The following is a 144,179-nucleotide window of genomic DNA, read 5'->3' as shown; positions in this document are numbered from 1 at the left end:
AATTTCTAGTTTGTTAAGATTTCCTTTAATTTGTAGCAGTTGAGAAATAGATATTAGGGCTAAATAGAAAGGAAGTTATGTTATCATTGGAATTTTCTATAAAATCAAGTTGAATCGCAAATTTCCAAAAGTTTTAACATCAATTGTCATATAAGTATATAAAAATAAAAAGGGCTACAACATTAGACAGAATAAATTATACAGTATGGAATCAATTACACAGAACTGCCCTCTTGTGAAGACAAGGATTTGAATCACTATACATAAGATACATTATCAAGCGTGAGAAAATTTAAGGCAGAGATTCACTTACCACTGTGGTGGAAGTGAAGACGAGATTAGTTGTAAAGACAAGATGTGTGATCACTATTGCTGAGTGTGAAGACTTGTACCAAGCTATAGTAAATATATGTGGCCAGCAACCAGTCACAGAGTCTATCTCTCATTCCATGTTCATTATAATTCCATGTTCATTCCATGTTCATTATATCTTCATTATAGTGCACGTGTGATGCTTATAATGAAGTCTATAAATACATAATTGGACTTAGTGAATTATGATGAGATTATAATACAGAGATTATAAGTCTCTTAGCATGTATTGTAAATATTTTTATTTTAAGAGTACTTGAGAAGGATATCGAAGTATCCCAATAGAATAACACTATCTAGCTTCACTAATATGAGCATGGTCAGTCCCATAGCCCTTAGAGTGGAGACACTAAGGATAGATAGTGGGTGCCCTTTACAGGAAAGAGCTCACCAAATTGATCAGTACAAATCCATGAATGGTGTTACACCAAACTGTCAATTAGGTCGATTCGCATCTCGGTTGTGTAATTGGTCCTTAGACCTCAGACACCAAAGATTTCTTCATGATAAATATTTGTACTTTTGACTATGACCTAGGAATTAGTAATCATGGGATTCTAAAACAGTCTTAGTTCAGGTGCATCAAGATGTTCATAAATATTACTGAGTGGACAAGATGGGATCATCCACCCTTGTTATTAAAGGAGACAACTCAAGGAAGATGATGTGATCAAGTTCTTGGCCAAGATAGTGAAATATCAAAGAAGAGTTCTTCGATGACTTATAAAAAGATCAGAGCTAGCTCAAATGACTGATTAGAGTTTTACAGTTGTCCATACCCTATGTCATCCTAAGAGCGTCAAGTGGATAAGGGACTATATGTCCATGGTAACCAATGACGGTCAAGTTCCATGAGTGAATCAATACACACTCCTTTGTATCCTCTAAAGCACGAGGTGTAGTGTTGTACCCCACGGATTAGAGACTCGACCTAATCTTTATGATGATATAGTTAATTAATTTTCAAGACCAATAAAAGTTATTGGGGCATTAGTTTCAGTTATGAGACTAATACATGAGCCTAGAGGGTCGCACACAAATGATCTTTTGGACATCAAAATATGTACTTAAAATTTTGGGGTTTTTTATGAAAAATACTCAGTATAAGTAGGGGAAGGCCCTAAATGAAATTGACCCATGCCATAGTATTTCAAGGGCCCTTCCCTTTATTCTACCTTACCCATAGCTCCTCTCCATTCCTGATGCGATAGGGACGGCATAATGATGACGATAGAGCTCGCCAAGGTGAACAAGGGGATTTGACATGTCGAGGATCAAATGGGTATGTTTAGATGCTGCACTAGTGAGCAGCTTGACACATTTTACCTGAGGATCCAAGAAATTATGAATGTGTGTTGTGACTATGTGATTATGAATGTACCTTGTGACTTTATGATTACATTTTAATTCTTTATGAGTTTTTCATCCATATCAAGGCCATAGAACCCAACACAGGTCTCATACCAAAGCCAAGTACTTTTATTTGTACGATGACCAAGTAAAAACTATTACTTTCTTATCTTTTTCTGAATTTTCTTTAGTATCTTTTTATATTTCAATTGAGGTTAAAATCCATTTGATGTTTGACAATTAATAAGAAATTATATTACAATAGACTAAATATTATTAATTTCATATCCATTTACATTTAATTATATTGATTTTTTTTACTGAGAACACAACTTGGAATGTTATGCCTAAATGAAATTTCTTGTGACCAGCTTGGACTGTGTCAAAAATATTTAAGAAAATTTAAGAATTTCTCTTCTATTTCTGAATTTTCTTTATTATTATTATTGATTTTAATTTAGGTTCAAATCTATTTTATGTTTCACACTTAATAATGTTGTAAGTGTGAAACATAAAATAGATTTGAACATTATTCAATGGTTGGTTGATTGGCATATATTGACACTATAATCAACGTCTTCATTTTATTTTTTTAAAATATGATGCCAATGAAGCATCAATTTTAATTTTGTTTAAACTTTTTAAAAATGCTTTTTATACATTATCAAATAAAGTGAATGACTGAAATATCTCTTCAAATTTGAATATAAACGTTTGAAAAAGTTCATGTATAAACTTTACCTGATTTCCTTTCATCTGGTTATTGTAAATATTAATTTTTAATCATTTATTGTGTATAAAATAATGTTTTTTTATTAATACGTGCTAAGACATATATCTTAATAAATGGAGTAAGATTTAAATATTTATAGTAACAGAAAATTCCAAGCATTGTGGATTTGAGGGTATTACTTTAAAAGGAAAAAAATTCGCAACAATATAAGTCAGATTCCAAAGGGAGTATGTTGCACATACATATAGAAAAGGTTTAGGCCAATTTTTTTGTAACATTTTAAAATGATATTATGGTCATTCACAAAATAGAATATTGATAGTGTAATTCAGCATATATGTCGATGTACTTAAATCAACCTTTAAATTAAATTTAACTCAAAATAACTTTAGAAAATATATGTATTTGTGGTGGTAAAATGAAGGTTTGATGAGTTTTTACTATTTTATTGAAAATTTTATGGACGAATATAGATACAAATAAAATTAAAAAAATCACATTTAAGGATGATACCAAAGGACTTACATATTTATTTATAAATTCTAGAACAGTTGAGTTGAAATATGCGTCTTGATTTACTTGGAATAATGTTTTATGTTTAATAAATATTCAGAATTTTAAGATAATCTGATTTTATTCTAGAAAAATCCTATGCCCCAGATTCATGGGTTTATATAATGAAGTCCCTGTTGGGAACTTTGTCGCTTTGATTGAATCAATCTAAAATATATTGCATAGTGGAATATCAAATGGAAGATGTATCTGAGAACCATAAACATAGATACAATAGGAAACATCACCTTTTCGCTGACCAAATCCATGATTTATTTCTTCCTTAAATGAGGATTTTAAATTCATTGAAATGTCTGACCTCTAGGGATACACATACAATCTTCAGACCCTCCATTTATACTCTCTAGGAAATTTTCATAAAAGTCCTTGAGAAATTTTCATTTAAGTATCTGTCCTTTGGAACACTTGAATAAAGGTACCTGAACTTAGAGTATATCCAGCAACATTTAAAAGCATTTTGTGTGTGACCCTCTAGACCTATGTATCAATTTAGTTAATAACTTCAATGGATGAATAGCTTTTTAGTGGCTGATCTTATGAATTAACTATATCAATCTATTAATGAATGAATCAAGGATTGATTCAACCCGGCTGATACTTTGAGTTGCCAGCTCGTGGGGAGTGAAGCTACACCTCACACACTAGGAAGAAGATACAAAGAAGTATGCCAACTCTCTCATGGAACCTTCAATACCATCGATTATCATGCACATATAATTTTCCTCAACACAAGACTCTTAAATGACTAAGGGTATAATTAGAAATCAATCCCTAATCTATCATTCTAGTTTTTATTGATGCATGAAAAAATATGATGGATATTTATGTGTCTAGCAAGCCACTCACACCTTCCATATCTTGTTCAATGTTCATTGTTCGATGTTCATTATAACACATGTATGCTGCTTATAATGAAGTCCAAAAAATTGATATGATTAAGTAAATTTTGATGAGATCATAATAAAAATATCACTATTCTTTAAACATATTTTCTAAATATTACTAATATAAGGATACTTGAGAAGAGCATCACAATATCTAGATTGAATAGTGCTATCTAGTTTCACCCATATGATGAGTATCACAGATCTTGTAGCCATTTGTGTCGACACAGTAATGGGAAATAGTTGGTACTCTTTAGCAAATAGTGTTAACTGAATTGATTCTTACAACATTATTACTAAACTGTCAATGACATTTATTTATCTAATTATTGTGTTAGTAGTCCTTAACTCAGATGACGGATTAGATTTAACAGTTGACCATATCTTAAGTTTTCCTAGAAATGTCAAGTAGATGAGGCATTATATGCACACGGTGTGATATAAAGGTTCAATGAGAGAGTAGCTATATTCCTTTGTATCTTCTAAGGCACGAGTTGTAGCTTTGCATCTCATGGGACAGACATTTGACTTGTCGATTGAGTTTTATTGATTGCTGGCTAATTCATATATATGTTGGCCAATAAAGGTTATTGGGCCACTTGATTTGTTAAGTAACTTGATACATGGGCCTAGAGGGTTGCAGGAAGATGGTCTACATTTCAGAAGATATATTCAAAGTTTAGCTCTTTTATAAAAAAATCTCATCAAGTAGGAGAAGGCCTCGAAAAAATTAACCCATGCTGAAAGTCTTTAGGCGTCCAATCTTCTTCTCCCTTTTCCTCTTGGCTCCCCTCTACTCCTGGTAGAATCGAAATGATGTAATAATGATGGTCGACCCATAACATGTACCATGAAAAGGAAGAAAGAGATTCGACATGATAGGGATTACGTGGATACCTCTAAAGGCTGGACACATGAACATCTCAAAATGCCTATCTTGAGGAATAATGAATCTGATTTTTGCAAATGTGATTTTATCATTATTTTTTAAGGTGTCATTGAAGTTATGTTTTCTATCTTCTACTACATGAATCATTTAAACTTCTTCTCTATCATGACCATATAAGGCAACATAAAATGTAGGATTATCAAATCACCTGGTGTGGAACATATTGCGCTCTCACCCGGTTCATTGGAATTGTACCTTCTAGCTGTTCATACGCCTAGCCACTTGAAATATCTATGTGATCACTTAAAGGATGGATCTCCTCGTGAATCTTTTAAGCTCTTTGAAAGATATGTTGGATCTTCTATCCATCTGATCAAACTATCAGAAGATAGAAACTTAAGCAAGAGTGCTTATGATTTAAGGGGGGAGGGACACCTAAGCATCTATCACTGTCAATAAATTGAGAGAGGGTACTTCTCACCATCAAGTCACACCATATAGTAACGCTATACAAGGGCACCGCACCCAAGCCAAACTTCTATTGTCACCGTAAATGTGAATTTCCCTCTATTTATAATTTTTTTGGATTGTTTTAGAAAAGTCCTTATAACTTTAGTATATCTACCAATGCCCATTGAACTTTGGTATGTGGCCCTCCAAGCCCCTAAATTAGTATAGTTAATATATTCAACGGCCCATAAATTGACCAACCCAATTCTAGTTTCAATTATCAGCTCATGGTTTACCAAGTGTTGGGTTTTGTGTTTTGGTTCAACCATGGAAAACATGATTTTGTGATGCAGAAGCGTGTGAATCAATTTTTAATTGATCTATGAAAACATATATCATTTGTAACTTACGGGGAACTTGCTACACCCTTGGCCTGCTCTCGTTGAGATCGTTCTAAATCCATTTACGTGTCCAGCCTCTTGAAGTATCCATATGATCATTTGGTGCTTGGATCTCCACATCTTCTTCTTCAACTCTCCTTGAAAATCTTGAAGATCTTCTCACCATGAAGACACTCTCCTTGGTTTAGTGGAGAAGAGAGTAGAGTGGAGAAAGGGGGGGGGCTCTCAATTCTAGCTTGCATGGGTGCTTGAAATGAGTGCCCATTCCCTATGACTTAAGTTTTTCTCAAAAACCCCACAAAGTAAAATATATCCACCAGTGCCCCTATGATCTTATGTGTGTGGCCCTCTAGGGCCATATCATTCTAGTTAATAATTTTAGTGGCCCAATAAAAATCATGGACCAACCTTATTAATTAACTATATCAACTTATAGATTAATTAAATAAGGATCAATTTAACCCAATTGATAGGTTAAGTTTCCAGCCCGTCGGGTTCCAAGCTACACCTTGTGCTCTAGAAGATAGTGAGTATTGTTTGAACGCTCTCTATAACCATTACCGTATATGTATAATCCATCATCTGCGTGAGACTCTCGAAAAAACTTAGGGTACGGTTGATTGTCAAACACTAATCTGTCATTTGATTAGTACTGATGCATAATGAGGATCATTGTAAAACTCTTTGATAATCCAGAATTTATGTTCAATAAGACATTTTAAGGCTCTGATTTTATGCAAAACTATTATAAAATTTTCCTTACTTGGAATAGGGCAAGGAAGGGTCGAATCCACAAGGAGCTGGTAATGAGAGAGTAAATTCTATTTCAAATATTTTTCAAAATATTTATTTATGTGATTTTTATTTTTTTGGATTTTTAGTATTTTCTAAATAGAAAAATGAATGAAATAAATAAAATAGTTGAAACTATTTTAAATAAATAAAATATGTATTTTAAATAACAACTTGTTAGATAAGTTATCATAATAAAATTTGATTTTTTAAAGGAGTTTTTGGAAATTTTTAGGGTGAGAAATATGATTTAACGTTGAAGAAAACCTTAGGGCGCAATTTGTGGGTGGCGACACTATGCGAGGGGAAAGGGGGGGGTTGTAGACTGAAAATCCTTTAACTTTTGATACAGGAGGAATTCTTCAGTGTTGTTTGATGCGTTGGAAAGGTTCAAGTCTAGAATTTTACCTATATGAAATGGTGAGAAAATTAAAATTAAACATTCAGGAGATCACACAAGCCTTGTTGTAATTTCCCCCAAGGGCTAAGTGGTGCTTTCTCTCCAAGAATCTTAATTACCCTTGAACTCTCTCTCCCACACTCTTGTAGGAAAAATGGATCAAGGAAATTCGATTCACTAGACCTCCAAAAAAAAGTTGGGAGCATAAATTCAAGATGACATACAAAGAAATAGGAGAAGAGAATAAATAAAAGGGTCCTAACTCTCCCCGCCATTAGATTTAGTTTCAAGGGATTGGAGGGTAAGGATTTCTTGATTTCTAGACTGGACCCAGGTGCCTTCCTCAGATTTGAAAATAAACCACTCAAATTCAAGTTGTGGGTTAATTCCACAATTCTTGCCTTTAGATGTCTCGATCTTTAAGGATGTTTGAATGGGCTTCTAGAATGGATTTCTTGTGTATTGGTGCTCCTCTTATTATATTTTAGATTTCTACTTTCCTCCCATTTGTATCTCAAATTTACCATTGTATATACCTAAGTCCTGTTTATCAAATAAAACTCCAAGAGGATGTGAGAAATCCACTTGACTCTAAAGAGTCAAGTGTGGTTAGTCTAAAAAATCTATTAAATATATAAAAATAGAGTTTAGGAAAATAAATCATAAATTTCTCATTTGACCCTTAAAGTGTGAATAATGCTAATGCGAATCTAAAAATATATCCTAAAAAATATCTGTAAAAATATAATTTTGCTGATCTAATTTGACGTTATTACTTCTTCAATATCCTCCCTACCTTGGCTAGGGATTTGCTGCATCATCCTCCTTTAGTCCATCTCCTCTTATACCAAGGGCGGATGATCCCGTCTTGACTACTCAATCATCTCTGTGACCCTCTTACTACATACCATCTATGACTTATTTGAATCCCATGATTAGCGGCTCGTAAGCATAGTCAAAACGTAGTCGTCCATCCACAAGATGTCCTTGGTGTTACAGGTCAATGGATCACTTATACCACTGTGACATGAATCAACCCAATTGTCGTTTAGGTAAAATACCATTCTGGGATTTGTACGGATCAATCCAGTGAGCTCTTCCTCCAAGGAGCACCCACTATCTACCCTTAGTGTCGCCACACTAATAGCCACAGGATCATTTATACTTATCGTATAAGTAAGATCAGTTAGTGCTATTCTATCTAATAATTTGATGCCCATCTCAACTATCCATAAAATAGGAAAATTTAGAATACATGCTTAAAGACTAATGATCACTGTATTATGATGCCATCATAATTCATTATGTCATTGCACGTATTCATAGACTTCATTATAAACATCACACTAGAATAATAAGGAACATAATATTTTATTCAATGAACTTAAATATACATGCTGGTGTGATTTGGCTTGACAACCACATATTATCCATCACCAAGCTGCACCTCATACTCTAGAATTTATTGAGTGTATCATCTCTCTGATGGAATCTTTGTTTTCAGGAGTTACTATATATGTATAATATTTCATCCATGTGAAAATTTTAAATGACTTAGAGTATGGTTAACCATCAAATTCTATCATGTATTCCACCTAGTACATACGCATTGGAGATCATTAGAGAACCTCTTTGACATAGCCTTAGAGCAAAGATAATGTAGAAATACAACTTGAATCCACAAGCCTTATCCTATTTGAATCATCCAATTCACGAATTCATAGAACTAGCAATCCTTGATTCCATCAGTGGATGGTGGTTGAGTACACAAGCACTAGTGCACTTCTGTTAAGGAGAGCACTCGAATGAGAGACATAAATTTCTTATAAAAATTATAATTAATATAGTAATGTCCTTCAAGATTAAAAAGAGGGCCATATACAAACCATTAAAGCTCTAGGTTTCTACATCATCACACTATTCTTGAAAAGACAAACTTAAAACATTGTGAAAAATGACACAAACAAGATAAAACCAAAAAACAAAGACCTTACACAACTGATCAGAGATAGTGTACAGATTTTGAGGCCTAAAATATCTGTTAAAAGATACTGTGTGGCTCAATAGGATTTATAAAAGACAAACTAGAAGATATGCTCTTATGAAAAGGTGAAGCAAATATATTATACACATTCTGGTAGAGGAAGGATATGGTAAAGGACAAATCTACCTGAATTGTTTGTGGGTCTTGAGGCACATTTATACATATACTGTCAGTTTGTGGAAAAATGTTCATCTTGGGCCACCACCTGCTAATGTCCTCACTAAATGGGCTTTGGGGCTACATGAATATTCTCCAATATCATCAGTATCCTAGCAAACAAGTTCTATGGAACTTCTTCCTTTAGTCAATGTCGTCTCATATAGATGGCGGGCAATCCCATCCGGACCATCCAATCATCGTCGAGGACTTCTTGATGTAACTGAGATAATACTTATTCAAACATCATGAATAGGTATTCATGAGTTTTATTCAAAACATCACTTTCCATATACAAACTATCTTTGGTATGTCAGGTGTTTGTACCACTCACACAACCTTGATATGAATCAAAATGATTGATAGATAGGCATACTACCTGAACTTAGCAAATTATTTCCCTGAAGATCTTCTGCCACCCGTCCTTGGTATTTTTAAACTAATGGCCACATGATCAATCATACATATCATATAAATAAGATTAGACAATGCCATTCTTTCCACAGTTTTATTTCCATCTCGAGTATCTTTTGAATATGAGTACTAAGTGTACATGTTTAAACTCAAGTGATTATTGTATTATGATCTCATTGTAATTTACTTAGTCATTTCATATAATTTTAGGACTTCATTATAAACATCACATGAGAGCATTAATAATTGAAAATTTATTTCAATGAACTTAAAGATGGTATAGAAGTGTAATTGGCTTGACTCCCGATAATATCTATCAGTAGGGTTGGACGGTTGAAAAAGATAAAAAACAGTCCAACATGACATACCTATCTAGTTATAGATAATCCCCCTCCTCTCTCTCTCTCTCTCTTTCTCATTCAAATATTAGAAGGCCAAATCACAAGAAAACTTAAAATCATTCTACACCACTATTCGTAATCCTTGTGCTACTTTGTAGCATCATTAGCATATAGTTCATTAATCTGTAAGTAAGTTACTAGCTAAGTTACTATTGTGTAAATTATTATTATGTATCAAAGATGTCATCCTAAATTTATTTAAAGATTAAAACAAATTTGAATATGTTTCAATCTCCAACGAATTTATCATCCTTTATTTTTTTCATTTTTACTTCAAATTTAAAAGAAGGTTTTTTTGTTACACCGAAAGTATTTTTATGTATTTCATTTGGTGAGAGGCATAAGTGTTCGATATGCATCTCGATGCAATGTTCACTTAATTTAATTCCTAAACTATAAAAACCCTGAACTTGAAGCCTACAATTGGGTTTTTTATATATGCTCATAAATTTACTTTAATTTATTATATAACACATAAAGTATTAGCTTTAACTTACATTAGAATGACCTTAAGATCATCCCAAATTTGATTTATTCACTATTTTTTCTTGAGAACTGTTACAGAAAAAAGTAGTGCTTTATTCTGGGAGTACAAATTTTAATAAAATCCTGTTACAGTATTTAAATTTCACAAATTTAAGTTGAGCCTGTTTTAAGTTTCCTGAAATCATTTCTCGTTACAAGAGGTAAATTTCTGAAATTTATAACTGCATAATTCTGAGAAAATTATTAAAGTTGAATATGAGTTAACGGGCCAGATCAGCCGACTGGATCTGACCAAGAAATATTAGAATGTACTAAGTACTACAAAGAGTATCAGTAGAGAGTAAGAAGTATTAAGAATATGTAACCACTTAGGGGCTTAGGATGGCATTTTACCCGGTCAGCCTTTATGGTTCCCCAGGGATCTGAGTTTTCTTACACCAACCACTTAATCATAAAACAGATAATTATAGAGAAAACCTGATTCACCTCTTGTAAAGCTTGAAATCCACAGACATATCCTTCACAAAATTGACAGATGGTAGTGTTATCTTCAATATATACATCTTATCTAAAGGCCAAACTTCCTTGACATGTGATTTATAAATGAGATCTAGATTGCTAATCATGACCTTCAGTTGAAGTTATTTAGATGAAAACACTTTATTGGTTTTCTCAAGATAATGGATTTTTATCCCGGACAAGTCAATATATAGTGATATAAACTATGGATAAAAAATAGGGTTAGTATTCCACCATTCTGAAAAGAAATTTATTCCCTCTTTATTCAGTTAAATGTAATCAATATTTTCTCTCGCTGATCAAATTGGTAGATTGTACACCATAAAAGTTTCAACTTCTTCAAAATTATATGTGCTTCCCAAATTTGAGCAAGAAATAGGCAATGACCATGACACAAGTTATTATGGTTAGATGATTAGAGGATATGATTTCATTTTTGCCTGATGATGTCTTCTCCAGCGTTTTTAATTATGCATTTCCATCAGTATAGTCGGTCAAGCACCCCTGTTGATCTATATCTCTGCGGTGCCTATATCTTAATTTTGAGTTGTTACAAATTAGGAATCTGCGATTAGTAATTTAAATATTGTTAATGGCTTCAACGAATCCTACCTTGAGCTTTACTTTCCTCATCATTTCTTATTTCCTATGTCCAAAAAAATGGGCCGAAGAAAGGTCAACCAAAGATTCCTCTTCTTAACTTGTGGGTTTGTTAAAGTTCATCAGACTTCGTAAACTACAGTTCAAACGAGTGCAGGTTGACATCCAAAGGCCCTTCCAATAAGAGTTGGAGCAGTGGGAAAGCAGACATGCCTTGGCTTTTGCGTAATCTCCCAGCAGAAGACAAGGAACCAGAGCCTAGTCAGAAGTACGAAAGCTTCAGTCCACTCTCTATTTTCAGTCATATCGAGAACCTGACAAAAGTACGGCTATCTCTCTGAATTAATAAAGTCATGTAACCCAATTCATCTGATCACAACGTCGAATGGAGAGAGAGAGAGAGAGAGTCTCACGGATAGATTGAAAGAGGAGAGAAGCATGAAGATAGAGCCTTAGAGAGAGAGACGTATATTGTCTCGTAGAGAGATAAATAGAGTCTCAGAGAGAGGGAAATGGATAGATAAATATAGTCTCAGAGAGAGAGAGATGGACGGATAAATAGAGTCTCAGAGAGAGGGAAATGGACAGATAAATAGAGTCTCAGAGAGAGAGAGATGGACTGATAAATAGAGTCTCAGAGAGAGGGAAATGGACAGATGAATAGAGTCTCAGAGAGAGAGAGATGGACTGATAAATAGAGTCTCAGAGAGAGGGAAATGGACAGATGAAGAGTCTCAGAGAGAGAGAGATGGACTGATAAATAGAGTCTCAGAGAGAGGGAAATGGACAGATAAATAGAGTCTCAGAGAGAGGGAAATGGATAGATAAATAGAGTCTCAGAGAGGGAGATGGACAGATGAATAGAGTCTCAGAGAGAGGGAAATGGACAGATAAATGGAGTCTCAGAGAGAGGGAAACGGACAGATAAATAGAGCTTCAGAGAGAGTGAGATAGATAGAGTTTTAGAGTGAAAGAGGAAGGGACACAGATAGATAGATAGTCTGAGAGAGATAAATAGTCTTATAGAGAGAGGAGCAGGAGAGAGAAAATAGATTCTTAGATAGGGAGGAGAGAGATAAATAGAGGCTTAGAGAGCGGAGAGACATAAATAGAGGCTTAGAGAGGGAGAGGAGTGAGATAAATAGACTCTTAGAAAGAGAGAAGGCGAGAGATAAATAGTCTTAGAGAGAGGAAGAGAGGGAGAGAGGGAGAGAGAGGCGAGAGAGGAGAGAGAGGAGAGAACTGAGAGAGAGAGAGAAAGGAGAGAACTGAGAGAGAGAGAGAGGAATCGTCGGTGGGGACTTAACGCCGGGGAACGTGACAGTGAGCTGTCGGTGCTAGGTCAGCGAATCGTCGTCTTCGGAGGCGCCGCGATTGGGAGGTTGGAGATATGGGCGTGGGGTGGAGGACAACCGAAATTATTACGCTGCAGGTTTTCCTCCCAGTACACCGTAGCGAAGGAAAGCAAAGTGGAGCCCTTCTCTTTTGAGCGAATAACGTTGATTATCTCGCTCTAGACTCTCTCTCTCTCTACGTGCGTTTATGTCTCTCTCTATCTGCGTTCTCTCCACACTCTTTCTGTCTCTCTCTTTATGCATTAGTGCCTGTCTCTATCTCCCCTCTTCTCTGTAATTCTCTCTCTCTCTCTCTCTCTCTCTCTCTCTCTATGTGAGTGCCCCTTTCCCCCGAGCTCTCTCCAATTCCCTCTTTCCCTCTCTCTCTTTATATCTCGTTCTAGCGGGTAAAAGACGGACGAAGGTCAGGGAGCGTCGTAGGCCACCCCGGCTACGTTTTGCATTCAATACGATGTCCCCAACTCGGAAATGCGCGAGATACGACGAATACGAAGACCTACCGATGGCGACATGCATGAAATCGTTGATATTCAGAGGACTCCATGGTTATGAACCATTCTTGGAAAACTTAATCGTCCATCGCATCATTGCCCCAATCCCGATCATGCTTGCATGGTTGTTTCAATCCGCCCAACTCGGCCAATTTCTTTCCAAACGTTCTTCCCCGCCTCTTAAGCAAATATGGAGCTTTAGCGTACGGATGGATTATAAACGGAGCGGGATGGGATACAAGCCGTCATCTGTTCCTTCTCGTCATCAAACCACAGACATCCCTCCATCTGTTTCGTCGCCCGTACCCAACCGCCATTGATGAGGCTGCAGAAGCTCTCGACAGCTCTTCATTTAAGCTTCCACAATCTTCGCCAGTCACAGGAAGACCCATCAGTTTCTTCTCCTTGCCTTCTCCTCCGACATGCTTTCTCTCAGAGGATACGTCTCTTCAGAAGCGCCGTAGAGGTAGAACTGTACTATAGCCTCCCTCTCCCGCGCTAACCATCATAGGACGACGCTCTTGTGCCCTCTAGCGACATCAAAAATCAGCTTTTGGAGACCGTTTAGATGTTTGTGCGAAGTGATTCCCGCGGGAAACCCTAATTGAGGAAGAAAAGGTAATGGGGAAGAGCTCACATCCGGGGCATAACTGCGCTGCTTTCATGGAAATAGCAAGAGTTTCTACTAATGGAAGCACCGGCTCTTGCTTCACGAGCTCCCAGAAAGTGGCACTTCATCTATCTATCTCTTCCCTTCTTCTATAATAAGCGCGGCGGAGAAAGCTAGAGGCTATCGCGTCGTCTGTTATCGAAGGAGGAAGGAAGATGATGGGAGAGGGAAGAAAGATGGGAAGGGGAAAGATAGAGATAAAGATGATAGAGAACACGACCAATAGGCAGGTGACTTACTCCAAGAGAAGGGGAGGTCTCTTCAAGAAGGCCAAGGAGCTCACTGTGCTCTGCGACGCGCAGGTTTGCCTGCTCATGGTCTCCAGCACCAACAAGTTCAGCGAGTATTCCAGCCCGTCCACCAAGTCTCTCTCTCTCTCTCTCTCTCTCTCTATCTCTCTATCTATCTATCTATCTATCTATTCCTCCATGTGTATCTAGCTATCAATCTATTCCTCCATGTGTATCTATCTATCTATCTATTCCTCCATGTGTATCTATCTATCTATCTATCTATCTATTCCTCCATGTGTATCTATCTATCTATCTATCTATCTATTCCTCCATGTGTATCTATCTATCTATCTATCTATTCCTCCATGTGTATCTATCTATCTATCTATCTATTCCTCCATGTGTATCTATCTATCTATCTATCTATCTATCTATTCCTCCATGTGTATCTATCTATCTATCTATCTATCTATTCCTCCATGTGTATCTATCTATCTATCTATCTATCTATTCCTCCATGTGTATCTATCTATCTATCTATTCCTCCATGTGTGTCTATCTATCTATCTATCTATCGATTCCTCCATGTGTATATATCTATCTATCGATTCCTCCACGTGTATATATCTATCTATCTATTCCTCCATGTGTATCTATCTATCTAGATACCCATCTATTCCGCCATATTTATCCATCTATCCATCAATTCCTCCATGTGTATCTATCTATCTATATATCCATCTATTCCTCCATATCTATCCATCTATCCATCTATTCCTCCGTATCGTTCTATGTATCTATCTATTCATCTATTCCTCCATATTTATCTATCTGTCTCTCTATCTATTTAGCTATCTATTCCTCCATATCTATCTGTCAATCTATTTATCTAGTTATCTATCTATTCCTCCATATCTGTCTGTCTGTCTGTCTATGTATCTAGCTACCTATCCTTCTATTCCTCTATATCTATCTCGCTCTAACTTCGTCAACATCTTTGGCAGCACGAAGGATATCTTCGAGCGCTATCAACAAGCCACCCGCACCGACATCTGGGAAGAGCATTATAACGTGCGTCGGGATTCTTCTACCTTCGAAACCTCTCCTAATATATTTATTTCTCTCCATATATATACATATAGATATATATATATATTCTATATTAGATATCTCTATGCATCTATCTCTTTGATTTATCAACCAAAAATTATAATGATGCATTCTTCGGATCTATCATCAAAGTGATGTTTGCGCAGAAGATGCAAAAGGAGTTAGCTCAGCTCAAGGATACGAACACGAGGCTTCACAGAGAGATCAGGTTAATGAGAAAGCTATTTCCGCCGTCAATACAGCGACATTTACTGTCTTATTTTTGCCGTCTTCGGCATAATATGTCTGTCCTACGAGAAAGGTACGAGAAATCTGCGCTAAGATACGCGCCTTTCGCAGCCAGCGTATGGGTGACGATCTCGACGACCTGGACATTAAACAGCTCCGGGACTTGGAGCAAGATATTGAGGATTCCCTGACGACTGTTCGAGCGAGGAAGGTAACGTTCCAGTCCTTCCTTCCATCTGGGTCTTAGCTTTTAAGCTTCTTCTTCCAAAAATATTTATATGGGTCGATCCAGACGAGTAATCGCCGGATCTTCGACGTGGTTCTCATTGCAGGAGAAGCAGATTACTAGTCAGACAGAAACTTTCAAGAAGAAGGTAAGAAGCAGGAGTGAAAGAGCAGCCATTTAGATTATTTCATCATTTTTTTCTCTTATTCCACCCCTAAGTGGAAGATAAAATCAATATTAAAGAGAAGGTTTTAGCCATATAAGAGATAAATTTTGGAAACGAATCGAAGTTTGGATCATAATATCTATTTTCTATTCCTGGGTCTCATATGATGAATACTATCTTCACTAGTGGGTCAACTTATTCCTCTTTGCTCTCTTTTTTTTTCATTTGATAATTTTATTTTTTAGAGCTCTTATACTTTTCCGAGTAAACATGGTTGGCGTCAGCTCCGTCATCACATCTTTTAAGCATGTCTTACAAAGTGTTAAATAGCCAAATAAATTGAACCCATGTCGGAAATTTTTGGCCATTTATTTTCATAAATTTATTGAAAGTAGCTATTGGGCTGAAATAATTTCGCAGTGAATAACGTTCCTTAAATATCTATGATGGCAAAATGAGAGAAGCATTATTTTAATTTCCATCAATACGTAGTTCGAAATTAAGCTTTCCTCCAGTCAAGCTCTTCCCCCATTTCTCATTTATTACTTGCATATGATTCTGGCAGGTGAAGAGCTCTGAGATTCAGCATCACATGCTACTGCAAAGACTTGTGAGCCTTCAAATATTTATATTGATTTTTTCCCATTATCTTAGATCCGTGCGTTTTGAGTTATATATGATGGCGAAATTCACTAGCAGAATGAGGTGGAGGGGAGGTTTTATGGATACGTGAATGGAGCCGCAAACGAGTATGGGTCTCTAATGGATCTTGCTGGCAACGAGGCTGCCCACCAACCATACAACTTCCGCGTGCAGCCGGGCCAACCCAATTTACAAACCGGTGGATATGACTTCCACGAGCTCCGTCTATCCTGACATGGAACTTATAGACTTTCCATGCAGACAGAGCTCCCTCATAAGCTCCACAACCTAAGCAGTATTCTCTTAGAACATGGGCCACGGCTCCAGCTTGGTCATCTCATCTGTTGTAATATTCGATGGCTCAAATCCAAAAGGGCTTGACTTAGAGTAAATCGTATGAGATGTCGGGAAATAGATCACGGCGTTAAATTTTGAATTAGTCGAGGATAGGAAGAGAGCGCTTTGACTGAACAGTTGGGGATTGAGAGAAAAGGGGAGAGGGAGAGGTCCAGAATGATAATGAGTCAAAATGGATGAAGAGAGAGACATGGAGAGATTAAGAGGCCATAGCCGGATATATGGATCAAGAGATAAATATATGGAAAGAGATGTACTAAGTTTCAAGCATGGATATAGATGAATATATATATATAGAGAGAGAGGGGGGGAGGAGAGGGAGGGAGAGAGACAGGGGGAGAGAGAGAGAGAGAGAGAGTTGGGGCGATAAAGAAGGACAGAAATGGGCCGAAAAGAGAGGGATAAGGGAGGGAGAGGTAAAGAGGGAGACAGAAACAAGAAAGTGAGAAACGCAGGTATTAAGAAACATCACAATGGAGAATCTTCTCAGTCAACGGCCCCTGCACACAGCTCCTCTAGTGGCCCAGCATTCAAAGGCTGAGATCGTATAAGATCCAACGGTTAGGCTAACCGCATTTCATCGACCACGCCCTATTTCAAGCACACGCGTGTGTAATTTGAGAACACAGAAATATAAACATTAAAGCTTCTGATATGAACTCTTTATGGTCTAATTTCTCTCTTTACATCTTCTCCTCTCTAATATATCATGTTATCAGTCATATATCTCACATATATTTTAAATATCTTTGGCATATTGAAAGAAGGACACATCACCCCGCTGCCAAAATCCATCCACAATCTCTTTCCATTGTAGGCAGTGTCTTCGGTGTATTTTAGTGGGATCTATTTGTGAATTTTCAGATGAATCATTTTTGTTTAATCTATGAAGCTTACTTAAAAAAATTCACACAATTAATCGGTGTCTAAATACCTTTCGAGGTTAGTTGGAGCTATTTTCTGTTCTCCTCCAACCTTCTTCAAGGATCATGGGGTTGCATGATTTTTAAGTTGACTAGTGTGCGCAAGCTTCGGCTTTTGAAAAATAAATTGATTATTTATCTCCTTAATTCTTCTCTCTCCTATTATGTTATTCTGGCTTGTTTTGGGAGATAAAAAAATTAAGCCTCGAAAACTCTTTTAATATATTATGAACATATTTCTAATAAAGGATATTTGATAGTATGATAAAGACACTTTTATTTCCAAAAATATTATATCCTCTTTTATTGATTAAACTTTAATTTATAATTTTATCGCCTGGACCAACTGAAAAGTCATGCATCATTTAGAAATTTCAGTTTCTTCGCATTACCAAATAATGTTTAACTAACAATGCTTGACTTGTTTTAATTCAAGCAGTTTTATTATTGATCAATAATTAATATTTCCATGTGTATAGAGATTTACAGGAATCAAATGTGACAGTTATCAATGAGCTGGAGCATTACTCAGAACTAATTTATTGGGAAAATGGGTTTGAAGGGGTCAAACGAGACTGTGTTTTCAAAGGAGAAATTAGAGGAGTCTAGGCGACAACCAGATCCACACATTAACCCTCAATTACAACATAAAAGAGTCAAACAAAATTTCAAATGATTAACCTTTATTTAATGAGAAAATGAGATAAAACTGTAAGGAAAGATAATAGAAACCCCAGATGGGGTAATTTAGTAACGATCCCTTTTATAAATACCATTTGCCAATATTTTACCAAAGGACTTACCAAATACAATTTACCTCTATCTGTTCAGTTTCCAAAGTATAGTTCTCCAAAATAGGTTCTTTTGTTCTCTATTTATTATCCACTCCATATCTCTATTTTTCCACTACACAAATATAGAAGTTACAAGTTTTTCAGTTCAAAGTTATGGTTTTCTGATTTGCCACCATGGCCTGTTCTAACATAAGATGCACTTACAGCTAGGGTTTGACAGTTCTAGTTGGGTCGGGGTTTTTAGCAAAACCTAAACTGTCCCTAAAGCTCGGTCCAGCTCGGGTAAGTTCTTGTTTGGTCCCAACCCGGTTCGGTCCAGTCCTGCTCAGGCCAGGTCGACCTTTCAATGTCAAAGTCAAAGTACAAAATATAAGTTTATTTTTATGTTGAATATCAACTTAACCAGTTTTAGAACCACTGGTAACGAATGCCCCCTTCTCTTATTTACCATTCTCCCTCAAAATCTCTCAACACCTTCCTTTCTTCATGGAGAATTGTCGGGGTGAATAGAGAAGGAAGAAATGTTCAAAAGAGGAAGAAGTTTTGATGGGTTCTTGCTGCCAACCTTTAAAGAAGAACTCCTCTTTATCAAGTCGGTAGCCACAGATGATCAAATATACCGCGGCAATGCTAAACTCCACATCAACCTCTCCATGCTTATTTTTCTTAGAATTTTACAAAAAAATATGAAATAAATATTTCATAATTTACTTTCCGATCCAGTCTGATTTGACCCTTGGGCCTAAACCTGCCCGACCAAATGGTCCATAATCGAATGGATAACCTACGGTGTCAGTTTGATCTTGTCTCACCATTTTACAGTACTACGTGTCCAACCCTACTCATAGACATAAAGCCCATAGCACAGCCCCACGATTGCTGGTCCACAGTGGGAACCCCCTTTAGGACACTGCCAAAAATTTTCCGAGTCATGAACAAGTTTATTGGATGGTGACCGGCAAAACAGGATGGTCGATTAACTGAACCCTGTTAACTAATGGGCCGAATGAACCCAATCAATATTCCTAATGGGCCTATCAAACCTATGCATCTTCCGGAAGTTAATTGAGATTCAGGACTTACAAAATTTGACATATCATTTATGGAATTTAACTAGAGAAAACTAGAGAAGGTGGAGTTTGTCCACACCCATTAGATATGGCCCACTTAAAGAGTTTTAGACATGGTCTTAGATACCTCCTATCCTTAAGGACATTTGTTGAGATCATAATATAGTGATCTCAAGTATTGAAGTATGGCTTCTAAATATTCATGTTTAAAGGAAACTAAGGATGGATATAAAATATTCAGAGGGAGTAGCATTATCTAATTCAACTTACATGATAAGTCTTGTTAATATTGTGCCTATTGGTACAAATACACTAAGGATAGGTGTTAGGTGCTATTTTGGGAAATAGTTTACTAAATTGATCTATATGACTCCCTAAATAATATGCAATTAGATCTATGTCAATGGTAGTGGAAATAATAGAGAAGGTGTTCTATAGAGAATTCATCTAAGTTTTTGTTCTAATTAGAAATATTTTATTGCAATTTGATGATTAACCATAACCAAATTCATTTAGGACTATCATGCGAGTGGAGGAATATATGATGTTTAAGGTTCCATAAAAGTTTGAAATATTCCTCTGAATCTTCACTAGCACAAGGTGTAGCTTGGAACCCCACTAGCTAGAAATAGATCTTTTGTTTAGTTTAAACCAATCCTTAATTAATTAGTCTATCTTCAGGTATAGTTAATGAATTTTATGCTAACTGAGAATTATTATTAAACCAATAATTGTGTTAACAAGAATAATACATAGGCCTAGAGGGTCATGTGCCTAAGATTTTAATATGGTGAATATACTAAAATTTAATGGCTCGTATTAATAGTGCCCTAGAGAGTATGAATTAGGGGGACCCATTTTTAGGGTACCACGCAAGTCAAAGCTGGGAGCCCCCTCCCCCCTTCTTCTCTTCCTCTCCCAAAAACATCACTTTTAATGGGTTTGGATGGTGAGGAGATCCATGAGGATTTCAAGACGTGTTTCAAAAGATAACAAGGATATTAAACTTTCTAAAGGTCGTGTGGATAAAATTTAATAAATAAAATTTATTAGCCCTCTAAGTCATAAAATGATATTAACAAGAATAATACAGGAGCCTAGGGGGTCACATGCCTGAGATTTTTATATCGTGAATAAACGCCAAATTTGGGGCTCATATTTATTGTGCCCTAGAGAGTATAAATTAGGGGGACCTATTTTTAGGGGACCATGCAAGTCAAAGTTTGGTGCCCCCTCCCCCTTTCTTCTCTTCCTCTACCAAAACATCCCTTTTTTAGTGGGTTTGGATGGCAAGGATCTCCATAAGTATTTTAAGAGGTTTTTAAAAGATAACAACAACGATATCAAATTTTATAAAGGTTGTGTGGATAAAATTTAGCGAATAAATTTACTAAGTCCTTCAAGTCATAAAATGATGATAACAATAATAATACAAGGTCCTAGGGGGGTCACATGCCTAAGATCTTTAGATGGTGAATATACTCAAAATTTAGGGGCTCATATGAATAGTACTCTAGAGAGTAGAAATTAGGGGGGACCCATTTTTGGTGGACCATGCAAGTCAATGTTGGGCACCCCCTCTCCCCCCCCTTCTTGTCTTCCTCCCCACAAAATATCCATTTTAGTGGGTTTGGGTGGTGAGGAGATCCATAAGAATTTTGAGAGGTGTTTTTAAATATCCAACTTTCTAAAGGTTGTGTGGATAAAACTTAATGAATAAATTTAATAAGTCCTTTAACTCATTTAGTCATATGACAAGCCAGTGATGAGCAAAGATCTTATCCACAAAAATGAAATTTGAGATTTAAGGCATTTTTAAATGTACTAAGAATGTGAGAATAAATATTTTATAATATAATAAAATTGTGATATGATAATGTGATGGAGGACCATTCAGCCGAGCACGTCCAGACTCATCATCAGCCATGTTGCGGAGCCCAAACCAATGTGAAGAACCCAAGTTTGGATGTGCTCGGCTGGATGGTCCTCCATCACATTATCATATCACAATTTTCTCTTATCAGAGCCAATCATGCTAACCTCTACGCTTAGCACCTTCAGTCGCATTTTTCTCATTTCTGCATTTTAAATTGCACACATCCATATTTTGAAATTCATTGCACCTGCATACACATATCTCGTCATTGCATCATCCTAGATAGAAAACCCTAGATTACAACTTATCTGGCCATAGGATGGTTCAAACTCGCGGTCAATTATGGTTTTCTATAGACGATATACATAACGAGGAGGATCACGGCTTTGATCCCGATATCCCCGATCTTCCACCAAAAGATCTCATGCTTGCACTCCTTTAGGCCAATTCGTCTGACCTTGCCGAGGCCGAGTCGTCTGCTCGAGCCAATAGGGAATCCCCTCTGAGGTAACTTACCCCACCCTAGCAGATGATCGCGGCCTTACCCCAGTCATATGACCGAGTACAGGCCGTATTACCACCAGCCCCAACGGCGGTACCAGGACCCCACTCACTCCAACACCGGCCGATGATTTAGCTCCATGTCTCGGGAAAGGGCAAGCAAGAGATAACTCGAAGTCCCCACCACTCCTCAACATGCCACCTTGATAGTTTGACTAGCTGACGCGCCCTACCAGCCATCCTAGACGTCATGGGGACAATTCAGTCGTGGATCACCACTGGCCAGTCGACATCGCCAATCGCGACGCAACGAAGACCGATACTAGTACCTGGACTAGCCACACCCTACCTGGAGTCTACATTCCCGCCATGCGAGGATGCTTCTACCACGACCAGATATTGCCCGGGATGACCCCATCATGACTACAGGGTCAACCTTACGAGCCTACCCCTTCTCAATACCAGGCCCATGGCACGGACACTGCACCTAACGCGGCAGACCTATCCATAGGCTCACAAGGAGCCCTACCATCTCCCAGCTCCTTAGGCGACTCTGGCCCCGTACGGCCCATCGCCGACCTATGCACCGCAGTACGGCCAACATGACTACTATGGGGTGCCTCGTGCACCCCCTCCTCCCCACACACACACACACCCACACACACCCCCACAGTCGACCTACGCGCCATGCAATCCCATGCAATCCCATGCTTCCCCCGCGCCACCCGCCACACCACCGATTGTGCCCGTAGCCTATGATATGTGCATCCTACCCAGTATGGTCAGTATGCCCAGCCAGCACTGCCCACGCCAAAAACCGTAAATGTGCCTCCCTTACTGCCTGCACCACAAGAATACTGCCCATCTCATCAGGTCTCCGCTCCCGTGCAGACATTGGATCCCTGAGACCCATGTGGGCCACAAGACATCCGACGACACCAGCCAGCCCATTATCAGTACCACGACAATGATAGATACCATAGACAGGAGGCACATCATGCCATGATTCAGAAGAGTGTCTGAATTAAGGTTCTCGTCTACGAGGGCATGGGGAATTCGAAAAACTATATGGACTGGGATTCGACCTAGAGAGTTACTTCCAGTGGTACGGTATGGATGACGATCTATGCGTCTCATACGCCGAGGCCAGGCTTGGAGGCCAGGCCAAGATATCTTGAAAGAACGAGAAGGAAGCGCGAGACGACGAGGAGATCCTCTAATCACTTGGGAAGTCATGTTGAGGAAGCTTACGGATAAGTATATCCCTAATCTCTACATGACGCGGCTCCTCCTGAAGTGGATGGATCTTTAGCAGGACGCGACTGCTCTGGCGCCCGTTTCACCCGTAGTGAACTTTAGGATCCATCAAGGCATTACATATTTTGATATCCCAAGAGTTCATCGATCTACTCCGACGGTGCCGCTCGCGCCATCAGCAAGGACCTCAATGACCCCAGCCTTGGCGTCTTGGGCAACCCAGACTCATTCACCTATAGTGGCATGGGGGTCGTATCGTTGCAGACTCCTACCCCCCACGGTCATATTTCTGCCTTCGACGACTCAATTGGCGCCTACCTCCACCGATCTTGTGCAGTGTTCCTCGATCTCCTCTGTCTACATCAAGATCGGAGGACGTACGTGCAAGCTGATCATAGAAAATGAGAGTTGCATCAATGTAGTCTCCATAGATACCACGACCAAGTTCACCCTCACTTTGATGGCGCATTTGACCCTATATAGTGTATCATGGAGTGACTCTTCTACCCTTCCAGTACGATCACAGTGCCACTTACCGTTGAAGATGAGTACTTATGACGAGCGCGTGATGTGCCACATCATACCCATGAGGATCGGTAGCATCAAACTAGGACGACCATGGATGTACGATAACGACTTCCACCTATCAGGGCAAGCAAACACGCGCTCATTCATGTATGGTGGATGTCGACTGATATGGTACCCGTCGGTACGAGTGCCTACTCAGCCTGTGCAGACCGGTCTGACTCTGACCCCCAGTTTAAAACATTGGTGATCACCAACATGTGCATATTTCAACAAGAGCTTGACCGAGAGCAGGAGGACTTACTTGTATGATTTGTTCTCGCCCTAGACGTTCCCTCCAAGGAACCACCTCACGCGCCTAATGCTCCCGAGCTGACAAAGCTCATGGACAATTTTGGGCCTCCCCAAGGAGCTTCCCTATGAGCTCCCCCCCATGCGTAGTATCCAGCACGTCATCGACCTCGTTCCGGGCGCTTTACTCCCAAACTTAGCACATTACTGGATGGATCAAGTAAAATATGAGGAGCCATATCGACAGGGGAAAGAGCTCCTGGCCAAGGGCATTATATGAGAAAGTCTAAGCCCATGTGCAGTCCTCGCACTACTCGCGTTGAAGAAAAATGGGACGTGGTGTATGTGTTGTGACTCCCACGCTATCAAAAATATAACAAAGAAGTATTGTTTTCCTTTTGACCGAGTGCAGGATTTATTTAATAAAATGTCCGTAGCGAACATTTTTTCGAAGATCAACTTATGTAGCGGATACCATCAGTCCGCATTCATCCAGGAGACGAGTGGAAGAAAGCCTTCAAGATCAAGTATGGCCTGTTTGAGTGGAACGTCATGCCATTTGGGCTTTCCAACGACCCGGGCATGTTCGAATGATTGATGAACGAGGTCTTACGCCCATTCATTGGTACATTTGTCATCGTTTACTTCAACAATATATTGATCTTTAGTGGCTCCCGTGTAAACCACCTACACCACCTTCGAGAGGTGTGTGCCGCACCACAATGGGAGAAGCTCTATGCTCACCTGAAGAAATGCAGTTTCTTCATGGTCGAGGTCTCTTTCCTTGGCTTCATCTTATCAGCTCACTGAGTTTCTGTCGACCCGAACAAGATCGAGGCCATTAAGTTGTGGCCCAAGCCCAAGGACGTCCATGATGCACGCAACCTCATGGGCTTGGCGACTTTCCATCGGAGATTTGTCCCTAGATTTACTGACGTCACTGCGCCCATCACTAATCTCATTAGCCTTGACAAGTTTGAATGGACGAAGACAACCAATAAGGCCTTCGAGGACATCAAGTGCCACATGATCGAGGCACCTATGTTACGCTTGCCCCAATTCAACAAGGTTTTTGAAGTCGCTTGTGACGCTCAGTCATAGGTATCGGTGGGCTCCTTAGCAAGGACAAACACCCCCTAGAATATTTCAGCAAGAAACTGGATGATATGAAGCGATGATATGACAATTATGATATCATTTAGTCCCTCCGACATTGGCATCACTACCTCTTGCCCAAGGACTTTTGTACTCTTTTCAGATCATAGTGCGCTAAGGCACAAGAAGGGGAAGGATAATGCCATAACTAATGCCCTTAGCTAGAGCCCAATTATCCTCAACCTGACGAGGACCCGAGTTTTAAGATTTGATCAACTCCCACATGATTATACCGACTGCCCCAACTTCGAGAATATGGCCATTGCTATTTGTGATGGCCCAAAGTTCGAATATTGAGACTACTATCTCTCCGATGACTACCTCTTCCACGGGAAGAGATCATGCATACCCCTCACCGCGCTCTGAGATTTCCTTAGAGAGACATCAAGAAGATTGTCTCCTGCTGCTTGACCCGCTCCAAGGTTAAAATGACGAAGCAAAACATGGGCATCTATACACCCCTAACCTTGTCGACACGCACATGGGACAACGTTAACATTTATTTTCTTCTTAGTCTGCCCAAAACCGGCTGAGTGTACGACCCCATCATGGTAGTAGTCAACATATTTTCCAATATGTTTCATTTTACACCATGTTCAAAGATGGCGGACACCTCACGAGTGGCGCGCCTATTTTTCCACGATATTTTCTGCTTGCACGAGTACCATAGTTGATCATTTCGAATCGCAACGTACCTTTCACTATTTATTTCTGGATGACCTTATGGGTCTTGATGGGAATGAAGCTCAAATTCTCCATGGCTTATCACCCACAAACGGATGGGCAAACAGAGGTAGTCAACCGTAGTTTAGAAATGTTACTATGTTCCATCGTGGGGGATAACCTCACCACTTGGGATCGTGTCCTTCCCCGCACCGAGTTTGCTTTGAACTCCTTCATGAACCGTAACACCAGTCAAACGACGTTCGTGATCGTATATGGCTAGGTACCTCATAGGCCCTTAGACCTCCTTCCAGTAGACCATCATTCTAGAGATTCCGCAGATGGCATTACATTCACACAACATATTAGGGACATGCATCATGACATTCATACTTGCATCGTCATGCAAAATGAGAAGTACAAGGTTGTCGCTAATGTGGGTTGTAGATCAACTATCTACACTGAAGGAGATATAGTCATGGTCAGGTTGAGGCCTGAGACATTCTCCTGGGGTCGCTACGAAGCTTCATGCTCGTAACATCGAGTCTTTCCCGATAGTCTGTGTTGTTGGTGAGAATGCATATGTTGTGGGTATCCCGCCAGATTGGGGGATCTGTCCCAATTTTAATGTTAGCCATCTGGTCTGATACTATCCTATGCCACCCATCATTTAGTCTCACAACTCCTCGAGCCTTAGTGGTGATGTGAGAAGGAGGCACTCTCTATCCCCTCTCCTTTCGTATTTTGTGAGGCATCAGCATGTCGAGTCAGTACTAGAGGAGGTAATTAACGATGTAAGGGAGCGGGTGGACTGCAAGTTTCTTGTGCATTGGCAAGGCAGACCGTTGTCCGATGACTCGTGGGTTTCAGAGGCAGAGCTCCTTCTATTGCGACCAGAGCTTGTCCAGCCCTTCAAAGATATCCTTGGTTCTAACTCATTAGAGCCAAGTTCTTCCCACCCTAGGAAGATTATGGAGGACCATGTCCAGACTCGTCATCAGTCACGTTGCAAAGCCCGAGCCAACATGAAGAACCTGAGTTTTTGCTACCAGGTTTGAGGAAATGGCTTTTGCGTCGTTTTATTTCATGTTCATATCTTCTTTTGGTTTTATGAAAGCCCTTTGCATGTATGGGCCGCTCTTCGCGTCCTTTTGGTCTTATCGCATTGTTTTCTTTGACTATAGGGAGGCCCCTCCTGGATGTGTACGGACCTCCCCCATGTGTGTCTTGCTTGTTTGTTTTGTTTGTTCACACCTATAGGGGGGGAGCCCATATTTGGCTTCTCCCCCTAAAGGACCCTTTAGGGGGTAGGCCCATTTGGCTTCTCCCCCCAAAGGGAGCCCACTACGGCACCCATAAGCACCCTCCCTTTTTTTACTATAAGAGGAGAGGGGGAGGCTCACGATGGGTTATAAGCCAAAAATAAGGGTAAATTTTATGCAATTTTTAACCCTTGTTGTTGTCAAATTTTAGCTTATACAATAAAATTTATAATAACTCTACTTAAGATGTGTAGTGATAAGTACAAGTGTCGTCCAAGGGAAGCTAGTAAGAATTCAATTTGATGGTTTTCTTGTTAATTCAACCCTAATTAGAGTGAATTTGATCTTCAATGAAGATCAAATCACCCTAATTAGATGAGAAATTTAAAAAGGGGGGTAGAAGAGATGGATGAATAGGAGAAATAGGGAGCTCTAAATTGGCTTGTTTGATCCAAAGAAAAGGGTCCAAGGGGTCAATTAGAGAGGTTGAGAGGGAAATTTTGATTTGAGTTGGTTGGTTTTGTAGGTCTTATAATTCAGAAATAACTACACAATTAAATAATACAAAGGGAAATTTACTCTCCTAGAAATTGAAGTTTTTTTATAGTTTTTAATGTGCACTTGGAATAACTAGGTAAATCTCTCATTCTCTCCTCTCAATCTCAGTAAGGGCTTGTACCTTTCGCTCAATCCTAGCGATTTAGAAGTTCAGACCAAGATCAAGAAGGATGAAGAAGAAATTTCACTAAAACATCATCCAAAATATACTAAAAGTTCAAATACAAACAAGAAAAAGGTACCAGATAGGTTGATCCAAGCTAGAGCTCCTCTCTGTCTTACAGCTGTGATAGAGCACCATCAAGAATGACCCCCTCTCGAAATTTGGCTTTTATACCTAAGTAAAATGGAAAAAATTACCAATTTACCCCTAATGAGTAATTAATTTTTATCTATCAATGTAGGCTTGATCTGAATGAGGGGATCAATACGAGCAAATCCATAAAAAAATCATCTCAATCGGACTTCTGGATCAAAAGTTATGAATAAATGAATTTAAGCCAATATTAGCCATTGGGTTTAAATCCATTTATTTATATATTTTTTTTAAACTACGCGCTGATGTTTCGCCCTCCTACTGGCCGGTGACTTTTCAACTTATCCAGGCGGGTTTCTTCGCGTTGCGCCACGTACCCCCCTAGCGAAAATAAAAACAGAAAAAAACTTAAAAGTCGCGATTTACATATGTTTTGATACGCACATAAATGTGCGTTTTATCTTCGTTTTTATGACTCAGAACGTGCCACGTTACCGCCCATGCATGCGCTGTGCATGCGCCGCACGGGAAGTAACCTTACCGCCCGCTGGGCGCTAACACTACCCGCCGTCAAATTCTCATCCGACGGCAGCAACGATGCCACGTAGTCTCAAATGAGGGTTGCCTAGTCGCTTTACAAATAAGTCCTTCTTAAAAGATAAAATTGCCGTCGGACGCCGCAAAAAACTAATCGTGTAAATACCCCTTGCGCAGTCTCTCTCCTCTAGTTTTTTTAAAAAAACATTAAAACACATATTAAATCATTTGCAATAAGACCCTAGAAAATGATAAATAACATCTTTACGCCTGCAACCACGACCGAGAGCTGTTTTGAGGGTATAATTGCAACAAAAATTTACAAAAAGCCCTTCAAAGTTTAAAAATTATCTTAATACTCATTTTTTCCTTATAATTATATCTTTTTTTTCTTAGAAAAAATGCATTTCTTCTTCAAATAAATCTCAGAAAAATCCTAGAAAATCCTAAAAATTCTAGAAAATTCTAGAAAATTCACGGATTCCTCCCCGTACTGATAAATCTCAAAATTAAATATTAAACTTGCCATTTTCAGTCAAAAATAATTATTTCAAGCTCAAATAAATCCCTTAAAATTCATAGAATTAACAGAAAATTAGGGAAAAATCAGAAATCACTTAAAAACCGTATTTTCCTGTAAATCGATGATAACAACCCCATTTTAAGCTCTTGAAATGCATAAAAGTGTGCTAATAGCATGAGATAAAGACCGAATTTAGAGTGTTATCAATGGGGTTAGAGACTTTTTTTTGTTGAACGATGCCTTTTTTTAGAAAGAAGAAGAATTTTTGGTGTTATCCATGGGGTCTTCCCCTCCACCCTCCCAGCGGAGGATTTGTCTGTGCACATAGGTTGAACCAGACAACAAGCAGGTCACTGATCCTTCCCACTCAGGAACTACTGTTGTCGAACTATACTGCCAATGGACAACATCTTGCATTGATCGGTGCAGGCGTCGACGTGCACCCAGCATCGACTGCTTACACCGACCTAAGCCCTGTCATGCGACCGATTGCATCACACTTCACACAACATTCAGCACCACCAGCGGCAATCTAGGCCATCGTATGCAGCCCCTTTGAAAATATCGGGGTCTCTCTCTCTCTTTAGCCTCCCGACCACCTATAGTGACCTTCGTCGTGTTCTGCCAAGGCAACCAAGTGCGTGACTCTTCCCCATGCTCTTGTGGGCTCCCCCCCCCTCAAACTCCTATGGAGGACAATCCTCCCCCTCAGCCTCATCCAAAAACACTGTTGTCTGACATCGGTTCAACACCCAGACATCCATCAACGCGCCAACGTTGCCACTAAATGGTCAACTATATCCTCTCCTCCAGCTAGTCATTATCGCAATTATCGTGGGCCCTCATCTTGACCATGAGAATGTCTTGCCAGTTGATTCGGCGACCCAATGATCGACGGCCACCCGACTGGGCATCGCTGTGATCGATCAATCACGCCCCTGCATGGCATAGATACCCGACTATTTGGTCGTGTCTTTGGCGTGAGCAACCCTAATGAAGTTTTCTCTCAACCCCCCCCCCCCCCTTATTACACAGTCAACGACTGTCTGCCTCTGCCCACACGCAAACTTGAGGCTCCTACTATCTTACGGTGCCTTCACAATCATCATTGCCCTGGACACAGCCCTTAGTGACATTGCCTGCCATCCCAACGCCCCCTTCCTTGGCGCCAACTATGCTCCGACTCCTGCCTCGCCAACCACGTGCAGAAATTCCTATCGCCCGGCATGTCTTTGACCATAGAGAAGGTCGCCGCACGCCCTGCACAACTAGGCTGGAACTGGCAGGTCATAGGTTTACTTCCTCTCTTTCAGTATTATTACGGCCATCAATATTGGTTTTTGACTGCTTTGCTGTCGTGAGAGATATTGTATGCATAACATAGGAATAGCCATCGTACATGTATTAGGGGCTTCCTTTGTAGGCGTCGGATCAGCATCACTTGCAGCGACAGGTGTGGACGCGCGGACGGTGAACGTCCCCCGCTCCATTGGCCTTTGATCTGGCCGCTCTGGTGATTGGGAGCTTGTTCGTGCCCTGACCCCTCGTGTCATCAACTGTGCTTACACCTCGAATCACCCGGATTCCATCGTACTCATTGATTTTCAATCGCACACTTCATTTAACCTTGTGCATCACATATTTGTGTCCATCCCTTGTGGTGTAGCATGAGCCGCTTGATCCCAGCACACCGTGTTACATCATAATGATAACAAACATAGTTATATTTATAAAACTGAATACAAATTTTTACGACCATTGAATGAGGAGGTAATGGTGAATCATCATGACAGTTTATTTAGATGTGGATGAGATGGATATATGTGGAATGGTAGATGTGAATAGATGAATGTATAGGTATGTATATCGATGGATGTGAACAAGAATATGTTGATGTAAATGCAAGGAGAATCACTACAAACCCTTACATACCCATCTTTTTTGGCTTCTATATTTGGTTAACGATGGAGACCAAGAAAACTTTGTGAATCTCAAAATTACTTTATTTCACTCAACCAACAAGGTCTATTCATGTATAAGAGGGTATGTTATAATAGTTACACAACACTAACACTCATATTTCTTCTTTGAAATTTCATCTTAATAATTACATATCACATTTTCAAGTAGGATCCTTCTTAGTTATGGGATTTTTCTAAGTCACTGTTAATCCACAGGTAAGACCTCAATGTTATTCGTGACTCCTCAAATTTCTGAAGATTCTGCAATAATTTTACATGTTTAAATAACAATCTGATGTGTAGCTATTGGCAAAAAGTAAGACCACAGAATCTCCAAAACATGGACTTCTTGATCCGCATTGAATCTTCTTTAGTAAATAAAAATTAACATGTGTATGTCTTTTCTCAGCCATTAAAAGATATTATATTATTAAAATTAAAGACTTTTTTGGTTGTGACATGAGTCCCCTTTTCTCAAAATTTAAAATTATTATTAATTATGATTTAACTTGGAATATTTCTGTGCTGACATATGGCGATTGTGTATGCCACATTTAATGAAAATAAAATCAGTTGTCTTTTTCTTGCCACCACGTGTCCCTACACATTTAGAAATAAAGAGAATTTCAGCTCGTAGCTGGCCATCATGAAATTGGAATTTTTAACGCCATAATGAGACCTCTTTTTGCAATAATGAGTGCAGCTAATTATAGATGCAAATCAATGATTGGTCACCGTATGATAAATCATATGGCAACATGTGACAACCTAAAAATAAACAAAAAATCGCACATGCCCTTTAAATATTTTTTAAAAGTTAATCCATTTTACAAATACATTTTGACTCAAAAAATTTATATCTCTACAAATATAATGTCCGCGACATCTAATATAATCTGACTTAAATTTTATTTTATTTATGAATATGATGCTAGAAAATTTCATAATACCATAAAATGTAAAAACATATTTAATCAGCTTAAGACTAAAAACACATATATACTCATTTTTATGCAAATAAATATGAAATTTTATTATATTAATTTAAGAAAGGTGATGTAATCAGATACACCTATAAATTGGACACCTGAATGACTCAAAGTGACTTGGCCAAGGAACAAATCTAAACTGGTATTAACTCTAAAGAATGTGATATGATCATACATTGTTTTTTTATTATGTCTTGATTCCTGTTACTTCCATTGATTGAAAATATTTGGATGACCAATCTAGCAGAAAGTCCCAATAGGTTACTCCCGACTTGATTTCATGAAGCGACCAAACTGCAACAAATGTATTTTTATATAGTTTTATTATAAAAGATCCCTTAAAATCCAAAATATTTAATGCATTATTGTAATTATTTTAAATGAGTTTTTTTTATTTTTATCTAATATAATTTATATTATTTCATAAAACATATGAAAATATAAAAAATATTTTTAAAAGTCATAAAACAAATTACAAAGGAAATTCATTTGCTTGTATGGATTTGACCCTTACGCACTCTATGCTTTGTAAGATAATATTATAATTTTTTATATAAATGTGATCCTAAAATTGAATTTTAAATTGCCAGTTTCTACTTTATCACTTGATCAATAATTTAACCCCTTTTGAGCCCGTATATTTTTAGGTCACCCAATATCCCAGTAACATTCAAAATTCTACCAATTTTAGTGCATGGATCAGGCCCTTGGATCTATATATTTAATGGCACTGTTTCAAATTGTGTTCATTTTGTTATTAAATTATTAACTCCAGATATCGTATTAAATTACATAATACCCTTCATGATACCGATATAGCATGCAATCTTTGAAGGCTAACATATGATAAGAATATTTTCATTGAATTTTTTGTGTCTTTTGTAAATGATAAGATGATTAAAAAACCTTTCTTCATGGAAACCTTAGCTATGGGATGTAGTAATGGAGTTGCAACATAAAAATCCTACCATTCTCCTTGTAAAAAATACCTTCCCATCCCTCTAGCATTAAAAGGACCTTCCCACTAAAGAAAAATGATCCCCCATACAATCAATAAAATATTTTAAATACTTTACTATATCTTAGAATATGGATGGTTCAATTCAAAGATATCCCAAGGACTTGGGATAATTGAGATTTGGTTAATAACACTATAATATATAAGATAGAAAGTCAATATATATTATATATTAGAGAAAAATGAAGGCAGAGATGCCATGGATAGTTAGTCATTATAATATGGTAGATATTTTCAAATAAACTGGAGTTATGAGAAGGTGGATGGGAGATTGAGATAATATGTGTATAATAAAAGAACTGTAAAATTAGTTTGATATGAATGTGATATGAAGAGGAGAAAAATATATAATAAGCTATGTATAATAGATATAATAAAGGGAATTAAAATATCAAGAGTAAAAAGGACGATTATAAAATATTCTTATTTGTATCTAGAGAGGAGAGCCTTCCATTGATTGCTTCCAATTATCATTCAAACTTCTAGATCCTCCCACCAAGACGTGTTTTTCTCTCGGCATGCGCTCCATTTTTTTATGACTTCATATTCAAGTGTTTAATGAAAAGGGAATCACAAAATACCAAACCCTCATTCTTGGAGGATGTCTTCTCTCTTCAATACCACTCTAAAAGCATCTCAATTGAACTCCAAATCAGGAGAATAAACGTCTTAATTCAAACTCAGTACTGATGAAAATTGGAAAAGAGTCTCAGGTCACACATGGGCGTGAGTCAGCCCCTTATGAGCCAGGTAACTATGCATGCAGGGGTAGTATTGGTATTTTGACTACATAATCAATAAGGAACTCAAAATATAATAATATTTTGAATGATCATAAAGATGATTCATTAAATACGTTTCAAATTTTAATTTTATTTATGAACCCGAACCTAGAATTCTATTTTAATAATAATAGAATCCCTTCAGTATATAAAATAAACTGTGTACCTGAAAACACAAATTTCCCTAGCCTCATGCATAAAACTTTAGAAAGGAATTAATAGTAACTCCAATATCATTAAAGATTATGATTTCTCCAAACGATCATGATCAAAATCTCATTGATATAGATTGATTACATTTGCTTACATCAGGAAATGAAACAATCTGGATCTTGAGTGTCTGACCAAGCTTCAAAAAAATAATTTATGGATAGGAGATCAGAAGAGGATGGTAAATCTTATTTGGCATCCATTTGGTGAATATTTTCCACCCTTAAATTCTCCTACTCTTGTGTACCCGAAAATTCTGTCAGTCACCTGGAGAAATGTAAAATAATGGGATCTGATTGTATAAATCCTATCCAAATGATGAGTGTCTTGTGGAAGCTACCCACATCACTATTGCAACTGTCTGCTCTTCCAATGATGGTGTTTGACTTCTTTCTCAGTGATTGCAGGTCAGCCAAGGAACTTGACGAAGAATCGCCACACGTAGTGGCACACAAATAAATGTGAAGTGGAATCACCTGATGAAGTGCCATGATATAGAGCATTCTTCGACTAGCAATGATCTATCTCTTGGTAAGAGTTTTCTGACTAATTCTTGATTAAAAGTAGTTTGAAATACCCTCTGAGTTGATCTGTGTGTATGTGTGTGTGTATACCAGAGCATCAGTTTTATCTTTTTATTGTGAAAATAAACTCAAATATTTGAATTGAATTCTTAAATTTTGACTGAAATTATCATACCTGATTAAATCCGTCTGAGTTTAAATTTTTTGCTGTCAAATTAATCTGGTTGAAATTAATTATCAAATTCACTATTTAAAACTCTCTCAAGCCAAATTTAATACACTGCTTAAATTGAGATCTGAAATCCACTATGGAAATCTCTAGAGGTTTGCATAAGTTAAGCAATTAAATTGAGATCTAAAATTAACATCAGAAATCAAAGTGAACTGCATAAGTTAAGATTGAAGATAACAGGTTTTTTCTGAAATACATGTCTATATATGACTGAATTTTGTTTGGATGTTAATAAACACTGATTTTTATGAGATGTAAGTTTCCTTCCTTGATTACAACCACTTGATCAGAATCAAACTAATAATCATTATATCTAATTTTGATGTCTAAGAATTGAATTGGATTAAATTGGATTGGCTTCATAGAGTTCAAAGTCAATTGATATTGATTGATTCAGATTGAACAAGATTAATCCTGATTACACCAAAATTATCAGTGCTTATTTTTATCATAGAAATCTTGTTTGTGTCACATTAACAGTGCAGGAAAGTCAACGCTTATCTGCCAAGGAAGAAGAAGGAATACTAAAGGGTTTAACAAATCCATTCAGGTTTGGGTTCATGTTGTTAATGCATTTATAATTAATGCTTAAAGCATAATGCTTTAAGCATTAAATTATATCTAGGCAGGTAAACATGAGAAATGGTTAAATACAGATGAAACTCAGCCAACATTTTTGATGATCTAAGATCGGCTTTTGAGGGTATTTGAAAGAGTGACATTTGATTATTGAAGGAGGCCTTAGACTTGATTGATTGAATTCAAGATCAAGGATAAAATAACTTAGTCACCACTAATTTGAGGAGAGTGTAGAAAATTGATTGAATGAAAGGGTTTGAGATTGAGATCTAGAATCCATGACTGAGTGATCATATAAATAAAAATTATATAATTTGGTTAATTTTCAGCTATCTGTGAAGCCGTACTGTTTTATTGCTTGTGAGACTGTTTTGTGGATTATCTTGTATACTCAACATGCTTTGGTGGTTAGCGCAAGTAAGGAGATAGGTGTATCTCAAGGTGAAGGAAAATTGGGCTGACCAAGAGGACCTGGGTGGTCCGACTAAAAGGAGACGAGAAGGTGTGTGAGGTGACTCGCCATTTCAATTTCTAGATATTTATTTATTATTATTCTATTATGATGCTTCTATGAAGTCCTTCAATATATTTAATGACTAAGTTAATGATGATGAGATCATAATAAGTATTCTAGATATTCATATTCAAAGAATACTTGAGAAGGACGTCAAAATATCTGGAAAAAAATAGCATTAGCTACAGCTTGTGGAAGTGGATATAGTTAACCCAACTGAATCTATGAATTAGGTTAAATTGATACTTGATTAATACGTAAGAGGATAACATTGAGTAATAAGGCTGGGGAATAAATGTTATTGGTCTATTTAAATTATTAAGCATATTTTTACATTGGAATATAAGGCCATGCACAATTATCTATGTGTGCTGCTAGATATTTTCAAGTTATAAGGTCATTTATGAAAATGTTGAAAGGAGTATAAGCAAGAGGGACCTATTTTTAAGTACCCATTCAAATGAAAATCTGGTGACTGGATGGAATAAGATTCATATTTTCATGAGGTGTTAGATCTAACCAAGAGATCTAATGTTCAATTAACTTTTGGGGTACATCCAGATGCCATACACATAAATTTCTTGAAGGAACTTCTCCAATAAACAAAGGGGTAGTGCAATCTATTCCGCATAAGGTGATATGATCACACACTAATTCATTACATAATTCTGGTTGGATTTGTACATTTCTTGATCCAATATATATTATGGGTAGTCAATCACAACTCTGGAACTCAACAAAAAGTAGGAAGTATAATTTTCCCCTTGTGTTCATACTAGAAAATGAAATATGATCGAATAAAAATGGGTAGACAAGGGTAGAATCAAGGATGGATAGCTAGAGATATATTAGCAAAGGTGGAGGTATTGGGGCTTTTTGTGGCTTTATTTATCATTCAAAATACCAATATATGCTGCGGAATCATTATAAATAAAATTGGAATGAAATAGGAAATCAAGTGTGATATTATTACCTTGTGCTTAAATTTTTCCATTCTCCCTTTTCTCATTCGAATAGTATCTTAAAGCTGTTCACGTCCTGAACTCTAGACGTATTCACAATATTACTGTGATGATGGATATCCTCTTCCATTTGTTAAAATATCCTTGAAGATTCTGTAGATCTTCTCACAATCCAATCTCACTAGGTGAGTGAGTATTTTGAGAAGAAAAGAAAACCAAGGGGAACCTAAAAACGGGTGCCTCCTCTTTTTATACTTATAATGTAAATTTTCATAAAAGTCCCTGTAATTTATCAGCCAAGGTCCATAGATCATTTATGGGTGACCATTTATGTCAATGCAGTAGTATTGTTATTTACTCTAATGGCCCAGTAATATTTATTCACCAACCCTATGAAAAAAACTACATCAACATACATATTATTTTCCAAAAATTAATCAAGCCAATTGATTGGTTCAGTTGCAAGCCTACAAGTTGTCAAGCTACACCTTGTTCTCTAGAAAATACAGCCATAATTCGACTCACTCATGGAACCTTTACCATCATCAGTTACCGCATGTGTATAATCCTTCATCCGTGAGACACTCATGAATGACTTAGGAAATGGTTAATCATCAAAAGTTAATTCATCATTTCAGTTATTATTGATGTGCAAAATTAATATAAATCATTTGAGATCATCTTATCCAATATCTCTATGACCATGGTCAGGGACTTAATGCCTCTTATTCCTCAAGTTAATCTCCTCTTATACCAAGGACGGAGGATCCCATCTTGACCACTCCAAGTAAAGGTTCCATTTTTTGGATCAAAGGTAGTAATTGATAGTAAGACGAGATATCGGATAGTGGGATTCTTTCTCAAATTTAGTTTAGGTGGTCCGAAAAATATGGTTATGTGATTTCGTATTTGAATAAATGGCTGCACCAGAAAAAAATAAAGATTCCACTTAAATAAGTATCCAATACTCATGAGCAAGATATTCCTACAAATGGGAGATTTTGATGTGGGTGTGAACACAAATTGCTCATCTCTCCATTTTAATTATATTTTGCTTTAATCCTTTGATTTTTGTATCTTATAATAACTCCACTTGATGCCCTGACCACATGATAATAAATGACACATCTACCTAGAATCATGGTTGATATCATCCACAAAAAGTCTTGATATGATAAAATAGCCTAAATTGTCTATACATGTTTCTAAGATCAGGGATAGTTAGACTTTCTAAAGTGGTATTATTAACATCACTTGAGTCCCTGAATCATTATTATCCACTAAACTCAGGTTAATACATAAAAATTTTCAACAAAAAATGACAATTCTTCAAGATCTGAAAATATCTCTGCTACTAAAGCATGCATGGTAAAATTGTAATAAATAATTATGCACCAATGAAGTAAGAAAATATCTCCCCCACTAATATAATATTTAATATAAGGCCACATTCTTTAGTTCAGCATCACTGAAGCAAGAAAGAGAAAAGTCTGAACATGGTTTTCAGCAACTAAAAAGGACAAATTCTTGTGACATTAGGGAAGAGTAAAAAATATGTGACGGTAGATAGGGGTGAAGAGCCCAACTCTCATTAAGATAAGTAAGCAGAATGAAAGAAAATTAAAATAACATAAAAAATTACAAATAAAACTAACTTAGGGTGTTTTCATGAGATGGTGAAGTTGTCGAGTATATGGTTGAGGTAATGGAGGTGTATCCTCTAGGAGAATGGACCTGTGGAGATGAGGGGGAGCCGCATTGACCTAGGGCTTCAATCTGACTGTTCATTTTAAACTTGCTACATGTAATACTGCATCATTATAAAGACATAAATAATATTGAATGACCATCCCATCAAGAATTTATCTTACCTGGAAAGATCTATAATATTGAAGTAAAAATATACACCTAAATTTTTCAAAATATCTATGGTTCAAATTCCTGTCATCAAAGGTGTTCACTTCGGCTTTATAAATCATGTAACTCTCATGAGCATAATTCATCAACTACCAATATATACATATACATAATAGATGAGTTTTTTAATGGCCCTGAATGCCTCTATACAGTTTTCACGGAAGGTGGTGATATTTTCCAACAAGTAACCTATAAGTCTGGACCTCTAATGCAGTTCTATAAGCCCTAAACGCATCAAATAGTAGACTAATCTTTTGTAGCAGGCCTCATCATATTCTTCAATATCTTCTTAATCTTTGTTTAATCTTACACTTAACCGTTAGTATGAAGGTAATAAGGGGTAATGAGTTGATGATGATGAAAATGATGATTTTTAAAATGATTCCCACCAATTTCTTTTGGACAACCCAAATCTGGAAGAAATATTATAATCTATGAATCTGAGAACTACTTTATGACGATTAGATCTAGTTGATAACTACGGTGCCCATGAGTACATTTGGTCTACTCACATAAAATGTATTCAAATTCGTCATAAATAGGGAATTTTTCCAATAAATAAATAAATAAGTTTGACCTCAATTATTGGGATACCAATTCATTACAGCTTGGTACTTCAAATGCGTTTAGCAAAACTCAAAATCATCATAAAAAATAATCCACTAAAAGATACATGATATAACCTTAAAGCAGTAATCCTAATGTGAAACTTTTTTCATAGCTAGAATTTTTTCACTTGTGTAATAATTCACCTAAGCTTCTCCTAAGTCTTGCTAGCATAATATATGGTTACCAGCTTCTTCTCAACCTTTTGACCTAAAACAAACAACATTCCACAACATTATCACAAACGGCTCGGATAAGGGTATATTTAATTTTTAGAAAGGATTTTAGCATTTTCATCCAACATAAATTCAGTGTCTTGGTGAAGTAATTATGAGAAGATTTTGAAGGTATTGACCAAATTGGCAGGGCAAATTTTCTAGCCCCAAACAAATCTCATTAAAGGAGAAGAATGACACCGGGTTCATGCCACATCATCACCAACAAATATCCAAGATCCTACCTACATTTGTTTTCAGGATTTTGATATAGAAATATTTAAACTCCTGGAAGAGTTTTAAATGTTGTTTCCAAATATTAATATGAAATAAATCCTCTTGGGCTCCTATGGGCTACACTTTGGCATGTATGGGGTGAGTTGGGCCCATGTAGCTATACTGGCTGGTTGGAATGCCTCCACATCGACTAGTCTATGTCATCTGCTGCCGTGGGCCCTCGCTTGTAATCCCTTTTACGTTTTAGGCTGTAAAACATTTTTAAAGTTCTAGAATAAATAATTAACTCATTAAATTCCTTTATTTTTAATTTTTAAGTCATTTTAATAAAGTTTTCCCCACCAGTTTCCAACATTCAGATTACACCCATGCCACCTGAAATAAATAATTAGACAGAAAATTAATTTATTTATATGAATCACTAGTTTGACTTGAAAACTCAAGCTCGAACGGCTTTGATTCTTCGAATTTTCACCTTCATATCTTGCTTCCTTGTTCATCCACTTATGTCCTAAAAGGACTGAACTCATTAAATGTGGTTAAATTCAAATGTTTTGAACTTGAAAAAAGGTCGAGGATGAGTGAAATATATAATTAGCCTTCAATTAATGTAAAAATGATGACTTAAAGTAATGATATTGTAATGGTGAAAATATTATAAAATAATGATAACATGCACTTATGGGGAAAATAATAATAATGTAAAAAATATGACTTAGTTGAATGACGTGGTAGTAGTAAAAATCTATGACCTTCATGTACTTATTTTCACTCAATTTGTCATCCCTTAGCATGATGGGGTGCTTGATTCATGGCTGAGTTTTGTCCAGTGGGGTATCCAATCATCACCCTAATGGAAATATATATGGCTTGCACACCAATCACACATTACATACCTCTTTCATTTTCATGAATATGATATATTCATTATAGTGCATGTGTGGTGCTTATAATGAAGTCCATAAATACATGCTCTCACTTTGTGAATTATGACGAGATCATAAAACATAGATCGCTAGTCTTTAAGCATGTGTTGTAAATATTCATATTCAAAGGATATTTAAGAATTACATTAAAGTATCAAGATAGAAAAATACTATCTAGTCTCACTCATATGATGAGTATGGTCATTTCCTTAGCCATTAGTATGGAGACACTAAGGATAGATAGTGGGTGCTTTAGAGTTAATTGATTCGTATGAATCCCTGAATATTAATATACCAAACTATCAATCAGGTTGATCCACATCATGGTTGTGTAAGTAGTCATTACATCTAAGACACCAAAGACATATTCTAGATAGACAGTTCTACTTTGACTATGGATTATCTGTTCCTAATCATCGAATTCTAAAGAGTCTTAGTTTGGGTTCAGCAAGAAGTTCACAAAGATGAATGAGTGTTCAAGATGAGATCCTTCAGCCTCGGTATAAGAGGAAACAACTCAACAAAGATGATGTGATGAAGTCCTTGGAATAGGCAATGGAATATTGGAGAAACATTCTCTGATGATTTCTGAATGCATCAATATTAACTCAAATGACTGATTAGGATTTGATAGTTGACCATACCATAATTTTCCCTAAGAGGATCTTGTGGATGGGAGACTATATATAAACGATAACTAATGACAAACAGGTTTCATCAGTGAGTAAATGCACAATCCTTTGTATCATCTAGAGCATGAGGCGTAGCTTGGCACCCCCATAGGATACAGACTCACCCAATCGCTTGGGTTAAATCAATTTGACATTAATGAAACTATATGTTGATATATATAATTAATTTGTAAATCCAATAAAGGTTATTCGGCCACTATAGTGGTTAACTAGACTAATACATGGGCCTAGAGTATCACATGCAAATGGTCTTTTGGATCTGCCAATATATAAGTAATGTTTGAGGGATCTTACAAAAATTATAAATCGGGAAGGCCCTCCCCCTTCTTCTCCCTTCTCCGTTTGTTGCCTCTCCATTTACAGTGAGATTGGGAGGGCGTAAGGATGATGACCGAGCATGAAGAGGGCTCATCTATTTGAATGAGGAGATTCAACATACTAAGAATCAGATGGATATGTCTAGAGGTTTCACACTTGAGCAGCTCAATAGGTATGACTCGAGCATCAAGAAATCCCGGATCCAATACATGCCCATGTGATTTAATCAATTTTTTTATAATCTGGAAAAGTTGTCCAAAAGAAGTATTTTTAACTTTTCACTCCCTAAAGGATCCAATTAATGAACAGTAAAAGTACTTTTCTCAGTGATATAAATGTGAATTCAGACTTTAATATAAGAAGTTATTCTTATTTTTATATCATCACCCTCATTATTTTGAAAAATGATTATTGATGTTCTTTGGTGCTACATGAATGTGACTCACCTAAGGACTATTTGATATGTCATAAATTATCTAGCCTTCAATGATTACATAAATTATAGTTATAAAAATTCAAGACTCTATGGATTTTTGCGCATGAAAAGATATCTAAGATTTTTGGGTTCTAGTGAACGTGTAGCAAAATCCAAGTACAACTGGCACAAAAAAAAATAAAACAAAATTGTAGAAAACTATTAAAACATAAATGGAAAACAAATAATTGAATCACCTTTGTGTTGATTTAAATTTATAATCCAAAGATTCCTTATATTAAAAATCATATTCATTATAATACATGTGCCATCTATAATGAAGTACAAAAGTATGAGAAATGATGTGTGACTGATGACTATATCAGAATATAGCAATCACCTATCTTTAAATGTGTATCCTAAACATGAATAATCATAAGATATATAAAAAGTAAATAAAAATATATCGATAAAATTACCTGCTTCTTCTCATTAGATGAGTATGCTTGATATTGTAGCCATTAGTATGGAGAAAGGATACATAGCGGCTACTACTGTAAAAAGACTTCATTGAATTGATATGTAACAATCCTTGGATAGCATTATATGAGTATGCTTTAATCAACCATGTTGATTCATCTCATAGTCATATTAGTCTTCCATAGATATGAGATGCCAAAGGCATATTACAAAAGAAAAATTGTACTTTCAAAATGACCAACAAGTTCCAAATTATGGGATTCCAAAAAATTTTGCCTCAAAAATAGCATCAAGTAGATGAATGAGATAGTGTGTTTAAGATTGGACTATCTGTTATTGGTATGTAGGATACATACTCAAGGAAGGTGATGAAATGAAGTACATATTCAAAGCTAGTGGAAATATTTTAAACTAAAATTGGGGTTTAAATTCATTGCCGGTATTTTTTAGATTAGTTAATTAAAATTTTAAATATTAGCTAGTAAGGAGTATGAATCGTCTCTACAGGGAATGGTGATTTAAGCGTTTAGTATTATTGAAATATATATTATCGTGATGAGATGAGATACTTATAAAATACGGAGTAGAGTGACGAAAAATATTCAAGGCGAGATAGTGATAATTAGTACTATAATTCATATAATGATAGTAGTTACTAGATAGTAAAAACTATGATTTGAGAAGATCGAGAGAGTGAGAGAATGAAGTGACAATAATGTGAAGAATGACAAGAGCAAGGTAAAGAGTATGTTATATAAGGTAAATGATGAGTAGGTTAACGACAAGAAGGTGACGTGAAGCTGGTACGGCATGATTGGAAAGTGTATGGATGTGACACAATGGCAGAATGTGAGAGTAAAATCAACAGCTAACAATAATTTTGAGAAAGAACAACATAAGATGATGATACATAATGTAGATCCTTAGGTTCCGCCAGGATCATTGTGATTTGTGACTTCAAATAAGCTTCCCCTCTTCTTTGTTGCCTCTTCCCACACACTCAAGACACTAAGAACAGCCTTGATGGATCTCAGAAACTCAATCTTTCAATCAGCCCACATGAGTAGGAAGCAATTTTAAGGATGATTTTGACAAGGATCACACCTTTATTTATAGATCAGAGGGTATAGATGGAAAGAGGGGGTGAAGACAAAGCATCCCTCAGAATTTCAGCTCAATCAGAGTTTTGGATCATTAGATATCAAGCTTTGAAGTTGGAGAAATCCGTGTCGTCTATTATCTCTCTCTCCTCGTCATCGGCGCTGACGCCCTCATTTTACATTGGCAGTTGAGGTGTCCAATTGTCAATCATTTAATAATTGAAATGATCCCCTCGTCATCCATGATCACGCACTCCGAGAGCGCCACGTGACACTGCGTAGAGGAAAATATAAAATAAAACATCTTTTATTAAATAATCATTTTGGGACATGGCGGCGTGTCACTGCGCACCACATCCCACGTCTTCAATTTTATTTAATTTTTATTTTCTTGCTTTGAATGACACACAAAGGCCTTTCATTTTCATCATAAAAGACAAAACAATCATCAATGATTGTGTGACATGATGTTGTGTTTCCGCGTAACATGTCAGCATTGCATATGTTCTAAACCAATGGTGGCGTTATGTTTTCCACATCACATATGTCACTATTGCATATGTTTTCCATGTGCCACGTGCACTGCCATAAATATTCACTTTTAAATCAGTTTTACTTTATTCTTTTCTCTCTCAATTATCGCATCGTATTTATTGTAATTTAAAGCCCATATTTTTTTCTATCAGTCCATGTCACCATTGCAAATAAAATAAATATAATATGTTAGTAGATGATTTGGGCATTATGGCATCATGATTCATGATGCCATGGTTACACCTTTTCATAATACTTAGCGCAGCTAATCATTGCATACACTTTTGATTGGTCGCCATTCGATGAATCAAATGGCAACACGTGGGTGACACATTTTTAAAATGAAAATACATTAATAATTCATTACAAAAATAATACTAAGTCATAAAATTAACTTATATTTTGGCATAAATATAATTTCAATTTATTTAAGTTTAATTGCGTACCTAGATAAATATAAGTTCAAAAATTCAAAATATATTCCAAATCAGAAAATTAATTTCTTTAAGAATATGACGTTGGAAAAATCCTTAAAATATCATTAAATCAAAAAATCTGAACATCACTTTTAAATATAAATAATCACTTAAAGGTTGATAACATGCATTTATAATTATTTTAATGCACAAAAAAGTAAAATTTTCACAGAAATAACCCAACGATTTCCAGATTCTTATCAATAGGTGATTTCCAGAGTGTTACAAATAAAGTGTTCTGTTTTCATGAGTATTGCTTACAAACTTGTTTTATGAAAGGACTTATTGAACCACTTGTATATTCTAGAACACAATGTGTGACTTGGGATCTCATATTCACAACTCAACTTGTTGATTAAGTTAAATCCATTATTAATTAATTTATATGTTAGATATATTTTATGAATTAGGTTAGTCGATAATAGTTATTCAGCTAATGGATTCATTAAGTAGTATGGTACATGTGAAAGATGGTTACGTCAATAAGTTTTATTGCACATCGGAGGATTTATCTAAAGTTTTTAACATTATTTATGAAAACCTCTTATCACATAGAAATCCAAAGTCCAAATGGAGAGATACCCATGAGATTTTCTCCCTAGTTGCCCCCCCCATATCTTATCCCTTCTTGAGAGCTCTCTCCTCCAGTATTTATGGAATGGTGACAAGATCCTCTTGGATCTAGAAGAGGACAAGGATATCAGATGTGCCAAGGATAGTGTGGATGTGCTATAAATGATGTCGGACATCGTCGAAGGCATCGTCCGACGGGTAAAATCACTAAGTGAATGTAACTACGTGATGCGATGTGACCTAGGAGAATGTACGTGCAGGCCGTGACTCGTGATGATTTGCCAAACTCCAGGCCCCAAAGCAGACGACCGGAGACGATGACAGTGACCTTCTGACTCTCGTCAAAGCGATGACAGCGACTACGGTGCCGAACGAAAAAAGTCTGTAGGGGCTCGCACATAATGGATGGACATGATCCGTACCTAGGAAGACACTCAATTCGTAGTTTTCTCGAAGTGATTCTCTCGCCTAATCTAACCTGAGCGCGGTGAAGTGCAGCCGAAAATATACTGTAGAAAGTAATTTAACTGGCGAGCAAGGGAACGAGGTACCTCGTCGGTGCGGCATCCGTCGTCAATGTCTTCGTCAATGTCTTCGTCAATACCACTCAGGCCTGGCTCGACAGGCGGCAAAGGTGCGACACTAGAGTGGTAGTCGTGGAAGAAGGACGAAGACAAGGCCGTAGGGAGAGTGGCTAGAAAATGTTGAACACCGTGAGGGCAGAGATTCAAGTAGTGCGCAGACTTGGCATTGGCTGGCGACACGACTCCTGGTACATGCATGGCGGTAGCGGCGACGAGAGGCACGATGTAGTGCCTCGTATCGTGGGTGACTCGTGAACAGGGTTCAATGCACACCAGTAGGGCTCGGGCGCTGCGTATATCAACTGCACCAATGAGTTCGGGTAGACGGCACAGCCGGTCAAACAACAGGCGAGGGCAGTGCAGACGGCAGTCGTAGACCAGGAGACTCGTACACCGCGTGAGCGACGTTCGGAGTCATTAAAAGGGCACGGACCGCACTATAGGTGTGCAAACACCGGTGGAGAGAGTGGACGAGGATGTTGGATGCGCTGAGCCGTTCACGGGGGACGCCCGTGTCACGGGACCATGGCTGTAGAGACTGATCGGTAGATGCAACTACGCGGGAGAATGCAAATGCGTGCATTCAACAGACTGCACCAGGACGTGTCACGAGGACACTATTTCACAGAGAGGCCATGCATATGACATGAACAATCCACATTGTTGAGTTTCATCGATCGTTGACGGTGGAAGCAAACAACGTGCGGGTGGGTCAACTCGATGAGCGATGGATTGCAAATCCGTAGAGAGTACAATGGCACCGAACAATGGCATGGGAATCCGTCGGCCAGATATGAACGTACTCAAGAATGCGGTGTAATGCAGCGGCGGAGCAATGCCACGGCCGTCACAGGTTTGGCGCTGAGTATTCGCAGCGCCGTCAGGGGATAGTTGAGGTCACTTGTCCAACGAACGACCTTCTCTTCTTCTGTCCCCCATAGCCTCTTCCTCTCCTCCTTTTTTCTCTTCTTCTTCCTCTTCTTCTTCTTCTCCTTCCCTCTCTTCTTCCTCTAGGAGAAACCTGGACGTGAATAACTGCCAATACACAAATTCCAGATCTAGAGAAGAATGTGGGGCCATCATGGCCTTATATTGGGCCATGATGGACCCCTTACAAAGGGTCCAACAAGGGGAGTCCAATAAGGGACCCCACCTTTTAAAACACAACTAAATGACATAGGGAATGAAATGACGTGAAAGATGAAAACAACGACGAAAACCAATACAGACGAAGATGAAAACATAACGATGCAAATGTGGATGTGCTCTACCCAGGGTATTTAAACCCGGGCATCTTCACGGACGCTTTGGCGTATCGGTCAGGCTGGACACAGACCGGTGGTGATGCTGATGATGGTGATGACGGCTCCGCTGATGATTCATTGGCATCGTCTTGATACGCTCCATCAATAGGCCAGACACGTATGCTGCCCCAGAAGGCTCATTCAAGGAACATAATGGTATCCAATATAACACCGTGAAACTTGATGCTATAATAAAAATATTTTTTTAGAGGTACAGTTTTATTTATATTTCTTTTGTTAGGAAGATCTCATCTTGGATGTCAACCATGGTCAACCTTACTATTTAATCCCTCAAATTTCTCAATGTGTACAAGACCTAGGATATGCATAATTTTCTCATTGTTTTTTTTTCCATTTTCTTCTATATTATTTTGTCTCAATAAAAGAAAATTGCATCGATACTAAAGAAGATTAATAAGGAAAGGTTGAAACCCACCTCCAATCTATATCTCATGTCATCTCATTTTCATAATGGATATTATGTGGCCTTCAAGCAATCACACTAACATGACTCGCCTATGTTCATTGAATTAAACTTAAAATAGGAACATTATAACTCTGTATATGATATTTTATAACAAAGCCCTTGGATAAATATGATGACAAAGGGTACATATGAGATCATAATAGGGAGATCACTAATCTCTAAACATGACTTCTTAATATTTGAAGGATACCTGAGATGGACATCAAAGTAGCCAGATAGAGTAGCGTTGTCTTATCCCACTCATATGATCACTTAGCCATTGATGTGGATAACCTAAGGATAGATAGTGTATGCTCTTTATGAAAAAAGTTCATTAAATTGATCAGTATGAATCTCTTAATGGTATTATACATAACTGTGAGTGAAGTTAATTTATGTCGCTTTTGTGGAAGTGACCCTTAGACCTGAGATACCAATGACATCTTGTGGATGAATGGTTGTTCTTTGACTATGACCTATGAGTTCCTATTCATGGCATTCTCAATTGTCTTAGCTCGAGTGTAGGAAGAATTTCGTGACGATGATGAAGAAGTCAAGATGAGATCATTTTCTCTGAGTATAAGAGGAGACAGCTCAAGGAAGATGGCGCAATGAAGTCATTGTCCAATTTAGTGGAATGTCACAAAAGTTTCTTATTGATTTCTCAAACACATCAATACTAACTAAAATGATCGGTTAGGGTTACATAGTTAACTAGGCCCTAATAATGCCAAAGTGTCAAGTGTATCAACGATTATATATACACAATAACTGATGACAACAAGGTTCAATGAGAGAGTAATCATATTGCTTTGTGATGGAAATATATTTGGTTGGCAAGCCAATCACACATTCCACATCTCGTTCATTACTCATTAATAGAACATATTCATTATAGCCACGTGTGCTGCTTATAATGAAGTCCATGAATACATGATCGGACTTAGTGAATTATGATGAAATCCTAATGCAGAGATCACTAGTCTTTAAGCATGTGTTCTAAAAATTCCTATTTGAAGGATAAACGAGAAGGTATTGAAGTATCCAAATAGAATAGCACTATCTAGCCTCGCTCATATGGAGTATGGACGGTCCCATAGCCACTAGTGTGGAGACACTAAGGATGGATAGCGGGTGCTCTTTAATGGAAAGAGTTCACTGAATTAATTCATACGAATCCCTGAATGGTATATACCAAACTATCAATCAGGTTGATTCACATCACGGTTGTATAAGTGTTCCTTAGACCTAAGACACCAATGACGTCTTGTGGACAGACGATTGTACTTTGACTATGGCAAACGAGTCTCTAATCATGGGATTCTAAACCGTCTTAGTTCAAGTGTATCAAGAAGTTCATGAAGACGATTGAGTGGTCAAGATAGGATCGTCCACCCTCAATATAAAAGGTGACAGCTCAAGGAAGACAATACGATGAAGTCCTTGGCCAAGGTTGTAAAGTATCGGAGAATAGTTCTCCGATGATTTCCGAATGCATCAGTACTAACTCGGATGACTGAGTAGGGTTTGATAGTTGACCATACCCTAAGTCGTCCAAGAAGCGCCAAGTGGATGAGGGACTATACATACACAATAACTGATGACAAACAGGTTCCATGAAGTGAGTCGATGCACACTCCTTTGTGTCTTCTAGACACGAGGTATAGCTTGGGACCCCACGTGATGGAGACTCAACCTATTGATTGGGTTATATCGATCCAACTTTAATTAATCAATATGATGATATAGTTAATTAATTTATAAGGCCAACAAAAGTTATTAGGCCACTAAATTCGTTAATTAGACTGATATATGGGCCTAGAGGGTCACACACAAATGGTCTTTTGGACGTCGGAAGATGTACTTAAGTTTTGGGGGCTTTATGAAAAAATACCCACTTAATATAAATAGGAGAAGGCCCTGAACAAAATTCCCATGGGCCGGAATTGTTCAGGGGCCTTTCCCCTTCTTCTCCCTTCACCCCACAACCCCTCTCCATCCCCGATGCGATCGGGACGTAACGATGATGACGGAGATTGAATGGGGATGGTCAAAGAGAAGGATATTCGACATGCCGAGGATCGCGTGGATATGTCCAGAGGTTATAAATTTGAGCAGTTCGACTCATCTTGCTCCGGGATCCAAGAAATCACGGATGTGATACGTGCAAAGGTACTTCTTTTCGTAGTTTATCCATGTCGTATGACTCAGTTCAAGTCTTCCGTTGTGGAATGTTTTGATTTCTTTATTCCTTTCAAGGCCTCTAGAACCTAACACTTTGTATCTTCTAGGGTACGATGTGTAGCTTCGTACCCCACTGGCCATTGACTAGACTAATCAATTGGGTCAATTAAATTGCATTTGATATAGTTAATTCTTAATGTTAACCCAATAAAGGTTATTGAGCTAAGGAAGTTATTAACTAGACTGATACATTGGCATAGAGGGTCGCACGCACAAGTTTTTTTGGACATTGGTGGATATACTTTAAGGTAGGATATTTTTAATTATCTTTCCCGAAGATGGGGACTTTCATGAAATCTTTCCAATGACTTGAATGAAAATTTCCCCAAATAATATGAATTGTGGGGAGCACCCTCATTTGATACCCATGTGAGTCATTGTTGATTCCCCCCATTCTTTTCTTGTTCTTCCTTCTTAAGTGTTGCTTTCCAGTGAGACTAGATGGTGAAGAAATTCTGTCAGATTTCTAGTGGCTTAGTTCAAAGGATTAAAGAGGAGATCCAATGCTTAAAAATGACTTGGATACATCTAGAGGCAGGCATACAAGTAATCTAACATTTTAAATCCAGGCATTGCCTATGGAGTGAGTAACCATTGTTAATCCATGCACAATCCCTCTCTCATTTATTGGCTGGCCACAAAGCATCTTCTTTAATATCTGAAATAGAGAAAAATAGAGAAACTTACATATTTTATCATAAAATATTATAATCTCTTACTTTGTTTAGAAAGTGCTTCATATTGGTCATGTTATCCTTATGATCAATGGTCAACTAATAGGTTATTATCCTTTAGGGCCAAAGTCATCTATTGGAGTTCAAAAAATAATAACTTGTTCAATGGATTCGAAATGAAAGTTGAATACAAGTCACTTTGAAATTCCAGAACCATGTTCATTTGTAGTCGTTCTCTTCTCCAACACAAATGCATTAAGCGAATGTTATCCCTATTTTTCTGGTGAAAGAACTCTTTGTCTCATTGATTATCCTGTCTTTTATGTTTGTATCAAGGCAAATATAAATAGGTACAGAGAGATGGAGAAACAGATGGATCTGTTAAGATGAACAAAAAATATGCATTTGGAGAGATGGGTGTATAAAAAGTGAGAAAGAGAAGAGAGATATTCACATGTAGATATCAAAAATAAAGAGGGAGAAGTAGGAAGAAATATTTTCATATGAAGAGATAAATAGGGAGAGAAAGATGGTGGGATGAAGAGGAACAAATAGGAAAAGAGAGATTGAGGGATAAATAGGGGGTTAGTTGCAGAGAGAGAGAGAGAGAGAGAGAGAGAGAGATGGAACACAGGAGAAGGGCTTAAAGAGAAAGTGAATGAAAGATAATTTAAGTGCAATTCGAAATAGTAAAAGGAATACAGAGGAAGGTATAGTTGAATGAACAACTACGACTGGCAGATAATGAAGAGGGAAGAGAGAGAATTTAGATTACAGCTGACAACAAAAAGATAGAGGCCTTGAAATGAAGGGAGATAGAGAGAGAGCTAAGAAAAAGGAAATGGTGTGACGAGACTTGCAAATCACCTAAAAACCACATTATCTTTGAAAGGTGGTTGCCTATCTCAAAGAACTTCATAGTTTAAAAAAAAACATGCTGAGAGCAATTTTGTGAGGTTTCCAGCAACGACTGTCCACAACACGACAAGCTCTTTCAGATGGGTTTGGGGAATTATGAAGCACACAGTGCAATGTTGATACAATCACAAGATATAAGGTGCTAAATCAATACGAACCTTACGTGGATAATCGAGAAGTCCTCTAGATACAACAAACGTGTGGAAATAGATTACATATGGCTTCAAAAGTCCTCCAGACAGACCCAATGTCATCTATCTTGGAGGTATATAGCTTTTGAAGAGGATCGTAATATTCTCTAACATTTGGACTGGAGTGCGGCCTTAATTCTCAGCCATGGCAGTCCCACTATAAAGCAGGCTCCCCAGCTGGGTTGAAGGAAAACTTACCTCAAAATGCAGGGCTGATGATAACAATCAAGAAGATCAGGAGCACAGAATCAACACCAACTACATATATAGCATCCAAAAAAAGAAGGCTAACAAACTACGCCAATGATCAAGGTGGATCAACCAGGGAAGCCTTGTTAGTCAAAAGGTCAGCATAAGCTCTATACTAGGCAAATTGTGGGTTAATAAATAATATATATAGATAGAGATACAGGATGAGTGGGTGAGAGAGAGAGACAGAGAGAAGGAATGTCTTTATCAATCTTCTAAAGAATGTCACTATCCAGATATGTACAAAATTGTTACACATGAAGAAGCATGAGTAGGACAGCCTTTCGAAGGAAAATCTCCCTAAAACATTACAAGAAGAGAGAGAGAGAGAGAGAGAGAGAGAGAGAATTCTTTCTCTTCCCTCTCAGAAAAGAGAGCAGAGACTGTTAAAGACAAATAGGTTGGAAAAATCTTGAATAATGGCCCTACGTTGGTGGCGATTGGCGAATATGGCTGTCGCAGTTTCCGACAGAGAGACAAGGGCGAGCGAGATTCCTCTCAATCCGCCCCCAAAACGGCTGTGAGCCATCCGCCATTTCCTTTAGAAGGTGGCAGACGTTGACGCTCTCTCATAAATCTACAGCGAACCACCCAAAACCTCTGTCATTCCTCCACCTGTTTAAGAAAAAACAGCGACCCCAAGACGCGCAATACAGCGAAGATCTCCCGAAGCTCGCATAAACCAGATATGCTTAATGTCGCTCCGAGCTTGAAGAAGAATAAGAAGAGCAACAACAAGAACAACAAGAACAACAAGAACTAGAAGAAGAAGAAGAAGAAGAAGAAGAAGAGGAGAGATGCTGATACTGGAAATTGGGATCTGGGTCATCCCGTTCACCGTGTACATCGTCCCGTGTAGAAGACTGACGCTGTTTCTGGCGCAGCTTCAGGAGTTCCGGCGAAGCGTTGGGCTCAACTCCGTCGCCCTCGCCGAGGTGCGTAGTCGCCTTGACTGGGAATGGGTTCGGCGGCACTTAACTTACGCCTGAACCCTCTATTCTAGTCAATTTGTTAATTCGCCTGAATCTTAGGGTTTGGAAAGCTCGTCTTGCCCTTCCTCCCCTCTTTCTCTCTTGCCCTCTTCTTGGTGTCAACGATTCAAGCCAAAGATTCAATCTTTAACCAGATTTTTCTACCCCGGCGACGATAACGAAGAGACCCACTTCCCTGAAGAGAAGCTCCCAGCACTAGTGAATGGCGGCCTCGAAATTCTCCCTTTCTCTCTATTTCTCTCTCTAGCTCTTCTCTTCAACCCTGTCTCGCTTCCCATGATCTGGGCATCAAGGATTAAAGCCGAATATACAGTCTTTAACAAGATTTTTCAACTCCGGCGACGGTAAAAAAGGAGACCCACATCCCCGAAGAGAAACTCCTAGATTTTGAAAGCTTTACCTGCATCGCTTCCCCTGATCAGAACATCAACCACAAAAAGCCAAAGACTCAATCTCCAGCCAGATACCCATTCCTCGAGATCAAATCTTTGCATCCGGGCAACGAGAATCAAACCCAAAGATTCAATCTTCAGCCAGATTTGACCCCAAAGACGACCTCCCAGCACAGATCAATGGCGGCCAAGCTCCTCCTCCACTTCACCAACCCTCCAACCATCTTCTCCCAAACGGCAGAGACCGATTCCTCAAGATCAAATCTTTCCATCCGGGCGACGAGTATCAAACCCAAAGATTCAATCTTCAGCCAGATTTGACCCCAAAGACGACCTCCCAGCACCGATCAACGCCCGCCAAGCTCCTCCTCCTCTTCACCAACCCTCCGACCATCTTCTCCCAAACGGCCCTCCCAGGGCAGAGCTGCCTCCTCAGCATGGCTTCCACCACCGCCACCGCCCCCTTCGCTCTCCCCTTGCTCAGCACTCTCCCCGCCAGCCCCTCCAAAAACTCCCCCTCCCTCCCTCCCCCGTTCATGCTCCCCAGAACAACATTACAAGTAACGTTATCCGGGTCGCAGCCCTTCTCCACCATCTCCCCCAGCAGCGCCACCGCCCGCGCCCACTCCCCCGCCTTACACAACCCCCCCAATAGAATATTATACATCACCAAGTCCGGCGCCGGCCCGCCGCCCGCCTCGAGCCGCGCGGCTAGCCGCGCCGCCTCCCCGACCCGCCCCGCCCCGCACAGCCCCCGCACCATCGCCCCGTAGACCACCACGTCCGCCTCGCACCCATCCTCCTTCATCGTCTTCAACCTCTCGCCGGCCTCCTCCACTCTCCCCGCCTCGCAAAGCCCGTGTATCAGCACGCCGTAGCAGACCGCGTTCCCCTTGCCCTTCGCCTTCATCTCCTCCCACGTCTCCAGAGCTCTCTCCGCCCTCCCCGCCTTGAACTGCCCCGCCATTAACGCGCTGTAAACGTGCTCCCCCGGCTCGCATCCCTCCTCCTCCATCTCCTTCACGGCCGCCTCCGCCTCCTCTATCCTCCCCCCCCTGCTCAGCCCGCTCACGAAACAACCGTAAAGAACCGAGTTGAGCTTCATCCCGCTGGCTTTAATGGCGCCCCAGAGACCCACCGCTTCTTCCTCCCTTCCCGCGGAGAACAACCCGGAGAGCAGCGAAGAGTAAACGTACTCGTTCGGGAAGCAGCCTTCCTCCGCCATGGATTTCACCAGCCTTGAAGCTTCGAGCGCTCTCCCCGACTTCACCAGCCCGTTCACGATAATCCCGTAGGTTATCTCGTTCGGGTTCTTCATCTTCTCCAGGAGCTCCACCGCGACATCGAGCTTGCCCTTTACGCAGAGCCCATGGAGAAGCGTGTTGTAGGTAGCGGCGGTGGGGGGGCAGCCTTTGAGAGACATGACTCGGGTGAGGTTCGCGGCGCGGCGGAGCTCGCCGCGGCGGCAGAGCTCGCGGAGGAGCGCGTTGAACGTGACGGCCGTCGGCGCGCAGCCCTCCACGCTCATCTCGTCGAGGAGCGCCATGGCTTCGTCTAAACGCCCGGCGCGGGCGAGCCCGTCGATGAGCGTGGAGTAGGAGAAGGCGTCCGCCATTAAACCCCGGCTCGGGAGCTCACGGAAGGCCTGCACCGCCCCGTCCAGGTCCCCCGTTCGGCAGAGGCACTTGAGGAGGAGGTTGTAGGTGAGGAGGTTGGGGGAGAGGCCCCGGGACTTAGCCGCGTGGAAGGCGATCGCTTTGCTGTAGAGCTCCGAGGAGACGACGGCGTTGAAGGCGGAGTTGAAGGTGTCTGTGGAAGGGGAGCAGCCGAAGAACTCGGACATTTCGTCGAACAGGCGGAGGGCGTGGAGGGGACGGCGGAGGCGGCTGCAAGAGCGGAAGGCTGCGATGAAGATGGTCTTGGGGAGGTGCCGGTTTTGGGATTTCATGGCTTGGAGGAGATTTTTGAGGGAGACGAAGTCGCCGGAGTTGGCCATGGAGAGGGCTAGAGAGAGGAAGGTTGAGTCGCCCTGGGTGTAGTTACCGGCCTTCTCTGGCCGCCGGAAGAGCTCGCCTGCTATTGGGCAGTCCGGCGGAGGGTCGTCGTCTGTGGCTTCGTCTCCGGCGATGGATGAAGACGAAGAGGAAGAGAGGTGGGGAAGGGAGAGACGGCGGTAGAAGAAGGGGGAGGAAGAGAGAGGAGGGAGCTTCCGTCTATGGAGGTTGGAGGGTCGCATCTCTGCTGCCAGGAAGGGACTGGGGTGGTATGCTATGAACTTTCAAGTAGTGCCTGACCCCAACTGGGGTAGTGTGGGCATTTTGCTTCCTCTCAGCATCATTCCCTCTCTCCATCTTATATGTATCCTATTCTCTACCACTATAGTTCCAGATCGTCCCGGACGTAGACGATGGACGGGACGGGATGAATTTCGTCCCATCTGAGGTCCGGATTCAGTGTAGGGACGAAGGACGGGACGAATTTTTGTCCGATGGTACAAAAACCGTCCCGTCCAGTCCTCCCAGGACAAATTTTCGTCCCATCCTTCATCGCGGAAGGAAAAAAACCATTTGATATTTTTAATATATTAATACATATTTTTCTAAGTTTTTAAGGGAAATATGGAGGAGAGAGAATCCAAATGGACTAATGTACAATTATTTCTGAGCGGCTTCAGTTTGCATGCTCAAAAATATACAGGGACTTTGATGCAAATTTTTATAGCGAGGCCACGTGGCTACATCTCAACTGTTGGATGTGAATCTGGTGGTTTTTCGTCCACATTTGTCCGTCCATCATCCAAGACCTCTGGACTGACAGTTTTTTCATCCCACGAGATGGAAAACTGCTCCGTCCGGTGGTCCTCAGGATGAATTTTCGTCCCAAATTTCATCCATACCCTTGGACGGGACGATTTTTTCATCCCGGGATGAAAAAATTGTCCCGTCGAAGGCCCTCAACTATATCTACCACCCTTTTGCTTCATCTTATAAAAGGAGCAAGGAGGACTGCATCTATCTCTCAAGGAACTGATTCTCTTGTTTCATAATTTCGGTGGTCTGTGTTGTGATAGAGAATGGGTATTGGTTGGAAGTGCGCATATCGTTTTATGTTTGGAGGACCTGGGGAACTCGGAGGAATCATCTGTGAGGGAGGCTTCAAAATTTATTTATTTATGTATAGATGTGGAAGAGAGAGGGAGAGATTATGTTGAGTGAAAGCAATATTTCCACACACTAATTTCCCAGTTGGGGGCAATATTTCCACACACTACTCCTACTCCCACCTTACTTCTTCCACCGCCAGAGATGAAACCACAAGCGACGACACTCCTTTCTCAGTTGGGGGCATATTGGGCTGTTAATTGAGGTCAAAGAATGACCACTATTTGTCGACAAATGTTATCGACTAACGAGATTCCTTTGTCAATAAATTCACTGTTTTGGGGAAGAGGAGATCACTAGGAAGTAGAGTGTGAATTTCTTATTTATCCTGAATAGTTGAATGGAGCCCTCCGCATCTGTAGAAGTTATTATATCACCCATGATTGAATTTTAATTTTTTTATTTATAATTCTATTATTTTTCAGTGATATGGTACGTTCAAAAATGGATCACTCATTTTCAATGGCATGCATTCCTTTTTCATTTTTACCATTTAAAGGTATCATGCTACGTACTAATATAACTATAACTCAGGGTGTGGTTTTAAGAGTGGGACTATTTATTGAGCACAACTATGCAATTGTAAGAAAGAACTAGTGGAGAACCAATACTTTGGGCCAAAGATTCCGGAGACACCCTCTCCTAGTATAGAGGAGGATAATTTTTTTAGAAGGAAGGGAACATCATTTCCTTCTTACATTAAATGGATGAATTGAGAGAGATGAAAAGTGAAAAAGGGGTGCATTGTTTTCTTATGTGTTGAGGTGGGTCCCAGAACTAATGACACCTCCTGATGTCATTCCCTCCCTAGAGTTTGGCACCCACCGACTATGAACTGTAATAATTGATTTCGATGCTTATATTGATGTTTATGGAGATTGTGACTCACTGGTGTTGAGTTTGATGGGGTACACTGGACAGCCAACGTTAATTGTGTAGGCACCACCAATGATTGTGTTCACTAATTTTGAGAAATTTAAAAGATAGACATGTATAACCATTGTCCTTAGCTCACCGATGACCCTACCTATTGCAGAGACAGTGATGACTGGAGCAGCCCTGACAGCGACGATGGCAGGGAAAGCAGTGGTAATAAGTGGCACTAGTGGCAGTAGTTCAAATGAGAACGTACAAATTCTTGCCTTAATATCATATATTTTTATATGTTTATTCACAGTAACTTGATCATACGATCATTTTATCATATTTTTAAATGGTTGAAATTTTTTGAATGATATTTTCTTATTCTTCTTCATATTTTTGATATTTTTGTAGGATTTTCTGGCGTCATCTTCATAGAAAAATTTTAAGGCGGGATACATTTTTCAGATTTATTTATTGGTTATTCTGGATTTAAAAATGTTATATCAAGATTTAAAGGCATTTTTCCATGTGTCGTGATTGCATTCACCTCATTTAAGGCTACTGGTTGGTTGTGTCAGTCATTGTGAAACTATGCCATCATGGCATCTTGATTCGGCAACCATAATGCATTCATTGTTACTTCTTTATGTTAGTGCACTGGACATGTGGAGGCAAGAAAAAAATTTTGATTAAATCTGATGGAACACCATAATTAAAATTTATTTATAAATTTTAGCATGTTCTGTTACATGTTGTGACATGAGCTTCACTTCTCTCATCAGCATTACAAATAGAGACGAGAAATGGTGATTTTGCCTGGAATTTATTCACCAATCATTGGTGTCTTTTTAGATCTCTCAAGGAGGCAACAACCATAGTAGATTTAGAGGTGTCATGGAGGAGGGACAAGAAAAATCACGATTTATAATGCTGCAACTTCCATGTGTGATATCTGATGATCTAGAGGGACATTTAGGCTAAAATTTTTGTGGCAGCTTCTTCGTCCTCCCCTCTATCCATGCATGTCAATAGGATCTATGATAATTCATCAAAAATATGAGAATTCATGTTTGAGACTTGTCTCCAACTTTCTTACCAAACATGAAAGACATCATCCAAAGACCATCATATGTGTTCAAACTTACGTTCTAGTAAGATTAATCCTTGGTTTAGTTGATTATTAATTTTTTTCCAAAGCCACAAGTTTAGATAGAATAGAAGAACCTTGTTTTATTCTTCTAATCAGGAGCATCAGTAAATTAATATTTAATCAAATTAATATTTTTTATTTTGAAATAATCTAGTAGTTTGATATTCATTCCTCTCTTTATCATTATTTTATATAAGATTTGTTTTTTAGATATTGAGTACATTGATCTTTGAAAGGAGATCAAAATCTTAAAGATCATCTCACTTGATTAGCAATAGTATTCTCACATATTTTGCTCGTTGTTTCTACCCAAGTTCTATCTTTTACTAAAACTGGAACTCAGGAGAGATATATCCTTCACTTTGTTGTTTGACCCCTTACTATATACATGTTCGTTAGTTTAAGTAGCTAAGGAATAACCCGTTGGGTTTTCGAGGCCTTGTTTTGGATGAACATAAGGATTGTATGCAACGGAAGACACATAATGGAATCATAATAACATCATTAAAACATGAAATGAAACACCTATGCACAGATGACATTTGAGATTTCTTGGATCTTCAAGCAAGAAGAGCCAAGCTGCTCATGTGTAAAGCCTCTAGATATATCAACTTGATCCTCAGTCGTCGAATCTCCTCCTTCACCTTAGCAAGCTATGTTCAACCTCCATCGTCATTGTTTCACGCTTCTTGATCGCATCAAGAATGGAGAGGAGCTATGGGGAGAATGGAGAGGAAGGGAAAGGCCCCTAAACAATTCTGGCATAGGTGAATTTCGTTCACGACCTTCCCTTATTTATACTAAGTGTGTATTTTTCATTTAAACCCCCCAAACTTAAGTATATATTTTGACATCCAAAAAAATATTTGTATGTGACCCTCTAGGGCCATGGAACAGTCTAATTAACAACTCCAGCAACCCAATAACCTTTATTGGCTTTAAAAATTAATTAACAATATCATCATGTATATTACTTCTCCAACCAACGGAGTTATAAGCTACACATTGTGCTCTAGAAGATACACATAATTGTGTATCGACTCACTCATGTAACATATTCATCATTGGTTATCATGTACATATAGCCCCTCATCCACTTGACACTCCAAGGATGACTTTGGGTATGGTGAGCTGTCAAACCCTAATCGATAATTCAAGTTAATGATGATGTGTTCAGAAATCATTAGAGAACTTTTATCCGATATCTCACTACCTTGGCCAAGGCTTTCATCACATCATCTTCCTCGAATTGTCTCCACTTATACTGAGGGTGAACAATCCAATCTTGACCACCCAATCATCTTCGTGGACTTCTTGATGCACCCGAACTAAGACCGTTTAGAATCCCTTGAATAGAGATTCATAGGTCATAATCAAAGTAAAATTTTCTATCCCCGAGACATCTTTGGTATCTTAGGTCTAAGGACCACTTACACAAACGTGATGTGAATCATCCTGATTGACAGCTTGGTATAATACCATTTATGGATTTGTATGGATTAATTCATTGTACTCTTTCCACTAAAGAGAACCCAATATCTATCCTTAGCGTCTCCACACTAATGGCTACGTGAACGTCCATACTCATCATATGAGTGAGGGTGGATAGTGTCATTCTACCCAGATAGTTTGATGTCCTTCTCAAGTATATTTCAAATATGAATATTTAGAACACACGCTTAAATATTAGTGGTCTATGTATTACAATCTCATCATAAGTCACTAAGTCAGATGATGTTTTCATGGACTTCATTATAAGCATCACATGTACATTATAATGAATATGTTCTATTAATGAACATGGAACGAGATGTGGAATGTGTGATTGGCTTGATGGCCACATATATTTCCATCGCCACCTTCATTGTGACATGCCAAACCCAGCCCTAGTTGTGACGACTTTATTTCAAATGGGAGGACTTATTTTTCGGGTATAGGTTATTTATTATGCCCAAAATTCCAAAATTATTCAGTTGTTGAAGAGAATGAATTGAAGTACGGTAATATTTTTATGAAAATTTGAACTGATCCTCAAAAGTAAATTAAATCAAGAAATGAGAGCAAATTCAGGAAAATGACTTTATCAAATGGCATTCCTATGCATTTCACATGTATATTTTTTATGCCAATCAATTGTTTGTCGTTTGATCTTCCTAGGTATTTCCATGTAAATACCTTTAGTGCGAAACTTTATTACATGGAGGAACCCTTAAATTAGTATGGATTGAATCGTTGTGCCAAATGACAGTAAAATAAATATTTTATAAAATATGTCAATGCTGTGACTTGAAAAAATTACTCCAGTCTCTTACTAAAGAGCATACATAGGTCATCTAATTCATCTTAGAGTCGGTAGGATAGAGCTGAAGATTGCTGCATATTTGAAAATGTGTTTATTATGTTCTTTAGATATCACCTTGATGTAAAAAAATAATTTTGATTTATTTATTAGGTCAGCCTTATAATCCAAATCCCTTGATTATAGCATGGGACAAGAGGAGCTTTTGTTGTATTATAGCATGCAACAAAGCTTTTCAGTAATCACATATGCAAGAAGAAATTACATCAGTGTTTTTTTTTGTAGATTTCAACTAAGATCTTTTATCTATTAAATTCGAATGAATAAGATGAAAATTAATTTAATTTTGGAGAAAATAAAAGAACACCCAATGTCTTGATATATTATCTAAATGCCTTGGTCACTCTATTTCAGATCAGGGGGGACAATGTGGCAGCCAGGGTTGGTGGTGAAAGGGAACACAATGTCTTCAGTCTGATCAATGGAGTTTCACAATCAAAGAATATACAAACAAGATTCAATGGATCGGATTGAATCACAATTTCCTACTCAATGATGTAAGTTTATGTTTATTTCATTTTTCTATTTTAATCAATCTGAAGTTCTACAACAAGATGGTTGTCATAAGAGCAGAATTATCTGAATGATACTGTTGGCTAGTCAGTTTTATAAGAGTTTGAATTTTTTTGTTTTGGCCCATCTTGACCAGTTCATCTTCTCCCCATAGGCAAAATGAATATTTTAATGTGCCAAGTACATTACAAATGGTAAGGTCCAGACAGCCCAAACATCAGCATGATTAATTATAGTATTATTGAGGACAGTGGACTGCCTCGGATTGCACCCGTAACCACCAAAACACGTAGGTTTATTCGGGAATATGAAAGGGGTGACGTGGCGAGTATTTCGCCATGGGATTTAGTAATCACTCGTGACTCAGCTCCATTGGAGTGCCGCTAGATCCATCTGATCAGTGGGAGAAGAGAGGTGAAAACCAATAAGAGGGATGATATGGAAGAAAGGTGTAGATGGATGGATAGATAGAAAACCAATAAGAGGGATGATATGGAAGAAAGGTGTAGATAGATGGATGGATAGAAAGACAGATAGACAGATAGATGGATGGATAGAAAGATAGATAGACAGATAGAAGGATGGATTGATAGATAGACAGAGAAAGATAGAAACATAGAAAGATGGATGGAAAGGAAGATAGATAGACAGATGGAAGGATGGATTGCTAAATAGACACATAGAAAGATAGAAAGATAGACAGATAGATGGATGGATAGAAAGATAAATAGATAGACAGATAGATGGATGGATAGAAAGATAGATAGATAGACAGATAGATGGATGGATAGAAAGATAGATAGATAGACAGATAGACGGATAGAAAGATAGATAGATAGACAGATAGATGGATGGATAGAAAGATAGATAGATAGATGGATGGATAGAAAGATAGAGAGACAGACATATGGATGAATAGACAGATAGACAGATAGATATAGAGAGAAGAGAGAAGGATTATAGAGATGGATGAAAGAGTGACTGAGTCAATGGAGCGATAGGGGAGAGAAGGATAAGAAAGAAACATAGGGGAGATGAATCAAGAGACAGATGTATTAAAGAGATCAATAAAAAAAGAGAAAAATTAGTGAGAACAGAGGAATAGAGGTGGCTGGAATGAGAGTAGATACGACAGACAAAGCAAAACAAGAAAGATGAAAAATTATAGAGTGAATGAGAGATGGATAAGATATATAACAAAGGAGCACGAAATAGCCACAGAGAGTGGAAGATTGTGTGTGTGTGTGTTTATGTGTGTGTTTGTGAGAGATAGATTGGTAGAAAAAGAGTTGATAGAAGGGGGAAGCATAAAGATCATAGAGCACGAAAGAGAGAAGGTTAAGATGGATAAGAGAGCAGAGAGAGAGATGGATAAGTATAAGCAAGCGAATGGAGAGGAGTCAAGACCACACCTTCACCTTCCGGGGGGGCGTAGACTGATCTTCTCAAGCGTACTTGTTGCTGGCTAGGCTGAGCTCCAAGGAAACAAAAAACATGGTTATTAATGCATGGAAAAAGAATCATAAGAATTAAAAAGTTTCTGAAGTCATGGAATGCAGTTAGAACCTGAAGCTTGGGCCGAAGAGCTTCGAGTGGACCTTTCGGCTTCTCCGCAGGAGCTCCTTGCTGGTCAATTGCCAAACAAAAAAATTATAGAAAATCAAAAGACCCAGAAAACAAAAAAAATTAGTACTAATCCAACTACCTTTCCAAGGGCCCAGTCTGCCGAATCGAAGAAGGCTCGTTCATGATCCTACATCACCAAGGAAATTTTATTTCAATCGGATGGATAAACAATGTGATCCCCCCCCACCCCCCACACCAAATATGGTTATATAAAAACCTTGGAAATAAGGGGAGGCTTTTTGGGTAGTAATCCACCGTATTTCTTCCTGATGACTTTCTCCTGAGAATAAACCGTTGAAGAAATAAAATCCACACTAAAGAGATGAAACTCTGGAAGAAGTATTTCAGTTAAGATGATACCTCATCTTCATGTGATGGCATTTGCTTCACCGGAGTGGAATCTGGGGGACTTGATGGATTGGCGGGTGTTTTGCTCTCCGACATGCTGTTTCCAAAATTAGGAACAATAAAAACATTTCAACCATGAAAATGATAGACTTCCATAAAGGACCCTTAATGTGCCCCTAATGGAACCCCAATGGGTTCTTAATGACACCCTTAATAGGTTGGCAGACGTTTTACTCTCTAACGTGCTGTTTCCAAAATCCGAAACAAAGGTACACATTCCAACCTTGAATATGACAGTCCGATTAAGGATGCATAATGGGCCCTTTAATGGAACCCCAAATGGATATGACAGTCCGTTTACCTTTTCCGAGTTGTTGTTTCCAAAATCAGAAACAAAGACAAAAATGGCAACCATAAATATATTTTTACTTCTTAATGAAGCCCTTAATGGGTTGGCAGGCGTTTTACTCTCCGATGTGCTGTTTCTGAAATCAGAAACGAAGGAAAACATTCCAATTTGAATATGATAGTCCAATTGAGGACTAAATATTCAAATCTCAGACCCTTACAAGGGTGGGCGGGCATTTAAATCTCAGATATGTTGTTTCTAAAATCAGAAAGGAAAAAAATTCAACCATAAACATGATCAAGCCCCATTAAGGACCCTTAACGAGTCCTCAATGAGACCTTTGATGGGTTGGCAGGCGTTTGTTTCCAACATGCTAATTCCAAAATCAGAGACAAGGGAAAATATTTGAATGATAAATATCATAGAGTCCATAAAAAGGACTCTTAATGAAGCCGTCTCATAGATATGTGAGGGTATAAATCCCCCATGGATGAATTAAGATGCGGATCGAAGAAAACTATAGGTAAAGGTTTTCCTTTATAGGATGAAAGCTGCCTTCGAGTTGAATCTTTCAATAGATAGATCTCTTTTGGGGCCGAATCAGAATAATAATGGCATTCGAATGTGAGATACATATACTGTAATTAGGAAATGAGAGGATAATAACGATAATATTGAAGTAAGAGAGTATTACGATAATGTTGGTTTAATTAGACAATGACAGGAAGGTATTTATTGTAATGAAACGATAGTAAGATTATTTCAGTAAGCTACGGAGAAGAAAAGGGAAAGATAATATAAGAGTGGAGAACACCGGATGAAGAGCGAAGGAGATGGTGAGAAGATAAGACGAAGTTAGTAAAAGGTAAGATAATAGAAAGGGATAAAAGGAACAAAAAGAATATGGGCGTAAGATAGTAAGAAGATAGATGTAGGGTATAAAAAAGACAGGAATCTGAATAGAGAAAATTGAAACCTGGATATTAAAGAGTAGTAAGAATATAATTACAATAGTGATACGATGAAAGTAAGACAATATGGTGAGAGAAATCGATAGAACAGTAGGTCGAAAAGGGATTAGGAGATTTACGGTTCAACAAGTTAATATGAGGTAACTAGAATTTGGTTTTAGAGTGGATGACGGAGGGGAAGTCTGGATAACAGTGCGCGATTTTTTAAAGGACATTCATGCTAAAAAGGGTGAGATGGAATAAAATAAACATCTTCCTATAAAATAATATTCTGTCGAATAGAATCCAACATAATTAAAGCGAAAACGGAAATCAGACTGAGGTACTAGGAGGAACTCAAGAAATCATACATTTTCGCATGAAACTACCGTTAATCTAATCTAGTTTCGCCCAGATTTACAGAGAGAATCAGAATTGACCTGAGATTCAAGAAGGGTCCAACGCGTCTACCTCCGACAGGGCTCCTCTGGACCCTAATGGACTATTTCAGCCCAATCTGGATTGACTGCTCGAATCAGAGGACAAGGGTTCTTCAAAAATCATCCAATCTTCCTCTAAAACCCAACAGGGATCGACGATGCTCTCTCCTGCAGCCGGATCGTTCGAAGCAGTCTCCGATGCTTGAAGAGAAAGAAAACCAAGAAGAAAAAGAGGAAAAGAGGTGGCCGATAGATATTCCGCCCATGACCGTCCGATCAAGTTGACCCGCTCATCGGACGGTTGTCAGGCCTTGAACAATCCCCCTTCCACTAACCTTCGTCCTCATCTCACATATTGCACCAATCTTCGCCTATTTTACTGAAAATCAAAGGGAATTTTTGGCATGTTCTGTCCTAAGTTTGGACTTCCAAATATGGAGGGTTATAAGTAGTGATCGCCCGTTCCTATACCCTTTATCGTATTATGGTATCGGGATGGATGCTGTATCGGATACTGGGAATCAAATTTCTGGTTTCCGTTTTTACCAATATCTAGATATCGGATAACGATATCGGATATCGCTTGCTTCAGTACCAATATCCCATATCGTGATCCATCTCGATGTTGTCATCCAATACCGACACCTACTCATAACTTATAATAGGTGTCTGATGTTTTATATTAGACAAAAAACTTCCAATTCACTAGGTGTTGCCACCCATCCTCTTCTCTTCACTTAGTGCTTGATTTTTATGTGCCACTTAAGAGTGCTGCTTAGGCAACATTCTAGAGTGATGCCAAAATAACCTTAAAATATGTAGGTTATTTTAATATAAATTCCCGGTTCATGGCTCATTTTGGGTTCGTTAGTATTTTATAAATACATTTTTCCAATCTGATATTTTAACTCGTTGATTATATGATCCTGAAATTAATATGTTTATGTATTGAATATCTAAAAAATCTCCTCTTCATTTAATTTAAGAAATAAAGAGTAACATTTAATTTGAGTGAGATCAAATTTTAAATTAAGGTTTGTGTGATTTTATAAAATTTATATGTTTATGCTTTAATAAGAATCCAATTTCAAATAGCACTGATAAACTCAAATTTTGGGTATTATATGTCATCATTGATATATGTGAGTTTATTTAATTATATTTAAAACATTTAATCACTAGAATATGACTATTATTGATGATTAAGGATTGTCTCACAGGGAATGGTGATCATGAATTAAGAACTAAAAGGTGATTATGGTGGTCAGTAGTGATAATTCTAATGTAAGTGCTAGAGAGAAGAGGGAAATCGTGAGAAGGTGATAGTTAACATTTATATATACTATGAAGATTAATATGAAATATTGATGAGTGAGGGTTGTGTATGTAGAGGGAGAATCTATACGATATGAAGAACGGCGTGTAGGAGTATATGTAGAAAATAAGTATGTAATTTTGTGAATGGTAGGATAATGAGCAATGGTGATATGGATGAGCTTTGGAAGTGGATATACTTTTTATATGATTTTATGGAAGAAATGGAGGTATCTAAGCCGTATGGTGTTGATGAAGAAAAAAAAGCTAGAAAACCTTAGGTTTTTTAATTCCCTTAAGATCTGACTGATTCGGAAATGTTCATGAACTCTTATTTGTTGATTTCATTTAAAATAAATGGAGAACACCTTTATGGACATACACCACATCCTATTTCACTAAACCTAAAAATTTACGAATCAAGTTCAAATATTTGGTTTACATAATATGATGAATCCCCTAATAAATCAAAAGGAAGAAATATTTAGCTGCCCTTAACATTTCAGCCCAAATTACCTTTTAATAGTCAAATATCAAGATTTGGTGCTGGCAATTATATGCTTCATTGATTTTATTTATTTATCTATCACTTCATTCGTGCTGCTGCCCATGATTATAGGGTCTCCCTTCCTTCACTTTTCCAACCTTTGAATTTGATTCCGTGGTCATCATTGATCCACGTTTCATCATCTAACACTTGTCCCTTCCTTTAAATAGAAAGAGAATGTATTGTTCCTCAAATTTAATGTGTGACATGTGGTGCATCCTACAAACACCACATCAACACCTTTTTCCTTTCGGTCAATGCCATAAGGGCACTATTGTTTGCATTTCCCAAACCTAATCTTGGGTGTGGGCTAATCCAATATCTGTCTATTCTGATATCTGGATATTGGATGACGGTACTGTATTTTGATTGCTACAGTACCAATACCTGGTATCGTTATCTGTCTCAATATTTGCATCTGTCCTTGTCTCAAAAGTTGGATGACGACATCATATATCGAAGTCGGATATCAATTTTTTTATATCCAAAATGAGAATAGAAATATATCTTAAATAATTTAATATGCATAGCTAAGGTATTGGGAGCCAAATATGTTTTTTATTTGAGAATTTTTTTAATTTCTTAATGGTTGTGACTTAATATATCACTAATAGTTTTATACTGGCCCTGAATAAAATGAGCAATATTGCTCTCGTCGCAGGGCCCAATACTAGCCCAATATATATATCAATGACAACGGGTAAAGTGTAAGGGTTTTTTTAACATTATAATGATCTTAGGTATTTATACCACTATAAACTTACCATGTCTTCTATACGTATAGTATGGCTCACCTTTTAATACAGTATCCAGATATCGGATATAGTTATCCGAATACTAATTTTCAGTACAAATTTTGATATCCAATAACTGGATATCGGATTTTGATATCAGATGTCGGATTCAATATCTGGTAAAGGCATACCCCATGTCCAGAGGCCTATGATAACCTTCCCAATATCTGATATCAGATGGATATCAATATCTTTATGATAGCCGATACCTGAAACCGCCCAGATTTTATCTCGATATCCGATATCTGGTATTTGAAGCTGCCAGGCGCGAGTGAGCGGGAGCGGTTATGAAAAAAAAATGGAAAAAAAGGGGACTTCTGCAACGGGCTAGATTTTTTCTAGAGTTCAAATGTTGGATATTGACTTTGTAATGTCAGATATAGAACCGATATGCATGTGCTTTTCAAGATTTTCAAATCATTAAAGATGATTTTAGTTGCTGAGTTATTTTGTATTGCCACATGTCTCTGCTTTAAATTATATTTGTTATGGATTTAATTGTGGTAGTATTTTCTCCTGATGCAATGTTCCCCTATGCATTTAACTAAGCTCACAATTAATGAATTATGGTATCCTGATTCGTGATACTATAATCGGACCTTTTTGTAATGATTAGCACATTTTATCGTTGGAAGAATTAATTATTGTCTCTCCATATAAATTGGATGGTGATAAGTGATGATTAAAAGTGGAAATTTTTTTGAAATCAAATAAAACTTCTGTGGAAGAAAAGAGTTCACTGATTTAATTTGTATGAATCCCAAAATAGTATTCTAATAGCATCAAGTAGATAATGATACTTGTGTATTAGTATGCCTTATTTAATATTTTTTACTTATACACACATATTATACATTATTCATGACTAAAAAATGGAAAAAATCAATTACCTATTGAGTCCTAGTTTGTTGAATATGTTAGATTTTTTACTAACCCAATTGAGTCATAATTTATTGAATATGTTAGTTTTTTTTACTAACCCAATTGATTCCCTTGAATCCAGTTATTATTCTTTTATAATCTTGATGTTTATTAAAATGCAGTTATTATTCTTATTATAATATTGACATTTTACTAAAATAAAATAGTTATAAAAATAAAGTATTAGATTCTAGATGAAGATGGGAGATAATGAGAAGCATAATCCATGGCCTAGATCAGAATAGGAGGCCGCATTTTTTGAGGAGGAGAAAAGGCCGAACTTCATTCTTTGTAGACTGTGTCAAAAGGAGGCATGACTTGTGGAACTAACTCCAAAAATTTGAATTTGGAAGCTGCTTTCTTATTGGAGGATCAAACAAGGGTCAATGATGTAAATTATTTGGTTGTTTCTGTGAAATTTACACATGTTTATGCATTTAAATAATTGCATTGGTATGAGCCTTCAGATAATTTAATCTATTTTTCAGAGTGGTAATTTGATTTTTGTGGATTTAATGGTATTTTTATGTTTAAAAAATTAACATAAAATTATTTTTATTATATTTATTTTATTCTTAAAGAAATTAATTTTCTGTTTCAAAATGTATTTTTATGATTTTTACCTTGTATTTATATAGAAATGAATTTTCTAAGTCATAATATATATTTATTCTATGTTTATGAATCAGTATCATTTGATCAATAAATTATTAATGTGTTTTTGGTTTAAAAATGCACTCCGCCACATGTCGCCATTTGATTCATCGAATGACAACCAATCAGAAACATCCACAATGATTATTATCTGAAAATTTTAAAATTTAGTGACGGGGAGCGACGTGGAAAAAAATGAGAAATTTAAATCTCAATGAAGTCAATTAGTATACTGAGAAGAAAAAAATAAACAAAGGTAGAGAAAAGTAAAAAATTATGGCCGTACGCATGGTGGGCACGTGTATGACCACAATTGATTAAAAAGATAAATAAATGTTAGCGTGGCACATGGAAATGCGCTCTATGTCAAGAAATTTTTTGGGAATAAAGATTTAATTCTTGGTTGTTTTCTTATATCTTTTTCTTTATTAGGGGTAAATGGAAATGTGTCATCATGTCATTCATTACAAAAATGTAAAACCAGAATTTTGTAATGTGGCGGACCATGACGCACTGCCACATCACTTGAATTAAATAAAGATATTAATTCTTGGTTATCTTTTTATTCTCAGAGTGTGTGATTGGGGAAGATGAGGCCTTAAATAATTGACGATCGGACATTTCACCCGTCAACACAAAATGAGGAACTGACTGCGTGGATGATGAGGAGAGACAAAAATGGAACAAGGGGGTTGGTCCAACTTCAAAGTTTTGTATCTGACAATTCATAAGACAAATTGAGCTGAAAATTTTAGGGATATTTCCCCTTGACTCCGGCTTCCCATCCATACCATATGATCTATAAATCAAGGGATGGATCATTCTCAAATTCTTTATTAAACTTGAACAATCATCCCCTATGGTATTGGTGTTTTGGGCGCGTAGGAAGAGGCGATAAATACTAGAGGATCTTTACTTGCACTCGCAAATTGCCATGATCCTCATGGAATGTACGGATCTATGATAGGTATCCTCACCTTACATGGTTCTTTCTCGACATCGTTGTTGGATTATATTTCTTTCACTGTCACGTTCCACCATCGCATCGGTACACTCACATTTTACCACCCACACTTCACCATCTTGTCTCTTCATTTACCTTATACGACTCAGTCTTTACTTCGCTGTCGTCATTCCTTTTGTTATCATCATGTAATTCTCACATTCGCTCGATCTTGTCAAATAGTAATTGTTAATATCTTCTAACTAGTACCATCATCTTAATTATAGTTCTAAGTATCACCATCTTGCCTCACATTTCCTCATAACTGAGCTCCATATTTTATATTATCTCATCTCACCACAATGATCACTATATTAAGAAGATTAAATCCTTAATTATTGTCCCTATGGAGACGATCCACAATCATCATTAGCTAAAATTTCCAAGTGAGTACATGTTTAAATTCTTCTTGAATAATTAAAACACCAACAACGAAAAAAAGTGCCAGTTTTTGAGCTTATCAGTAGCCTAGATTCATTGCTGTCCAATGCATCAAACCATGATTAAAATGACTCATATAGACAAAGTTACACCATTTTTCGTGCAATCCTAACTGATACCATGATAAATGGAATGCTATTTTTATACATTTTAGATGATTTTAGTCTTATTAATGCTGAGTTTATCACGTTATTATCTGGATTAACTGATGTTGGACATCATCTAGGACGTCGTCCGGTCGATACTGAGGACGATACTCGGGTACCGAGATAGTGATGTTAGACGTCGAAGGTATCCTCGTCCGACGGAGAGATAAAACCCTAAACGGGTATATGTGACTACGATGCAAGATGAGTGTGAACTACGTGTCGTACGTGCAGGCCCCGACTCGATGAGAATGCCGAACTCAGTGTTCCGAAGGGGTCGCCAGAGACGGTGATGATGGCCTCTCGAACATCATCGAAGGGACGATGACGTCTATGGGCTGAACATAATCAATCCGTAGGGCTTCGCATGTGGTGGACGGGCTCGTCCGCAGTTTTCTCTAAAATTTTCCTCTCTCACCTATCTATCCCAAGCGCGGTGGAGTCAATCGAAAAGTACACTACAAGGTGTAATGTAACGAACGGCGGAGAGACGACCTACCTCATCAGCATGCGGCTCATGGTGCAGGTTCCTCGTCGATACGGCAACCGGCATGAGAAGCGGTGGAGAGGAGTCAGAGAGGATGGGTGACTCAACTGGCGATGTAATGCAGGAGCAATTGAACGGAGATCGGAGGGGAGGCAGGCGAGCCCATTGGCAGGCGCACACGGTCGACCAAGCTTCTGTAGTGGAGGCCAAGCCTGGCGGGGCATGAGGGCCAGCCAACATGTCTTGGCAAGCGCGGTGATGAGGGGTCAGCAGCAATTGATGTGCCCTCGTCAGTTCCGTGCAAGACGCGGGTAGGCTAGCTTCCACAAGCACGAATTCGGGAGCGGTGGAGCCACATCTCGCAACTCAAGTCCGCGGTCGTTGGTTGGTCTCGCGATGGACGGGGGGCTCTAACAAAGAAATTGCAGACTGCCCTAGGCCACAAGGTCGCTGAACAATCCTTCCAAATCGATGGATGTCCCTGGGCAACCAATCGATGCCCAAGCTGGATCCACGCGAAGAAGGGGGCCAGTTTTCATCACCCAACAAGTCACAACCGCAGAGAAGGAAGGGCGATGATTCTCCTTCAAGGCGCCAGAGGACGGCCATCGTTCCTCTTCTTGAGCATAGACGGCGCCCCGGGGGGGGGGACCTATGTGGCTCCCAAACGGGCAGGGATTGTCTCAGGATCTAATTCCCTCGAGTGTCCACAAGTTGGGCCGACAATTCTTGCAGATCATGAAGGAGAATTAACGATTGTTCTTAGCGGCCAGCCAATTGGGAAGGGCGCGAGTTCCTTCGGTGAAGGAGATCCTATGGTTGAGGAGGGGGGGGATGGGGAAATTCCCTTCCCCCCTCCTAGAGCTTCCCTCCAACACAAGCCTTCCTCCTCCCTTTCCTACCTCGTTCCTATTCTTCAAGGTGAGATCTAAAAGCAACGCCGGTAATTGCAAAATAAACTTCCAGATCTGGCATCCTAGGGGACCCATCTCTCCCTTATTTGGGGGCTCAAGATGGGCCCCTTTTGTTGGTCCAGTAAGGGGTCCATTAAGGGGCCCTTATACACAGGGGCCCCTTTTTGTAACAAAACAAAGAAACTAAAATAGATATAAAGATATGGCCACATGGTGTATGATGAACGACGACACCGCCACGGGACGTGTTCGACCTCTCCGAGTCACCCGCGCCGACGCCCGCGACCCCGACTTTAAGTATTCGTCGTAAGTCTCTCTTTCTTTTATTATTTTCCGACTTTGTTGTTCTGATGAATATTTGGACGGCCAGGTGTTAGGCCTCGTCCCCCCGTTTTCCTTTCGTCCGTCTCATCGTTTTGTGTAACGAGGAGGGTCACGTGTTAGGCCTCGTACCCCTCCTCCCCGGTGCTTCTGCAGTTCCCGAGTTCTCTCAGAACAGTTCGGTTGACCAGGGTTCCGCCTCCCCCGGCTCCTGCCCACGATCTCCGAATTCTCATCCCGACCGGCAAACCTGGTTGTCTCCCGTATCATTCCCCTCTGGCCGGGCTTCTCCGGTTGACGTCTGAAACAACGCCGTCAGAACTTCCGCGCGCCGAGAATGCCCGAATTTGCAATCGGTCGCTCGTCTTCTTCGCTCGCCGAACGACCACGCCGAGCGACCAGTTGGCTATCTGGCCACGCCACAACACGCTCTGGTTCCCCCCCCCCCCTCCGCTGCTGGAACTTATACCTCGAACTCCTGCAATCGGCGATCGCTTCTTTTCTTGCCCGTCGGACGTCCGCGCTGTGCGGCCAACGGTCCTTCAGGTCGCGCGACGAGCGTGCTCTGGTTATCAATTCCCCTCTCCTTTGAGCTGGGGTGGCTTTCGTGCATTCCTTCCACCTGACGTGCGACGGCGATTGACATTCGACCGAGTTCCTTGTCATCTCCCGGGGGCCGTGCCGTCCAGGCTTCGCTCCTCGCCGCGGTTGGGATCACTGCTGCTGGAAACACCTTGCTCTCAGGTACTTCTCGCCCACCTCCCCCCCTTGTTTTATGGTATTGTTACCTCCTTCACTGCTGTTGTCCGCTATCATTTTCTGCCGCCGTTATCGCTGCTATTGTGTTGTTAGGATAGCCACCTCCCCCCGTGAGTGGTAGGGTTGATTTCTTTGAGATAGACGGCCGAGTTATTGTCGTGGAAGGAGAACTCTTGTGGGTGGTCGAACACCCCTCTCGTCGTGCTTGAGCGTGGGACCCTGCGGGTCACTCGGAGTCGAGCCGGACCTAGCCGTTCTCCTCGTTCATACTGGATCCTCGTCCCCCCCCCTCGGCCCGTCCTCGTCGCTCAACGAGGGGACTCTTAAACGCGCATTCACTCGTTACATTGATCGCATCCTTGCTCTGTTGTGATGTAACACGAGCCGTCTATAAGGAAGATGAACCACGACCTGAACTGCCCATTTCTCTCAAATACTTTATAAAAGAGGGCAGCTGAAATTTACAAGGAAAAGCTCTCACACAATGGAGAAATAGAGGCAAAATGGCAATGAAATGGAACAGAAAATCACTAAGGGGCTTTTAGTAATTTTCCCTATGTATAAATATTCTCTTTCCCTCTCTTTTTCCCTAATTCTTGATGTGCTATGGTAAGTGGCTGGCCAGCAGGACAAGGCATTATCTAGGATCTAGGTTGCTTAACCTGCTTAGTGTCAGTTTATTGATGTTTTCGTTCAATCTCTTCTCTTGTTTATATTTAAAAATGCCTGACATTGGAAGAATATAAGGATCTAGACTTGAGGGGAAGCATTGAGGGCTCAAGAGACGTGCCTTAAGGTTTTAGGAACTTATATCTCCCTTTCCCACCATTTTCTACCCATTTCCCCTTTGATTCTATCATTGTCTCACTTTAAACACCTCTTTTCCCTTATTTCTCTCTCTATAATCATCTATTTCTCTCCCTAAAACTTCATCCATACCTCTATTGTGTTCCCCCAAAATTGCATTAAAAAACCCAATCATTCTCATTTTCAAATTACATTCCAAACATCGCCTACACCTTTTTTCTCTTTCTATCTATCTTTTCATTTCGACCACTTCCTCTATCTAATATCATCCCTTTCCTTCTCTAGACCCTCATCCATATATCTAATTCATCTCTCTAAAAAATCACATAAAATTTTCATCATTTATCCTTTCAAATTTTGGTTTTCCCATCAGCCGCCGCTGCATGCGCAGTGCAACAGACCAGCAATAGGCATGATCATTTGCCCACCAGTCTGAGCACACACAATGGCATGTATGCTGGTCAGTAGGGTGCCCCATCTTCTAGACTTACCAACTTTTGGCTGAGTTTGGAACTGGGTGAGCTGACTCGAACCAATGTTGGGCCAGCCTAAACTGGGCTAAACTGGGCCTCCAGACCCAAGAGCCGATGCTAGGCGCCTGCCGCCAGCTGGCGCTGCCACCTCTCGCGACTTTCTGAATTTAAAATTTTCAAAAAAAATTAGGAAAATATCCCTGAAATTTATATCATCAATTTCTAGTTGTTCTAGCTTATGAACAAATTCTAGAAGAATACCTTACTATCATATTTATTTTTTCTAGTAGTTTTTGTTGTGAATTTATTTCCATAAAAATTATAAAACTATATCCTTTCCATTTCTAGTCGTAATTAAAACTAGGAAAATTATTATAAAATATTTTAGTGTTTTTCCTTGCATTTCTGATTCAATTTAAGTCTGAGAAAATTATATAAATTAATAAAAAATCCCAGAAATTATCTTTCTCACTTATAAATTCATTTCTTTTACTTCGAAGCTAAAGAAAAATTCTTAAGTAAAATTTCTGCCTCCCTGTGGATTAACCCCTAGCATACCCTTTATTAACCATAGAGTATTTATATTTTGGCTGAGTCTCTATTGAAACAACAACATAGAAACCCCAAAATTTGGACTTATCACTAACCACAAGATAATTGCATTGCTTTCCACACACTATTATGCCCAACATCAGCTCAAAACCCTAGCATTTGACACATTGGCTTAGGCATTTTTGTGTTTTCAAATTCAATTCTTTCCCTGAAAGTTCCTCAAAATTCCTAAAAAATTGATAAATACAGTATAATTTATTCAAAATAAAATAGGTATTTATTTTATTCCTAAAAATTAGTTTGAGGTTTTTTTTAGTGAAAGTAATTAGGTAAAAAATCATATATATATATATATATAAACACCTATAAAAATATAAAAGTAGTTTTGTATGCCTTCACTTTGTGAATTCAACCCTTACTCACTTAATACTTTGTAAGAAATTTATTATGAATTTGGGAGCATAAATCAGAACCTTGAAAGGAAAATTTTACCATACTTTCTGGGTTATCATATTATTCATGTCCCAGTTGCCTGATTGATCCTTTGATGAGAGACATCAAAGAAACTATGTGAAGGGACAGTAGTGTTTTGGCAAAGACCTATAAATATCTAATCTTGAGATTCCAAAATGTATTTTCTGGGATGTAGCAACAAGTACATAAAGGTGATTTTTTGGTCAAGATGAGATTGTCCACCCTCAATACTTGAGATAATTAAATCAAGAAAGAATATTAAATCCTTGGACTGGGTATTATAAATATCAAAGTTGTCCTCTAGAATTTTTCCCATGCATCTATGAATGGTTGAGTAGGTTATCGGGCCATTGAAGTTATCAACTACAGATACATGGGCCTAGAGGGTCACACACAAGATTTTTGGACATTAATGGATATAAACTAAGTTTGGGGACTTTTATGAAAATTTTCCAATTGCTTCTATGAACATTTCTGAAAGAGTTAAAATAGAGGAGAGTCAATTTTTGTTTTCTTGATATTTTTTCTCTTTCTCTTCCCTAAGTGCTACTTTCGATGAGATTAGATGGAGAGTCAAACATATTTCTAGCATCATATTCAAGGAAGATGAGGAAATCAAGTACTTTGAAGATTGAATAAAGATTTATAAAGGTTAGACATTTCCATGACTTGAATATGCTCATTCATGGAACCAATAAAATATGTAGTTGATATGTGTGAAGGTGTCATTTTTATTTGTTTTTCTATGTATCTGGTTCTCAGATCTGTCTTCAACCAGATATTCCATTGTGGAATGCAAGTTTGGATCATGTCAATCGAGGTCAAATTCCCAGAAGTAAATACTTAAGGATATGAGTCAGTCATCTATCATGTCAATCAGCTCATGTTAGTAATCTTAATCAATCTTTTGCCAAAGGATTCAATTTTTTAATCATTAAGAAATAATCATGAGCTGATTCTTCTGAAAGTTTTTAGGGTATTGGGAGGTATGGCAGACTAAGAAAATAGATGACTAAAATTACAATAATTCACCAATTTTATTTTTAAAGTAAGGACGCATGACTGGGTTAAATAATGACAATTTAATTTTCCATAAACTCTCTAGAAACCCAAAGAATTTCAGGATTATGTGGTCATATCTCATTGGTGAAAAATAAATGAAGTGGTTGATGGGGTGTTTACAAGTCACATCACCACATCAAGCAATAACAACTACATTAAAGCATATTATATTTATTTTCCATTACAGATAGATGACTCATGAGTTGAGAGGAGATTAAGAAATACCGGAAAATAAGAGCCAATTACGAGATTATGAGACAAAACTCGAAAGTGATGAGTCCATGCCATAAATAGTTGCTTATTTTTCCAATTATAATCATAAAACATTCCTCGCATGTGCATGATTGTGAAAAAATGAATGAGACAAATGATAATAAATTTTAAATTAAAAATAATCAAAGAATTCACATTTTTGGAACCTTCTCAACCTTATTTTTTAATAATTCTGTTCTTTCCATGTTAGGCTTAAAAATAAATATGGGATCAGGATAATTTTTCAACATAAAAAAATAGATCAGAAAATAACATGGTACTTATAAGGAGTTTTCCCTTAGTACTGTACAGAAATTCAATGTGTTAGTAGTTTTCCCTTAGATATTATATTGTAAGGGATGGATCTACAGGAAGGTAGACTTTCATATTTAAGTGAAGAATATATTCTCAGGAATCTTTTGAATTTTGAAACTTTTATTTGAGCAAATGCCATCCCTCACGTCATTCCTCATAGTCACAGATCCATATAGGATGATGTGATGATGATGGTTGACGATATTCCATCCCGTGACAGTGGCGGTGATGATCATGGTGATGTAATAGTTCTGACGCATGACTTGACGGTGACGGCGGGCTCAGACTTGTGACATGATGGGATGGACATCACGGATAACAATTGTATAGAAAATTTTAAAGCATGAAAAAGGGGAAAAAGGGGATAGGAATTTTTTTGCTTAGAATAAAAGGAGAAATAGTGTGAAAAATTTTAAAAATTTGAAAATTATGAAAAATATTTTTAAAATGCATTTTATTGTAATATTTTTATTCCATAATTCAAAAGGAATAGTATTGTCATATTAAGTGCAATACGATGCCAAAATATATAGAAAGTATTTATGTATAAGATCATATGAGTGATTAAAATTTAAAATTATGGAAAAAGTAAATCAAAGAGAAATTGAAATTTATTTACACAGTAAAAAGAGAGATGTGATGGTCAAAATTAATATTTTAAAAGCATCAAACGATGATGTAGATCATCTCCGATATACATCATTTCCATGGAAATATACCCTATAATACCTTAACAGAAATCATCCTAGGGTCTTTATCGTATTCCATTTTTTTAAAATCACATGATATGTCACCAGTAGCTTTCTGAATGATGATTTTGACAACAGCCTCTTCTTCCAATTTGAAGAGATGACAATTAAAATGTTGTTGCAGCCTTTCATTTGCATAGTTGATGCAAAACTGTTCAAAACTGTTCTTCTGAAAGAATAAATAACCTAGTGAGATGAATGATAACAACATAAATTATGTGCTTAATTCAAGTACTTAGCACGATTATATGCATTTGAAGAATATAAAATAGCGTTGTTAACATATATTTACATGTTAATTAGTATTCTAAGTGAATTCTGATTTTACCCTAATTTTCTGTTAATTTATAAATTTTATGGAATTTATTTAAGTTTGTAATAACTCTATTTAAATCAAAATGGTACGGTAAAAAAATAATTTTAATGTTAATTAATGTGGGGATGAATTACAGAGTTTTTAAGATTATTTTGGACTTTTATTGAATTTGTTGTGAATTTATTCGAGGAAGAAATGAATTTTTAAATAGAAAAATGATATAATTATAAGGAAAATAGAAGTTTAAAGTACTTTTTAACGTCGGAGGGATATTTTTGAAACCTGGTTGCAAATATGCCCTTAAAACAGATGTTGTTCGTGTGCTGCAGGCATAAAAATCCAATAAAAATAGTTTAGGGTCTTATATACTTAATCTGGAATTTTATATGGTTTTTCTTAGGGAAATATGGAGGAGAGAGAATCTGAGGGGCATATATCAAATTATTTTTTGGGCAGCGTCTGTTTGTGTGCATGAATAAATGCAGCGACTTTTGCAAAATGCCAAGAAATCAAGTTATCGATGCCACGAGGCGAAATCTCGTCCGTTGGAAAGCTTGAATATAATGGTTTTAAAGATTTTTTGGTCATTTTTAAGTTTTTAAAAATCCTTCACAGCCATCACCCATGACCGCCATCCCATCACATCACCCGTCTGAGGTTCCCTGTCACCATTGCATCACCGTCACGGCCAGTTCGTCATATGTCACCATCACAGTCATGGGCCCCTAATTTCGTCACAGTGGCCGTCAGCATGACGTGTGACATGACGGATGGCGGTTGCCCTTCACTAACTTCCACATGAACTTGAACCCCACATTGTCCATGATGGTCCATGCTGAGTCCGTAAGATAAACAAAGTATGCAATAATATTTTTCATTTTCTCTAGAGTCTTCATCACTACACCACTCTGCCTGTACATGTCAGCAAATGAACGGTGTTCACTACGAATGCCCTTCAACTAATCATGGATTCTAACATGATTGAAATGCATATGCCTCCAAAATATGTTTGTAGATCCATCATTACGCCTCTTCAACCTATTTCATAACAGGTCAACTTTTTAGTTGCAACATAGTATGCACGCCTATATGCCTAACCCAACCTCTATCAAATAGTTCAATGTTTCTGCCTTCCTTTTACATTTGGCACGGGACATCCCAACAAAATGGACAGGGGTTTCCTCAACATCATCTAGCGATGATTCTTCACCCGACTCGACGGGCAAGTCGTCACGTGTCGAAGCCATTCTGGACTATGTAATACACATGTAAGTAGGCATAAAACATTATCAAGTAACAACTAAATAAGTATGCAAAACAGATAAACAAGTAAGGATTAAATAAGAATGAATCTTGACCCAACCCTTTGAGAACCCAACCCCCCCCCCCCCCCCCCCTGACATAGGCAAATTACGGTGTTAAATGTAAATGTCATTGTATTTTTTAATTTGCCTACAATCAAATGAATTTGTAAAATAAAAACTTACTCAGTCTCCACAGGGACTAGCCTTTAGGAATATATTCGATAATTGAGTTGATAATTAATATGATATAGTAATAATACTAAAGATAATAAAAATAAGAAGAGATAAGTAAGTATAGGGAAGATTAGTTAAATAAGATAAGTATAGAAGAGAAACTATCCTATATTATATTAATATATATTTTATAGATATGAAGAATAATAAAGAATTATGATACGTGATATTATAATTAAGAATTATAATAATATAGTTAGTGAAAAAGTAGAAAAGTATTTATTAAGAGTAATTAGTAAGAGGAAAGGAGAAGAGGAGTTAGATAGATGGGTATATAAATATATGGAGAGAGTATTAAGTGATTATCTAACTATAGGATACTAAGTAAGAGTTTAGATAAGTGTAGAAGGATACTAATGGAAAAGAGGTAGTAGCAGTAATTAAGAGGTAATTACAGTAATACAAGATCACATATACTTATAAGCTACTACTAATATGGATGAAATATTTATTATAGAATTAGTATCTGTATTTTAGCTTTTTTATATGTTTTTATATTTTTATGTATTTTTTGTTCGACTTCTGAAATTATAATGTTTGATTTAGTTGAACACCTCTCAGGTGTTCGACCAAATGCTCAAAAGAGGTCAAAATATAAGTTTACATAGAATTTAATTTTTATATGCTTTTTTATATATTTATATAGGTTTTTTATATATTTATATAGGTTTTTAGTAGCATAAAATCAAAGATAAGGGGTATTTCTGTCAAACGACCGTGAGGTGTTCGACAAAATGCCCGATAGAAGTAGGGTAAGAGGGGGAACAAATATATTTTTAAATTTTATAAGTTTGAGATATTAGAACTTAAGTAAATTGAAAAATGATCATCAAACATGCTATGTGTTCGATGAAATGCCACATGGAGTTCGCGTTACCAATTTCAACAAAAACTCGATCATGATATCGATTGAAAGGGATATTAAGCAAAAACATACAAATAAACTGAAGAAACTAATAAAATAACCAGAATTGCCCTGAGTTGAAGAACTAGAGTGGTGGTGCAGATCGCCACCGCCGAGCTTTGGTTGAGGGTTCCATGGCTCTTCTCCTCCATCCGAGTGCGAATCCAAGCTGATTCAAAACTTCTTCAACTCCTTTCTCACTGTCCACAGCCACAGACAATGTCACGACGCCGCGGCCAGCTTCCAAACGCGAAAGGGATCTCCACCGCGTTTGCGACAAAACTCTCATCCATTGCAACAAATCAAGATTGAGCTATGGTGGCGGAGCTTCATTATTCCCTGACTTCTTCATCGAGAACAAACTGCCAAACCCAAAAACCACCTCACAGCCATCTCGACGGCAGCCCTGCGGCGGCTAGATGCCTGAAGCAACTTCACGGACAGCCATGAGGTGGCCGCAGCGGCCACGCCGAGGTGGTTTACTGCCTTTAGGCGGTCGCCACCATGAGGCGGTGACCGCCTTGAGAAGGATGAGTTTCTTTTTGGACCCCCTTGGGGCCTTGTCGGAGCCCTATGGGGCGACCCATTTCAGGCCGCCTAAGGGCCCCGCGGGATCCCTAATGGGCGGCCCACTTTGGGCCACCTAGGGGCATCGCAGGACTCATAATGGGCAGCCCATTTCGGGCTGCCCAAGGGCCCCGCAGGATCCTCTATTGGACGGCCCATTTTGGGCCACCCAGGTGCCCCGTGGAAACCTAATGGGCAGCCCATTTTGGGCTGCCCAAGGGCCTTGCAAAACCCCATTAGGGGCAGCTCATTTTGGACTGCATAGGGGCCCCGCGGTAGGAGGCATGCACCAATTCTTATGGATGATGAATATCGCACATGAATGTAAATCAATGTAAAACATACCTTGATCCATCGCATATTCTATTAATCGGATCAAACAATCTCAAGGGGAGTCCTTTTGGATCAATATCGGACGACTTCTTGAAGTTTCTCTTAGTAATGGGATGCTCAAGAGAAATGTCAATACCCTTATGACCCAAGGACCTGGCCCCTATTTATAGCAAGAGGTGATACTTAATCTTCTTTAGTCCGTCTTAATTAATCCCATCATTATAATTAAGACAGGATTAGCCTCGATACAATTAATAAACATACTTATTATTATAAATGTCATTAAGTGAATCACATATAAATTAGGATTTGTAATTGATAACTTAACAATATGCAATTATATACATACATATATATAATTGTCCATCGATTAAGAAATTAATCTAACAATCTCCCACTTGGACAATATATATATATTAATAAAATATTGCATATTATCTCTTAAGGATCTCAAATTCATGATATCACTATTCGGACATTTCAACCAATCTCGGCCATCATGAACTTGCATAGAACCATGGGGCCTTTGTCTCAATAATCGTGACTAAACCCAAACAATGATCACATACACCAGTTCAATGAATGACACAGATCAAGTATGGATGTGTAGCATGGAAATTACACGACACGTGATTCATTTGTGTACATTTCCAATTTAGTCCTCTGGATTCTGAATGGAGATCAACTGAAGTTTGTTCTAACATGCTTAAATTTAGGAGATTACCCATGCATGAAAAGAACTCCATAATGTGTCTATTACTGAATGAGCATCAAAATTTAAACTCCTACTGAATTACATATCCTCATGAGGTATTAAGCAGTGTGCTCATGAAAGACCTTTGGCGGCAGTCCTTTCATGAGTGGATCCGCTACCATGGAGTTTGTCCCAATATGCTCAATAGACAACTGCCTTGTCTGATCTTTTTCTTTCACAACTAGAAACTTGATATCAATGTGATTTGACTTTTTTAAGCTCCTGTTGTTATTGGCAAACATAACGGCTGACTGATTATGACAATAGAGCTTCAACGGTCTTCAATGCCATCAACGATTCTCAAGCTTGTGACAAACTTCTTCAGCCAATTGCCTTGATTTGATGCTTCATAGCATGCTATATATTCTGCTGCTATAGTAGAAGACGCTATCAATGCTTCCTTTGCACTTCTCCAAGATATAGCTCCTCTTGCTAACATAAAAATATAGCCTGAAGTAGATTTTCTGCTATCAATGCATCCAGCAAAATCAGAATCAGAATACCCAATGTCCTCCAAGTGATCTGATTTCTTATATGTGAGCATATGTCCTTTTTTTCTCTGAAGGTATCTCATGGCTATCTTGGTTGCTTTCCAATGATCCATACCTGGATTACTCAAATATTGACCAAGTACACCAACAATATGAGCAATATTTGGGCGTGTACAAACTCGTGCATACATTAGACTCCCAAAGCTGAGGCATAAGGAATTTTTTGCATTTGCTGGCTTTCAAAAAATGTTCTTTGGATATTGATCAAGACTAAACTTGTCTCCTTGAGCAATAGGGGTGTATAGAAGTTTACAATCTTCCATGCCATATCGTTTAAGGATTTTTCCATTACATCCCTTTTGAGACAAACCTAAGATATTTTGAGAGCCATCACGATTTATCTGAATGTCCAATACATATGAGGCTTCACTGAGATCCTTCATCTCAAAATGACACGACAAAAATTTCTTCGTGTCATGAAGTAGGTTTGTATTGTTTGTGTCAAGTAATATATCATCAACATATAGGACGAGAAATATGTATTTACTCCCACTAACCTTATGGTACACACATTCATCTACTAAATTTGCCTCAAAACCAAAAGAGAATAATTTGATGAAAATTTTGATACCATTCACGAGAAACGCGGTCTTGACATCCATCTGGTGTAGCTCAAGATTAAAATGCGCTAAGTGTCATTATAATTCTAAAGGAGTCTTTTGATTAAACTTGAGAGAAAATCTCATTATAATCTATGCCTTCTCGTTGAGTAAAACCTTTTGAAATAAGACGATCTTTATATCTTTCCATATTGTCCATTGATTCCCTTTTGGTTTTAAATATCCATTTACATCCAATGGGCTTCTTACCTTCGAGTAATGGGACAAGATCCCAACCGTCATTGTCAGCCATAGATTGTATCTCTTCGTCCAGGGCATCTATCTACTTTTGAGAGCTGAAATTCTGCATGGCCTGTTTTATATTAAGAGGATCATCTTCCATGATCTCAAAATCAGCCTCATGTTCCTGGAGAAAAATAATATAGTCATCCACAATTGCAGATTTTCTTTCTCTAGTGGATCTTTGTAAGGGCATTTGTATTTGAGGTTGTGGTGTTTTTCTAACTAGAATAGAGGAGCATGAAATGGGTTGCCTATTCGGGATCCTGTAGGGCTGCTGGGTGGCTCAAAATGGGCGGCCAAAAATGGGCTGCTCAATAGGGCGCCCAGAGAGCCAGCTAGGGGCCCAAATTTGCCCAACTTGAGGCAGTGACTGCCTCATGGCATTCATCACCTTAGGGTGGCGACCTTCTCAAGGTAGTCAACCACCTCAAGGCAGCCTTCATGCCCCCTTTGAGGCAGCCAGCCACCAGAGATGCCCTTGAGGCATCTTTAGGCAGTTAGCCGCCTCAAGGCTTACCTCAAGATTGCTCTAATGTTCTTCAGCTTTTGCAGCTCATGCTTGAGGAAGAAGAAGGGGAATAATGAAGTTCTTGATCCATAGTTCAATCCATTTGTCGCAACCAATGAGAGTTTTCTCATCATTCTAAATGGTGGAAGTACTATCCGACAAAACATTTATCTCATCTAGTATCATTTATTCCACATGACGGCAATACAATAAATATCTAATCTGAATGTACGATGAAAAAATTTTGTATGAATATGAACATGCAAGACATACGATAAAAAAATTGTTCATCTATAAGACCATACGCAAGCAGGCTCTGATACCACCATTCATGTGGGATGAACCTGGCAAGGTGTATTGAGGAACAATACAACACTCTGATTAGATATTTAGCAAAAGGTCCTGGACATTGTTCGCTTGATCCATCATATCGGTCATAGAATTCTCCTCCACGATTGGATTTTATGGTCTTAATCCACTTGTTTAGCTGATTTTCAACTTCAGCTTTATATTTCTGAAACATTTCTAGACATTCTGATTTCTCATGAATGAGATATAGGTGGCCATATCGAGAATAATCACATGTGAAAGTAATAAAGTAGTGTTGACCATTTCTAGTTGTTGTAGGGAATGATCCAAATATATCTGTATGAATCAATTCCAAGACATCTGAAGCTCGAATGGCCCCTTTTCCCTTAGGTTTTGTTTGTTTTCCCTTGATACACTTGATGCAAGTGTGAATATTGTATTCTGAGGTAAAAGTTAGAGCCCCTCAATTGATGAAAACAGAGAAGTGAGTAAAGAACAGGGTTATAAGAATAAAACAAGTCATAGGAATTGGATTTTAAACGAAGTTATATTGTAATTGTAAATATGTAAAAATAGGGCGAAAATTAGATTGTAAAAGTTTAAATAATAATAAAAGTTTAAATAATAATTGAAACAATAATATAAGTTTAAATTATAATTGAAATAATAATAAAATTTTAAATTATGATTAAAATAATAATAAAACTTTAAATTTGAATTACAAATAAAATTATAAAATTTATAATTATAATTAAAACAAATTATAAAATTTATAATTATAATTAAAATAAAATGAGCTAGCAAGTCTTGTGGCGAGGCTTCGCCGATTGAGAAATCCTCAGCTCAATACTTTGAGGCTTCGCTGATTGAGAACTTGTCAGCTCAGTCCATGGAGGCTTCACCGATTGAGAACACCTAGGAGGCTTCATCGATTGAGAACACCTTTGTCTTTAGAGGCTTCGCCAATTGAGAACCTCTTAGTGAGGCTTCGCCAATTGAGAACACCTTAGTGAGGCTTCGCCAACTGAGAACACCTCGAGCTCGTTTACTCGGGTTAAGCAAAACCTTATTTTTACAAATATGAGCTATATGAATGTCACCGTAATCTATCAATTGATTCAAAATAAAAGCCATACCTCTCCTCTGTGCTTGCAACCCTGCTTGGGCTTGCCAGCCAGGTGCGCTGCCCCTTGCCAGCCGCGGGTGGGCTTGAGTACCCTGCACACTCGCCTGTTGTGGCTGGCTTGGGCGGTGTGCGCCTGGTCGGCTCCCTAGCCAGCCCATTAATAACCCTTTTTTTATTTTTCTTTAATTTTTTTAGCATTTTTCTTTTTTTCTCCCTTCAATAATTCTTTCTCTTACTTCGACTTCTTCTTTGCCAAAAACATATAAACTGAAATACTAGATAGAGCATTAAAAATTACAGTAGCTTAAACATATTTTTACTAAGAAATAGTTAGAATTGTAGAACATGCATGAAAATGACAAAAAATGCATTATTTTATTACTTGCTCTATTTAGTGCATTTGACTCAAAATCTTGCAAAATTGGACAAAATACACATGAAATTATACCAAAATGTCTTTAAAATATGTATAATTACGTGACACATTTTGGGTTTATCATGGTCCCCATACTCATCAACTTCACATGTTATGTCCACCGTCTCAATCTTGTCATAGTCTCAAAAAGCACCTTACCCTCATCGTCAACTCTTGACTCCAAGAGTACAACACAACCCCTTCCATGATTTCATTTTAACTATCCACCATAATGGATTTTCTAGTTACATAATCATATAAAAACATCATGTAAACATTAAATGCATAATTATTTATAGAATTTATGTAAAAATTTAATATTTATAGCATGAATAAAAAATTTGATTGTATAACACTTTTGACCTAGCATCTTCAGGTCACATTTTTAGTTCATGTTTGCAACTCGCGTCTTCAGCACCCACATGCCAAAGCTGTAGTGGTAAGTTGTCAGCTTACACTGTCAACTATTAACCTGCAATGATATTGAGCCAAAACAAAATTAGAAAATAGTTGAACCAAATATACCAGAGAAAGAAGAGTTAGGAAGACAATAAGAGTGGAAGATCGAGAGAGGAAGATCAAGAGAGGGCGGGAGAGTGATAGAACAAGAGTGTGAGAGAAAAAGGAAGATCAAGATAGGGAGGGAGAGTGGAAGAATGACAAAGAGATGAAGATCAAAGGAGGAAGGGAGAGTGTGAGAACGAGAGTCTAAAATATTAACTGAATAATATGCGGAGGTTTGAAATGAAACCATGGAGAAAAGGGAAGATCTAGATGGGGAGAGAGAGAGCGATGAAGATCAATCGAGGGAGGGAGAGTGCGAGAACAAGAATGTGGGAGAGAAACGAGAGTTTGGTCATGTAGTCATAAGATATTGACATAATGATATGCAGAGGTGTGCAATGAATCATGGAGAAAATTATTACTACCGTCTGGCAATGCATTTGGAGAAAATTAGTCTGTGTGGGGCACAGTCATGTAGCTTGAAGTAAAGAATTCATTCAATACAATCGGAGAAAGCATCATTTTCATCGGTAAAAGTTAAAATCAGTTCACAAGAAATACATGATTCTTGACGGTGCATTCTTCTTGCGTCAAAAAGTTTTCTGATTCCTGTCAGACAAAAATATTTCATTCGATTGCTTGAATTTTCAATAGATGAAGCAAAAAAGTGACTCGGTTCCTAGTACTAAACTTTAGTTAAAATAATTCTGAAATATCTATTTTTCAAGGATAATCTGAAGTTTATGCAGTAGAAACACAAATAAACAATATGTATATATATCTCGACTTGGAGATAAGTCTGACATCATTATATACACAGCCTCACCAAATTTCATAGGACGAAAAGATGAAAAAATTGAGACTAACTTGCGTTTATGAGAAAAATATGCACTACGTTCATCCTTGCTGAGTCAATCCAAAAAGTAAGAACTAGATGAAGTATCTTCTAAGGCACAATTAGGTCAAGAATCATGGTCCACCAAAAAGGGATCAACGGCTCTCATACAGAGCTAAAACTACTTCAAATCACATCTTAAAGTGTCACACATCAAACATGATCGTTCTTGGGAACCTGAGAAACAAACAATTTCATGAGACATTCAAAGCAAAAGCAAAAAATTAAAAAAGGAGACAACAAGCGTCTTAAGAAAGTTCACTCTAGGGACAACTGCAGCAAAAAAACCTGGTCAATTTGTTTGAACGACAGCCATTTCCTATGGTCCAATGTCCAAAATTGATTTATTTTGTTTCATTAACTATTCATATATTTTGTTCAATTGTCGATATATCCTTTTGCCCCTTGAGATGGGGATAATGTCTGGTGACGGGACAATGACGGGACAATGGATGCGGTGATGTGTGAAAGATATGTGACAGATTTTTTAAAAAACACGGACGTGTGACGGGACAGGAGACATACCAAACTTCTCATCACACTTCCATCCATCACCAAATGCCATCCATCGTATCACGTCTAAGCGGTCATGTCCCGACCATGCCGCTCCATAGTTTGGAACCTCCTCAACCTTATTTTCTTCAAAGTCTGATCTTTCCATGTTAGACTCAAAAATAAATATGAGATAAGGAGAATTTTTCAACGTAAAAACTAGATCAAAAAATAAAATTATCCTTGACTCCCTGCAATAATGCTAGGAGATAAGTCTAAATTTTGGCTCGCGCAATGGTATTTATAAAGAGTTTTCTCGTTACTATGCAGAAACTCAATGTATTTATAATTTTCCCTTAGATAGTATAGTGTAAAAGATGGATCTAAATGAATGCAGAAATTCAATTTTAGAAATATAATAACATAAATAAGTTTATAAGTGAAGAATATATTCTCTGGATTTTTTGCATTTTTAAATTTATATTTGAACATAAAAATAACAAAATGTTTCATATTGTTTTATATAATTTATTAAAATTTTATTTCAAATTTTGAAGAAGAAGTATACATTTCAAGTTTTACAAAATTAATTCAACGAAATGAATATATGGTGATGAAATTTTGTTATGGAAACAATAGGAATGATTTTGTTATTCTTAACTTGTACTTTTTTCATTTATGGAAATCATTTTTTATATTAATTAATTTTAATTTTGAAAAGTACACTAATTACCTTTCCAATAGTAAGCCAGGGGCAGGTTCAATCACACAACCATAATCGTAGGCATCATGTCATGGGGATTGGCATATCTCATAGATCACCTTTTAGAAACCCAGACTTGGTAAAAATTTGACCAAGTACTGATAACAGATTGTGATGAGATGCCACAAAATAGACTAAACTTTGAATGGAATTTGAACACAAAACAATGGGATGAAAATTTGGAAGGGTAAATGGGTGAATTTGTTTAGGCTAAATGTGTCAAAATGACAGATATATTGAAAGCCTATAAATAGAAAAGTTTGATTGCAGAGAGATGAAGTGATAGAAAAGATGCAGAGACATAAATTGATGTAAAATAAAGGAAAACTAGGGTAAATGGATGATGGTGAAATTTATATCTAAGTTCTTAAGTTGGTACTGATGCTTTGATCTGAAATGATTTTTCCTATGCTTGGATTGTTAGATTTTATGCAAGAAAGGGAGGAACAAATGGCTGACACTTCCAACCACCTACTTCAACTAGGTTGAACAATGAAGATCTAGGGCAGCCTTGTCTCCTGGCTATGGACTTTTGGAGTCTTGTCCTAATTTTATGATAAACTGATGTTTAAATCAAATTCAGAAATATACAAGAATTTTAGTGAATAAAAAGATAAAATCCTCATTTTAACTATTATCTTATATAAACTGTGTGGAATTGTAGGCCCACAAAAAATGTTACCATAGAATTATATTCCTATTTTTATTTCATTAAGAAAGATGATTAAGACCTTAATGATGAGAATTTTAGAGAGTTTTCTAAATACCGTTTCTAATTTAGCAATTATTAGGGCACACTTCACTATGACTCCCCAAAGGTTTGCATACAATTTGAGGTGGATTTCTGAACCAATACTTTCTTCCACCTCAAATAGTCTTGAAAATTTTGTAATTGCATTGGAAGACATTTGGCTAAATGGAGAGATACTCTGATAGCCTAAAAACCAGACAGGACCACCTCTTTACCCCGCATCACTCAATCAGAGTATTACATGCAACCTGTTTACCTTTTGGGTCACCTTTGTTAACCATGGAAAATATAATTTATGGCCCATCTAAGAATTAACTTAGGAAAAATGTTCCAACTAGGGGTTCTTAAGGTCTACCCACACTAACGAGTAAGGGTACAATTTTAGAAGGGTCATATCTTAGCCTGTCTTCTTAGATATTCCCATTTACCCATGTTGCTCCATTTTTCTTAAATTATAGTTGTTTCTCTTCATTATGTTCAGGTATAATGGCCATAATTGGCCTCGAAGGACAATAAAAGTGGTAGAAGCAACCTCACTAAGTCTATAAAATAGCGAGAGGATATCCCTAACCAATTCATCTTGAATTATGTACCTCACATATCCCTCCTTTTTTTATTTGGACCCACTTACTTCCCCAACCTTAAAACGACATTAATACCTCCTAGGTGTCTGAATTTATAAGTGAATTATCCCCTCTATCACTAATTTTCTGCTGCCAATTTTATGAACCTCTGACATCCCTTAACGAATATTCCTCAAAATCTTTAGAGAATTCCTATAAAGATCCCCTATGAAAAAAAGCCAAGATCTCCATCACAAGTTTATGACAATTCCTGATCATATGAATAAACCCTGCAAAGAATCTTTTGAATCAACCTACAAAAATTAACCTACTATGTTCTACAAATCATCTTCTCTCAAATGGAAAACGTGTTCATCCAGATTCTTCAAGACTCGATCTATTTATGAACTGTAAAGGCATTGAAGAGACTAAGGGTATTGACTTAATGTAAAATCAAAATCAATCCATTTATATACATATATATAGATAGGTTTAGTTATCTGTTTTATATCTTTTATGTTTCGTACATTATTTGCTGATCACTACTAATCATAGCAGAGATTATGGGCAGTGGCTAAATGCAAAATCAAAATCAATCCATATCTATATTGGTTTAGTTCTGGCATAACTTCTCTGTTTCATATCTATTTCTCTCGTCTCATTTTTTTAGTTTTTGTCTCAGATATAATTAAGATGTATTTTATAAAACAAAATATTTTACCATAATAGTTTTGTATGGAATTTTGTATAGGAAAACATTAAGGGGAGTTAGCTCCCTTCAAGGTATTAGAAATCTAAGATACTAAAAAAATCTTCTATGAAACATTTTTGGGTCGGTATCCAAAAACTCACGGGGATATTTATCAGAGTTTGGCCTTCAAAAGCTGGTTCAGGCTTATGTTTATCATATTAGGGTATTGAATGATGTTCAGTTCCTCTAACCTTTAGGGCTGATAATTTTGTGTCAAACCATGATTTGATATATAATAAAGAAATTACATCAATATGTTTAAAATACAACAGAATTACTTAAGGAACTAGAAGTTGGACAATGAAGATAAATTGGTAGAAATAACATTTTTTTCTTTAATTTACTAAATGGAAAAGAAGGGGGATCAGAGTGACGTTGAAATTATATATTCAAGATAATTTAGATCTTGTATTCATTAATTAAGGGGTATCCATTAAAATATTTGGATTTTTGTTGAAACTGTAATTCAAAATTATAATACATGAGAAGCATTATTTTAACATTATAGATATAATTTTTATTGAAAGAAATATATAGTTCATTTATAAATAAATTATATTTAATTTTTTATGTATATTTCATTTAATAATTGATTCGATTAGTAATGTTCTATGTATCTCATATCTTTTAAATTTTTAAAGAACATAATTTGGACAAAAAGAATTGAAACCCAATTGAGTTTGTTATATATATATACATATCCCTCTATAAACCATTTAATATCAAATTGGATCCTTGGTCTAAGAAATAATTATGACAAGACCATTCCATAAAATTGTTGATGACTTGTCATAAGGCAACTATGACACAGGCATGACATGATGTGATAGTGATGGATAACATTTGTGGGCTTTGTAATGGTGATATATGACGTGACGGTGATGGAGGGTCTTGTACAGGTGATTTGATGAGAAAACCATCGTGGATGACAGTGGTGAAACGTTTTTTACTGATTAAAGATAGATACAAGGATGAGAGAGAGAGAGAGAGAGAGAATGAGATACTGATAGAGAGGAGAGAAAGGGAGGCCAAAAGAGAGAAGATGGAGAAATACCGAGACACAGACTATGGAGGGAGTTAAAGAGCAATCAAGAGAAAGAAAAGAGGGTGAGAGAGAGAGAAGAGAAAAGGAGAGAAAGAGAAAGATAAGAGAAAAGAAGGAGATAGAGAGATAAGAGAAAAAGAGAGAGCCAAAAAGAGAAGAGGAAAAGAAAGAGACTTGAAGAGAGGAGGGAGAGGTAAAGAGGAGTCAGCAACTCCCGGAGCTGATGTGGCCAAATAGGAACCTTAATCAAGAGTAGTTATTAATGATTAGACACGTATGCCTCATACTCATTAGAGATTAGATAATTAGGATTCAATATAAGTTTCAACATAGATAGGATTCAACATAGATAGGGCTAAATATAGATAGGATCCAACAACTAGGATTAGATCCATTATAGCCGTTATGTCTGTTATAATGGCTATGATTATAACAGATTAACTATACATTACAACTACGAACCTTATAGTATAAATACAAACATTGTTAAATATTTTGGGTGAAGAATAACAACGATCTTAATCCTGTTACGGTTCTCTCTCTCTCTCTCTCTCTCTCTCTCTCTCTCTCTCTCTTCTTCCTTTCTTTTTCTTCTTGATCATTGAAGCGATGACGAACGCTTTCATAGTATCAGAGCGCAAAGCGGAGATCAAAAGGGTTGGAGAAAGTTCTTCAATGGTCACTCCTACAGGATCTATTGGCAAAATCAGCGCAGCAACCGTAGGACAAGTCCCAGTTGCAATTCCTCCGGGAATTATGATCAATCCAAGGTTGAATAGCGAGAATTACCAGATGTGGAAGGGCTCCATGACTCCAATCCTACACGGGTACGATCTAATGAAGTTTATAGAAGGAGTTTCTCCCCCAATTTCAATTGCAGATGCCCATGGAAATGTAGTCAAAAATCCAGAATTTAAGAAATGGTGGAGAATAGATCAGCAAGTCTCGGGGTTTCTCCACCAGACTATCTCAGAATCAGTGTTACCATGCAAAAGTAAAGCAAGGTCTTCATTAGATGCATGGGAAAAGCTAGAGAATACCTTTATTGATTGGAACCAAGTTAGAGTCATGGAGTTTCAATGGCGATTCCACAACATGAAAAAAGGTACACGATCTACTGACAAATATATACAACATTTTAAAACTGTGATTGAGTCGCTTGAGCAAATGGGTTATCCGGTTAACTTATCATCTGCTACATATACATTTTGTAAGAGGATTAGTATCAGCATACTCACAATTCGTGGTTCGCATCAATGTAAATCTTCACAATTTGAAATTTGACGAAATTGTCGGTAACCTGAATTCCCATTAAGCATTCCTGATTTTTCAGCAGGAAGATGAGAAAAATTCCTTCCCACCTGAGGTTAAAAATTTGCAAACTCAAAGAAATCAGCAAGGATCCAGCTGTCAGAAGAAATAATATGGTCGAAATAGGAATTTTTTCCAACGCAAAGGACGAGGAAGTGGAAAATCAAAGATTTCAACCTCGATGTCAATTTTGGTTACAATTCGGACACAGAGCAAGAGAATGTCCAGAATTAAAAAATAATTTTCAAAATTCCAAGTTCATGAACCAAAGTCAGCAGGGAAATACCCAAGCTTACATTGCACCACTTCAGAACATCAGCGATGGCATCCTGATAGTGGAGCAGTGCACCATGTCACTACAGATCAGAACTCATTGATTCAACCACATCCTTATCAACAAAATAACCAACTACAAATAGGTGATGCTACAGGTTTGAAATTTCTAGCAGGTCCTAAGATTACAACTTCAAATAGAATACTCTACTCTAAAGATATTTTACACGTACCTGACATCATTGAAAATTTGCTATCAGTTCATAAATTTACCCGAGATAAAAAAGTTTTATTGAACTTCATGACTTTTACTATCTTTTGAAGATCAAAGCAACCAATCGGGTCCTACTCAAAAGGATAGTTAAGGATGGTCTTTACTATCTAGAAAATCCCAAGTGTGCAAAGACTGTCTTTGTCGGAGAAAAGGTGTCATCAAACATCTGACATTCCAGACTCGAACATCCCCAATTTCGGATTTTAGTTTCCATTATCAATAAATTTGAACTTCATGTCTCTCAATTAGACAGAAATTTCATATGCGAACCTTGCAATTTAGCCAAATCTCATAAGTTGCCTTTCACTCCTAACCATACCTCTAGTAAGTGTTTAGAAGTGATTCATTCCAACTTATGGGGACCTTCGCCTATATTCTCAAGGTCAGGTTTTTTCTTATTATCTTGTTTTTATAGATGATTTTAGTAAATATACATGGATTTACCCTCTTAAAAGGAAAAGCGATCTACTTTCTACCTTTATGGAATTCCATACTCAAGTAAAAATCAACCAAATTGCAAAATTAAATACTTACAGTCAGATTGGGATGGCGAATTTCAATCTCTCAATTCTTATTTAAAACAAAATGGGATTATTTATAGAGTTGTTGTCCTCATACAACTGAATAAAATGGAACAGCTGAACGAAAACATCGTCATATAATTGAAATTGTATCAACCTTCGATCAAACTCCTGAATCCGATGTTCGCTTGAAGGTAAAAGCTCTTCAAGAGATCTATCACCAAGGAGCAACAAACATTCAACATCAAGATTCTGTTATTCCTAAAGATTTATTTGTTTGTTCAAATAGATATTCAATTCCTCAATTGTTAAGTATCAGTATACCAATATTTCTGAGCATATTTCTTTTACAACTCCATCCAAAGACAAAAATAGGATTCAGGCTTTGACTTCCGAATATAATGCGCTCATGGCAAAAAAAAACTTGGGATCTAGTTCCATGAGATCCCAATCGTCATATAATAGGTTGCAAGTGGGTGTATAAATTAAAATATAAATCCACTGGTGACATAGAGAAATCCAAAGCTCGGTTAGTTGCGAAAGGATATAATCAACAAGAGGGGTTTGATTTTAATTAAACATTTAGTCCTGTCATTAAACATAATACTATTCATTTAATGTTGTCCTTAGCAGTTAGTAATAATTGGAAAATTCATCAACTAGATGTGTCTAACACCTTCCTCCATGGTGATTTACATGAAAAAAATTTCATGGAACAACCACCTGGTTTTGAGGATAAATAATTTCCTCATCATGTATGTCGCTTAAAACAAATCTCTATATGATTTGAAATAATCACCATGTTCTTGGTTTACAAAACATACTTCTCAACTACAAAAACTTGGTTTTGTAGGTTCAAAAACAGACACTTTATTATTTTTCAACTTACAACCTGATCCTCTTTTTATTTTGATCTATGTAGATGATATTCTAATTATGGGTCCCAATACTCTTCATATTTTAAATGTGGTTAAACTCTTGCATTCTGAATATGTGATTAAAGATCTAGGACCTGCACATTATTTTCTAGGAATTGAATTCATTAAGCATCATGATGGATATTTCTTAGCTCAATCAAAATATATTGCCTCTATTCTTGAAATAACTAATATGGAAAATTGTAAACCTGCATCTACTCCCTGTATTCCCTCTGAACCTGTTGACTCAAGTGATCCACTCAGGGATGGCACCCTATATAGAAAAATAGTTGGTGCACTCTTATATCTTACACTCGCACGTCCTGACATTGCCTTTGCAGTCAACAGAGCTTGTCATGCACTCACCAAAAATTGGTGATTGGCATTTTCTTAAACACTTACTTCGATACTTAGATGGCACAATTTTACACGGTCGTTTCATTTACAAAGATTCATGTTTTACTTTCAATACGTTTAGTGATGCAGACTGGGTAGGCGATAAAATTTATCGAAGATCAACAAGTGCATTTATTATATACATAGGTTAAAATCTTATTTCCTGGAGTTCTAAGAAGCAACCAATGGTTGCACGGTCAAGTACAGAGGCAGAATATAAAGCTCTTGCTAACTCTGCCTCTGAGATTCTTTGGGTTCAATCACTTCTCAAAGAAATCAAAATAGAGCAATATCATGCTCTAGTTCTCTGGTGTGACAACATTGGAGCAACTTATCTGGCGGCAAATCCAATTTTTCATGCTAGAACTAAACATATCAAAATACATTTTCATTTTGTCCATGAGCAGGTTGCTTCCAAAAATGTTATGGTGAAGTTCATCAGGGGAGACAATCAGCTGGCAGACGCTCCGACGAAGCTGAAAGAAATCTGATATCTAACTTGGTCAAAAACTTGACTTAAGCGGAAGCGTTCTATGATTCTCTTATGAGTTCTAGGGGTTTGAAACTTTTTCTTGAACCTCAAACTCAACTGGATTACAATCATCTATTCATAGTATGATTGTATGAAACACATTTCCATCATAAAGCAAATAAATAACATACCATTGCCATTGGTAATGATGAAATGGTTGAAGTTGATCCAAGAAGCTTTCCTCTTGAAGAAGATGATGGACTTTTGAGCCTCCCTTGTGTTTGGCCTCTACCGGTATCCACACGATCTTCCCTTGGAGGTGAGTTCACTGGTGCTCTCACAGATCCTTCTCTTTGACCCCTCCTTGTTCTCCTTTGCATGCTCTTTGGAATTCTTCCAATTCCAAGTGAGTAGGAGAGGAAGGGGATGAGAAAAGATGAGAGAGAGAACCAAATTTGACCTGGAGTTGGTTGCTTGTGCCCAGGGCCCACATTTCCTTAAATAGGGCTCTCCACATGTCCTTTCGCATTAATTTCCATTATGCCATCAATTAATTATAACTTCACCTCATACGATCTTATGTGTGTGACCCTATAGGTTCACTTATCATTCTAGTTTAATGACTCTAATAGTTGATGATCATCCAATCAACTTTACCAGTCAATTAAATTCATAACTCACTTATAATTTAATTGACCTTGACCAATTTAACCTAATTGGTTAGTTGAGTCTCCTGCCATGCCATAAGGACAAGCTTCACTTGCATTGGCCTAGAAGACAAATGAATTTCATCCATGCATTTTGCTTCATGAAAACCTTTCTGTTATCAATACCATATCAATATAGTCCTTCATTCATTAATGATCTCATGATTGATATCTGGGATATGGTGGTTCAGTCAAATCCCAATCATATGAATCAATTTTAATATGATTGCATAAGAGATCTCCAATGAATCACATCATTGGAATTTCCTTTATTACTCTGGCCAGAGATTCACTGCAATCTATTAGTGAGACCATAACTTCTATTCATCGAAGTTGAATGATTCCTAATCGGCTATTCAATTACCTCCATGATACTCTAGAAGTGCCCAATCATATTTATACCGGGCCTCTAAATAGAAGCCTTTGTCAACATGATCAAAGCACAACTTTCGTACCACAAGATATCTTTGATACCTTAGGTCAAAGGACCATTGATACTATGACAACATGAATCTTCCTGGTTGACTTAGATGTTTAACCATCCAGGTGATTCATACGGATCAATACAGTGAACTTCTTCTTACCAAGAAGCACCTGACACCCATCATTAGTGTCATCACACAAATGGCTATTGGGAACGGCCATTATCATCATCCAAGTGATCATGAAAGATGTCACCACTCTTTCCGGAATATCTAGTGTCCCTTACTAGACTTCCTTCGAATGGGATTGTTTAGGTTAATGTCCTTTGAGTCTAGTGATCCCTAAATTATGAACTCTTCATAATTCACTCAAACATATGGACATTACCTGGGACTTCATTAATCATATATGTACAATATAGAAATAATGAAAACAAGAGTCTCGATAGAATTAACTATAAACTCAAGAATGTACTTTGATTGGCTCTTTAGGCCACCAATTCTTACAGAAGCCACTATAGACAGGAAAGTTTTTACTCCAACAAATCAAGCTTAACGTCCGCGATCAGTCGTTGCACTTGACGGGGGGTGAAGAGGAGTCAGCAACTCACGGAGCTGACGTGGCCAAATAGGAACCTTAATGAAAACTAGATAGTAACAATTGTACACCTATGCCTTATACTTGTTAGAGATTATATAATTAGGATTCAATATAAGTTTCAACATAGATAGGATTCAACATAGATATGGCTAAATATAGATAGGATCCAATGGCTATATCCATTCTAGCCGTTATGCCTGTTATAACAGCTATGATTCACATATATAGGTTTAAATATAGATAGGATCCAACGGCTAGGATTAAATCCATTTTAGCCGTTATGCATGTTATAACGGCTACGATTATAACAGATTAACTATACGTTACAACTATGAACCTTATAGTATAAATAAAAACATTGTTAAATCTTTTGGGTGAAGAATAACAATGATCTTAATCCTGTCACGGTGTTCTCTCTCTCTCTCTCTCTCTCTCTCTCTCTCTCTCTCTCTCTCTCCTTCTCTTCTTCCTTCCTCTTCTTGATCGTTGAAGCGAGGATGAACGCTTTAAAAAGGGACTGGGAGAGAGGAGAGAAAGAGATACTGAGAGAGAGAAAATAGGGAGAGAGATAGACCCAGAAGGAGGACAGAAAGGGACTGGGGGAGAGGAGAGAAAGAGACCTAGAAAGAGAAGAGGGATAGAGAGAGACTGAAAGAAAAGAGACAGAGAAAAGAAGAAGAGAAAGAGACTAGAAGAAAGGAGAGAAAGAGAGATTGAGTGAGAAGATAAAGAGAAAGAGACTCAGAGAGAGGAGAGAAAGAGGCTGAGATAAAGACGAGAGAAAGAGAGATTGAGAGAGAAGAGAAAGAGAAAGAGACTCGGAGAGAGGAGAGAAAGAGACTGAGATAAAGACACGAGAAAGAGAGATTGAGAGAGAAGAGAAAGAGAAAGAGACTCGGAGAGAGGAGAGAAAGAGACTGAGATAAAGACACGAGAAAGAGAGATTGAGAGAGAAGAGAAAGAGAATCGGAGAGAGGAGAGAAAGAGACTGCAATAAAGACGAGAGAGAGAGAGATTGAGAGAGACGAGGAAGAGAGAGATTCGTAGAGAGGAGAGAAAGAGACTGAGATAAAGACGAGAGAAAGAGACTCGGAGAGGAGAGAGAAAGAGACAGATAAAAATGAGAGAAAGAGACTCGGAGAGGAGAGAAAAGGAAGAGAAAGAGACTCGGAGAGAGGAGGGAAAAGACAGATAAAGACAAGAGAGAGAGATTGAGAGAGAAGAGGAAAAGAAAGAGACTCAGAGAGAATAGAAAGAGACTGAGAAAGACGAGAGAAAGGGAGAATGAGAGAGAGGAAAGAGGGAGAGAAAGAGATGGAGGAGGGAAAGAGAGACTGGGAGAGAAAAAAGAGGGAGACAAAGAGGCGGAGAAATGGGAGATAAAGTGAGACTGGGAGGGAGAAAAGAGGGAGATAAAGAAACGGAGAAAAAAGAGAGAAAGAGAGGCTAGGAGAGAGAAAAGAGGGAAACGAAGAGAGATTAGGAGAGAGAAAAGTGGGAAACAAAAGAGAGACCGAGAGAGAGAAGGAGAGAGAGAGACCGAGAGAGAAAAGAGAGAGAGAAGAGGAAGAGAAGATACTGAAAGAGAGAAAAGGATAGAAAGAGACCTAGAAAAGAGGGAGAGAAAGAGAGACTGGGAAATAGAAAAGAGGGAGAGAGAGAGACTGTGAGATAGAAAAGAGGGAGAGAAAGAGAGACTGGGAGATAGAAAAGAGGGAGAGAAAGAGATGTTAAGGAGTCAGCACCAAGTGCGCCAAATGGCCCAAATCAGGAGCCAGCCGAATTGGGACTAATCAAGATTAGTTAGTTATTAAATCAATAAATATTACATACTCGTTAGATAATTAGCAGATAGGATCTAATATATGTTCAAAGATAGTTTAGGATTAAACATAGGGGGTCAGGATTAAATCTAGAAATGGTAGGATCAAATCGTATATAGATGGGAGCACGAGATTTACTAAACCGTCAGATCAATGCACCCTTTCATTATAACGGTTAGTATTTAACAGATCCGATTATAACGGTAGTACCGATCAATGGCTGTGATTGGTTCTCCCACGTTGGTTATAACGGTCGAGATTAAATCGATCTATTCAAAATATATAACCATTGTATCTGCTGCAACGGCTATATACTTAGAACGGTAACTTGCCATTAACGGCTATAATATCATACTATAAATACCAAGCCCATGTAAGCAGAATTCAAGCTTTTGGAATACGAATGATCGAATCCACATCACTATTCTTGCTCTCTTCAATTCTTCTACTCTCCTCTCTTCAATTCTTCTATCTCCTCTCCAATCTCTCTCGAGAATTCTATTCATGGTATCATGAAAGAGACCGAGAGAGGAGAAAAAGAGAGACCAAGAGGAAAAGAGAGACATAGAGAGAGGATAAGAGGAGAAAAATAGAAACCAAGAGGGAAAGAGAGCCATAGAGAGGGAAATAGGATAAAAAAGAGACCAATAGGGAAAGAGAGACAGATTGAGAATAAGTGGCACAGAGGGAGAGATGGAAAGAGAGACCATGAGAGAGATAGAACATGAGACTGAGACAATGAGACAAATAGACACCCGAAAAACAAATTTTTTTTTATAGAACCTCTCGTCCTGTGTAATGGGATGCCATCTGGCAAGGAGTCTAGAATGGAATGCGATGGCCTGTGAGCTGTGATGGTATTGAGAAACATTTTTTCAAAAACTTGGGACATATGAAACGGGGAGATGTGACAAAGTTAATGTCATCATTTTATATGTCACCATCATCATCCGTCCAGTCATATCCCGGATGTCACGTACCAGATGTGTCATTCCCTACTTGTTATAAAGTTGAAGATGTACCATTTGAGTTGAGAATTCATTTTGAATATCATATTTTATAAATCACTCTTGTATGGGGATATGGCTTGAGTGGCCAGAAAATATGGCAAACGTGACTCAATAATAAGGGAATTATATAGAGAAGGAATAGGGATATCACTAACATTTATATTAAGCTCAATGACTATCCATCCTCCTAGGTCATTCAGATATACTTATTAAATTTATCAATCATTGTACACTATTGTATTCTTAGATACCAGTTCATACTGTATAATATTGGAAGATTTATTCTAGTTTTAAAACACTCAATATTGTATTCCATTATTGTAGTAATTAAATTTCTTTAGGATGTGTGTGAGAGAGAATGGTTCTAAGTTCTTGATAATGCAATCATCGCTTTCAAGGATATATTTGTGATGAACAAGTATATTATTTGGGTATGTCAAAATCAATTAGAATTATGATCATCTTTTATTAAAATACCAGTTTAATTTAAATTATACATCTAATTTGTAAGGATTATGATAAGATCATCTTGGTTGTTATACATACTGATGCCGAAGGTTCTTAATTTATTCTCAAATAATAATCTGGGTCACACTCAAAATTAGATATATCTCAATCATCTTATCTTTTGATTATCAATTTATGTCCCATTTATATTTCTATTTTAAAGTCTTAAGAATATCAAAACCCCAAATCTACAGAGAGATTTGATTTTTGGCTAAGGAAAATAGCTAAGATATAAGGTATATAATCTATTTTCATATATTCAATTTTATTTAATTAGTTTAATTCATCCGATTAATTTTTTTTTTGAATAAAATTTTTTTTATTACTATTTTCATGGTATCATGCAATTTATTACATTAATAAGTTACATTTTAGATGTTTATGTGCATTTTCATGATCATATATGCAGGTTATCAAAACTTAAAAAGATTAAACTCATATTTAGTGCAATCTAATGAGTTTTCTTTATATTCCTGACATTTTTTAGGAATATTTACATGGAAAAGAAAAAAAACAAAATTATGAGTAAGAGTGTATTTTTATGAATTATTTAGAAGGGCTTTATGATATTAATCACATTCGCTTTGATTATAACCCATGATAAAAGGCATCATTATGGGATTGTGAGTTATGATGACATAATGCATTAGTCATCGCCCTAACTTATATTTTTGAATGCAATAGGGAATCTGAACACACTACAAAATACATATTTTGAAATTCCAATAAATGCAAGGGGAGATTAATATAGGTGCAAGAGGAGGTTTTCTGAAACCAATACGAGTTTTTTGGTTTATTACATTCTTATCAATAATTTTGTATTGGCTTATTCTGTTTGCAGAAGAAAAATTCATAACCTGATTTAATTCCACATTTTGGATCCTCAAGGATGCAAAATTTCATGCTTAATTGCTACACACATGTTGAATATGAAGAAGATGTAGATCCCAAAGCTGATTCGGTCGGCATGGTGGAGAAAGATGAGGAAATCCATGAGTGAAAACGCTCTGACTTGCGCGCAAAATACCAAATATTTCATATGATTTTTGTGCCTAAAATTAAATGAAAGCATATATGAGGTGGGGTATACTGATTAAAAAAACTACATTTAAGACTCACCTCCATAATTGCGCATATTTGAGGAAAAAAAGAGGGCATCCGGAGATCATCAAATCTCATGAAACGTCATTTCTGATGATTTTTTCCTGTTTAATTTTATTTGTATTTTTAAATCACATTAAGCATTGCATGTACGCACTCTTGACTGAAAGATTTGACTAAGGATCATCACTAAGCTCGTTTTGATCACCCTAAAATACAAAAACTAGTATGAATCTTCTTTCCATTTTTTATATCATCATTACCTTTCTTCACATCAATATCCTGTCAAATATTAATTATCCTGATATATTTTTATAAAATATTAGGAACTTCTTGATCCTCTCACTACCTTCATTTTATTCTTCTCACCCATTGTGCCCTCTATTCCAAATCTAATTCATCAGTATTTTATTCTTCACAAGCTCACACTAAACTTCATAAATTTGTTTTTGTGGGATAAAAATTGATAATTTATTATTTTTAATCTCAAAGAAAAACTTCATATATATTCTTCTCATCATTTCCTTGGTATAGAATTTATCCCAAATTTCAAGCTGCCACAAAAGTTTGGTGAAAACTTCTTGTTGGTCCATATCTGCTTTTAATGTTTCATATAGACACAAACATAGACACTAAATTGTGTCAGAAAATGTCAAGTCTTATACCTGAGTTGGTAGAATGGCTTGGAGATGCCTAATCAACTGTAATCAAGATGCGGAGACTTGGTATATTTTTTTTACCTCCCATCCCTTCCTCTTATCCAGGACAAGCCATGTAGCATCCTCATATCTAGACAGCATCTACCTGATTTTTTTTATCATAACACATAGTACCGTATTTTTACAAGGGATAATCTTCTTCATCCGTGACTCTTCAAAAATTGTAGAAAGTAATCGAAGTCAAATATTAATACTTCAGAATCCTCATACTTTGAAAAGTGATATTTAGAAGTTATGTTTTAAAAGAATTCAATTTTCATTCTACTGATATAAAAATGAACATGAAGGTCAACCACCTCTCATTTTGGTCCTAGGCCATGCAAATCCCCACAATGTTGACCTAGTCCATGATGAATCTTTCCCTCTTACATAGCACTGTATCACGAAAAATATATTTACTATTTTAGTTCTAAATTTGAATTATACATATATTGATATGATCTATTCTCCTTGTCAAAATAAAATTCATATGTTTCGTTTGACTGTTGAGGGAACATTGAGGGTCCATGATTGATAACATCAAATAGTTGATGACAATAAATGTGTGACTTATTTTTATTTATCATATGATTAAAATATAACCACATGGATAAATCATATTCTTTTTTATGTCTTCCCTTGGTCTTAAGTTATCTTATTTTTATTTCAGGGTTTTATGACTAACCCCACTTGACTCATCAAGTGAAGTGGATTTATTCAAACATCTTCTTAAGGTTTAATTGATATGCAGGGATTAAGGTATGTAATATTTCTTGGGAGGAATTAAAGACAAAGCAAGAACTTGGGATTTGTTCAAACCCGTTAGAGATGGCTCAAAATGGGAGTTTAAGACATGGTCTCATATGCTTCCCAATTTTTAATATTGAATGCTAATTTCTAATGGGCAATTAATTGAACATTTGATGGAGTTTCAGAATGTTTCTATTAACCAATGTTGGCCATTCAAAACCCTCAAATTTATACGCAATCTAAGTTCTTTGATTTTTCTCTCTTTAAACTCCCTCTTTCTTCCATTTTTTTATCCTGGGATATTTCCCCAAATTTTAATTTGTAAAAACCCTCCTTATTTTCACATTTGTATGCATATTTTTTCCTCACAAGTGAAGGTCAAAGTGATCTGAAGCTTGGAGAAGGAGATCCGATGGAGAAGAGATAAAGTTCATCTAGGGTCTACCTTTATAGACGTTTGTGAAGTCTTCCACCTTTTATGAGTATTAATTGTGTCTTCTTTCCAGTTTTTTTCCAGTTGGATATCCTTGTTCATAGCTTTCCAATGCATTTTTCAGAGAAGATATATTGTTTTTTGACATGATATGCCATGGTAAATTCCATTGCCTTTTGTGAAATGGTCGAACAGCACACACTGTATTTATTGGGCCCAAACTACCACCTGCTTTTTGTGCTGGCCACACTATATTTTAAATTTTCCATAAATCATAAAACTATGTTAACTGAAAACTCACTTTTTCAAGAGCTGTTTCTATTTATCAAGCCCTTACTCACTCTATGCTGAGCAACGAAATTATTTTAAGATGTATTACATCAATCAGAACCTTGAACTAATATTTAACCCCTACTTTTTTTTTATCATTCATCTCTTTAAACCTCTAGCTGTCTATGTTTAATAGATCCCGTGTTGTTCCCATTTGTTTCCTTTTTTGGCCTTTCAGGACAGATTTGTACTGAATTTTTCAACATGGTATTAAAGTCAGTTATGAAGTATGAGTCAATATCATTCTCCATGTAAATTTAATTGTAATTTTACTTCTAAATAAAATCATAAGCTAACTCAAATCTTCCCATTTTTATTCGATTCATATTTTGTAAGATAACATCTATTATAGGGTTTTAATATTTTTTTCCTCAGATTGATATAATTAGAGTGAAACTTGAGAAATTTTGTGTTACATCTTTTACAATTTTTGAAATTATAAATTTAGCTTGTGGTTTTGAAATTTTACTTGGAATCACTAAAAAGAGTGTTTCATGTTGAGAGTTTCCTATTTTTTTTGACTCTTTTCTCTTATTAAAATATGTTGGTATGATGAGTTTCATTCGATGAGTGTGATATAATTAATTGTTAAATTTGACATATGTTTGTTAGTCCTGTATCATCTAGAATGTAGTTTTCGATGTCAATTATACACATGTTTGTTACTCTTATTTTCTCGCATTTTTATCTTTATTTTGTTATTGACAACTCAATTTTCTCTATTCCATCTGGGTCCGTCTAGACTCCTTTTAGCTTCCTGACATTGAAAATATTAAAAATTAATAAATATTTTTATTTATAAAAATTTATAAGCCCAAAAAATCTTGGGTATAACCAATTATCATTTCAAGTGTTCATGATTAACTTGAGAATCCCTTCATTTTTGCTTTCTATATTTTTAAAATACTACCCTTTAAATGTTTCTGAAAAAAGATAGCATCTGGTGTCTTTAAAAATTATTGGGGTTATGTTACCTTCTCCCAATATTATAAGATGACTAATCATACGCGATGGAAAATCATCTGCTAGTGACTGACCTGAAAAAAAATTAGGCGCCAAAAGAGTAGATATTGTGAAATCATATAGAGGTTATAATATAATAATCTGACAAAGATTATAAAATGAAATTTCATCTCCAAGCATCATTTTCCTATATGGTGACCTTGAACTTGAGTGATTTTCTTGAATGTATTATCAACACAATAGATTACAGGAATCTTTCCTGGGAAAAATCAATGATGCGTGAAATTTAAGCTCTCAATTATAATCTTGAGATTATTAGACGTAAATTGCTTTATCAACTTATATAACTAGAATGGATATATGTATACATATAAAGCACATTTAATAATAGAAAGATGTGGTCAACAAGAGGTATCTTATTAATTTTGAAACATTTATTCTATAGTTGAGATCACAACATTTCAAAATTTTCCTTCAATAGTAATTGTCGTAAATGACATATTAATCAGTTCAATATTTTTAATGCATTTATTCACTTCGAGTGATTAGGGTTTAATGGTTGACCATACCGTAAGTCCTCCTAGGACTATCAAGTGGATGAGGGACTATATGTACATGGTAACTGAGGATGAACATGTTCCATGAGAGAGTCAATATACACTCCCTATCTTCTAGAGCACGAGGGGTAGCTGATGTTAGACGTCGTCGGGGACGTCGTCTGGTCGACACCGAATATGATGGTTCGGTGCCGATAAGTGATGATGGTATCGAACGTCGACAGTGTCATCGTCCGATAGATGAACCCTAACGGGTTGATGTAACTACGGTGCAAAGATGAGTGCCCTACGTGTCGTACGTGCATGCTCTGACTCGAGGGGGCGCCGAGCTCCAAGCTTGGATGGGGTCGCCGGGTGACGGCGACAATGGCCTCTCGAACCTCGTCAGAGCGACGAAGGCGTCTTCGGTCGAACTGAATCTTTCTGTAGATCTCACACATAACGAACGGTCTCGTCTGTACCGGTAAGACACTCAAGTATCATCGTAGTTTTCCCTCAATTCTTTCCTCTCTCACCTATCTAGCCCCAGCGCGGTGGAATCAAGACGAAGTATACTGCCAAAGGTAAAATAACAAGCGGCGGAGAGAGGACGTACCTCGTCGTCGGGTGGCTTGTCATGCAGGTTGTTCGTCGATAGCGGCATCCGGAGCAAGTGCAATGGAGAGGAGCCGGAGAGCGTTTGGCGGGGAGTGAATGAGGGATCGAGGAGGATGGCGTGTGGCGAGCCTTCAGCTCCAACGGCATGCAGGGTGGGGGGGTCCCGGCGAGCACGCCCCTAAGGGTCGGTGCAGACGGGGTTCAATGGAGGCCGTTAGTGATGACTCGCCGCAATGACGGAGCATGGAGTGTGGCAGCCATCAGTGGCGACACAGAAGGCTTGACTGTCGGTGGTGAGGACACGAACTGGTGATTTACGCGTGGTTGGCTGGCGCTAACTTGGGTGGTGTCAACTATAAGCTCTGGTGGGCGCCAGTAGGATAGCGGCCCAAATCGACATTGGCGTGTCAAGCAGAATTTCTGTCTGGCAGTGGATCAATCAACTCAATCGGCATGGGAGATCCGCGTCCATCGCCCTTCCCCTACCTGACATTAGCCGGCCTGATGGAGGTCTCGGTCGACGGCAATTTGTGAGTTCAACCAGGTCTTCCCGGCCGAGTTGACGAGGCCTGGGTCGACTGTTCAATCCACGAGAGTGTGGCCGTTCCGAGTTCTATTGAGCGTCCTTCTGCTGCGTAAGAAATGCCTCCACCAATTTTACTCGACTTGGGCGTAGATCGATCAGGGGAAGGCCAACATTTACCTCCGGTGGCAGGGTAAGCTCCTCTGCTAATTACACCCTAGATTGGGCGTCGGTCAGCCTGCCTATAATCCAACCACTCACTCGCCAATTCTGAACAGACAACGGCCAAACGACTGCTTCGCCGGTGTATTCTGCCGCAAAGATCTGTTATGGAGGCCCTTTCTCCAGCGAGCAGAAGAATGCCGCTCAATTGTCCATCAGAAGAAGATCTGAGGGAGTGTTGTGGCATTCAGAAAACTCACCCGTATATGTTGGTGAATTTCACACAGAATTCCCCTTTCCTCTCAATTCTCTTTCCTCCGTCCTCTTCTTCCCCTCTTCACCCTCCCTTCTTCCTGTGCGGAAGGTGAGACCTGTCTTCCTTGCTGAATATTCAACTCAAAAAAACAAGGAAAACAAATCTGAGAGTTTAGGGCGCCCCTCTTTCCCTTATAAAATGGAAGGTCAAAATGGGCCCCTAATTTGGGTCAACAAGAGGAGAGAAAGGGGTCCATTAAGGGGGCCCTTATATATTGGGCCCCCTCCTTACAAGATAAAGAGGGGTTCCAAACTGGCTAAGGATCCCTCCCCATGACGACGACGACGAGCGTAGAGATGCATCGCGGATGCGACGAAAATGCGACGACGAGACGAGAAAAGCACTAAACACTAGAAAGAGAGCGATGAAAATGAAAAGCGATAAGTGAGCAATCTCATCCGAGCTTTGATGACGGCGGCGGGCGGTACGGACGACATCGTCAATGGTCTTCGATGGCGTGTGCCATCAGTAGCTTTGCACTCCACGTGTTGGAGACTCAACGTAAAAATCGATCTAACATAAAATTCATCTATATAGTCAACTAATTTGGCACACCAATAAATTTTATTGGGCCTCTATAGTTGTCAACTACACTGATACAAGGACCTAGAGGGTCACAAAAATGGTCTTTTGGACGTTGAAAGATATACTTAAGTTCAGGGATTTTTATGAAAACTACCCAATCAGTAACAACTTAGTGGCCTTCCCCTTCTTCACCCTTCCGTAGTGCTCCACTCAACCCTTGATGTGATCAAGGCAGCGTAGTGACGACAACGGAGGTTGAACGGAGCTTGCCAAGGTGAAGGAGAAGATTCAAAGTCCCATGGACCAAGTGGGTATGTCTAAAGGTTGCACACATGAGCAGCTCCACATGATTTAGTTGAGGATCCAAGGAAACAAGAATGTGATCCGTGCCAAGGTTATTCCTTTCATGATTTGGTTGACGTTGTTACGATTCTATTAAAGTCTTCTACTTTGAATCATCTTGAGTTGTTCATCCAGATCCAGGCCTCAAAAATCAACAGTCATGGATCCTCAAAAATCCAACCCATTAGATTTCTTTAGAAATATTCAATATTATAGGGTGGAATTTAACATTTGGCCTGCCTTGTAGTGGGCTTGGGGCCAAGTCAGCCTAAAAAAGTGAGCTCTTTTCTATGTGTTGTTTACCTAAGGTCATGTCCTGTTCAGTTGTCCCCTTGTATTATTCCTTCTCATCTTCAGCCGAGCTGAAATTGACCTGAAATGTATTAAAATTATTATCCTATATCCACAATATCAGAAAACCTCATGGTTTACTGACACTCGGCCTTAGTCATCGTAGTGTCTTTGATAGTTGTATGTCTTTGCACATGGACAGTAATCTTAGGATGACCCTATGTTATGCTAGGACATGTGCCCCTGGGAAGACAGAGGAGATAAGCCCAAATCAGGGTTGCCCACCTAGTGAGTGCTGCCATATACACTATCACATTAGACTTCTAGTTTGCAGTAGGCTAACAGAGCGCTATATTTGGAGGCATCTCCATCTTTTCATGCTGTTTTTTTTTTCTTCAGATAGTTTTAAGAAGGTAGAAATAAGATGGGTTTAAAATGTAGAATGTCCTTCACAAAATTTCAAAATATTCTAATGTTGAATGTCCTTGAGGATGTCATCCAATCGGAACCAAGTATGATAGCTCGGTACCGATAATGGATGGTGGTATCGAACGTCGACGGTGTCGTCGTCTGTTGGATAACCCTAACGGTCGATGTGACTATGATGCAATGAATGAATGTCCTACATGTCATATGTGCAGGTGTCGACTCGAGGGAGGCCCCGAGCTCCAAGCTCGGAAGGGATTGGCGGGTGATGGCCACTGTGGCCTCTTGAACCTCGTCAGAGCGACGAAAGCGTCTACGGCCGAACGGAGTCAATCTGTAGGGCTAGCACATAAAGGACGCTCTCATCCGTACTGGTAAGACTCTCAAGTCTGTCGTAGTTTCTCTCAAACTTCTCTCACCTACCTAGCCCGAGCGCGGTGGAGTCAAGACAAAAATTTATTGCAAGAGATAATTAAGCGAGCGACGGGAGAGGACGGCATACCTCGTCGGCGTGGCTCATGGTGCAGAATTTGTCGACAGTCAGTGGCGGTCAAAGCGGGTGGGGAGGAGCGGCGCTGGAGAGTGGACGTTGGCTCGATGAGCGACGATGATGCCGGAGCGATGGTAAAGTGGCGGAGGAGAGGAGACAGTGGAGCGTCCACGGAGGTGAAGCAGCTTGAGTGACCCTGCAGTACCCGTTGGAGCTAACATGCACTAGTCAGCTCGGGCGAGTCATATAGCAGGTGCGAGCGGCAAAGACTCTTCACATGCGGAGCGGAGAATCCCGACAGCATCTGGAGACGGGGCGGGCCAAGCCGTCACAAGCCGGCAGTTGCCGGAAGCAAGGACGTCACTTCAGCACAAGGGGAGAGTCAAGTGGGATGGCCCTCATTCAAGATGTCCTAGTCTGAGTCCAGTCCAATCAAATGGAACTTCAATCAAGGGGCCCCGGTCGATTGTTTCCACGGCCTGACTGGCGGAAGTCCCAACGGCGGCAGAACTGAACGTTCTAGAATCAGGGGCAGCCTCACAGCGTTGAGAATCCCTCTCGTAGTACCCTCAGTCCAGGGGAAAAGTCCACTAGAAGCCCAAACTCATCAGCACCGCATTGGGTTCACATATCCACGGCGTTGCGGTAGGTGAACGGCAACGTTTGGGTGGGCGTTGACCGGCAGTTGCAAGAAACTGCCCGGACTGTCAAGAAATGTCATGGGGAATTTCCTTTGCAGGGGGGGGGGACTGGAAAAGGAAGAAAAAGGAGGGGGCGAGGGAGGGAAATCGTCAGATCTTCCCTACCCCTTCTAGCGGTCTTCTTCCTCCCGACGGTGCTGAACGTCGACCGAGTAGGTCACAAATTTGGGCCTGCGGAAATGTCCACGGCTGAGGGGCCGAGTAGGGAGAGGTGGCACGAGGGAAGGGGGAGTCGTCAAGTCCTTTCTCCCCTTACCTCCTTCCGGTGATTTCCTTCTCTGGCGGCTTCAGTGGATCCTCCTCTTCCCCCCTCTGTTGATTTCTCTCGACGGAAGGAGTGAGACCAAGAACGATTAAAAAAAAACAAATCTTCTTAATTCCTGGTCTAAGGCGCTAGGGCGTCCCCCTCTTCCCCTATAAGGGGGGAAGAGGTCAAACGGGCCCCCATAGTGGGTCAACCCAAAGAGAATGGGTCCATTAGGGGGCCCTTGTCTAATGGGCCCCCTCATTACAAAATAAAGGGGAAATTAAAATAAAAAGAAAAGAAGAGGAAAAACAAGGGGCACAAGGGAGGGTGTCCAAAAATGACTACGGACCCCTTCCTAAAGATGACAAAAACACGTACACGGGGATCGTCGCAGTGGGACGAAAAAAGGATGACAAATACGGAAAACACGAAACACGACTAGGAAAACGATGAAAATATAAATGTGATAATCGAGCACTTTCACCCGGTCTTTGATGACGGCGGCGGGTGGCGCGGACATCGTCATCGATGATCCTTGATGGCGTGCGCCATCACATTCATATCCATATAACTTATGCAGTGTATATTAATTATGATAAATTTCTGAATATATGATTCTAAAGTATACTTTACAATAACATAACCTGAGCATTAATGTATGTATGAACTGAAAGATAGCCAAAGATCAAGTGGACCCAAGATGAGCTACGTAGGACCATCTAATCAAGAGTCATATCTAGTCCCACAATGAGTCAGCTACATACTTTCAATTATATTCTTACTATGATTGATGATTTTAATGCAGATAAATTCTTCCAATATAGAATTCACTAAAGTTCTACTTACCATAAATATCCTCTCATTATATGAATATAATCATTCAATGTATTTGTTAAGCATAAGCAACGTAGTTGATCTTAAAGAAAATTCTCATCATATGTCAATTTTGCATTCCAATTCTCGATGTCCCTTACTGAAATTGCAAACCAAAAATAATATAGTTCTCTATTCAATAACAATATTTAAGATGATTCACAGTCACTTACAATAGTCCATGGGTTTGATATGCCGATTCAACTCAAAAAGTAAGAACTTAGTCATCAAATATCGATATCAAAACCTATTTGACTATATAAACTTTCGACTAAGTCCGAATTAATATTATTATATGATATTGAGTAAAAAAATATTCCAACCCCTGTTTTAATCCAATTATCTAATCCAACTAAAATATATGAATATAGTAAATCAATCAATCTACATAGTAAATTCGAAGGCTTCTTTAAAAATGAAAAACATATAAATTTGATAACTGCTAAGCTTAAAATTAATAATAAATAAGTAATTTTAAGTTCTTAAACTTATGTAAGGAACTATTCTAAATTGACATATAGAATAAATGGAGGAAGCAATATATTCACAAAGAGGCAGACATAGGCTTTAATAATTTTACTTTTCTTTGAAATAACAGAAACACACTTAGAGAGAGAAATATGATTTGGTATGGAATTTATATAAATTAATATAGTGCATAAAATGCAGAAGCATGAATATCTATATGCATATCATTTTTATTTATCATTTTTTTAGTGCATGCACAATTACCTCACTTATGGCTAGGGATAACTGTTTCTGCTAAGTGTATGACCCATTTCTTTAAAGCACACCTAGGTGGGTGCATAGTCAGTAATAATTGAAACAGACTCAGTGCCTTTGCTAAAAAGGTCTGATATATTTAGATTGCGTAACGGTAACAGCATACTAGGTTAACATCATATTAGGTTAACCAGACCCTTACACTTCATTTTTACCATTTTTTAAGGTTAGCTCTTGCATTATTCACAATTTAAGGGTAAAATAAGAAATTTTGGACTTATTTTCCTATTTTATTGATTTTGAAACTAACCCCAGTTTGCTCCAGAGTCAAGTAGATTTCTCTCATCTAAAACATAAGAGAGGAAAGAAAAACCCAAGCCATGTCCTTCATAATAAAAAAAGGCTAATACACAAGAAGAGCATTCTTGAATCTTAGTGAAGCTATTTTTAAGAACTGGGTCAAATAATGTCAAGAATTGTTGAATTAACCTAGACGTTAAATTTGAATGATGTATTTTAAAAATCTGAGATGGCATGAACGTGGATCCAAGCTGTAAACCAAGTAATCTTAGCCCCACATACACTTTGAATTAAATATAATGGATCTAAGAGTCTGGGCACTTTATTTAAAATCTTCTCCCCCCTTGTTGTACCTCATCTTGGATTTCTACTCCCAAATTTGTTTTGCAGCCTTGTGCATCAGATTTATGTAATCCATTCTTTTTATATAGAAGTGTAGGAGATAGATTTCAAATTCGGTCAAGATTCTTGGAGGAAAAATACCAGTAGGCCCTTAGGGAAGTGAAAATAAGATTTGTATGATCTCCTGTATGCTTGGTTTAAATTTTCTCACCTTTTTCTTATGGCAAACATTTATGTGGATATCATCGATGAAAAACTTTCCAACACATAAAAATTCCCTTAAAAATTCCTCATGTAGCAAATGTTATTTTGTTTTTATTCCACTATCCGTTGCTGCCCCATTCTATTGTCCAGCGAGCGCGCCAGTGCCCACACATTGCACACCAGCCAGTACACCTTCCAGCAAATTTGGCAACTAGAGCACCAGCCAAAGGTTCTAGTTATCCTTTTACTTATTTCTTGCCCTAAAAATCATCAAAATTTTTTGAAACCTAGTAATATATTAGAACCAATTAAAAACAAAATAATTATTTCTAATATTTATTTCAAATTTTTCAATGTGTTTTCCTTAATTTTACTTACTTTTATTTTTAGAAAATAGCTAAAAATAAAAAACGATATATAAAATAACATGACAGATCTTCAAAGATAAATATTGTAACTATAATTTAATCTCTACTTATAAATCTTATGAGCTTAAGATAAATGTTGTGTCGGTTCTCTATATATATATTTGTAGAATCGACAAAAAATCAGATTAGATGTTAAATGGTTCAATAGACACATCTTCTGACCTAAAAAAGTTTCCAATATGAATCCAATGTCATATATTGTGTAGCAAATTCTGTTAAATCCATCAAATATAATTTTACTCAAAATATAAATTTAAACATTTTAAGCGATTTTCTAAAGTACATATGATCATTTTTAATGTAAAAAAATGTGTAACATTTATTACATTTATGGATTTATTTACATGTTTTGATAGTATTATTCAATTAATTTAATCATTTTTTGCCTAGCAACCAAATTCATACAATAGAAAACAAAAACAGTTATTTCGAGTGGATGCCAATAAAATGACAGAATGTAGTTTATAAACCTAATTCAGAAAGAATTACTTATTTATTTACCAAGTATAACTGTTTATAAGAAATGAGGAAGGAGTGATGGACACATTTCTGTGATACACATTTGGAAATTCCTCTTAATCATTTTTTTGTGGAGATATCCTAAGACAGAGATCAACCATCATCTCCCCAACTGATCTCCACAGTTTATGAGAAAAAATCCACCAGTAATAGTGAAACAAAAAAAATCCAAACTAAAATAAATTTCGAGTTATCAATTTCAACCTCAACCCCATAGCCATAGACTAACTAGTAGAAGTTATTCACCCCCTATTCACCCTCAAAGCCTCACAATAAAATTCACCACCTCTCATATGTAAGTTCATAAGCAAAATTTAAAAATTAACACCGATTTTGGTTCAGTTTACATCAAATCCCCATCACACCAGTCAATTGTCATTTCCCTTAATAGATTCTCACTATTTAATTCACATGAAAAATTAAAGGACGTAAAACAAAATATGTATTCTAATTTTTTATTTTAATATGTTCTGGAACTGTTATTATGATATTGGTATTTGATTAAACCAAATATTTGGACTAAAAACAGACAAATTAAAATGTTAAAATAGAGGACAATAGAGATAGATATGTACATTGGCTTGGGATTTGAATCTGTTTTGATAAATTGAGGTAATTATTTGAAAATATAGTGATTTATACTTAAAAGAAGTTGATATTTGTCCTTTTTTGAAACTTGACATGGCATCATAAAGTACATTTTAATCTAAAAAAAAATTTAAGTAACAAAATGGGAAAATGAGCTAAAATAAGATTAACTTAATTCCATACAAAAGTATTAAAAAAATGTGTTCAATTTTTCTTGCAGTTTAATGCCATCTGTTTTATTTTATTATAATATATTATTTATCTCCATGTTGATTTCTTTTTTTTCATTTTCATCGACATGTTAGTTTAATGGGTTCGTGATTTGACTAAAAATATCAGGAAGTCAAAGAGGAAACAGAGATATCGCTAATCAGATCCACTATTAAATTTGAGCTTCAAGTTGAAGACACTTCAACACATCGGCTAATGTGCGTGATTATTTTTATAGCATCTGTACCGAATGATGCATGAAGTAATCATGAAGATATTAGGTAAGTAGTTATTGCATTGATCATGAACATTTTTTACATTATTACATGAAAGTTATATCTTAAAAGACACAATCAGTGTAATCTAATAATAATATTGTTAAAAATTTGTCTATAAGAGTATGTAGTATATTCTTCCTCTTTATAAACCCCTTTGTTAATATTTCTCTTTACCAGGTTAGCGAACCACAAGTTAGGCGGATAAGAGAGAGCAACAGCAAAGCATTATAAAATATAAAAAAACTGTTCATGATGTTAGAGAAAGTACTTATTTTCTTGTCTCATCTCCTGCAAACAAAGCCTGATGATAAATAAATAAACTCACTTCATACCCCAGTATTGATAAGCCTAAATTTGTTGTTGATTCAATGTGAATTTAATTGTGTCATAGGCTATTAAGCTTATGCAATAAAATTTAGAATTCCCTTTTATAAAAGAAAATACAGCATGAGAAAGAAATCCATCCGCGGGAAGGCTACCACAATTGAAGTTATTTTATTTCTTATTTCAATTGAAATGTTTGAAGAAGATAGACATTAGTATTTTACTAAATATGACTCTTCTTCTGTGATTTTCAGAGTATTATGAGAATTTTATAAATTTTCATTCTTGGTTATGGAGTTTCAGAAGTCAAATTTGTGGTAAATCTTTCTGGGAAAACCAAAATCAGTTTGTATATATCAACGAAACCAGATATAATTCTATTTGTTTTTGTATTTGTTGAAGAACTTAAAGAGAAAATTTTGAAATTCAAATTGACGATGAAGATCAATGAGTTATTTCATAAATTTTATGAAGAGATGTGCTAGATAGAAAATGGAGTTGTAAGACAATAAAATTCCAAATATATAGACAGAAAGCATATACAGTGATCTTGAGAGAGAAAATATATAGAAAATGAAGAGAAATCGGGGGGATTGGACTTTTAGGATTGTTTGGTATAGATCTACAAGTCTAAGATGGTAATGGAGATGAAAATTATATTTGATAAGTTCTCAGTGCTTGGATTTTATTCTGAATGCAAATAAGTGTTCTTGACTATCCAATCATTACTAGGGCATGAATATGTCCAATGTACGTTGGCATTGTGGTGACAATCAAGAAGGAAATTTCAGACTCAATAATTAACATACAAATTGGTTTAAGAAACAAGTACTTTTGACTTCGGAAGCAACATGACAACTATGTTGGGAAAGCATCCTCGATGTGTTTCTATCTCTCCCGGTCATCAATTTTATAATGTAATTGCATTAATAGATAGATGGTCAGGAGGAAAATTTTCATTCCAAATTTCATCTCCATTGGATAGTTGGGTCTCAAGATATTTCCGTTTTTATTTATATCCACCGTTGGATCATCATTCTCTCACATCCACGCAGGCGCCAACTGGATTGAGATTTGTGATCTGATTGCCAAATTATGCTTTCCTTGTTTTCTATGCCATGCAATCACTGGCTACCACATTTCCCTAGCACTAGCAGACAGGTTAGAGAGAGAAGATGAGCATAATAAAAAATAAAATATAAATTAATTAATAAAAATCCTTTGACACCCTTGTGGAACTGAAGTCAGCCCCCCAAGGACACAGTCTAACCCACAAACAGGTGCCACATGGCGAGCAGGAATAACATACGAACAAATACGAACTAAATGCCTTAAAAAAGCAAGAATACATTTCTGGCCTCTAAAATTCATTTCTCCATGATTTAGTCATACTAAAATTCTAGAAAAATGCAGAAAAATCAGGAGACATTAATAAATGCCTTTAATATTTCAAAAACATAGTTTTCAGACCAAAAAAAATCCTTTGGGAAGTTAATCTCAGAAAATCTGCAAAATACCGAAAATTCTTGGAAAATAAACAATCACAGACAGAGCTACATTAATTAGTTGAATCCATGATAACAAAAATATGGACATTTTTAATGACTCATGTGAGGATTGAAGTATTAAAGATTTGATGCATGCCAAGTTGATTTGTTTCATGGTTTTTCCTGATGCCATTATGATTCCTTTTTAGTCTTCTGTTGTGAATCATTATATGTTTTTCATCCATTCATTTCATGAAGGAAAGGTAAGGTAAATGGGTGGGGATGAAAATGAAAATCTAGATCTAGGTTTCTGAAATTTTTAAACTCCTGTCTTGTGCCCCAATACGTCTTTCTAAACTTGAAGCCTCATATTTCACTGGGGTCAAGCATTTTTCTGTGCAAGCAAAGGATAAGCAAAGGATGAAAACTTCAAAATACTTGCTTCAACCATGTTGAACAGCCAGAACTGTGGAGTCTCATTTCTTGATGGCTAGACACTACTAGAGCACATCTAGAATTTGGCAGATAGAGAGAGAGGAAGATAATACTTACACATCGGAAATGTATGTAAAATGCCCTTCTATTTCTTCTCTTTGTTTCCCATTCCTTGTTCTTTTTCCACTGTTTGAGTTTGAATTTCAGGAACTCCTTTATTTGAAATTCACGCACCTCATTAAAAGGCAATGTAGAGAGGATTGTGGAGGGATGCCGGATGAGGCTCACTCCTCTCTAACTGCTCCTTTGAAATACAAAAACAATATTTCTCTGATTTGGTCCAATAGCTCTAAAAATCACATAGGGTGCTCTAGCTCATTGATCCTCATCCAATTTACTTTCTAATAATTTTTGCAAACATGAAACTTGAAAATATTCATCAGTTATGAAAATAATATTGACAAGAAATTCAGGAAAGGTTAGTTCAAATACCCAAAATGTGCATAATGTGGTATTTATATTGAAATTTAGGAATATTTAGATAATCTAGTTAATAACAAGATAAACTCAATATTTAAATAATAAATTCAATATTTATATAAGTGCATGTAATTATAGACAAATTTATCATCTTATCATGGATCAATATTGGGGCTCGTTAAGATGAAATAGGAGGAGATTCGATGTGTCAATAATTTCTTGGACACATCTTGAGGCTGGAAACTTGAATATTGCAACACGACTCGCACATGGAACTGAGATCGCAGATCCAATCCTTGAAACATAACTTGATCATTGGGTTTGTTATTTTTAAAGGCATGTTCTACTCTTTCTCGTCTTTTTCTATGCAAATGTACATGGATTGTGCCAATCATGATATCAGAATCCAACAACGGCATGTCAGGAAGTTCATAGTCTAAATGAGTCTGCCTTCTGTGCATTAAAATATATTCTCAAATATTTTTAGTCTACTTATAAATATTAACAATAATTTTGAAGTGTCAGCATAAAGTTATGTAGATGCATAATATTTATTGGTAATTATCTTGTTTCAGGAGTTCAATGAAACATCTTACGGTTGAACGATCGAGTACCAAAGCCGAGTGTGAAGCACTTACAAACTCTGATGCTACACTAATCTGGATCCAGTCGTTGGTCAGCGAACTTATCTTTAAGACAATGGATCACAAAACGTGTGAAAGTTTATTTCCATTTTTTGGTGAAAGGATAGCGGCAACGGAACTCAATATTCAATTTCTCCCTGGCAACAACCAGTTGGCAGGCATCCTGACGAAGCCGTTGCCGAAGATCAGCTTACCTGCTTATTGAAGCGTCCACAATGGGAGCCCAGACATGACCTCGACCAACATATCAGACACCACTTAACCAAAATCTCAGGATAAATAACATATGAACACGTACCCCTATCTATTATAAAGATCGTATCTTGTTCTTAGGCTTGAATGTTAAAAGGAGTACACCGAGCAGTCAGGATCAAGGATAGACTAGAAACACAAAATCTAATAGTTAGCATTAAACATAACGGTTAGGCCTCACACAATTAATGAATCAGAGTCAAATATAAAATAGGAACACTTAACGATCACATAGTAGACCACACAGATATCACAATGTTTGAAGATTTTAACGCAGTCTTTATTTTTAACTACCTTGATAAACCTGTCGCATTTAGAGTGACAGTTATCACTCTAAATCATGAGTCCTGTCTGAGAAAATTCTTTGGCATGTACAGATTATGCAGATCTGGGATCAGAATTAAAGTTCCATTTTCGTCAATATAGCGGAACTTATTTCTGGGCTGTTTGAAGACTGGGACTTCGCCATCGTAGTCTCATTTCAGGCTAATGTAAAGATTGGGACATTTCCACACCTGTGGGAAATCAGGTGTCCCCGTGTGGAGCATTAAAAAATGGAAAGGAACTGCAAAGAATCGGCAAAAGCTCGAAAGAGCCGAGTCTGCTATACACGTGTTCAAAAGGAAACAAGCCACAACTCAAGACGTCATGTATTCTAGGATCTATGATGAAAAAGTTGTAACGTCTGACTCAAAATTAAACCTTGAGTTTTCATATCTAAATCCCATGATTAACTTTAGCGAATAACTTCAGTAGGGATTAAATGATAGCTTATAATATGCTATTACATGTATGACTGGCCACAGTAAATTAAAGCTACCAAGAATGTCCGGTCTATTATTGAACGATAATCGAGCGCAGTTGAAGCAAACTTAGGGAGAGACGATAAGGGGTAAGCTACGGAGACCTAGAGGAGTAAGTGGATGTTGGGTGGGCTTCTTCCCTTGTTTTCTTCTCTTTATGCGAGAAATGCACCGAAAACCAAAACGATGAACAGAGAGAGAGAAAAAAGAAGCGAGATATTGAAAGAAAGAGAGGGGGATGGGAATGACAGGACTGATAAAAGGGTTTGTGATATGGTTGAAGAATCCTTGTGTTGCTCATAAAAGGAAGTAGAGCCCGGCCGCTGTGACGGCCAATCACTCGCTACGTAGTTTGGACGATTCCCAGGGACGCGTCACATGCGCGTTCATTCAGTTTTCCTTTACAAGTTACGACATTTTTATTTCCCCTGGAATCCACTGATAATAGTAGCCCGTAAATCAAAGGCCGTAGCTTCAGTGAGCTTTACTCTCCTCTGCCACTAGCCATCAGCTCCGGGCATCTTTCATCCTGGTCAAGGGTACAGCACCCCAAACTGGGGTAGAGAAACTAGAAAAACATGGAAGGAAAAGACAGTCAAACTGGGATTGGTAACACCTAATAGCTTATTAGCGGCAAACCGTACTAGCTGAACTTCTTGAGAATCGAAGTGAGGTCTACAGCCTATAGTCTACAGTTGTTTTTTGTAGCTCTCTCTGATAGAACAGTAAGTTTCTCCATTTCATGTAGGCCGTATTACTGTACAAATGAGCAGAAATTTTTGGCGGGTCGCGTCGAATTAGGGTTTTACAACAGCACGGTACGTGGGTTAGCCTCCAGTTGAACAGTGCGGATCTTTCCTCGTTTTGAAGGCCCATTGACGGGCGGAACTGGACGAGCTCCCGTTCAGTCATCCGTTCCGGATTCTGTCGTTTCGTTCCATTCCCGTTCGAGGGATTGAATGGAATGGATTACGGACAAAAAGGGGACGATTAAAACTAAGACCAATTCAGCGGGGTTTGATGACGGTACGTAGCGGAACGGGAAAGGGTTTTGTTCGGATGTCTGATGACGGCTTAAATCGGAGAGAGTGGGGGAAGGGCGGCGTACAGACGTGCAGATAGTGAAAGCTTATTCTTGTCCGTAGACGAGTACGCCCAGGATTGGTTTTCGAGGGTCTCCCAGACATGGACTTGAACAGGAAGAAGCTCCTCTTCTGCGCACGCCAGAGAAGATAAGAAAAGAGGTAAGATCACATCGTAGAACAGTGGCAGGCGATGGATGGATGGACATTGGTCATGTCGTGGAGAGGCCCTGCAGCGGGAAATGTGGCCTCTTTTGGCGAGACTAACGTGTACATCTGGCACGTGCGGGTTGGGTGATATGCTACTCTCCCTCATGAAAAAACCCTAACCAGCATAATCTGTCATTTCTACGGCATGGGCGTCGCCATCAGTAAGTACAAGTGGGAGAGAGTGCGTTCGTGTGCGTTTGTTTTTGAGTAACTTGCAATCGGAATCGCAAAGTTCAAAATAGGTAGAAACGATGTCATCAGAGTCGGCGTTTAGAGGACTTGCAAGATAAATTCGTCGTTGAAGTGGAACGATGTCACCAGATTCTATTTTTTCTCGTAGTGAGAGAGACAAGGTGGAGAGTAGCTGGAGAAGCATGAGGGCGAGAGTCAACGCGTTAGATTCAAAGAGGAGGCGCGTAGGGCTCGAGAATGCCTCAACCTGACACAGTTATCGGAAGTCGAACTCTTCTTTCTCTGTTTATTTGGCGATTTGACCCGTACTTAGAGCTCCGTAAGAAAATCGGAGAGAATGAGAAAGATTAGTGGCTCACTAAAGCTGCTGCTTACTGGCAAATTCGTGAAAGATAGGAGTTTGCATAGGAAACGCCGCGTTCTCAGAAGTCTCTTTTATAGTCTTTTACTTCAGAGATCAACAGGCTTCTAAGCAAGGAAGCCTAGAGAGAGACAGACAGACAGGGAGATGGGTTTCACAGCGACGGCGCGTCTCCGGGATTTCAGGCCGGCAGTAAAATAATTAAGTATTGTGCATAATAATGTCGTCTCCGTCTCACGTGATAAATTATTGAAAGAGAACAGTGGAAAGGATGGACGTGAGAGCATGGAAAGTAAAATCTTTGGTATCGGACAGAGAGAGAAATATAGGTATTGATAGAGAGAGCAGTAGAGAATCCTATTGGCTTATACCTCCGGGTTTGCTTTCGTTTCAGTCCCGATTCTAACGATTACTCGAACACGGGTTGGCGAAGCTGCTGCTTCAATGACCAGCTGTACAACAGTAGGGTTCTAATTATTAGTGACAAAGTTTATGTATTTCTCCACATACTCGAATGTAACTTATTCAAAAATATCTTCAGAAACAGTTTGGAGGAGGCACGTTGCTCAAATTGTCCTACCACGGAATGTTTTCTAGCTTAAATTACGATGGTGTTTTATAGCTTTAACTATGATGGATGTTTCATAGCTTTAGTTGGCGCTGATGCGCTAGAAATAATTACATCTTATTTTTTTACACTGATGTCTGTCAATCCCGTTCCCGACAAAGTGTTCGATGCTGCTCATCAATTTGTCTTCATTAGGACTACAGTCACGATAGACGTCTATTGTGGTCGAATCCAGTTGTCGGAAATCATAGTAATTTATCCTGGGTTAATGGGTTTTCTCAAGTTTTCATCTGAAAATCGTTCTGATGAGCAACAGCCGCACGATTCTTTCCCACCGAAAGGTGGGTTGTAGTTATTAACCATACGTTCGTGTGCCAGAGTAGATGAGAGAGAGAGATCGACGGTCATTGATATTATGATGACACAGATTCAGAATTACATCAGAACTGATCAATTTTATGGTTTTTGACCCTGATAACATTGATCCAGAATTTCTTCAGTAGAGATCAAGTTTATCGTCCGACCGCTCATTTTATCATCGTCCTCCCCACACTTTCGTATTTGAGAGAAAGAGCGAGTGTGTTTCTGCGTGTGTTTGAGGGAGAGAGAGAGAGAAATAGAGAGGGTCGGAGAGAGAGAGAGAAATAAAGAGAGATAGTCGAAGAGAGAGTCGGAGAGAGAGAAATAGAGAGGGTCGGAGAGAGAGAGAGAAAAAAAGAGAGATAGTCGAAGAGAGAGTCGGAGAGAGAGAAATAGAGAGGATCGGAGAGAGAGAGAAAAGATAGAGTGGAAGAGAGAGATTAGAGAGAGAGCCGGAGAGAGAGAAATAGAGAGGGTCGGAGAGAGAATTAGAGAGAGAGTCGGAGAGAGAGAATTAGAGATGGAATTTGGATAGAGTCGGAGAGAGAGAGAGAGAGTCGGAGAGAGATAGCGATGAATAGAGTCGGAGAAAGAGAGAGAGATGGAGAGAGTCGGAGAGAGAGAGAGAGGAATAGAGAGAGTGGGAGAGAGAGAAATAAAGAGAGATATAGAAAGAATCGGAGCGATAAAGAGAAATAGAGAGAGAGATTGAGAGAATCGGAGCGAGAGAGAGAAATAGAGAGAGATAGAGAGAATCGGAACGAGAGAGAGAAATGGAGAGAGATAGAGTGAATCGGAACGAGAGAGAGAAATGGAGAGAGATAGAGAGAATCGGAACGAGAGAGAGAAAAATAGAGATATAGAGATAGAGTCGGAGAGAGAGAGAGAAATGAGAGAGAGTGTGTTTGTGCGAGTCGGAGAGAGAAAGAAATGGAGATAGTCGGAGAGAGAGGACTTCGAGAAGCCGGGCAGGCTCTGAAATCTGTACCCTGAACAAGCGACAGAGAATGGAAACTGCTTGCCTCATATTATTTTTTTCCAACGATGATAAGCAGTGGCCACAAATCCGAGATAGAAAATACGAAGCACCAGAGAAAGAGAGCCGCAGCGTGTAAGAGTGAATGTCAGAGAAGGCAGAAAAAGGGCAGGGCCAGTGAATCTCTCTCTCTCTGTCGTACACAAGGCGGCGGCGTTTCAGTGCTCTATTCGGCATCTTAATTGCGTCGGTTGAGTCGGAGCGAGGAGAGACATCAGATCCCAGCGAAAGGATAGAGAAGTGACGAGGTAGAGAGAGAAAGCGCCATATTTTATCTTTATTTTCACAAGGGAGAGAGTCATCTCGAGGAAAACAGGAGAAGCCGCTGCATACCTTGTGGCAGTCGGCTATTCCTGTTGCCGCCGCTCATTGCTGTTCTTTACTGTGAGAGAGACGAAAGAGAGGGAGCCCTGCAGAGCCATGAAAGCGAGGCTACCGAAAATTCCACACCGTCGAGGTCATATAAAGGGTAAGATAACCCAGACCCGGTAGAGGCAAAGAGGAGCAGCCGCTGATACCGGTAAAAGGGAGCAGCGACGAGAAAAGGAAAAGAAGAAAACCAACCTTCTTCTCCTTCCCTTTCCTCCCCCGGTCCACACCCATATCGCCCAATTCTCCACAACCCCGAATCTACATCTCTTAGCTCATCTCTACCATCTCATATCTCAATCACAGCCGATGATCAGAAAGAGAGAAGGAAGAGAGAAATTCTCTCGCTTCTAATGGATCCGTCAAGGCAAGAACAGAAGACCGTGATATGGCTGGATTCTCGCTAGGGGGAGGAAGCGGGGGCGATCAGATCCCCCCGGACAGCATCTTCCATTTCACCGGCGGCAGCGGCAGGCAAACAGAAGAGATCACGACCTATAACAAGGGCTTCGAGCTATGGCAGCAGCACCAGCCGCGTCACCACCACAGCCTCTACGCTGCGGGGCTTGGCATGATGCTGGATAATCCCGCTATCAGCTACGGCGGATCCGACGGCGGCGGAGGCGGCGGCGGCGGCGCCTCCGCCGGCAGAGTTATCAGAGCCGGCAGCCGCGGCGGTGGGATCAGCTGCCAGGATTGCGGCAACCAAGCCAAGAAAGACTGCATGCATATGCGGTGCAGAACTTGCTGTAAAAGCCGCAACTTTCAATGCCCTACTCACGTTAAGAGCACCTGGGTCCCCGCCGCCAAGCGCCGTGAGCGCCTGCACCAGCACCAGCATCAATCTCAGCTCCTCATTCGTGACCACGCCAAGCGGCCGAGAGAGCTCGTCTCCACCGCCATCACCTGCACTCGTCTCCCTCCCGCCGTCACCATCACTTCTACCACCTCAACATCAGGCACGCATTCATTTTCTAGTATTCGTAATCAGGGTTTTCTACGAGTAATATCTGTCTCTTCTGATAGGGAGCTTCCCGCCGGAGGTAAGCTCTTCGGCGGTGTTTCGGTGCGTTAGAATGAGCGCTGTTGACGATATGGACGACCAGTTCGCTTACCAGACGACAGTCAGCATCGGCGGGCACCTCTTCAAGGGACTCCTCTACGACCAAGGACCTGACTCTCAGTCTTCTCAACCGGGAGATGCGTCTTCTTCTTCGGCTGTTGCTGCCGCAGCCACCATTGCTACGTCAGGTAACCCAGCCACAAGCGCCGTCGCTGCTGCAGTGGCTGCGCCTTCCATGCTAGACACTGCTTCTTTGTACGCCACCCCTCTCAGCGCCTTCCTGGCCGGCACGCAGTTCTTCCCTCAGCCGAGACACTAGAAGAAACTGAAAGGACGTCTATTTCGTCTCTCTTCTCTCGAGATGATAATTTTCAGCTCAAAAAACCGCATCTCATCGAGGTCACTCGTTTGTTGCATGATCGTAGCAAATGAGAATTGGATGTTTTCATTGTCTTTATGATTATCTTCTTATGGGTTGAATTCTTTAATCTCTTATGTCGCCGGTTAAAAGGAAAATTTAACCCTGGGTTCTTCTCATTTTTTTTCTTCGAGACAAAGTATAGAGTATAATGTTTGCTGTCGTTCTTGCTGCCTCCGATGTCGCCTCTCTTGCCTTCTCTGCAAGTTGCATGCACAGGAGGCCTTCACCAGCAGGATGTGCTGGGAAATAATGAACGGCGTGGTGTGGCATATGCCGCCAGAGGTATGAATGGGTAAGGACGTGTCAAGTATGATTTATCTTCTACCTACAGAGATTGATTCCGTCGGAAGGGTATTTCCTTTCTCCCTCTCTTTGTTCCTTTATGTCGGTTTAAAGGCTCTGCTAAATTACCTATTTTAGTAGGTCTATCTTTCATAATTGCCTCAAGTCAATGCCTCTTCAGTTCGCCCATTTTCGCACTCACTCTCAAGTATCGTCGATCCCAACTCGTCCATGCCGATCATAGATCTTTGAGTCTGGTTTTGAATGTTGCTGCCCTATGAACTCTTACATTCTCTCTCTTCTCGTATTCTTCATAATCTCCTCACCTCGGCATCTGTGTGGGGATTTCATGCCTTGAGCCTTGCGAAGAATGGAGGCCTTTCCCCTTCTGCCGGCATTTAGTCTCATCACATTAACTTAACGCCACATTTGCCTCTTTCATGTGTGTATTATTGTACATCGGGAGAACCCAAACCATTTCCAGCAGCGAAAACATAACACCCGTCTCGTCATAAATAATCGCTCACATGCTGCACGCTTCTCTGCGCGCAAACATAGAAGCTAACCCTAGCCATCTATTCTACTTCCGTGGTTGCTAGACGCGCTGACCATGGCGAGACGCATGCAGGAGCCCCATGTTGCCATTGTCAGAAGGGTTCTGACCTGTGGAAGGTCCTGTTTCCTATCCTGGGATACCAGCTCCAGCCTTTGTCTTGCTTATTTGCTGTTCCCTGCGAGGATTCATCCTTGCATGTCAATATTCCTACCGCCAATCTTTCGGAAGTTGAGATTGCTAGGGTAGCCTGCTCTTTATCTTGTTTTTCTCACATTTGGATTCTAGTCTCCTGCCAATCCCCATTTCTCACCAAGACCTTAAAATCTATGGTAACCTCCAATTTCGATTACCAGTTTTCGGTGTCTTTGGGGGACATTAATCGTCATTTCAAGAATACCACTCCCATAGTTTGAGAAAATTTTAAAGGTGTCGGATGTTGCCCGGACGTGAATTCCAACAAGAGCATGTTTATTATTTCATCATTTTAAGAAATCTTCTTTCATTGTTTAAGAGTTTCAAATGAGATAGATTCTTGGCAGTCTTATTTCGATCAAGTGCTTGTTCGCCATCTAGTGTAGATGGTGCGCTTTAGTTTTTCGAACACTTAGTTAAGGACTAAGGATTGCCTCCTCGATCCATTTGGGGGGATGGGTGGATCACAACCGGAATTATGTATCTGTCTCGCTCTTTCTCTATCTTTTACTAATTACGGCAAAACGTATAATTTTGGCCATCTGCACAAATATTGATGAAAATTTCTATTCCCAGATGGACGATCCACTGATTTTAACAATAAGGGTATACCAAATTACGTCATTAATAAATGAAGAATATTTCAGGGGTGGATCTTACACCGTACCTTCATTGGTTCAGAAGTACTGGGCTACAAACCACAAATCTTGTCCATTAGTTGTTCTCTTCAAATAAAATCATTATTACTGATTGAAACAGTTATTTGAGCGGCCGAACTCTAGTAGAGCACGAGGAAGGTGAACACGACGACTTGGAATCTTATCTTTCGCGCTTTATTCTCAGTGGCAGACACACATTAATAAATCATGGCGCATTTTTATCTGAATTTTATGTCAAAACCATGCTTCCTTGGGATTCCCAAATGGATAATGCAAGTATAGATCCGGATCGTCCCGGACGGGGACGATGGACAGGACGGGACGAATTTCGTCCCGTCCGACGTCCCAGAATTTTCCCCGGGACGAAGGACGGGATGGTTTTTCGTCCGGCGATTAAAAAACCGTCCCGTCCAGTAATTCCCGGACGGTTTTTCGTCCCGTCTGGGATAAAAACCGTTCCGTCCCTCGTCCTGGAAGAAAGTTTTAAGTTTTAAATAAATTTTTATTTCATAGTCTCTTTTGAAAGAACCAGCGCGCCCTAGAGGTTTTCTTTGAAATCGGAAGAAGAAGACATCCCCAGCTCCCCCTCCCGGCGCAGTACAATCCTCCCGGCGCAGGTCGGTGGCCCTCCGCGCCCGTTTGCATAGTCGAAGACTGCTTCCCTGACGTCGAGGTATGTGCCATCCAGTTTATCATCTATCATTGTCTACCTATCTTTCTCACTATCTCAATGTCTACTTATCTATCTCACTGTCTTTCCATTTCACTGTTGATTTATCTATCTTACTGTCTACCTATCCATCTCCCTACCTATCTATCTATCTCACTGTCTATCTATCTATCTTACTGTCTACCTATCTTTCTCACTGTCGATGTATCTATCTCAATGCTGATCTATCTATCCCACTGTCTATCTATCTATCTATCTCGATGCCTATCTATCTATCTCATTGTCTACCTATCTATCTATCTATCTATCTCACCGTCTACCTATATATCTATCTATCTCACTGTCTATCTATGTATCTTACAGTAAGATTTGCGGATCCTATGCTAATTTTGAATGCTGAAAAATGCCCTATCTCTCTATTTCTCTAATCAGTCTACATATCTATCTCTCTGTATCTATCAGTCTATCTATCTATTTATATAGCTGTGGAACTCTCTCTCTCCCTATCTATCTATCTATCTATCTCACTGTCGATCTATCTATCTTACTGTCTACCTATCTATCTCACTGTCAATGTATCTATCTCAATGTCTACCCCTGCTATTTCAATGTTAATCTAAAAATCTCACTGTGTATCTATCTATCCATCTCACCGTCGATCTACTTGAATGAGTTGTCATCTTCTCCCCCCTGCAACTCAGTGTTTACCGAAACAGTTCTGCTTCTGTATCATGTAGCCCAATGTACTAAAGTATATGGTTAATTTTACCTTTAATCATGCCTGGATTATTTCCACATAACATTAAATTTAAAATTAGTAGGCCCCAATATAATTTAATTTAGCTGTTTTCATGTATTGTTCAGATAATTTCTACACATCTTTTCCAGAGCTTCTTCATTGCAGGCATATTTGTCGTCGACCCAAAAGAGGTACGTCTATATCAACTGGTCACACACACACACACACATATATCAATTGTTTGTACTTTATCGTGTTTGAGTTTGTTAGAATGTTTGTCGAATTTTTTAGTTGTGTTTATACCATTCTGTAGCATGTGTTATGTGATTATCATGTTTGAGCCCGTTAGAATGTTTATCGATCTGTCATCTATTTTTAGTCAATCGGTTAAAGATTTGAGATTAATATCATGGGTCATCTCCATAAGGATTTGACAATATGAAGAAGAAATGGGTGCTTTCCACCCATACTCCTTCGAATGTGTACTACTGTTATGGATCTATCAGTCCATTCTACAAAGTGGACTACGATTCGATCAGTCGACGGAGTAAATATGATTGATGGACTGTCTGTTTTGATTGGTGTAATTGTCCTTCAACTGATGTACTATAACAGGGCAGCATTTTTTCCTGCGCTTTTGTCTTTTATGAACCTAGAGTGTTGTAAGAAATTATTAGAGCCTCCATTAATTTTATTATACTTCAATGTCAACCCAATACGGCATTCAAATTGCACGTCACACACTTCGTATGAATGACTGCATATAGTGAAAAATTTTGATAGAGATATGGATTCCACATCTGCTACCACTCCTAAATCAACGGCTAGGGCTATGCCGTCGGCGTTCGTGGAGTGCTATACTGTAGAGGTCGATGATAACGTGTCAACACGAAGAGCACGACGCAATCGGTCTAAAGTTGTAGATCGGTTTGTTGAAGTTGGCCTGGACGAGTACCAGTGTACGCTTCGTCAAGCGCAAAACCCAACCATAAAGTCATCATCAAGCGGAATAAAGATCAGAGCACAAATGTATTCTAGAGACATCTAAAGAAATCTCATCGTAAATTTCACGATGAACTCAAGGGCGTCCAGACGAATCAGAGAAGTATAATCCATTACGAATTAGTATCCCACAAGCTGTAGTTACGTGACATCACCGCACAGCGTACGAAGGAGGAGTTTGTCAGGTTCATCTGACCTTCCTTTGCAACTTGTCAAGAAGAAGTCGTTCTGAAGACTATGGTTCTACGGGACATAAGTAGTTGGGGACATCCCTGGTCCGGATGTAGTGAAAGCAACGACTTCTAACATGTATAGAGAAGTCCAAGAGAAATTAATAGAGATGTTTGCTGACATTCACATTGTCTCTCTTACAGTGGATGCTTGGACATCACAAAATAATCTCACCCTTTTAGGTGTCACTGCCCACTAGATCGACACCGAATGGAAGTTTTGTGAGCTACCGCTTGCTATCCGGGAGATCAAGGGATCCCATTGCGGCACCAACTTGGCGAGGATCGCCGTGGAAGTTGTAAATGAATATGGAATCGAGTCGAAGCTTTGTGCCAGCACCACGGACTATGCGTCTAACAACAGAACAATGCTGGCCTCTATTGTAGATCCAGTGAAGACCGTAAACCCATAGTTCACTATCGATCAACACGTACCATGCGTTGCCCATGTACTCAACCTTGTAGTCCAGGCAGAATTGAAGATCATTCGTAATCCTTAGACATCAGCAAGTAGTACGCTACGAGGCTGATATTTTCACACATATGCAGCATTGGACACGAATGAACCAACTGAATCACAAGTCGACAAATATAGTACAATGACAGCTGCACCCTTGGGAATAGCCATTTCACGTGTGCGAGCCATCGTCAACGCTATTCAGGGGTCCACGCAACGAATAGAGAAATAAGTTGATATGTGCAAAATGTTTGAACTCCCAAACTCGATCAAGACATAGGTTGACTGGCCAACGCGCTAGAACTCCACCTTGATTATGTTAGAGCGCGCTCTTGCCAAGAGAGAGGTACTGGACCATATGGCCAATGTCAGGAGGATTGAGAGTTGATTGAAGAATATGCCCTATGTCAGGAGGATTGGGAGTTGATTGAAGAATATTTGTGTATCCTCAAGCCATTGTGTAAGGGTTTCGACTATATGTGTTCTGCGAAGAAATTGCAAATTATTGAAGTAACATCATTGATCGTGAACCTGAAGACTCAACTTGAGCAGAATATGTGTAGTGCTGGGGCAACTTTGGATGTCGAGCGAGGGATGCGTTGCGCGTGGCGTGTAGTGCTATGCATAAAAAGTTGATGTTGTACGCAACGGTACTTTGGGGCAATCATGCTGCGGCGACAGCAACGACACAGGATCCATACTCCAAAATAGACGTTGTGCATCCGTCATATCGCCAAGACGTGATTTCCTATCTTGGCGGTCTTTTAGACCGCGCGTGTAATACAGATGCAACTGATGTGATTCGGAGCAGGGCGAACGATCAGAAAGACATCGTCCGCAACATTTTGTATCCTCCAAATGATAGTATACATGTCCGTGCAAGAGTCAGCGACCACGCTCACCGCCTAGACAAGAGCTCGACAAGTATCTAAATATCTCGTCCAATGAGGAGGAAGATAGTCCACTAAGCTGGTGGAAGGACGTCGAAACTCGATACTTTCTGAAATTGACAAAAATTGTGTCCCAATTTCTTACCGTAAGCCCGACCAGTGCACCAGTGGAGCAGCTTTTTTCAGTTGGCCGAGGCATCACCACGCATCGAAGAGCATGCCTAGATGCAGGGAACATTGAGATGCTGATGATGCTTCGTGCATGGTTCCGTCACGTAGAGCAGCACTCGTCTGACTCTGATGACGATGCTGGCAATGGCAATAGCTCTTGTAATGATGAGTTATGTTTTATCGCTTTCTGACCTTTGCTTGAGCTTGCTTTTTTTCTTATCTCTCTCCTTTCCACGTACTAGCGTAAGCAAGGAAAACATGAAGGCAGTGGACGGGTTTACATCCTTCCTGCTTTACTTTAAGTCGTGCTTCTACCCCATCCTTCCTGCTTTTATACACCTTTCCCCATCTGTGAACGCAGATATTTGTCTTCCATATGCATGCAAAGAATCTCTCTCTGATGCGTTAGTTTGAATTTTTGTTCCTAGCTCTTATCTTCCTTCCCCAAAATTCCATTTCTAACGTGAATGTAGAACTTTCCATTTAAAATCTGCCATAATGAATACGTCTCTCAACTTCACTTACCTTTTTTAGATTTTGTTCTCGCTCTGAGACTTTGAATATTTCTGATGTAAACTTTTGTCAAACAATTATCTCCCAAATTGCTGCACACAGATATTTGTCTTCCATATGCAATGCAAAGAATGTCTCTTTGATGTGTTACTTTGAATTTATTTTTCTTAGGTCTTATCTTCAGTTCTCCAAATTCCGTTTATAATCTGAATTTATACACTACCATTTAAAATCCGCAATTTCGAATGTGTCACTCATCTTCACTTCCGTAATTTAGAATTTCGAATGTTCTCGCTGTGAGACTTTGAAATTTTATGAGGTAGATATCACTATGGGGGGAGATAGTTCTCTTTCTTCTACTTTGTTGAAATTGATCCTTTATCCTCTTGAGGTTTATCCTTGAATCTCTATTTCCCTCGATCCGGCTGTAAAAAATGGCAACACCGGTTCATCATAGAGCATTTCTCTGGTTTGTTTTTGGTGGGTTTGCCCATTTTGAGTGGTATGTCGCTTTACTATTTTGGTTCTATATATGGGTTTGAAATTTTTTTGGTCTTTCCTTTCCTTTTTTTCAAATTATGAGAAAAGACTGTGATTTAAGTTTTCTTTATAGTTTGTAGGCGGCGATGACCTTGTTTTCATGGTTGTAATCGGTTTTACAAATTTGGGTTATTGTTTACGGTTGAATGCTGTTGTTTGTATCTTCTTATCAAGATGAAGGTGAAGATATAAGGGTTCACGAGTCTCGAGCATGCAGCGTTTTGTTACCCAATGGTCGCATTCGATTTCTTTTTTCCAATAACATTTTTACATTGTTTCCTTACGACCTTGGTTTGATTTTAGTGTGTACGGAGTAAAAGTGCGAGAGGTGAGACGACTATCTCAACACCGTCACTCTACGCCAAAAGTGAAGGTGAATTTGAGTGAGTTGGATGGACGGCTGCATGAACTCTGCATCAATATTCTGTCTCAAATTCTGAAAAAACGCTCCCTAATCTTTGGTTCAACTTTGTTGTGACTGATGAACGCCACATGCCCACGTCTACCCCTACTCTGAATTTCTTTTCCATTTTAGTTCGTGTGTTATCCTTTTAACTTCAGTGGACATCTCGAATGGTGATCGTAAGAAATATATGAAATTTTCTATTGCTCATCTCATTTTAAGATGGAGATAAGAGTACTTAAGAAAACTGATCAATTATGCACACCATCTGGCATATTTAAGCAAGGAAATTCTTTGATGGAATACCCATCTTTTTCATTTGTAATAGACTTTTTGAGACACTATTTCATTAGATTGATATAGTTGGGAATCGAATATTGAACTATCTACATGCATCTGGAATTTAACTAATGAATTTTAAATTCAAATTTCTACAATGTAAAAATCAAATGAACTTTGCAAAATAAGTATTATAAAGTTTGATGGGTTTTAAATAATAAAACTTTTACGTATCTCAAAAGATTTATTGCACTCTTCGTGAAATTTATGAAAGGATAAAGGGTATGTGAAAATCAAAATTTACGCTAATTATCTGGTAAATTACTCAATTATCGCAATTAACTACTACAGTACAATTATAACTGCATGTATGAAAGATATTATTATTGCTAATTAATGAGGGATTAAATTTCAAATTTTCAAAATTTCAAATTTTTCAAATGCAAACAAATATTTTATTGGAATTTTATCAAATTATTAAGTTAAAAATTCGTCCACTTTTCGTCCGTCCACCGTCCGAGTCTTCCGCACGGACGGATTTTTCATCCTATGGGACGAAAAACGTCCCATCTGGTCATCCTTCGGATGATTTTTTGTCCAGGAATTTGTCTGAAGCCCCAGACGGGATGATTGTTTCGTCCTAGGACAAAAAAACCGTCCCCTCCTTGTCCCGGATATATAAATGCAAGTACTCATTTTGTTTACTTTAGTTCTGAGACGCGATTACAACTATTGGAGTTTAAACATGTTTTGTCATGCTCAAGAGTCAGGTTGTACAAGATGAAATCCAACTGTTGATCACATGTATGAATTGTGTGGAATGATAGAAAATAAATATCCATGTGAAAACAACAAAATGTTTATTATTAGTTTATCAAAACATTTGAACTAAGCCGACAATGGGCCTCTTTTTAGTATGGAACTACCAATCATTTTGTTTTTCCGAGACTTAGAGTCTAATTTATCAATTTAAAAATTTGAAAAATAAATAAATTTCATTTCGGAAATTTTATAATTGCTTCTATGAAATAATTTATCTCTCAGCCGATCATGATTATCTTTTTTCCAAGGATGGCATTAGCAATCAAATTGTTTTTATGAGGCTTACTCATACTCGAATGTATCAATTCCTTTTCCAATGCATGAATCTCGTTTTGGAAAATTTATAATTCCTTTTCAAAAGTAATTTATCTCTAAGCTCATCATGGTTATCTATTCAAAGTACGGCACTACAAATCAAACTAACTTTGTGAGACTTGCTCACTTTAAGAATTTGAAACTTGCACGAACCCATGCTGGAAAACTTGCAATTCCTTTTATGAAAGATTATTCAATTTGGGTTCCAATAAATCTTCAAAATAGTGATAGTTTTAAAGTCAATTACAACGATCATTTTGTTTTATCACATTTATATGATTTTTCATGGTGTATAAGGGATGACCACACATTTTTACATCTGATGATGTCCTTTTGTACATAATAGTAACTGAAACAGAGTTTTGTTGTTGAACATTGAACAATGTGTCACTCTATTATTTTGAAAAAATAGGAAAACCCTCCAAAAGCTAAAAGCTCTAAATTTATGGGTATATTGTCAAAATCTATGTGGGAACTTCAAAATTAAAATTGATGAGTGTTTCTGTTTTCATTGCACTTATTGTGTTTTCTAGGATGATGGATTGAATGAAGATCAATAACGTGGTGGAATGATTCAAAGGGCTTCTGAATTCCATTTTGTGATAATTTATGTAGAAAGGTAAGAGAATTGGACGTGAAGTGACGCTATAAATTAGGATTTTTGGCATGGGATAACACTAACACTATAAATTAGGATGATTCAAGACGTTACACAAATCCTAGTAGAACTCTTTAACAGATGATAAAAAATATAAAACTTACCTTGCCCTAAGGCTCACTCACCTCTTGAATAAGTGTGTGAAGAATTTTGAAGTTTTGAAGAAAACTCAATTTACATCTCAGTAATGAAGGGCACATCATATAGAAACGCCTAAGGACGGGAAATAAAATTAGTGAATAATTGATAGGGAAGATGGATTGGCATACCAGAGAATAAAATGAGAGGATAATAAAAAAGCATTCCAAGAAACACCGAGTGATGATGACAAATAGACTACCTCGTCCTAAGGCTCACTCACCTCTTGAATAAGTGTGTGAAGAATTTCGAAGTTTTGAAGAAAATTCAATTTACATCTCAATAATGAAGGGCACATCATATAGAAACACCTAAGGACGGGAAATAAAATTAGTGAATAATTGACAGGGAAGATGGATTAGCATACCAGAGAATAAAATGAGAGGATAATAAAAAAGCATTCCAAGAAACATCGAGTGATGATGACAAATAGACTTCCAATAAAAAGAGGAAAAATGATGAAGATGAAAATTTGTTTGATGTTTGAAAGAAAATTTTTATTAAAAGGAAGTTCTTAATGTGATATTCCACATTATTATCATTGATAGAAGACAACAATCTTAGAGTTTTATTGAAGATATTGCGACAAATATTGATGTGCTAGAAACGGAAATTAAAATATTATTCATCTTCAATTATGCAAAAGGGAAATATTTATTCCTTTTCTCAAGACATAAATATTCATGAATATTTTTCTTTCATTATAATTCATGAATTAGAGAGAACAACCAGTGTGCCACAAGAGGAAAAAGACATGTCAAAAAAAGAGATATGATCGTAATGGATGAAATTTTTTTAACTACGAGATAACTAGAAGAGCCTACCTTTAAATGAGAAATTTGAAACGACAACAAAATTAATTGGGAAAATGAGAAATGTGTATAAAGTTCTAATATTACAATTAATATGATAGGAATTGGCTAAGGATAATAGTATTACCCCTCTACCAAATTAATATGATAGGAATTGGCTAAGGATAATAGTATTATCCCTCTACCACGAGATACTGTAAAGAGTTAAGTTAAACCCTAGAGGTTGAGGAAGGAAAATTAAGGTGCATAACTTTGTTTCATAGCAATTTTATTTGTCTTTGGAATTTCTAGTGGTAAGTGAGGTCGACTCCATGAGCATTGGTTTTGCTGACATGTTTACTTGCAATGTATGTATGCATTAGCGAGAGGAAAAATAAGATGATAACATGATAATAGGAAAAAAGGATGCCATCTAGATCATAAAATAGGACAAGCGACATAGTTATAATGAAATTACTAGTGTTATGAGAGTAATACATATTAACAAACATTGGGTTAAGGTAGAATTAATATCATTTAGTGATGAAATATATTAAGATATAGGGAAATGGTTGGATCTTGAGAACACTTTTCAATGTTACGAAATGTGAAGATCAATTCTCAATGGATCTTGAAAACAAACTAAAGTTAAGTTAACTTGTGGGGAATTTGTTCAACCCTTGACTTGCTCCTGGAGAGAGTGTCTTGTGGTTGTTCACATGTCCAGCCTCTAGAAGTATCTACGTGATCAAATGGTTGTCAGATCTCCTCTCCTTCTTCTCCAAATCTTTTTAAAGACCTAGCTGATCTCCTCACCATCAAAATGTCTTTCAGAAATGAGGCGGGAAAGACAGCCATTTCTATATGATGTGCCCTTCATTGCTGACAAAGAGGGGGTGCAGATCTGGCTGGCATAGGCATCTAAAATGGGTGCCCCCCTTATTTATACTTATTTGAAACTTTTCATACTAGTCCTTCTAAAAAACTTATTTCTTCTAATGCCCTTTAATCTCATGTGTGTGATCCTCTTGGCCCACACATCAATATAGTTAATAATTTTAGAGCCCATTAACGTTTATTGATCAATATTATTTATTAACTATATCAACATATAGATAAATTAATCCCAGATCATTTCAACCTAATCAATTGGTTATGTTTCCAGACCATGGGGTGCGAACTTCACCTTGTTCTCTAGAATATACTAAGTTATTTTGAACTCTCTCATGAAACCCTCTCATACGTTAATGTACATGTATAATTATTTATCTGCGCAAGACTCTCAAAGGACAGAATACATAGTTAGTTGTCAAACCCTTATCCAACATTTAGTATTGATGGATAATAGACGTCATTGGTAAACACCTTCTGCAATATTCCTACTGCCCTGGCCAGAGATTTGATGCATGCTATTCCTTTAGTGTATCTCCTCATATACAAAAGGCAGGGAATCCCATTGTTGAACACACAATTTACCTTTTTATGTATCTTTTTATGTCTGAGTGAAGACATGCTTGAATCCCATTGTTAGGGATTTGTACGTCTAATCAAAACATGATCATCCATACCTAGGATGTCCTTGGTGTCTCAGGTCAATGGACTACTAACACAACTGTGGCATGAATTAACCTCATCAGTGCTAAGGTATAATACCATTAAGAGAATCATATGAATCTTTTTAGTGAACTATTTCTCTAAGAGCACCCACTATATGTCCTTATTGTCTCCATACTTATGGTCATATGATCAACCATATAAGTTGAACCAGATAGTCTCAAACAATATTCCCAGGCAGCGCTATTAATTTTATATTTTTTTTAATGGTTTTTTAATGGTAGTGACATGTGGTTGTAAGAAAGAGGGCAAATTTATAAACCTCAATAATCATTATGACAGAGATACATGGCATTGTAGGAGTCGTAGAACAAGGATGACACAAAAAACACGTCAAATTATTGCAAAGATTTTTCAAAAATTTGAGGATGTAAAAATTATCAAACTGCTGAAGTTTATCAGAAGGGTTCCAATTAGGAGATTCTTAATCAAACCAATGACCAGAATTGCTCAAACTTCAAATCGTCAAACTTCAAAACTACAAAAGGCAGACCATGCTAAAAATGTCTGGGCAGCTTCATCTGTCTTCGTTCTCTTCTTATGATATATTATTTGAGTACTGGTCACTGTAAAAATCACCCTTACATTTGTTTCCTACATTTATTTAAAATTTTAAAGAGATTGAGTTTAGAGATCCATCAAGGGTTCATAATGGTATCTTGGATGTTTGAGGAAGGGAATACAGAAATGGAGAAGCTTAACTACAACTTCAAATTTCCATGGTTTTGGTGAAATGTCAGGACCTAAGATAAGTCTTCTTGCCTTACATTATTTCATCTTCATCTTTGTTATAATATTAGTCCCATCATCACCATTGTCGTCAAATATCATCCTATCATTATATTACATTACATTCTGTCATTTCTATCATGTTTTATGGCCTTCATATTACCATGTTTGATGCGTAGTCAAGCAAGGCACCAATCAACTAGTGCAACGGTGCTCAAACTAGTCACTCACCATCGAAAGATGGTGTCACGCAGATGTCGTGCATCAAGGATACAATAAGTTACCATCAACGTGGGTCGACAAAAACATGCTTTAAACTTCATTTATACCACTTATTTTTATGTTTGAATAAGCATTATTCAAAAATTAAGGATAAAATCAGAAATTTTTAATTCATTTTATTAAGCTCTATTTTATGTATTTTACTGATTATTTTATGTAATTTTTAATTCATTTTATTAACCTGACTCCTCTGAGTCAAGTTGAGTTATCACATATATTTGTAGTTATATTTGAAATGATGGAACTAAGTGAGTAAAATGGTGAACTTTAGATAGAAATGGGAGGAAAACAGGAGCCCAAGCCACTTCTGGTACCAAAACAATAAAACCCACACAGTCTTTCAGATCATAAAAAGTACTGAATTAAGTTCAAGTTTTAAGCTGATTTAAGTTTCTTCTTTTTAGAACAGGTTCAACTAATGTCCAGAATTATGGAACTCACACACAACTTTAATTTGAAAGGTCTATTTTCAAATATGGGGATGAAGATTTTTTGATCTAGATTGGAAATCAACTAATCCTATCCTTCAAAATATTTGGAATTAAATACAGTGGCTGGGAGAGTTAGGACACTTCTATGTACAACCTATTTTTAACCTATCTTGGATTTCTGTCATCAACTTGTTCGTGGAAGCCTAGTGCATCATATTTGTTTCATCCACTCTTTTCTAAAAGATTGTGGGAGATAACTCAATTTTGATAAATATTCTTGGACAAAAAACCACTACTTGAGCCTCGAGGAAAGTAACATGAAGGTTTGTGTGATCACTGATACATTTATTTGAACTTAATCAACTATTTCTCTACATAAATATTCTAGTAGGTAGCCTAGATGACAAAACTTGTGACGTCTAAAACACATTAAAACATTCCTCTTGACTCAAAAGTTAGTGTTTTTTTTTCATTATCGCTTGCTGCTCCATTTTACCACCTATTGGCATGGCAAAGCGTGTAAATTATGTGTCAGCCAGCAAACCAGAGCACACATTTTGCCGCAGGACCAGCTGACAAAGGTATCTAATTTAATATAATTTTTATTGCTTTACTGAGTCCCAATTTTTTAAAAAATAATAATAAATTAGATAAACATTATAAATGAATGAAAATAATTATATTATCCAAAATGAAAGGAAAATCGAGAGGCTATTATAACCGAAATTTACTCTCTCATTATCTGCTCCTTGTGGTTTTAACCCCTCCTTAGTATATACTAAGTAAATAAAATTTGTAATTTTTTCATAAATCAAAGCCCTACTTAGTACAAGGTGTATGATGCAAGGATGTGTGTTTCAAGGCTGTGACACAATGGCCCAAGCAGGACTAATCAAAGGGAGCCCAGCGACATAATACGAAATCCGTGCACATGGGAAGGGTTTATTTAAATTTAAAATTACTTCAATTCATCATTCAATACTATGCGAGAGTTTTTATTTTCTGATATGGGATCTGATCTTTTACCTCTTTTATGTTACAATGTGGGCGGTACCAACAAAGATCAATAGATAAATCACGGTCCTACAACAATAAGATAGAAAAATGATTAGGTTTCGAGCTGACCTGGCCAAAAGCTAGCATCATAAAGGGCCTATATTTCAGTGAAACTACATAATTTCGATTGCCCAATCTTCATAAGAAAGATTTGACTAAGATATTAAAATACCAAATTTTACTTAAAGTTATTAAAATTAGCTATTTGTAGGGTGCAATAACACACATTTTTTGTAGGCAAATCTGTCCATACGCAAGGATAATGATGTGTTTGAGTGACACTAATAAAAATGGGGAGTGCATAGGCTTGGGGCATGGTGACCCGCCACCACATCACTAATACGACTAAGATATCATCTTTCTACTATTTGAACTCTTATTTCACATAGGGTGGGGCTCATTCTCAGATTCATCAAATTCCCAATGATGAAGAATTTAAAGGGTGGAGGATCATTCAAAGATAAATCCAAAGTGACAAGAGCCCTAACAAGGAGAGGATAATATTCAAAAGAATGTCCAACTTTTGGATCCTTAAATCAAAAAATACGAGGAAGGCATGACAAATAATTAACAATGAATATTTTAGAGATAGTGAGGATGTGAAACCCTAGAAAGAAAGGAATTGTGGCGGTGATGAGTAGAAAGAATATTTCGATCAAATCTATAACTTTATTGTTCTAAATTCAAACCTTGATGTCTAAAAATCCAGAGGTTGATCAATATGACAATTTTAGGGCAGCTTCATAGTTATCCCCTCTTTCCATCCATTTCCTCAAATCTTTAAGACGAGCACCTAGCAAGATGAATATTATCTTTGAACTTGCTTCCTATGTATTTGTATGCAATTGAAAAGACCGTGGGTTATGAGATCCATTATGCCAGTTACTGATGTCCTGGGGAATTGGGGAGGAGAAACAGAGAAGTGATGAAGCTCACCTACATCTACAAGTTGCTTTGGTCGTAAAGCAATACAAAGCGTGAATATCGACTTGATCATCAATATTAGGTTACATCCATCATTCTCATCTTCATCACATTACCTCCACCTTTTGTATTGCTTTTTAGAGCCGTCAATATCGACTTGATTCAATATGTTGACAGTATCCCACTTACATAAATATATATACCCTTACATATCTATGTCTTTATCCACCTTGCCCCTTCACCATCACTCCATTTCATCTTTCTTATTCCTATCTATCATTCTCTAGCTCATATCACTATATAATATCTTTTTTTCATTCACATTAATATGCATAATACATTTATAAATATTACCTATCACACCCTACATCACCATTTCCATAATTTCCCTACCTCGTATTTTATAAATATTATGTATCACCTCTTGCATCACCATATACGGATGATTAAATTCCTAATCACCATTCCTTGTGGATGTTAGCTTACTCATCACTCGCCATCAATCTTTCAGTAACTAGATGTTTCTAAATTTTATTCATTAAAATCAAAACAAACAATAATATTACTTTAAACTTAATTTTGAATTTTTGACCCGCACAATCTGATCTCACAATATTGTTCTGAATATCTATCGGAGAGAGATGTTTTAAACCCCCTTCTTTAGGATGCACTCATGTGAAAATTCAGCCACTCCTATGCTCTTCAGGAAATCAGCTGATCCCTGAAATTAACACATCTATAACATTCTTCTGAGTTTCTTTTGAAAGAGTCTTCCCAATATTCATACCCTCAACTATAAATGATTTATTCCAAAGCTGTGGGTCTTATATCCTATATTTCGATGTTTAAAATGTCTATCTGATGACTTTATAATGTTCATTTAATGACCAGATAAAAAACTAAGTATATGTAGTTCACTACAAAATATTCTTGTCATAAAGTTCAACAGATAATCATTTCATAAATATCTATTATTCAAACTTCACAAATATTACTTGAGAAATAATTTCATTGCAGTTGAATTTCAATTAGATTGATAAAGAATTTCTCATGATATAGAAAATTATTCTAGAATCTTAACTTAATGCTGATTAGAAATAATTTCCTGAATATTTTAGATGTCAGTGTTCAACATTAGCTACAAATCAATTTTTTCTACGGTAATTGATAATCTTGAATCATTTCAATTTTCATATACCAATAGTTTTAATATTTTTTTAAGTTTATGTGCCAGATCAATTTTAGTATACAAAAAATTCAGGGAGAAATTATTTTAGTATACAGAAATCCAGAAATCAATTATGTTTCTGAGAGGAGTCGGTAACAGCCAAAGAAATTGAAAGTTGCATGTGTCAGAATTTGTTTAAATTTCTATGACCCAAATATTTCAATAGGATAAGATTAAAAGATATCCCAATTCAAATATTGTCTTAAATAATGAAATAAAAAAGTTACAGTATTCTTTTGAAATTCAGAATAATATGAATATCCAATTGTTTCAGATTTGTTTAGCCTGAGAAATTCAGTATTACTGTTTTCAAACAAATTCAAATTATTTGCTACCAACCATATAATATAGATCAAAATTATTTTACTGTAAATACCATTTAGAGCAAATTCTTTTGCAGTAACATTGAGACAAATGGTACCTCAATTTTAGGGAAATATCATTAATTAACAGAAGCAAAAACATTTATTAGTTCAAGAATTATATTCTGAAGATGTTGGTGACAGTCAAGGAGGACTAATGAGTTTTTCTATAGCTTTAAGTTATATGAGAGTACTAAATTGTCAATAACTCAATCCAATAATTGATTCTAAGTTTATTCTGATTTTCAATAACTGATTTTTGTTAAATATTATTCTTATAATAATAATATATTTAATAAATGGAATCAAAATACAAAGAAAAAATGAAACCATAATTAAGATCATATCAAAAACCTATTTTGTGTCATGGAGAGACAATTGCTTCCGCCGTGTTAAAGTCAAGGAGAGAGAGTATCCAAAAAATTGGAATGATTGACCCATTCACCTTACCTCTTTTACCAATCAGCAGTTTCCAAGGGAAAAAAACTATGTGTCTTTATGCTGATTGGGCCAATTCAGCTTAACAAAGCTAAATGGTTCCTCTCATGTTAAGAACCTTTTGGACTATAAAGTCATATGATTTAATAACCCTAAAAAACGTTCTAGTTATCTGTTCATGTTTTATCATCTATATACATGCCTTCTACTACTTTCCTGAAAAATAAATTCAGACATTTTTCCCATTCTTAACATAAAAGGAATAAATGTATAATAAAAATTATCAATATATATGTTATCAACCAAAAGTCATTCGACACAAAAGATTACACTCCCAAAGAACATTTTTGGTTGAAAAAAAGGGATGTGAGAACATTTTCAGGAAATAACCAGTAGGGAAAATTAAGGCTGTGTTATACCTAGATATTCTGACAATTCACAAAATGTAGTGTATTATCTGGTGTCTACATAACCATTGGGAGAATTAGGTCAGCAATGTATAAAAAGATGATTATTAAAAAATATAAGGATTATCCTATTCATTTGTTGTTAGTAAAACATTTCCAAAATCCTCATTCCTATGAAAGCCCTATCGATGATATTTTCACTAACCCGTCACAACAGCGCAGCCATAATTCATGATAATTTTATGGTCTATACAATATAATACACAAATCTCTCTCCTTCAAATACATATATTCTTTAAATGTCTAATCCAATTTTCAAAACTATCAAAAATTGAAATGAATAAAATCCTCTACACTAGACCTCTCACTTTTGATACTAATTATTCTCCCTTTATCAGTATTTTTATTTTTAGATAGCTCTCAAACTCTTATCTCAATTGAGTTACATTCAATAGTTTTGATCTATCTCAATCATTCTCCACATCTTGCGCCCAAGTTTAATCCAAGTCACATAATTTCAAGGAGGAGGTATTATTAAAATATCATTCTCTACAGCTTATGGATTTCAACTGCAAGCATATTCATACATACATTTTAATCTATTACATATTTATTCGTCAGTCCATACAATTATATTCAAAATAATATTCAAATCCAAATTAACTAAATTGAAAAAAAATATATTTATAAACCAGTTTTACATAATTATAAATGTTAAATATTCTTTAACATATTTCATGTTATTTCACTTTAATTCACATTATATATTTTAAAAATTATTAAATTCAATATCTTTGTCATCAAATCTTACTATTTTTTATTTTTAATATAAAAACTAAAAGTATTTAATAAAAAATGGATCTTTATATCATATAACTTCTTCAAATTTATATTAAGCACCTGCTTCAAAATTTTAATAGTATCCGTATAACACATCCAATTCAAAGATATGTCAAATATGATATTTAAAAAAATTAAAACTAACTTCAAAAATTGAGTTTTCTAAACTGGATTATTCAATATCTTTTGTGGATACATTTTCAATTTTTAGTGCACCAAAATCAGAAAATTTTGGCGGTATTCT

General features: G+C 37.7%; 6 protein-coding genes and 1 long non-coding RNA gene across 9 annotated transcripts; 5 read left to right on the top strand and 2 right to left on the bottom strand.

The window, feature by feature from the left end:
- The first annotated feature begins 13,303 nt into the window (after positions 1 to 13,303).
- LOC144712426 (MADS-box transcription factor 16-like) lies at positions 13,304 to 16,977 on the top strand. 2 transcript variants are annotated; one of them, XM_078586689.1, is made up of 7 exons: positions 13,304 to 14,344; positions 15,218 to 15,284; positions 15,470 to 15,531; positions 15,663 to 15,762; positions 15,884 to 15,925; positions 16,509 to 16,553; positions 16,640 to 16,977. In XM_078586689.1, the coding sequence occupies exons 1-7, from the start codon at positions 14,136 to 14,138 to the stop codon at positions 16,817 to 16,819; spliced, it is 705 nt and encodes a 234-aa protein (XP_078442815.1). In that variant the 5' UTR covers positions 13,304 to 14,135; the 3' UTR covers positions 16,820 to 16,977. The 2 variants fall into 2 exon arrangements, with proteins under 2 accessions (XP_078442815.1, XP_078442816.1); XM_078586690.1 differs by having other exon boundaries at positions 13,312 to 14,344; positions 16,643 to 16,977.
- A 35,614-nt stretch (positions 16,978 to 52,591) lies between these two features.
- Positions 52,592 to 58,071, top strand: LOC144711732 (uncharacterized). Its single transcript, XR_013583644.1, has 3 exons — positions 52,592 to 52,958; positions 57,605 to 57,696; positions 57,844 to 58,071. It is a non-coding gene; the product is annotated as an uncharacterized LOC144711732 (long non-coding RNA).
- LOC144711999 (uncharacterized) lies at positions 53,715 to 55,698 on the bottom strand. Its single transcript, XM_078586174.1, has one exon. It carries the CDS (start codon positions 55,641 to 55,643, stop codon positions 53,715 to 53,717), a length of 1,929 nt encoding a protein of 642 aa, XP_078442300.1. The 5' UTR covers positions 55,644 to 55,698.
- A 3,525-nt stretch (positions 58,072 to 61,596) lies between the features above and the next one.
- Positions 61,597 to 65,402, bottom strand: LOC144712158 (uncharacterized). 2 transcript variants are annotated; one of them, XM_078586352.1, is made up of 7 exons: positions 65,199 to 65,402; positions 63,441 to 63,525; positions 63,298 to 63,360; positions 63,160 to 63,207; positions 63,021 to 63,080; positions 62,867 to 62,924; positions 61,597 to 61,847 (listed from the first exon to the last, which is right to left on the bottom strand). In XM_078586352.1, exons 2-7 carry the CDS (start codon positions 63,522 to 63,524, stop codon positions 61,807 to 61,809), a joined length of 354 nt encoding a protein of 117 aa, XP_078442478.1. In that variant the 5' UTR covers position 63,525; positions 65,199 to 65,402; the 3' UTR covers positions 61,597 to 61,806. The 2 variants fall into 2 exon arrangements, with proteins under 2 accessions (XP_078442478.1, XP_078442477.1); XM_078586351.1 differs by having other exon boundaries at positions 65,168 to 65,399.
- A 6,647-nt stretch (positions 65,403 to 72,049) lies between these two features.
- On the top strand, positions 72,050 to 73,954 carry LOC144712490 (uncharacterized). Its single transcript, XM_078586788.1, has 3 exons — positions 72,050 to 72,292; positions 72,833 to 73,453; positions 73,562 to 73,954. Exons 1-3 carry the CDS (start codon positions 72,050 to 72,052, stop codon positions 73,580 to 73,582), a joined length of 885 nt encoding a protein of 294 aa, XP_078442914.1. The 3' UTR covers positions 73,583 to 73,954.
- An 18,734-nt stretch (positions 73,955 to 92,688) lies between these two features.
- On the top strand, positions 92,689 to 109,616 carry LOC144712489 (uncharacterized). Its single transcript, XM_078586787.1, has 2 exons — positions 92,689 to 93,184; positions 109,543 to 109,616. The coding sequence occupies exons 1-2, from the start codon at positions 92,689 to 92,691 to the stop codon at positions 109,614 to 109,616; spliced, it is 570 nt and encodes a 189-aa protein (XP_078442913.1).
- Positions 109,617 to 123,371: 13,755 nt separating this feature from the next.
- LOC144712434 (protein SHORT INTERNODES-like) lies at positions 123,372 to 125,493 on the top strand. Its single transcript, XM_078586700.1, has 2 exons — positions 123,372 to 124,792; positions 124,860 to 125,493. The coding sequence occupies exons 1-2, from the start codon at positions 124,222 to 124,224 to the stop codon at positions 125,213 to 125,215; spliced, it is 927 nt and encodes a 308-aa protein (XP_078442826.1). The 5' UTR covers positions 123,372 to 124,221; the 3' UTR covers positions 125,216 to 125,493.
- The last annotated feature ends 18,686 nt before the right edge of the window (positions 125,494 to 144,179 follow it).

The sequence above is a fragment of the Wolffia australiana genome, chromosome 14 (assembly GCF_029677425.1).
Source record: "Wolffia australiana isolate 7733 chromosome 14, ASM2967742v1".
In the NCBI taxonomy this organism is placed as follows: domain Eukaryota; kingdom Viridiplantae; phylum Streptophyta; class Magnoliopsida; order Alismatales; family Araceae; genus Wolffia; species Wolffia australiana.
This window is presented reverse-complemented; position numbering and strand designations above follow the sequence as displayed.

Coding starts and splice junctions, on each gene's coding strand:
- LOC144712426 (XM_078586689.1), top strand. CDS start 14,136: ATGATGGGAGAGGGAAGAAAGATGGGAAGGGGAAAGATAGAGATAAAG. Junction 15,763..15,883: donor CGACTGTTCGAGCGAGGAAG/GTAACGTTCCAG, acceptor TTCTCATTGCAG/GAGAAGCAGATTACTAGTCA. Junction 15,926..16,508: donor CAGAAACTTTCAAGAAGAAG/GTAAGAAGCAGG, acceptor TGATTCTGGCAG/GTGAAGAGCTCTGAGATTCA.
- LOC144712158 (XM_078586352.1), bottom strand. CDS start 63,524: ATGTCGGAGAGCAAAACACCCGCCAATCCATCAAGTCCCCCAGATTCC. Junction 63,361..63,440: donor TGCCATCACATGAAGATGAG/GTATCATCTTAA, acceptor GTTTATTCTCAG/GAGAAAGTCATCAGGAAGAA. Junction 63,081..63,159: donor CAGACTGGGCCCTTGGAAAG/GTAGTTGGATTA, acceptor GCAATTGACCAG/CAAGGAGCTCCTGCGGAGAA.
- LOC144712489 (XM_078586787.1), top strand. CDS start 92,689: ATGACGAACGCTTTCATAGTATCAGAGCGCAAAGCGGAGATCAAAAGG. Junction 93,185..109,542: donor ATTCCACAACATGAAAAAAG/GTACACGATCTA, acceptor TCATATGTGCAG/GTGTCGACTCGAGGGAGGCC.
- LOC144711999 (XM_078586174.1), bottom strand. CDS start 55,643: ATGCGACCCTCCAACCTCCATAGACGGAAGCTCCCTCCTCTCTCTTCC.
- LOC144712434 (XM_078586700.1), top strand. CDS start 124,222: ATGGCTGGATTCTCGCTAGGGGGAGGAAGCGGGGGCGATCAGATCCCC. Junction 124,793..124,859: donor TTCTACCACCTCAACATCAG/GCACGCATTCAT, acceptor CTCTTCTGATAG/GGAGCTTCCCGCCGGAGGTA.
- LOC144712490 (XM_078586788.1), top strand. CDS start 72,050: ATGATTCTCCTTCAAGGCGCCAGAGGACGGCCATCGTTCCTCTTCTTG. Junction 72,293..72,832: donor TCGGTGAAGGAGATCCTATG/GTTGAGGAGGGG, acceptor GTCACGTGTTAG/GCCTCGTACCCCTCCTCCCC. Junction 73,454..73,561: donor TGGAAACACCTTGCTCTCAG/GTACTTCTCGCC, acceptor TTGTGTTGTTAG/GATAGCCACCTCCCCCCGTG.